At 34.8% G+C, this 112,500-nt stretch overlaps 2 protein-coding genes across 2 annotated transcripts in view; one reads left to right on the forward strand and one right to left on the reverse strand.

Moving 5' to 3' along the window:
• The first annotated feature begins 5,630 nt into the window (after nt 1–5,630).
• Nucleotides 5,631–91,609, forward strand: LOC123252313 (probable ATP-dependent RNA helicase DDX60). The gene is made up of 36 exons (XM_044681680.1): nt 5,631–5,859; nt 13,837–13,906; nt 15,665–15,854; nt 16,923–17,264; nt 20,558–20,725; nt 22,191–22,349; nt 23,918–24,059; nt 26,283–26,438; nt 27,309–27,411; nt 29,933–30,048; nt 32,588–32,754; nt 37,800–38,052; nt 39,238–39,401; nt 40,996–41,004; nt 41,522–41,674; nt 45,639–45,788; nt 48,171–48,290; nt 49,296–49,391; nt 51,456–51,571; nt 51,884–52,020; nt 54,384–54,493; nt 54,617–54,721; nt 55,590–55,715; nt 58,104–58,231; nt 64,055–64,181; nt 67,656–67,808; nt 71,868–71,972; nt 73,507–73,707; nt 74,893–74,997; nt 75,170–75,314; nt 77,503–77,624; nt 81,261–81,408; nt 83,994–84,136; nt 90,552–90,703; nt 91,331–91,393; nt 91,492–91,609. The coding sequence occupies exons 1-36, from the start codon at nt 5,631–5,633 to the stop codon at nt 91,607–91,609; spliced, it is 5,091 nt and encodes a 1,696-aa protein (XP_044537615.1).
• Nucleotides 91,610–96,566: 4,957 nt separating this feature from the next.
• ANXA10 (annexin A10) overlaps nt 96,567–112,500 on the reverse strand; it is a 71,794-nt gene continuing 55,860 nt past the window's right edge. Inside the window, exons 7-12 of the mRNA XM_044681681.1 lie at nt 112,169–112,222; nt 111,973–112,066; nt 108,596–108,691; nt 102,754–102,812; nt 97,505–97,627; nt 96,567–96,635 (exon numbers count right to left, since the gene is read on the reverse strand). Of these exons, the coding sequence (XP_044537616.1) occupies nt 96,567–96,635; nt 97,505–97,627; nt 102,754–102,812; nt 108,596–108,691; nt 111,973–112,066; nt 112,169–112,222 (495 nt within the window). The remainder of the gene's footprint in view (nt 96,636–97,504; nt 97,628–102,753; nt 102,813–108,595; nt 108,692–111,972; nt 112,067–112,168; nt 112,223–112,500) is intronic.

The raw sequence follows: 112,500 nt of genomic DNA on the forward strand, positions 1-112,500 counted from the left end.
CTCTGTATCTTATTTACCTTTTCAGGTTTCTCTCGATTTTTGTGGTTGGATATCAAACTTTCCATTTAGCCCTGGTCTCTTCTGTGCAAATACCTGGAATTCTTCAATTTTGTTGAATGCCCATACTTTCCCCTGGAAATATATAGTCAATTTTGAATGGTAGTTGATCCGTGGTTGCAGGCCCAGCTCTCTTGCCTTTCTGAATATCGTATTCCAAGCCTTGAGATCTTTTAGCGTGGAGGCTGCCAGATCCTGTGTGATCCTGATTGGTGCTCCTTGATATTTGAATTGTTTCTTTCTGGCTTCTTGTAAGATTTTTTCTTTTGCTTGGAAACTCTTGAATTTGGCAATTATATTTCTGGGTGTTTTCTTTTCTGGATCGAATGTCGCAGGTGTTCTATGAATCCTTTCAATGTCTATATTGCCCTCTTGTTGTAGGACTTCAGGGCAATTTTGCTGAATTATTTCTGTTAGTATGGAGTTAAGGTTTCTATTAATTTCTGGTTTTTCTGGAAGACCAATTATTCTCAAATTGTCTCTTCTAGACCGGTTTTCTTGGTCTGTCACTCTCTCATTGAGATATTTCATATTTCCTTCTATTTTTTCAGTCTTTTGACTTTGTTTTATTTTGTTCTTGTTGTCTTGAGAGATCATTAGCTTCTAATTGCTCAATTCTAGCCTTTAGGGATTGGTTTTCGGCTATAATCTTTCAGTTTTCGGCTATGATCTTTTGATTTTTGGCTGTAATCTTCTGGTTTTCGGCTATAATCTTCTGGTTTTCGGCTATGATCTTCTGGTTTTCGGCCATAATCTTCTGGTATTCCTTTTCAATCTGGACATTTCTGGTGTTCAATTTGCTTATCAGTTCATTTGGTTTCTGAGCTTCACTTTCCATTTGCAAGATTCTACCTTTTAAACAGTTATTTTCTTGCCAGATCTCTTCCATTTTCCTCAAAATCTGTTTTGAACTCTTCCATAGCTTGTGAGGAGTTTTCCTCATTTGAGGAGGGTCTGGATGCTTGTTTTTTCTCCTCCTCTGTTTGCTTGGTTGTCTAGATTTTCTCTGTGTAAAAGTTGTCGAGTGTTAAAGGCTTCTTTTTCTTGTTGTTATTCTTTCTCTTCTGAGCTTCCTGAGACTGGGTAGCCATCTTTAGCCCAGCAGCTTCTCAGGTTTATCCTTGAGCTCAGGGTCTGTCCACAGTCTATTGGCTCCTGAGGTCTGAGTTCTGGTTTTTTCCAAGGTCAAGCCCCCTGGTGGACCCCCTTGCTTGATCCTCTGCCAGAGGTTCCTTTACAAGTCTCAGGGCGCTGCTTCCACAGTCTCATACCCGTCTGCACTGGTTCCCCACTCAGGGTTTCAGAGCTTTAGTTCCTGGCTGTTTCTGCCTCCACCCACACCTCTGCCCGTGCCTGCGCTCTCAGCCCGCGCTCTTTGCCCTGCGTCCACTCTGCTCCCATGCTCAGATTTCACCTGCGTTTTTTGGCTTATTGGGGTCCTAAATCTTGCTGCTCTTAAGAACAGGCCCGGAGCTGCTAATGACTCGATGGGTGCCCCAAACTTGCTCTATTTCTTTTTAATTGGCTTTGATGCTATAGGTGGTGTGTGTGGAGGGGGTGGGGGTGGGGTGGTTGCTCAGCCCGAGATTTAGTGAGAGTTTTTTCACCCCTTTATAGCATGGAAATGCCTCGATTCCACGTACCTTCCACACTGTGCCCTGTTGTGGGGTTCCTCAGTTCGTCTGGACTTGTTTTTATGTTCCCTTGAGGAGTTTTGTGTGTTTTGGTCAGGAGAGGTTAAGAGCTGCTTCTTACTCTGCTGCCACCTTAACCCGGAACTCTCTGCAGATTCTTCTCACTTCCTTTTAAGCATGTTTCATATGGCTATAGTTTCCAGTCTTTTTGACAACCAAATATCCTTATGTAAATTCTCCAGCCTGTTAAGGCCTTCCTAAAATGATTTTCCTGGTTGGTTAATGTCACAGAAGACAATGAGTAAATTACAAAGATAATGCAGAAATAATGTACTAATTCCTTGATTTAATTTGGGAACACCTTTCTCTGAATTGAAGGGAGCTTCCTGAGTTAAAAATACACCCTTTTTTCACCCTTGAAGTAGATATATTATTGATGGCTTACCTTTCTTCTTTTGAAAACTGCCCCTTTATATTTTTTGATATACTGAAGAATGACTCATTCTTATATTTGGTTTCCATATATTTTAAATATAATTGACTTTTCAGAGAAACACATGGCAAAGATATTTATCTCAATTAACTTTCCCTTCCAAATTGGAATCATAGTGATTCCCATAGCCAGTTAATCTTGTAGTACAATGTATAGAGTAATAGACTTGGAGTGAGGAAGGCTTGAGTTCTGCCTTAGACCTTTACTAGTATGAGCTGTATTACCTTGGGCATGTCAGTTAACTTCTATCAGAAGCCATTTCTTTACTGTAAAACTGGGGAGAAAATTAGTATCTGTTTCTTGGGCTAATGTGAGGATTGATATGAATTTTAACTGTTATTTGTGTAAAAAGTTAAATTTTATATAATTAAAATTCTTTATTTTATTTTTTATCCTCCTTATTAACTTTTTGGTCAAGAATTCTTATTCAATAAGTAGTTGTAAAACCTATTTTCTTACTCTTCTCATTTGTTTATATGTGTCACATATCATTTTGGAGCTTATTATGATAATGAAGTATTTACACAGAAACAATTTCTGGAGGGGCAGAGCCAAGATTGTGGCTTAGGAGCACCAAAAGCCCAAACCTCTCTGACAATCCTTCCATGCTGATTTTTATAACGTGCTTCAAAGAAAACAGAAATCCAAACCCAAGAAGAAGAAGTCAGGAGACTCTCCTGCGAAACACAATTAGAAAGGTAGGCACAGAGAGTCAGTTTTCATGGGATAAAGGAGAGAAGGTCTGGCTGAACTCCCTCCCAGACTCACCATGCTAAGATCTTTGATGAGACCAGGCCGGCTGTGTGAGCCCAGGGCAGGGGCTGCAACTACCAAGGAATGTCTCTGACCCACCACATAAGGTCCAGGGCTCTGACAATGGCTGGCATGAAGGGACTTGGGGTGGGGGGAACACCTGGCTAGACACCCTCAGACCAATTGCTACAATGAAGACTTTATCCCAGGGCAGGCTAGCATAGCAAGTAAGCTCAACCAGTTCAGCAGGTTATCTCAACCAGTTGAACCCAGTATGGATTGAGAAGAGGTTTGGCCTCAGGGAATAGAAGCTTAAAAACTCTGTTTAAGTAAATCATCAGAGAGGCAAGCTTACAGTCCATAGGGCAGGAAAAATAAATTAATTTTAAAAAGTAAATAAAATGAGTAAACAAGTGAAAAGAAGTTATAATTGAAAGTTTCTATGGAGATAAGGACCAAAGAATAGAACCAATGGAGGAGGGATCCAAGGAACATAAAACAAAGCCTCAAAACAACCTGGGAATTAGACTGGATGTAGGCTCTGGAGAAGCTCAAAAAGGAATTTAAAAATCAAATAAGACAAATTAAAGAAAAATAGCAAAAGGAAAATAATATCCTAAAAAGCCTCTGGAAACAGAGGCACAGGCATTGAAAACCAGAATTGACCTGCTGGAAAATGAGGTAAAAAAATTGGAAGAATAGAAGAATGACTTGAAAAGAGGCATGGACAAAAAGGAAAAGAAGAATCAAAAGGTCATGGAAGAAATTCAGTCTAAAAAGTAGAACTGGGTAATTAGAAGCTAATAATTTCATAAGACACCAAGAAACAATAAATCAAAGGTGGTGTCTTTGGATTCATTGACCAATGTGTTACTATGTTTGATTGCTTCTGGGTCTTGCATATCTCTTTGTCCTAGTGATCAATTTTTATATTTTAAAATGTTTATATTTTTATATTTTAAAATGTTTATATTTTAAAATTTTAAAATTTAAGTTTTTAAATTTAGTGGTTACTGTTCTATAATATAATTTGAAATCTGATATTGATAGATCCTCTTTTTTCTCACTTTTTTCATTATTTTCCCTAATATTATTTACCTTTTGCTCCTCCAGATGAATATTATTATTTTTAGTTATAAAAAGTAATTATATGTTTTATTTGTATGGTACTGAACAAATTAATTTATTTTTGTCTTATAGTTACATCTAACATTTCTAGAATTTTTAAAAAATAATAGTGTTGACAATGGAAGTCTTTCTTTACCCCTAATGAAAACTCAAATAATTTCTTCATTATAAATAATACTAGTTCTTGATTTTGGATGGATTCTAAATTCCAAATAAAGGAAAGATCCAATGATTTCTGTGGTATAAAGCATGCTTGTAATATGTTATATATTTCCATTTTATTAGTATAATCATGATTTTTATTATTTTATTATTAACATGGCATATTGCATTTTATAGATTACCTCTTATTGAACCAACTTTGCATTCCTGATATAAATTTAAACTGGGCTATTGTGTAATTTTTGAATCCCAAGATACTTTAATTCCTTGGATTCAGAAATTAGTTATACTTTAAGTCCTAAACCAGAGATAGTTTTATATAGTGGGTAGAGGGATAGCCTTGCTAATCAAAAGACCTATATTTGAATTATATCTATGATTCTATTAATGTGTTCCTGGGCAAGTCACTTGATTTCTTTGGTTGTCAGTTTCTATAAATCAGAGGACTGGATCTGATAACCTATTTGGTTACTCCGTGATTGAAATTTATGTTCTTTTATTTCATCTCTTGGTAATATACCTATGTTTCCTAATCTCAAATCTTTTCATTCTCCTTACTAGTTCCCTATACTTTATCCCTAAAGAGAGTGTTTTGAGGATAGTTTTATAGCAAAAGAAAAGATAATATGCACGTTCATAAATGACAGATTGATAATCAAAAAAGAGTAAACTTGAAAATAGTGTAGCAACTTCCCACGCTCTAAATCAGTAGCATTAAACTAAAAAAAAAAAAAAAAAAAAAAAAAAAAGAGCCACTGAACCTTACATAATAATTCCTGCTGGTTGCACATTTATAAAACCTCAAATTAACATCTTCTATGCTTCATTGTATTTTTATTTATTTTGTGAAATATTTGCCAATTTAATTTGATTCTGGTTCCCTTCTGCCAAGTTGTGGTGGCATTAAATGCACTGACTGGGTGTTTGATAATTAAGTTCTAAATAACTACCTGTCAGGAAGTAATAGAGGACCAGATGATATCTGAAGTCTCTTGTAATTGAAAGACTGTGATCTATAGACAGGGTAGTCCATTAACTTCATTATAATCACACCAATCTGTTCTTTCTCTCACCTGCTTTGCTTTATTTCAGAACTGCCCTTGTACACAAAGTAGAGACAGGAGTGCTAAATTCCTTTGGGTAACAGAGAAAGGATATGGCATAGCTGCTTATCAGAGAATTCTATATAGTCATATAGTGACCAGTTCTTCTGTCTGTCTTAGAGATGTTCAAAATCATCACTCTCATTGAAAGTGATACTGAATTCATGACTCATTAAAAGGAAGCCTAACTTCCATTTACCAGGGGAGGATTGGACTAATTGAGACTTTGTAAAGAACTATATAGAAATGTATACTCTTACAACACTATTGATAACAATAAGCAGCATTATTTTGTAGGTCATGGCTTCTGTGGATGACAGTTCTAATACCAGTGACAGTGACAGTGAGAGTATTGAAGACAGTGAAACCACAGATAGTTTCTCATCATTTGATGAATCAGAAGATGACATTAAAGATTATAGTAACATTTCAGATGGAAAGACTCATGGAGAATTGCCAAGTTCACTTGAAGCTGACAAAGAAAATCTGAAAGAAAGTGATTCTGGTAGCCAAGAATTACAAACCAAAGGTAAGGAGCTCAACAATGTGTATTTTACAATAATCTGAGAAAATTTTATATAAGAAAGATACAAAGAAGAAAATAGCAAAGAATATATTTTCAAACATTTTTAGAGTTTAAACATAATAATTATTTGATTTCATGATGGTTTTTGTACTTAATAATCCCCACCTAAAATACTGTCATATACCTTTAAAAAAATCAGTAATTGTATATATCATGACACATCTTTAGTCAACTTAAAACCTTCTGAGGGTCTTAAGAAATTAGGATTAAAATTCACAGAGGTGAAGCATTGGATTAAAACAATGTAGTCCATTATATTAATGATATCTCTAAAAATTATTCACTTATTGTTTTATTATCCCCCCTTTACTAATTTTTGTCATAAGGAATGACTTAATGGGCAGGTAGGATAGAGAAAGTATTTGAAAATGAAAGTGAAATAAAACAAAAGCTATCAAGTAAGGTAAAAAAAGAGAATCTCTGACATTATTTGGTGTCTAATTTCCATTATATTTGGGGATTATGTGATTTTTTTTATATTTGATGAGAAATATCAGATCATAGAATTTTTGAGGTATAAAAGATATGATTCTCACCTGTTGGAAAAGTAAATTTGCCACATTGAGATAAACAATTTAAACGAATAAAGTCAAAAGTCAAAATTTCCAAGTCAAGGTAAAAACTTAGATTTTATTGGAAGAGGGCCAAATCTCCCAAAAAAACCAGACACTTGCACTCATTATATCGCCAAACCATTGCAAGAGACCATTAAAGATGACTAAGGCCTGGTTAATATACAAGGTGCATGAGTTTAACACAGGACACAGCATCACGCAAACCTTCTTAGGAAACAGTTAACAACAAAGCTGATTGGTTAGTTCATTTAGAAACTCCATATTTGTTCAAAGGTTAAATCACAAGGCAATATCCTTTTTAAGAGAAATAATAATGATCATTACCTAAGAGTTATCTCATCTGGGGGAAAGGATGTTACTCTTGGTTGATTCCAAAAAGGGAAGGGTGTAGGAAACTCAAATGGTCAGCATCTTACAACTAAGAGAACTGCTTATTCTGTAACTAGCAAGGGAGGGGCTGAAAATCCCTTTGAAAGCAGTTTTAGAATTTAGAAAACTATAGATTAGAAATTCTTATAAAAATCATGAATTCTGCTAATTGTAATTAAGATTATGATAGGATTATATGAATCACTTTAGAATCACAATATTGATTATCTTAGACCTATCACTATCACTAAAATCCAATCAAGTATAAGTGGGTGGGAGTCTAGCATCTTAACACAACACATTCTATCCTCAATATTTGACTATACTGTCCTCATGTTTGGGATGAATATTCCATTGTACTCTTATCCTTGTGAAGCCCCTCCTAGACCCAACTCAGTTGACATCTCAATATCTCAATTAAGTCTTACTTAATTCCTCTAACTGAAATTGATCTCCTTTTCTGTTTCTCTCTGTCTCTCTGTCTCTCCGTCTCTTTCTCTCTCTCTCTCTCTCTCTCTCTCTCTCTCTCTCTCTCTCTCTCTCTCTCTCTCTNTCTCTCTCTCTCTCTCTCTCTCTCTCTCTCTCTCTCTCTCTCTCTCTGTCTCTCTCTTTCTGTCTCTCCTTCTCTGTCTCTCTCTCTGTCTGTCTGTCTGTCTGTCCATGTGTCTCTCTCTCTGCCTCTGTCTGTCTGTCTTTCTCCAAATTTCCCATAACACTGTTTTGAACACTCTGGGGGGAAACCAGATAGCTCAGTGCATTGAGAATCAGGTCTAAAGATGGTAAGTTTTGAGTTCAAAACTGGACTCAAAGACTTCCTATCTGTGGGACCCTGGGCAAGTCACTTAACCCCTATTGCCTAGCCCTTAACTGCTCTTCTGCCTTGGAACCAGTTGCTTCTAAGATGGAAGGTGAGAGTTAAAAAAAATTCACCTTAGACACTTACTAGCTGTGCTCTACTTTTATTGTTTATATAAGCTCATTTGCTCAATGTGTTCCCATTTCTTCTAACTCACAAGCCAATTCTCTCTTAATTGTAAGAATGTCTAATTTTTTTTAGTCATTTTGCTAACTTTTTGATGAATGGAATTGTTAGAGCATATCAATAACTTATCAACTGTTCATCACATGTCCAGAGAGCTGAAGTCTTTAAACTTCACCATATTTTATTCCCATGTGAGATTTGTAATTGTATTCATAGACTTGCTACCTATTAACTACTTCTGGATGCATGGTATTTTGTATCCACCTGTTGCAATTCTAATAATTCTTTCTCTATTTGGCAATTATTCAAATATTCTCTTTAATACTTACTGGTTTTTAAGAAACAGATGGGTGGGGACACCTTTGTCCTGTAGGTGCCTCAAAACTTTTACCTGGGAATACTCACTCACTTTCTTGATTGACACACTCCAATATGCTCTCACACAGTTAGATGGAGCTTCCAAAGATAGACCAAAAAACCACATGGCTACACTAAAATTCTCTAAATTACACAAAATTACACTAAAATTTTTTTGGGAGAACAAATTATCCTTAATTGAGATCTTACACACTTAGATCAGGAACCCCCATTGATGTATTTCTACTTATCCAAAGCAACCACTAACAATTATGTGACTTTTAGGTTATAAACAAAACAATTTATATGTTATTAGTAAAAGAAATAATACTAGCGCACACACACATATAACTTAAAATCACGAACAATGAGATACATCACAATTTTCAATAATCAAGAATATTTAAAAATTTTTTTCTACCTCTTCTTTCTTTCTTGCTTCCCTTGCAAGGCTGTGGCATCTCCAAACACCTTCAGCTCTAATCAGCTGCCTGCTGCAGGGCAGGTCAGTATGGGCTTCCCTAGAGGGGCCACACCTACAGCCCAGTCCCAAAGCCTATGCAGCCCTCATCCTGGCTAGTGCCAGTGGGAGATGGAAAGCTCCAAGTGAGCTATAGGGAAGTCCATGGTCTCTGAGGGTGTGGGGCAGCTGTTCTTGATTTTCAGGGAGCAGGTGACCATGATCCATGGCAGGAGAGGACGACAGACAATCAGTTGCCATTCCGGCTTTAGAAAGGGCTGGAGCTGGGGCTGCTGCTGCTGGATAGAAGGTTCCAGTGTCTGAAGGGCTCCCTAGATCCTTAGGGAGGTTTTCCCCAGCTTCCTGCATGCAGCATCCAACTCCCTGGATGGCTTCTATCATATTGTGAATGGAGCTTTGCTGGCTCAGTTTTCCCTTAGGGTTCATCACACTCTGCCTCTTCTTTCAAGGGTAACCAGACTCCAAAATGGCCCTAGACTGCTGGAGCCAGTAAAAGAGGAAGGTAACACTGGCCAGTTGTCTCAGTGGAAAAGAGGCTCCCAGCTGTAGGTCCCTGCTATTTGCAAGGGGAGCCTCCAATGAAAAACCTTCAGTTTTGCCACAGGCGTTGAGGTGGTCAGTGTAGGAGAACCTGGTGTTGAGGGCAGTACTAAGGGTCCATAACCTCTTATTGGGAAATAATAAATATTTGAATCTAGGTCATAGTCTCCCTTAATTTACTCAGTTGAGTCAGAACGCCCACTTATCAGCAAGCACCTGGAAGGAATGTACAGGAGTGGGGGGAAATCCATGGACTTTAGATAACTCATGTCTCTGGTCTGCATCTTTTGATACTGGCCCTCTTAGGGACATCTGGGCTGGTAAAGTTACTCATTGATAACTATTTGTTGGTCTTTACTGATCTCCAAATGGGTAAATCTTCTCTTCTATACTTAAAATATTTACAAGCTCTTTAATTTTAAATAATCCTCTTCAATAGGGCATTTTGAGAGTGTTATTTTTTAATCTGGATAGTAGTTTCTTTAAAGGAGAGAACCCCCCCAAAAAACAAAAAACAACAACAACAAAACCTCCCTATCTCAGGGCTACACAAGCCAGCACAGTTAGTTATTTGTTCTTTCACATTTCACATTAACCAGTGAGAACTAAACTCACATCATATATATATATATATATATATAGCTCATGTTTATTTTCTTGGCAAAGTAAGCAAGCCTAGCTTTTCCTATAAGGCAAAGCAGTTTGGGTACTTGTTTTTCCTTTCTTTTCTTCGGCCCAATCCTCTTAAATCTAAGAAGTCAGGAAAGGGCAAATAGACCTTTCTTTAAAAGCATCCCTTCTGTTAAGCTCTGGGGATTGAAGTATTTCATGTATGGAAATGATGAATATAGAGAGGTTTTTGCCACTTCACAATTTAGCTTTATCAAGAGCTTTTGAAAAGCAAAGAAATTTTTTTTTAAATCAGGAATTATACTTTAATAAATGGAAAATGTGGCAGTTTCAAGCTTCTACACAACTCTATTTGTGTCCATATGTAAACAAAAATGAATGCATTATATAACATGTGTATGATGTATAATATAATACATATACGTAGGCAGATATATACAGATCAGAATATACACACATATACAATTCCATATCAGTTGACTATGGGTGATTTCATGAAATCATAAAAGCTGAGTGGGGCATAATTCCATCTTTGCTAATCCAACTATAACTTTCTCAGAATAAACAGTATAAAACACATTCTTAGTTTCAACATTTCCTACACGTTGATTTTCCTTTTTTCTTCTTCCAGAAAGCATATACAGAAAAGACTTTAGCATAGTGTAGACAGGTAGGGAGGGTATAGTAATGTGGCTGGTGTAAAGTAAGTGATTAATGAAGACTTTTTGACTTTTGGCTCTATTATACTCTGGGGGAAAGTAGATGACAAAATGGGTAGAGTTCTGCACTGGGAAGAATGAAGATCCTAGTTAAAATGTTCCCTCAGTCACTTACTAGTTGTGTGACCTTGAGTATACATACCACTTAAACTCTCTGCCTCAGTTTTCTTATTTGTAAAATGAGGATAATAACTGACATTACAGGGCTGTTGTAAAGGCCAAATAAGTTCACATATGATAAGCACTTTGCTAAATGTCAAGCACTATACGAATATTTTATATTGTTATTATGTAACATTTAAAGATGGTCTTATTATCTTCACCATATTGGTATTTTAAAAATTGAATGTATAATGTCCTCTTTTAGGATTAACAGAATGTAAAGAATTTCTGAGGAAATTGTCCATCTTTATTTGGAATAGTCTCGCAAAATCTGAGTAAGTATAATGGAATTCACTAGCATAAATACAAGAATTATATCTAGAAAACTTATCCACTTGTGTTTTGGAAGTTATAATACACTTCCTGGCAAGAAGAATTCTTTTTTTTATTTTAATTTTTAGAAAATTTTTCCATGGTTACATGATTCATGTTTTTACTCTCCCCTCCACCCACACTCACCTGCCCCCCACAACCGATAAGTATTTCCACTGGTTTTTACATGTGTCCTCTATCAAGACCTATTTTCATATTATTGATAATTGCATTGGGGTGGTCGTTTAGAGTCTACATCTCAATTCATATCTGAATCAACCCATGTGTTCAAGCAGTTGTTTTTCAAAAAGAATTCTTTAAGCATTGCTGATTGGGAGAGAAGACGTGCATTTGTGTACCTCTGATATGAAATGTAGCATTTGATACTATTTTGGAAGAATAGACAAATTGTGGAAATATTTGATGAGTAGAAAAAAATTTGTAGTTATTTTTTCAGTCACTTTTAATACTGTTTAAGATTGACTTGACAATTTAAATTCAAGTCGTCCTATAGAATATCTGTAAACTCTCTCTCTAATAATATATTTATTCCATCAGTGGTCCAAATTCTTACAAGTTTGTGATTCTTGTCTAAAGAAAGCAAATATTATTCTGGAACCTTATTTATGCCTCATAAACATCCAAATGCAATTTTGGTTAAAGACTTATTTTTGAACAGTTAATAGGTTAATGATTTTTTTTCTTACATAGACATTTGTAGTTGTTTGATATAACCTTCTGTTTTGATTATTAAATAAAAACGCATTTATTTCCACACTTGTATTTGGAGTCTAAAAGTATTGAAATTCACACTTAGGTTCAACAAGTGCTTGTTTGCACTTACGTTTTAGGCATCCACTGTATGTTGGGCATTGTGCTAAATGCTGGAGATACAGAAGGAATGATAGGAACACTCTGTTCCCAAGGAGTTTACAGTCTGACAGGCAAACTGGGGACAGGACATGCAAACTACTATATATAGATGAGATAGATACAGGGAGAATGGGAGGTAATCCTAGAGGAAAGGCAATAAGGAGAATTAGAAAAGTCCTCTTGAAGAAGATAGAACTTTATTTATTTTTTATTTATTTTATTTTAATAAGCAAACTTCCACAGAAGTTTTCCAAAGTTATATGATCCATGTTGTCCTCCTCACTCCTTTTCTCTCCCCTCCCAGAGCTGGCAAGTAATTCAATCTGGGTTATGCATGTATTATTACACAAAACCTATTATAAGTGCATAAAATCAAAGCCCCAAATAAGATACCTAAGTAAACAAAAACAAGTGACAAATCATATATTTTATCCGCATTTCTACTCCAACAGTTCTTTCTCTGAAGTTGAATAGCATTCTTTTTCATAAGTCCTCCGAATTGTCAGAAGATGGGACTTACACTGATACTTAAAGGAGGATGGGAAAGCAGAAGGTAGAGATGGGAAGGGAGTTCCAAGCATAGGGAACAGCAGAGTTTGAGTTAATTTTTTCATAATTAAGAGTATTAATGAAATTGACTAGGAGGAATACGATCCATTTATTATTGAATTTACTTTACAAAATTTGGCCTACTTATGGACCACTTTAACTTAGTATTTCTACATATATGACATATCATTTGTTTGTACAAATTGGGAATGAAGGGGAGAAAGCTTTCGACTTGACTCGTCAAATTTTCATTTTCACTTTTGTCAAATGCATTTACCAAATTCATATTTCTATTCAGGCATGTCAGCTTACTTAAAGATTTTATTGAGTCTGAATTTTTTTTGATTGATGGAGATTCATTATTTATCACTTGTATGTGGAATAAGACATTAAAGAANATCCTCTTAAATCTAAGAAGTCAGGAAAGGGCAAATAGACCTTTCTTTAAAAGCATCCCTTCTGTTAAGCTCTGGGGATTGAAGTATTTCATGTATGGAAATGATGAATATAGAGAGGTTTTTGCCACTTCACAATTTAGCTTTATCAAGAGCTTTTGAAAAGCAAAGAAATTTTTTTTAAATCAGGAATTATACTTTAATAAATGGAAAATGTGGCAGTTTCAAGCTTCTACACAACTCTATTTGTGTCCATATGTAAACAAAAATGAATGCATTATATAACATGTGTATGATGTATAATATAATACATATACGTAGGCAGATATATACAGATCAGAATATACACACATATACAATTCCATATCAGTTGACTATGGGTGATTTCATGAAATCATAAAAGCTGAGTGGGGCATAATTCCATCTTTGCTAATCCAACTATAACTTTCTCAGAATAAACAGTATAAAACACATTCTTAGTTTCAACATTTCCTACACGTTGATTTTCCTTTTTTCTTCTTCCAGAAAGCATATACAGAAAAGACTTTAGCATAGTGTAGACAGGTAGGGAGGGTATAGTAATGTGGCTGGTGTAAAGTAAGTGATTAATGAAGACTTTTTGACTTTTGGCTCTATTATACTCTGGGGGAAAGTAGATGACAAAATGGGTAGAGTTCTGCACTGGTAAGAATGAAGATCCTAGTTAAAATGTTCCCTCAGTCACTTACTAGTTGTGTGACCTTGAGTATACCACTTAAACTCTCTGCCTCAGTTTTCTTATTTGTAAAATGAGGATAATAACTGACATTACAGGGCTGTTGTAAAGGCCAAATAAGTTCACATATGATAAGCACTTTGCTAAATGTCAAGCACTATACGAATATTTTATATTGTTATTATGTAACATTTAAAGATGGTCTTATTATCTTCACCATATTGGTATTTTAAAAATTGAATGTATAATGTCCTCTTTTAGGATTAACAGAATGTAAAGAATTTCTGAGGAAATTGTCCATCTTTATTTGGAATAGTCTCGCAAAATCTGAGTAAGTATAATGGAATTCACTAGCATAAATACAAGAATTATATCTAGAAAACTTATCCACTTGTGTTTTGGAAGTTATAATACACTTCCTGGCAAGAAGAATTCTTTTTTTTATTTTAATTTTTAGAAAATTTTTCCATGGTTACATGATTCATGTTTTTACTCTCCCCTCCACCCACACTCACCTGCCCCCCACAACCGATAAGTATTTCCACTGGTTTTTACATGTGTCCTCTATCAAGACCTATTTTCATATTATTGATAATTGCATTGGGGTGGTCGTTTAGAGTCTACATCTCAATTCATATCTGAATCAACCCATGTGTTCAAGCAGTTGTTTTTCAAAAAGAATTCTTTAAGCATTGCTGATTGGGAGAGAAGACGTGCATTTGTGTACCTCTGATATGAAATGTAGCATTTGATACTATTTTGGAAGAATAGACAAATTGTGGAAATATTTGATGAGTAGAAAAAAATTTGTAGTTATTTTTTCAGTCACTTTTAATACTGTTTAAGATTGACTTGACAATTTAAATTCAAGTCGTCCTATAGAATATCTGTAAACTCTCTCTCTAATAATATATTTATTCCATCAGTGGTCCAAATTCTTACAAGTTTGTGATTCTTGTCTAAAGAAAGCAAATATTATTCTGGAACCTTATTTATGCCTCATAAACATCCAAATGCAATTTTGGTTAAAGACTTATTTTTGAACAGTTAATAGGTTAATGATTTTTTTTTCTTACATAGACATTTGTAGTTGTTTGATATAACCTTCTGTTTTGATTATTAAATAAAAACGCATTTATTTCCACACTTGTATTTGGAGTCTAAAAGTATTGAAATTCACACTTAGGTTCAACAAGTGCTTGTTTGCACTTACGTTTTAGGCATCCACTGTATGTTGGGCATTGTGCTAAATGCTGGAGATACAGAAGGAATGATAGGAACACTCTGTTCCCAAGGAGTTTACAGTCTGACAGGCAAACTGGGGACAGGACATGCAAACTACTATATATAGATGAGATAGATACAGGGAGAATGGGAGGTAATCCTAGAGGAAAGGCAATAAGGAGAATTAGAAAAGTCCTCTTGAAGAAGATAGAACTTTATTTATTTTTTATTTATTTTATTTTAATAAGCAAACTTCCACAGAAGTTTTCCAAAGTTATATGATCCATGTTGTCCTCCTCACTCCTTTTCTCTCCCCTCCCAGAGCTGGCAAGTAATTCAATCTGGGTTATGCATGTATTATTACACAAAACCTATTATAAGTGCATAAAATCAAAGCCCCAAATAAGATACCTAAGTAAACAAAAACAAGTGACAAATCATATATTTTATCCGCATTTCTACTCCAACAGTTCTTTCTCTGAAGTTGAATAGCATTCTTTTTCATAAGTCCTCCGAATTGTCAGAAGATGGGACTTACACTGATACTTAAAGGAGGATGGGAAAGCAGAAGGTAGAGATGGGAAGGGAGTTCCAAGCATAGGGAACAGCAGAGTTTGAGTTAATTTTTTCATAATTAAGAGTATTAATGAAATTGACTAGGAGGAATACGATCCATTTATTATTGAATTTACTTTACAAAATTTGGCCTACTTATGGACCACTTTAACTTAGTATTTCTACATATATGACATATCATTTGTTTGTACAAATTGGGAATGAAGGGGAGAAAGCTTTCGACTTGACTCGTCAAATTTTCATTTTCACTTTTGTCAAATGCATTTACCAAATTCATATTTCTATTCAGGCATGTCAGCTTACTTAAAGATTTTATTGAGTCTGAATTTTTTTTGATTGATGGAGATTCATTATTTATCACTTGTATGTGGAATAAGACATTAAAGAAAGGACAAAATCTTCACTTCTTCTATATAGTGGAACAGTTTCTGCACAATTTCAACCAAAAGGATGCCAGATATGTCATAGTTTTCTTTAAGGTAATGAAAATGTGTCTTTCCACAGTTTATAGATAGATATGTGTGTATGAAAATATGGGGGTATTTGCATATGAAAAAGGGAGTGTTTATATGTGTGCTTGTGGCTTTGTATGAAAATAAAGTGGGGGTATATGGAAATATAAAGTGTGTATATTTGGGCGTGTGTGTATGTGTGTGTGTATGGGCAGTTAGGTGGTGCATTGGATGGACTACAGGCTCAAGAGTCAAAAGGACTTGAGTTCAAATAAAGCACTTATTAGCTGTGTGACTTTGGACAAGTCGCTTAAGCTTGGTTACCTCGGTTTCTTCATCTGAAAAGAGAACAGGAGAAGGAAATGACCAACTCTAATATCTTTGCCAAGAAAACATGAAATGGGGTCAAGAATTGGACACAACTAGTTGACAGCAGTGAAGTGAGAAGTATGGTGAGGACTCCCATGTTAGGGCATCCTAGAAAGGGTCTCACTTATCAGATAATAGTCTTCAGGGAAGATTAGTCTTTAGTTGGGCTCAAGAAGTTGATGTGGAGAAAGAACCTACTGGAAAGTAAGTTGAAAGTACAGTTTATCAATGAACACTTATTAAGCACCTACTATGTGCTAGGCACATTTGGGATTATAGAAAGAGGCAAAAGAGAGTCTGTACTTAAGATGTTTAAAATCTAATGGGGGACACAACATATGAACACATATCTTATATTTTCACATATATACATATATGTAAGTATATGTGTAAAATAAACTATGGTCTGGATAAATAGGAAGTAATTAATAGAAGGAAGGCACTAGAATTAAGAGGAGTTGGGGAAGGCTTCCAGTAAAAGATGGCATTTAATTGGGACTTAAAAGAAATTTGCCAGGTCAGTAGGAAGAGCTGAGAAGGAAGAGTCCTTTAGGTGCAGGACACAGTTTTTAACTTTAAGAGAAAGTGTTTTGATTTCATCATGCATTACCTTTAGCTCTTCAGACACAAAAATTAGTCTCTAATTAAAGTTAAGTGTTTTAATGTTGGAAGAGTACTGTTCTCATCTTCCTTGTGCTATACTAATTCTTTGAAAATTTTGTATAGGATGTAGAAAATATATTTTTTTATCATCCTGAACTGCTCAGTCTCCGCACTGCATTGATACAGCATCTAGAACACAACACGGAAGTTCCCATTCATACTGAATTTTCCAGTTGCCTGTCTCCAGAATGGGAGAATTTTCTTAAAGAAAGTTACCCGTACTTCCTAATTGTCTCGGATGAAGGAATAACAAGTCGTCAAACTGATTATTTAAACATATTTATACTTCATGCTCTTCAGAAGAAAATCAATGTGGTCCTCGCTTCAGGACAAGAAACAAATGTGCTCCGAATTTTTGGCTATCAAGTCCAGAGTCTTTATTCTCACTGGAAATTTTTTGAACAGGTATGTTTTTTTATATGAGTCCCCCAATAGAAACAAGTAAGTTGAATTAAGCATGCACATGTAAAAGAGAATACTGTTCTAAGTTGTTCATATCCTTGATTTTAAAGTAGCTTTTATAATTTTCACTGAAATAACTAATTAATTTCTACTACAAGTGATTTTTATAGGAAAAGGGTTTAGCAAACTGATTTATGTTTTAAAAATCCTTATGGATTGTTACAGATATTAAAAGCATACTATTAAGCATGGTAAAGATCTGAAATATTATTGATAATCTCATTTGTCATGTGGAGTTTTTTATTTTAAATTTTTTTTGTAGCACTTTTATTTCCAAATAAAGGTCTCCCTCTCCACTCTCTAGAAAGCTATCCAATGTAATAGAAGAGAGTGAAGAAAATAGCAGTTCAGCAAAACTAAAATATCACTAAATTCTGACTAAGATGATAAGATTTGACCATTACATCTCTTTAGGTATCCTATTCTTTTAACCCCCAAAGCCATGAAAAGCTCAATAGAAAAGAACAGAAATAATAATTATGAGCAAAAAAAGAAGAGACATTTAAATGATACTTCACAACTTACTAAGTATTTTTGAGGCTGTTATTCAGTGGATTGAACACTGGATATTGAATTAGGAAGACTTATGTCCAAGGCTTGCTTCAAATACTTAGTTCTCTGGCCCTGCGTAAGTCACTTAACCCTTCTTAACTTCAGTTTTCTCATCTGTAAAATAGAAGTAATAACATACCACCTACTTCTTAGGGTTTTTTTTTTTTTTTGGTGAGAATCAAGTGAGGTAATATATGTAAAATATTTTGTAACTCTTAAAGTGCTATCCAAATGGTAACTATTACTATTTTTATGGATAGTTTATTTGAAAAGAGAAGAATGTATTAAAAGCTTTTTGACACTCAATGTTTGAAGTTCTTTAAGGCTGTCTTGCAGTTTGTGTTGCAGTATTAATTTTTATTGGCTGCTTTTATTAAAAATAAAAACTGCGAGGCAAAAGGCAAGGAGCTGTTCTGGAAAAGCAATGCTGCTCTATGGAGATGGTAACTAGAGGTCAATAGGGAAGATCACAGGTTTGCATTTTTTATTTCTTCTTGCTCCATGGGCAGGCTGGTTGTTCAGGCATCAAGCAAGATACACATTGCAATTTAAGCCTTCCTTTCTTCCCACCCCTAGATACTCAGGACTCGATGATTTTAGACCCATGAGTTGATATGGCATTAATAGAAGCATGGGGAGAGTGAATGTAGAAAACTGGATTATTGAAAAATTGTTATCCTCTGAATTGTGTGGTAAGGAATGAGAAATAAGGAGAAGAGATTCAACAAACTGTGCCACAGTAAGAAAACAGATAGGAAGAGCAACAATGTCCACTTTGTAGGTTTTTTAAGCACTGGTCAGTCAATAGGCATGAAGTGGTATTATCTTTTGAGTAGAAAGGTGAAGGACAGTGCCCATTTTTAGGCAGTTCACAATCTAATAAAGAAGGCAACATTCAAATGACTATGTGAAAACAAGCTACATAAAAGATGAAATGAAAATATCCAAGAGGAAAGTTACCAGAATTAAGAGTGGTCAGGAAAGGCTTCTTGTAGAAGGTGGGATTTTACTTGGGACTTGGAGGAAGCCAGAGAAACCAGGAGGCTAAATTGAGTAGGGAGAACATTCCATGCATGGGAGCAACCAAAGAAAATGCCCAGATGGAGTGTCTTGTGGGAGGAAAAGTAAATGGGCTGATGCCACTGGATTATAGAATCAATAAAGGGAAGATATGAGATAGAAGATGAGTGGAAAGAGACGAGGCAGCTTATGAAGGTCTTTGAATACCAAAGCATAATGCATCCAAAGGTCTGAGGCCCTACCAGTCAAAACAGTTTTTCCCAGGTCATAAAGACACTGTTTTGCCTAAGTAGTATGTCACTCCCATTTGTACATTACTATAGTACCTTTTTAAAGCCTCACCAAGATATGGAGGTAGCCTTGGGTTCTTTAAGGCTTTGCCACTGGAGCGTAGATTCAGAAAGACTTATGAGCCAAGTGATGAGTTATTTTTCTCCTTTTAGTGGACAAAACTAAGTTATTAGAAGCCATCCTGAAAAGAGACACACTATGATGATTTTTTTCCCCTCTCAACGATTTTTGAGGGCCATTTCCTAAACTGTAGATGGAGTGTAAGGTGAAAAATCAAAGGAAACTCCCAATTGGACAAGCTGACCTTAAAGTGCTAGAACAAATGGCCAAATAGCTACAATCCTCCTGCTATACTTTGCCAGTGGAAGTCTTTATAAAATGATGTGAGACAATTTAGGTTAATGTCTTAACTGTCTTTGAAGTTGAATTATCTGACAAATTAAAGACGTAGGCTTAGAATTATATAACAGATTTCCACATCATACCCAAGAAATAGTAATTGGCTAGAAACTGTATAATTTTAGTTTAATTACACACTGAATTATTCATTTTTTGTTATTGTCTCATTTTGTTTTTTAGCACAAAAACGAATTGCATCAAGCTCATGAGGCCATCATTAAGAGTTTTCAAGTGTCTCCAGCTACAGAATTACTTTTGTACAAATATTTGAAGCTGAATATAAGAAATATGAAAAAAGAGGTAACACTAAATGTTTCTCTAGCAATTTTGCATTAATAACAATTACTAGCATTTATGTGAAGCCTATTATGTGCCCGACCCTATACTATTACCTTAATAAATATTATCTCATGTGATCCTCACAATAGCCCTGTGAAGTAGATACTGCTATTATCCCTTCTACAGATAGGAAAACTGTATTTTTGTGATTCTGTGTGTGTGTGTGAAGTCTTCGTGTGTGTGTGTGTGTGTGTGTGTGTGTGTGTGTGTGATTTGCTCAGGATCACACAGATAGTGAGTGTCATTATTATTATTCATACCTAAATCTTTGGTTTTATTATTAGAGGAAACTCCTATTGAGGAAAATGCTTCTGCCTATGCAGATCACCTCCTGTTGTGGAATTTATAATTTCTTGGGGACCCTGAGAGGTTAAATAGTTTTCCCAAGGTCACACAGCATATATTTGCAAAAGAGGGAATTTAAACTCATTTCTTCTAACTCTGAGTTACACCCTTGTATCCACTGTTCCAGGGTACTTCTTATTTTTAATGTCAGTAAACATTGATATAAACAAAGTACAGGTGCTTTCTCAGATTTTTATATAATTCCATTCTGGAACTGTAATCCTTTTTCCTGTTCTTTCTTACTGTCTAGATTAAGAAAGCTTTGTTTTGATTTTGTTTTTTAATTTTAGGTCCATCAGACAATGTCTCTTCTCAGTAATATGTGGCCAGAAGGAGCTGATATCAGAAGTATTGTCTGTTCTCTTTCATGTTCAGTAGTCTTAAAAGCCTACAAAAACATGATAGATGGTGTAGAAACCACTGGGAAACCAAGGGAAGGCAAAGATGAGAGCACACAGGTAAAGTTTCTATTTGATTATTCGATAACCTTTATTTATGAAATGTAGTATTTTAAAACATTTTTTACAATTTATACATGGCTTCATCATGTTTCAAGTTTATAAAATATCCTGGAGCAGTTCTCCAAATGTTATTAGGTCTTCCACAAGATGAGAAATTATGACTTATATGCAATTTTCTTTGTAACCCCCTTGACCCTATAGGGTTTGATGTTGGTTATTATTGAAGGGCTAGGCAAAGTGATACAGAAGACAAAAAGGCTTTGTGGCTTGGCTTGGAGTAGCAGTAAACAATACAGTGACAATGGAAACTTCATTAGCAACTTAAATTATTTCACTATTGATCCTGCCTGAGCCCAATTTTTTTCTAGTCTCATTTTGAGAAAAGAAGTTGGCACGGACTTTGGCAGGTCATGGTGAATTGACTTTATATTTCCCTTAAACTTACTCAACCCTGATCCTTCTCTTCAACCCTTCTTTAACAGGACCAAGAAGCAGAATGTGGATCAGTATCCACAGCTAGAGATTTTTCTTCTTCAGATTTCTCCTACTTTCTCTCCTATAAATTTAATGTTAATTTTCTTCATAAGTGCAAAAAACTCTAAATAATTTCATAAATTTTTTGTTCTGTTTGGCTAAAGTTCTTTCTTCTACTTCTCCCATAACATATCCCCATGAAAGATGAAAGTCCTTTTTTGGATTCATATCTAACTTGAATTCCTTGGTCTTCACTTTAATAGTTAATAACAATTGTTTTTAAAAAATAATAATTTGCTATTCACAGTCATTTCAGTTGTGTCTGACTCTTCATGACCCCATTTTTGGGTTTTCGTGGCAAAGATACTGGAGTGTTTTGCCATTTCCTTTTCCAGCTCATATTATAGATGAGTCAGCTCTCTAATCCCTGTACCACCTAGCTTCCTCTTTAGGGACCTTTGGGCTATGCAAAAATTCCTCTAAAATATATTTTATGTTCTCCCATACCTTTTTATTTCTCCTAGAAGGTCCAAGCAATCCCTTTATTCCACATTACAACAATTTATTTATTTAATTCTCCTATTGTAATGTCTTTTTTTGTTCTTCCTGAACTCCTTCCTCCACTCCCCAAAACTTCTTAGCCTCATCAATCACTCTGTTCCTTCCATCCATTTACACAGAGACAGGTATCAGTATTTTTCATAGGGAAGGTAGGTGGCATAAAGAACCAGGCCTGGACTGATCCTAACAAAATTGGAGAAGAAAATGGTGAACCGCTCCAAGGACAACATTGGTGTACTTTGGTCCATGGGGTAAAGAAGAGGCAGACACTACTAGACTAGTGAACAACAACATCAAAGTAAACCAAATTTTCCCTTCTACTTTATCCAAGGAAGAAGAAAAATAGAAAAATAAAAACAAAATGCAGAATAGGAATGCTTTAACCAGAATTCTTCTGCATGTCACATGAACTCTTTTATATTCATAGGATTGTGATGAAGCCTTAACTCTGCAGGAAGCAGCTGACCTTTGTAGGATGCTTTGCTTGAGTGTGGCTTTCCTCCAACTCTTGCCACTTTCTCAACGAGTCAAGAGTAGAATTATCCATTGCCACTGGAAAAAGAAACTTTCACCATTTTTAAGAATGGTAGGTAATACTTGGTGAAAGCTCATAATTCAAACTGTATTTATGAGAATCCTTGATTTTAATTTCTATCATCATTAGTGTTTTGGGGGATTTTTTTTCCTTTGAGAAAATATTTGTTCATATCCTGTTAATTGTCTAAATGAGTTAAAGTATAGCAATCTTTGAAATGACTTCTGGTTTTCAAAGACTTCCTTAAATGTACTCTTTAAATTTTTTTAGTCTTTAATCTAAATTTAATTTTTTCTTCATGCAATTCTTCATGAATTACTTCTGTTGGTTTCTCTTTCAGTATTAAAGATGAACAGTATAGGAAATTAGGTGATATGGTGGAGAGAATAATGCCCCTTGCGTCATGTAAGAAATGTTGAATCTGAATTCAAATCTGGCCTCTACACTTTTAGGTAGTGTGATACTGGATAAGTCATTTAACTGTTCTCTGTTCTCTGCCTCAGTTTCCTTATCTGTAAAGTGAAGATAATAATAGCACCTATCTTCTAAGGATAAAATGAAGTGATATTTGAAAGCACTGTGTATACTTTAAAATGCTAAATGTTATCTATTATCATTTTACTCATCTATACCCATCTTTTATAGTCCTATGATTTATTTACTTAAAGTCTTGCTTCAGTGTCACGGTGGTGCATGTGGGATCTGCAGTCAAGTGCAAACTCTATTAGATCCTACTGAGCTAGAAAGCCTATTGGCCACAGCTTGAATGGTTGGGTGATAGGTCCACTATATGAATTGCCCTGCAATTTCCAGTTTTAGAGAGTTCCTTGGAGGTACTACAAAGTTAAGTGTTATATCCACTGTCATGCAGATCAGTATGTATATGAGGCAGGAGGACTAGAACTTGGGTCTTTCTGACTGAGACCAGATCTCTATTCACTATACTATATTCCTTCTCTAATATTTAAAAAAAAACAATCTTTGTAAATATATCATTATGAATAGATATAGATTAAAGTATTTATATAATATCTACTTGATATTTTAAAAATGCATCATTTAATTGATGTGAATATTCCTGTTAGCAAAGCAAAAGGCAGGTTATTCACAACTTTGTAGGTTGTTTGGAAGAGTCACTATGGACAAAAATTTAAAAAAACATCCACTTCTAACAAAGAAAAGCAACGATTATAACCTTAGAGAATGACCTGGGACTACTGAGAGGTGAAGTAACTTTTCCAGGTTTGTAGAACCAGAGGATACCTGTGGTGGGACTTGAATTCCTCACATTCTGACACTGAGTTTGTAGCTGTAACTGTTAGGTCAGGCTGACCCTCTGATTTCATATTTTCTTATTTTTAGTGGCATTTCCATACATTTAAAAAGTAGTAGCAAGATGAGGGACATGCCTAATTTCTAGAAAGTACATTTTAATTCCGATATGGATTTATGTATGCCTAACAAGTTTTATTGCCCTTCTCAGGGTCTAGGACTCATGATCAAGGAATCATTGTTTTAAGGCACTCAGTTGTCCATGTTGGAAAATAAATTAAAGCAGAATTAAGTAGTTGTTTTGTTATTTCAAATATATGTACACATTAATTTTTTTCTCTTTTTAGCTCAAAAGATGTGAATTTTTCATTTTAAAAGAAATAAAAACTATAAGTAAATGGAAAGTGGATTTTACCTTCCTGCCTGACTTAACGGATAATCTATTGTGGAAAAATATTGCATATTACTATGAAGTGGAAAACTGCACAGGTATTTGTTTTCCATTATTATAGAGTTAAGATTCTGCTTTTACAATTTTTATATCTCATACATTAGAGGATCATAGACATGGGGTTGGAAGTGCAAAAGGTAAAAAGGGAGTTTTGATTGGGTAAATAGTAAAAGGTTTGGTCACCAGGGAATTGAATAATTATCAATTCCCAATTAAAGAATAACCCCAAGTCAAAATGACTTTCATGGAAGTTTATTTACAAATGAGAAGAGAGAGAGAAATTAAGAAATTGAGAGAGAGGATAAGGTAAGATAATTAACCTAACAAACTAAATAATTCACTTAGGTCCCTGATTTAACCCAAGCAGATCTAACTAGTCCTCAATTGGAAAAAGGCCAAGCCTTGAAGGGAGAGCCGAGGCTTGAAGGCCCCAGAGGTGAATGAAGCAAAAGCTTCAGTCACAGAGTCTCTATTGAAAGGGAAATTCCTTAAGAGAAGTTCAGGAAGATTCAGTCTTTGCACTCACCATGTGGAATTCCAAAGGAAAGATTTAGGTACAGTTTCATCAGCACCAGAGCCTTCTCCAAGTCCCGGTCATGAACCAGAAGAGAAGAGTTGAATTCACTGAGATCTCTTTTAAAGGAGCTTCTTTTGTGTCACTTCCTGTGCCTTCCTCTTAGTTTATGTATCCGATCACAACAGACACTTTTCTTAGGACTGCCCCGGAGACAGTAAATTTTGATTTTGAGCCATATTTTCCCAATATAGTTTTCATCAGTTCCCCATGAATCCAGTTTTTCATTGGCAAAAGTTTTAAGGTAAAGAAAGACTACAGAATGAGGCACTATAGATAATATCATAATCTTAGCTTTTTATTTAGATCTAGGAACTAGATGGAATATATTTACTAAGCCTACTATATGCCAGGTGGGGTAGATAAGTAGCACAGTGGGCTGGAGTCAGGAAGATTAAATCTGGCCTCAGACAGTACCTGTGAGACCTTGGGCAAGTCACTTAACCCTTTTTGACTCAGTTTCCTCATCTGTTAAATGAGCTGGAGAAGAAAATGGCAAACCACTTCATTATCTTTGCCAAAAAAACCATCAAATGGAGCTATAGTCAGACATGTCTGCAACAAATGAACAACAGCAATATGCCAATTGCTGCTCTAAGTGCTTTAAAAATATACCATTTGATCCTCAAGACAAATTTGTGAGTGAGGTGCTTTTATGACTCATTTTACTGGTTAGAAAACAGAGACAGGCAGAGGTTAAGGGACTTTTCTGGAGTTACATAGTGCCTGAGGCTAGATTCAAACTCAGATCTTCCTGACTCCACACCATTCACTCTCCTACCTACCTTGCTCCGATCTATAGGAAGAAAGGACTTCAGAGGCCACCTAGTTCAACTTCTTTCTGAGGAGACCAGCAATCCTTGGGGCTAAATGACATGTCCAATGACATGGGTGGTGAGCATCAGGGTGAAACTTGAATCCAGATCTTCTGACTCCAGGGCTTGTACTCTTCCTACTGTGCCACACTGAATCCCAAATTTGAAAGTAGCTTGTGTTCTTTGCTGTGCAAACTCATTCCACTGGAGATTAGCCAGAATTTCTGATTATTAGTTTAGAAATCTCTAGTCCAAATACTGGTATGTAGATGCACAATAAATATGAGTTTAATAACTGAATGGTTAATACTAGAGAGAACAATTAAAATTTCTATACAAGTTCTTGAGGATTGCTGAATAACTCTTTCTAAGATGCATATATTTAATAATGCTCGTCAAGTTTTATGAATGATCCTTAGGTATACATATCACTCACCCCTCCTTATTTTGGATATGAGAGAGCTTTAGTTTATTAATTTGTAGTGGGTCATTCAAGATATACTTCTAAGACTTGAATATGAATTCATCTATATGAATGGGCAGAGCTTAGAGTTTATTATAAATAATTTCAATAGAATATCTACTTTTTTGTGTTGAATCAGAATCTTGAAGCACTAAGTGTAAAAAGAAAGCTATAAAAGAAGCAATAGTCTTTCTGAAGTAATACTTTAAATAACCAAAGAATTTGTAACGGAATTTGGCCTCCTTTACACAGAGGCAGAATATTTTAAAAAGAAAATTTAGATGAAAGAGTTTAAATATATGTTTTTTTAATTTACATCTAAGTTTGTATGTAATATCTAAATCTCAAATGCATGAAAAATGATCACTTCGCATCAAATATAAACTTTGATTTTTTCTTTCTAATGCAGGGTTGAATCTTGAAGTTGGTGATGAACTCATGGAAAAATATGAGAAAATGTGGAATACGATATTAAACCTGTCAGGAGATTATGATTTTGGAGGATCTATTCCTGTGAGAAGAACTTTGCAACATTTTCTCACACAGAAGGAAATATCATCCACAGGTGCTAACAAATTAAAAAAAAATAAAATCTCACTTAAATCAGAAGGAGTTGGGAATCAGTTCATTTTTTTTTCCAACCCTTACCTTCTGCCTTAGAATCAATACTTTGTTTTGGTTCCAAGGCAGAAGAGTGGTAAGGGCTAGGCATTGGGGGTTAAGTGATTTGCCCAGGATCATCCAGCTAGGAAGTATTTGAGACCAAATTTGAACCCAGGACCTGGTGCACAATCCACTGAGCTACCCAGGTATCCCCAATCAGTTCAATTTTAATCCTTATCTAGTGCTAGGATATTTATTCTAGAGCAGAAACACCAAATATGACAAAAAAGAAGCTTTTCTCCATCCTTTTTCCCCCTAAGCAAAGGCAATGAGAATATCTGTCATTGTTTCAAATAGTCTTCATTTGCATCCCCAAAACTCTAGTGGTATTAATCTAAGGGAAACTGTTATGTTCTTCAAGTTTTTCAACTATATATTCTATGAAAAAATGCACTTGTAACTATATATTTATCTTTTGAAGTTTATCTTTTTTTGTTGATTTCTTTTGTTTTATATCATATTCAATTGTGAATTCATCCCTTTCACCTCCTTTAGCCAGCAATCTTTCCTTTATAAAAAAGATTTTTTTTTAAGTGAGGGAAAAAAAGTTCAGCAAAACTATCACACAAACCATCAGTCTAACAGGATGTACACTATTCTACACCCACAGACCGCCTTGATGGCAATGAAGGGAGAAAAATGTATTTTTCCAGCCTTCCTTTGGAGCTCAGCTTGGACTTTAGAATAACAGGCAGGAGTTCCATTTTCTTTTTGCTCTTCCATATTATTGTAGTCATTGCTAACATCAACTTTATTTCTCAATTTTTCCAAGTGTGCAAACCTGAGATTCCTAAATTGGGACTTATCCCATTGACATCTCAATTGTTGGAAGATTATGCTGGAGACATTTTGGAAGATTTACCATTTTTAAGCAAGTACGCACTTTTGATGTAGTATTTCTTATAATTCTTGTATGTTTTTTCCATGTATTCATATACATTTACATTAGCTGAATATTAATAAATAAACCCATGTATACATATTTATGTTATTACATCACTACTAAACTTAGGTTCATTTCTGTTTTTGAAAAATATGTCACACTGTGAGCCTCCTTGGTGACATCATACAACTTTAACAAGGCTCATTCTCTGAAAGCATCCCTAGGGTTCCTCCATGGGACTGGACACCAAGTCTTAGCAGGTAGGACCTCCCAGTGGTCCTTAAGAAGGCTTAAGAAGCCTGGATTGCCTCTGTCCAATAATGTTATCTAAGCATATACCTAAGTGTATCTGTGTGCATAGACACATTTTCTATAAGCAAGTATATGTTTGAATATGAATGAAACATTTTAGCATCATTACAATATAATATACATATAGGTGCACATGAAGATGCATATAGTTTAAGGGTGGTAGAGTTAAAGTTCACAAACTATTTACTACAGTTTACTACCTGGTGACCTTAAGTAAGACATTTAACTTCTCTACTCCTCAGTTGTTTCATCTGTAAAATAAAGGGTTTGGAGTAGAGAAATATCTGAATTTCTTTCCTTCACTAAATCTATGATTTGATGTTATCTGAACTTACTTTCACAAGCCTTATGCTTTTTCACTAATTAAGGACAACAGTGTTACACTTAGGAAACTGAAAAATTTACTATGGATTTATGTTAAAAATTTAAATTATATACGTTAATCATAAACTTTGAAATTATAAACAATATTGATAATCACAATAAAAGTTTAATTATACACAAATATTATACTATATGATATTTATAATGAAATTAAAATATGAAAAATATACTATATAAAAGTATAATCAATGTTTAAATTATATATAAATAATATATGGTGATCATAATAAAAATTTTAATTTACATTATATGTGATATAATAAATTTGTGATTATAATAAAGTTTTAAATTATACATATAATTTGCAATATATACAATTTATAATAAATTATGCACATAATTATTTTTTATTATAAATCCAAAGTGATTTTTCCGTTTCATATATATGAAATAAAGAGCATTAAAGACAAAAACAAAACCCTAAAATTCATGAACATTGAACTTTTTAATTACTTTTATTCTGTCTTTTCAGAAACCTAAGACATATCTTCCTTTTTACATTGACATGTGCTGATTTGCATCTCTTGCTTTCTTTGACTCTTATTCTCTGTCTGTCCATCTTTGTCTTCCTTTGTCTCTCTATGTTTCTTCTCAGTCTTTGTTTCTCTCTGTTTATGTCTCTTTTTCTGTCTGTCTCCATTCTTGGCTTTTTCCTCCTTCTTCTCTTTCCTTACATTCCTGTGAGGAGCCTTACTTCTAGATATTAGATTTTCTTCTTGTAATAAAGAAAAAAATTGATCCTGTGCTTATTAGCACACTGGGAAATTTAGTCAAAAATGAAGTGATAAGAGAATATTAAAAATTTTACAATGGAGTAATGGCAGTTCGCTTTAAATTATGATCCACAGAAATCTAGTTTTCAGGAGACATTTGTAAATATTATTTTAGAGGGAAATTTAAAAAAAATTTATTTTGAATATTTTCCCCTAGTTACATGTCTCATGTTCTTTCCCTCTTCCCCAAACCGCCTTAACCTCCCTTAGCCAACGTACAATTCCACTGGGTTTTACACGTATCATTAATCAAGACCTAATTCCATATTATTGATAGTTGGACTAGAGTTATCATTTAGTGTCTACATCCCCAATAATATCACCATCAGCCCATGTGTTCAAGCAGTTGTTTTACTTCTGTGTTTCTCCTCCCACAGTTCTTCCTCTGAATGTGGCTAGTTTTCTTTCTCATAAGTCCTAGAGGGAAAATTTTTGATAGGAAACTATTTGTTCCAATTAATCTATGCTTCATATCACTACTTCAGGGCAGTTGAGTCTATTTGTGGGTAAAAATTTTCTATGATTAATTTTATGATGTCAGAATGTTTGAACATCGCTATCCTGCTATATATAACTGTCCTTGCTTAATGTATATGTATATATCTGTATCTATATATCTTTTTTTAATTGTGAATCACATAATTCTAGAGTCAAAAGGATTCTCAGAGACCAGTTAGTATAACCTACATTTGAAAAATAATCTCTGTGTCATACCTAATCAGTAGTTTTGGGTTGGCTTTGATTTTTAGGAAGTTTTTTATACATAAAATCTAAAGTGATGAATAGCAAGTTATCTATGATCATTTTTTCAAGAGAAACATCCATAATGGAGATGGTTTAAATCCCACACAGTGGTTTTGGAATTATAGATTTGAAGTGTTTGAATACATTTACATTTACATTTAGAGTTGTTGAAAACATATAATGAAATAAGATTTATTAAGTGCTTTTCAAATCTTTAAGTACTATATACAGGTGTGATATTATTATAATTTTCATTAAATAATTAAATAATGAGTTTTGTATAATACATTCATTTTCCAGTGATGATCCATCTATTATCACTCTTAGCAAGAAGAAAGAATTTGATGAAAGGAAACACTGGCATTCTAACAGACCTCTCGATGATGATTATGGAAATACTAAGTTCAATAGTAATGGTAAAATTAATTTAGCAACAATTTAAAATGTTTGTTAAAATTAGATGCTAAGTAAGTATTTTTGTTTTTTTACTTTATGACCCTTAAATAATTTCCAAAGAAATATATTGAATTTTTTTATTATTTACATGTAACAATATATTTCCATACAACTTTTCTCAAGTCATATGATCAAATTTGTCTCCCCATCTGGATTATATATGTTCAAATAAATCTATTTAAATGGGAAGACTGAGATAATCTAAATTATCAGGGAGAAACACAACAATTAGAACAAACAAACAAATAAAGCCCAGGCCATGATCCTCAAGAGGCCTGACCAGTTCCTCTGTAACCCAAAGTTAGTGGGTCTAAAAGTGTTACCATAATCATAATGCAAAGTTTCTCTTCCTTGGACATTCATCACTGTGTAAAGAACCAGCTCTTTGTATTTCAAGGAGCAGTAAAAAGTCTGTGTCAACATTATAGAAAAGGGTTTTCCATCACTAAAACACAGACATCTAGGCTACTACAGTATTTTTTCTTCTCCTATAAGTATGTAAGCCTACATGCCCCTTAGCATCTAAGCTCACAGAGAAAATGTGATTATAATAGAAACAGTAATGGACAGTTTCTCTTTCCTCTTTCTGTCAACATGAATTAGTTACCCCTAAAAAGTGACAAAGCTTCCCCTAAGTCCTACCGTTCCCCTGCCTCCCTGATGCAGCTTCCTAGATATTTAAGGGCACAAAGGTTTATACTCCTGTGTTGTCAAGTCTCTTTTTAATTGGTGGATGATTAAAGATCATGGAAATACTTTACTTTGTCCAGATGACGTTACCTGTTTCCATATTGAGAAGGAAACTACATGAGAAATTTTCCTTGTTACTTATCCTTGCTAGATTAAGGCTAGGAAATTTCCATTTATTAACTTTTCAATGACTTATGAATGCTTCACTGGGTCATTAAATCACAGATGAATTGACAGGATTGTTGTCTCCTAAAATGAATTGTGAAAAATAGGTTCTATTTAGATTCTCTTTCAGTATATGGAAATGCCAGATAACTGCCTGTTTTGGCTAATGCACTATGTAACCCAAGGAGACTTGAAAAGGCAGTGGAGGTATAGTGGAAAGAGGGCTAAACTAGAAACTAGGAAGATCTAGGCTCAGATTCCAGTTAAAAGAATAGTTGTGAGACTCCACGTAAATCTAGAATATCTCCTGCATAAATTTTTGTGAGGCTGAAGTAAGACAATGTATAGTAAGGGCTTTGCAAAACTCAAAGCCCCTTATGAATGCCAGCTCTGGTTATTGTTATATAACAACTTATCAGGACTTGATGCTTTCATCCTTATGACAGATTTATGAAGAAAATGCTCCGTAGACTTTGGAACAGTCCATAAATGTGAAAAGTCCAAAAATAAATAAGTATACAAGTTGTTACTTCAGGCCTCATTAGTAGCAGAATTTGAACTCAGATATTCCTACCTTGAGTCTAGAACTATTTCTTATATCACACTGTCTCTTGATGATGGCTTATGTTCAGCATATTCTTTCTTTTGGATCATTTCAAGTATTTTAGCCTTAGAAAAGCTGGGAGACATTTTTTTTCTCATATTCTGAAAGGTATATGACATATTAGCACTCTTTTGGATGGGACAGGATTGAGCATCATCTTGGCCCTTTCTACCTCAAGATTGGTCTGAACTCCTCCAGTTTCCCCAGGTCTACTGTCTACCATGGGTTAGGACCAATGTAGTTATAAAGGAGGACACAGTATGTCACTTCCATAAAGTCACTGGGTTAGGTCTATGAAATTCTCAAGTGGGCACAGCTTTTCCGGGAGGATTGCCTTGATAGTTTCTGGGATCTTTTTGGGCTGAGGGTTGGGAGAGATTAAACTTTTAGAACTTCCAAGAATGGTTTCAATTTATTTAAGTTATCTTAAAATATTAAAAGATATCTTAAATAATGACCGATGACCTCTTGGTCCCAGAGTAGTTCTTTAAAGATGGCTATGGATTTGAATCAAATAATTCTGACTTGTATAATTTCTGAAGGACTTCTGGAGATTTCAGCGAATCTGTTTTCAAATAGAAGGTATAGTCAGGTAGTACTTAATGTTTTGTTGGTATCCATAATTTCTGCCAAGATATCAATAGGGAATGCCTTGGAGTTCTGTGCTTCTGGCTATTAGGTTCTTTTGGGAAGAGCCTCAAATCATAAAGTTATCTGAAAGGTCTAGTATTTTGTTTTCTTGTTCCATGTAATTTACTGGGAGTATCCCGAAGAGTGCAACAAAGCCAGCAACTTTAGAAAGCTTAGTGACTGATATTAATTAAATATGATGTTATGTAAATATGATATTGATAATGTAACCATATGTTTCTATATCTGCCTCAAATTTTTGGATAATAGGTCTTACTTTCACTCTATTTTTGTTAAAACTTATTTTGATGGCATTTTCTTGAATATCATTAAAAGGAAATGAAGAAACATTGAGTATTTACTGAAGTGTATTAACCATAGAGACTTAAAAAATGATTTATTCACTGCAGCTAATTCCAAAGACTCCAAAAAACAAAGGGAAGTACAGAAACTATATTACTTTTATCATATTTTTGGAGAATCTTTGCATGGAAGACACAAATCAGTGAGGATTGTAAACCAAGTGACTGCACCACCACCAACAAAAACTTCTCAACAAAAGAAAATAAAATCAAAGGTAAATTGATAAGCATAGTTGATCACACTGAGCATCTTCCCTTAGGCTCAAATCCTTTTATCTCAGTCCTGATTAGACAGGAGTTTATCATTCAGAATAAAATACATCAAACTTTTCATGTTGCTAATTTCATGTTTGTAAGAGAATGAAAAAAAAAGACTACTTTGAAAATGGGTATTTTTGTTTTAATGCCAGGACCATATTTATCCTGTTAAACTTAGCCACCTATCTATTGTGATTTGGTAATTATTCTGGGAGAGTCTTAATTTTCTTGTACAGTCTTCCCAATAGTCCTTATATTTTGAGAATATCTTAGTAGTTGTCAGCTGAGCTAGGACTTTACAGCCAGCCAGCCAGTCAATAAACATTTATTGACTCCTATTATGTGCCAGATACTTGGTGAAGTTCTAGAGATACCAAGAAGATCAAAAATATAGTCCCTGACCTCAAGGAACTGACCACCTATTGAAGGAAAGGACATGTAAATAACTTTGTACATTAAAGGGAAGGCAGTAGATTGGAGAAGGGGCAGAAAAGGCTTCCTGCAAAAAGTGAGATTTGAGAAATGTGTTGAAAGAAGTCAGGATAGTTTAAATGTGGAGGTAAGGAAGGAGAGAGGCATGGGAGAAAGCCAGCACAAAGGCACATAAATGGGAGAAAGGAATGTTTTGGATAAGCAAGTAAGCTAGTGTGACTAGTTCATAGAGCACATGGAGGAGAATGTAAAAAGATTAGAGAGGTAAGAAGGGACCTTGTTATGAACAACTTCAGAAATCAAATAGTAGACTTTATATGTGATCCTAGAGGTAACAGGGAGTCACTAGAGTTTATTAATTGGGGGAGCATGTGATGTGTTCAAATGTGTTTCTTTGGGAAAATATCTGATTGGCAAAGGGAGAGGTTGACCATCTAGACACCTATTGGAATAGTCCAAAAGAGAAATGATTATGGCCTGAATTAGAGTGGTGGTTATATGGGAGAAGGAATGAGACATAAGAAAAATATCATGGAGATAGAAAGGCCAAGATTTAAAAACAAACAATATGTATTTAGATATAATGTTGTGATTGCTTAGCCATTTCAGTCATGTCTGACACTTCATGACCCCATTTGTTTTTTTTTAAATTTAATTAATTTATATTTCAGAATATTTTTTCATGTTTACATGATTCATTTTCTTTCCCTCCTCTTTTCCCTCTCCTCTCCCAGAAACAAGCAATTCCACTGGGCTGTACCGATGTTGTCACTTGATACCTATTTCCATATTATTCATTTTTGTTTTTTTGAGCAATTGTTTTAAAGCCTAGACCCCAAATCATATACTCATATATACATATAATAAGTAATGTCATATGTTTTGCTTTTGCATTTCTATTCCCATAGTTCTTTCTCTCAATGTGGATAGTCTGGTGTTTTCTTAACAAATATTTTGGAGTACTTTTCCATTTCATTTTCTAAAACATTTTATAGATTAGGGATTGAGGCAAACAGGGTTAAGTGACTTACCTAGGATCACACAGCTAGTAAGTGTCTAAGGCCAAATTTGAACTCAAATCTTCCTGACTTCAGGCTTGGCACTCTATGCATTGTGCTATCCAGCGGCCCTATGTACATAATACATATTTACATATCCACTGATCTTCAGCCCCATGCTACTAATTATCTTTTGGACATTTCATATCAAATGTCCTGGAATAAAATACTTCTAACATTCCAAACACAAACACAATTTCTTTCTTCCCAAATTCTCCTCTTCTAAACATCCCTATTTCTGTAAAAAAAACCAAAAAAACACTATTACCCTTCTAGTAACTCTAATTTATAATTTCAGCATTACCTTGGAAGCCTTATTCTCCATTGACCTCACATTTCCAAACATTTACCAAATCTTGTTGTTTTAAACATATAACATCTCTTGCATCTTGCACTTCCACCCTATTTGCATAGTTATTGCCCTAGCTCAGGCCCTCATTTCCTCCTGCCTAGAATATTCCAATGGTTTCCTAATCAATCTCCTTGCTTCAAGTCTTTCACTTTTCCAATCATCCCTAAACACTGATCAAAGGGATTTTCCTTATGTTCACATCTGAATATGTCACTCTATTCAATCAATTCTAGTGGCTTCTTATTGCCTCTAGAATATAATAGAAACTGCTCTGCTTATCTATTAAAACCCTTCAGAAGCTGGCCCCCATTTACCTTTCCATTGAACATCCTTCCCCAAGCCATTCTCTATAGTGTTTATAGCCTCTAAAGTTCTCTATAGAAAAGTGGTTCCCAAACTTTTTTGGCCTACTGCCCCCTTTCCAGAAAAAAAAATATTACTTAGGCCCCTGGAAATTAATTTTTTTAAAAATTTAATAGCAATTAATAGGAAAAATAAATGCACCTGTGGCCATCACTGTCCCCCTGTATCGCTGCAGCACCCACCAGGGGGCAGGAGTGCCCACTTTGGGAATCACTGTTACAGACCAACCTCTGTTTCTCATGTGATATTCCACTTCCCACTTTTGTACATTTGTACTGGCCATAGTTAATGCCTAGAATAGACTATCACCAGATCATAAATTCCATATCTTCTTTTAACATTTAGCTCAAGAACCATATTCTATAGGAAGTGTTTCCTTATCCCTTCATCTGCTATTGCTGAAAATATACTTCCCCCCCCCCCCGAATCCCTACCTTCTGTCTTGGAATTTATACCAAATATTGATTTTAGGGCAGAAAAGCAGTAAGGACTAGACAACTGGGATTAAGTAGCTTACCCAGGTCATGCAGCTAGGCAATGTCTGAGGCCATATTTGAACTCTAGTCCACTTGGTTTCTTTTAATGTTTTTTTTTATAATTTTATTATTACTATGGTTGTAATTTCTTCCTTTAAAACCCCAAAAGTATTTATTGTAGTTTGTGAAAAATTTTGTTTTTGACCTTTTGACTTTTGGTATTTAATAGGAAAAGAAGCACTGAATAGTGGGCAGGTCACCAGACTTTGTGCCAAGAATACCAGACTACCTGGTTTCAGATATTGTCTCATATATTTACTGAGAAAGTTACTGAATTGTTCTTTCCCTTTGTGTCCACATCTATAAAATATGGGAGCTGGAGAAGTCTTTTTAAGGTTCTTTCCAGTTTCGTCTCTGTGACTTTGTGAGCCTATGAAGTATTTCCCATACTAAAATCCCACAGTAAATTTTCCTCATGAGCCATGCAATATATGCAAGAGCTGTTTCATGATCATGAAACATATTTTATTGGCCACCTTACTGCCCCTTTTGAGGATACATTCTAATGAGGAAGCCAGCATACAAACAAATACATAGAAAAGGTAAATAATTAACACAAGGAAGGCACTGGAATTAAGAGAGATTGGGGAAGGTTTCTTGTAAGATGTGGGATTTTAGTTAGGATTTAAAGTCAAGGAGGTAAGTTGTCAGAGAGGAGAAAGTAGAGTGTTCCAGGCATGGAGGATAGCCACAGAGCAAAGGGATGGAATGTCTTGCTCCAGTGAGGAGGTCAATGTTACTGGATCAAAGAGCACTTGTCAGAGCCTAAGGTATGTTAAAAGAAAAAAAGGGGTAGTAAAGATATATGTATAATGATGATAATAGTAATGTGTATCTGTCTATTATCTCTTCAGCTGCAGTTGGTGGGAGGAATACCTACTCCTATCACCCTGGCTGCTGCTGTAAATTATCCCCTTCTCTCCAACAGGTTTGGTTGATAACCTGTTAGAAATTCCTTTAACAGCTGCCCAATCTAGCAAGGAAATAAATTCAAGCTTTTCCTCCTCTCTTCTTCTTCAACCTCCCAGCCACCCTTCAGCCACCCTTCAGCCACCCTCTGCCCAGATTGAACCACAGAGGCTTGCTCAAGTCCCAATTCAGAAATCTTTTCTCTAGTTCAGAGTCTCTAAGTCCCAGAGCCTCCCCTTCACTGTAGCTGTCAGGGGGTATAAATAGGGTGGGGCTAACTGACCTTTGCCCTGGCTCACAGCACCTGGGAACATTCCGAATCTCTGAACTGCCATTCCTGTCAGTCAAGGTGGCATCCATTTCATCCCAGATTATGAATATAACAGGTATGAGCAGACTGGAAAGGTACAAGGGGACTAAGTTATGAAGGGCTTTGAATGCCAAACAGAGGACATTTTATATTTGATCCTGGAGGAACCACAGAGCCACTGGAATTTATTGAGTAGTGGGGTATCGTGATTGCATATGTACTTTAGGAAAATCATTTTGGAGTTTGAATGATGGATTAGAATGGGGAGAGACTTGAGGCAAGCACACCTAGGCTAGGGCAATCATCCAAGCATGAGGTGATGAGGAAACTACACTAGAGTGGTGTCGGTGTTAAATGGGAGGAGGGGGGATATTTGAGAAAAGTTGCAAAGATGAAATTGATAAACCTTGGAAAAAGCATAAATAGGGGGCAGTCAAAAAGAGTGAAAAATTCAGGGTAATTCCTAGGGTGTGAGCCTAAGGTAGAGGGATAATAATGTAGCCTTCTAGAGAAATAGAGAGATCCACTCTAATGGGAGATGGTTTGGGGGAAAAGATAATGAATTCCTTTTCGAACATTTGAATTTTGGACATTTGAGTTATAAGCCTCAACCTATTAAGTTGAAAGTTAAAAAGTGCCCATGAAGGATCTGTGATCCTATGATGGGGTAGGGGGTGGATTTGAGCTTCTTTTGGAATACCCAGATCTCTTGTGGGTCTGGTACCCTACAGTCTATTTGAATATATCCATGTAGCTACTAAGGCATAGTTACCTGATAGAGGATGACAAGAAGAGAGGAGGGAAGAAGTGAGGGAAGGATGCCAAATTTTCTGTGAGAATAAGATATAGTTGTTTGCATTTAATTATTCATACTCCATAGAACACTATTTCATATATAGGTTCAGTTAGTATGGTAAATTAGTGGGCTAAAATGGTGAATATGAATTTCACAAATACCCAATTTACTTTCAAGTTATATGCATTTTTGGACTTGTGGAAATTGGTCTTGCTAAATCTTTCAGTTTTTTTTCTTATTTTGCAGAAAAGCAATGCAGATAAAATTATTGAAGAAAACCTAAAGAGAAAGCAAGCAGAAATAGAAAAAAAAGAACAGGATAAATGGACTGTCATGTCTGTGATGATTGAAAATGAAATTAAAGAAAATGTTAATAATGGAATAAAAAACCTGGAGACTTTTCTCAGGACTTGTGCAAGTGATTCGATAAAATTTCTGGCTGAAATGGTAGGAATGGAAGCCTGTTTTATGTCATGGAAAGAACATTGCCTAAGTCGAGGTAAGTGAATTCATAATTTTGCCTCTTAGAATGCAAAACTAGTCAGATAAAAAAAACAAATGTTCCTGGTCCTATGCTTAGGTGGTCCCACCATATATTTGTATCTGAACTCCTTTTGAATTAAAAAAAAAATAAACGATTAGTATTTGTTGCATATAACATTTTAGTTGCTTATGTATGCCAAGAAGAATAGCATGCCCTGATAGTTCTACTTTAATTCTGCTTGAATTTTTTTGTACATCTCGAATAATAAGAAATTAAATATTTATATTTAATTATCATTCGGGGAGTCACTAGGTGACTGGAGATGGGAGGTTTTGGGTTCAAATAAGACCTTAGTTACTTCCTAGCTGGGTGACTGGGCAAATCATTTAACCCCAGTTGCCCTACCTTACTGCTCTGCTGCCTTAGAATTGAGACTTAGTATTGTTTCAAAGGCAGAAGATAAGGATTTTGAAAAAAAAAGTGTTTAAAAAGGGGACAGCTCAGTGGATTGAGAGCCAGGCCTAGAGAAAGGAGGTCCTGGGTTCAAATTTGGCCTCAGACACTTCCTAGTTGTGTAATCCTGGGCAAGTCACTTAACATCCATTTTCTAGCCCTTCCTACTCTTCTGTAAAGCTTTTTGTTTTTAAATATCATTTAGAATCATCATTGTCATCGTTTAAGTATGTAGAAAGGCTCTGATTTTCACGTCCTTAGTCCCTGGAAAACCTCAATGTTTGCCATCAGCATGGTTATTGTAAAGTACTATATAAATTATATACATATGTATATAATAGTACTTTGTTATTATTATTATTTATACTATAAAACATAATTTATGTAGGATATTAATACTTATGAGTGAGCTGTGAGTATACAGTGGGAGCAAGAAGTGCTTTGAACGCACAACATATTTGTTGACTGGATATTAACCTGGATGAGGAAAATGTTGGACTTCCTTTTTTCTAGTTGTTTTTCCCAGTTTGAATGCTAGATATGGCTTCTTATGAAGGTAGCAGGATATGGAAGAACATAAAGGAACATGAGAAAGCCTTGAAGGTCTTTCTAACCATTCTAGTCTTTCTTTGCTGCCCTACTCTGCTCTGAATAATGATGAGGAGACAGGATTTTTATTAAAGCTCTTTATACTAGAGATAACTCAGGTACCCTTTCATTAAAATAAAATTGATATTCATTCAACAGAAAAGAAACCCAAGGATGTCAACATTGCTATTCAATTGATGAAAAGAGTTCATATGATTCATGAAAAATATCCACAGTTCATGGAGGAGAAACACCGAAAAAAGTTAGCTAAATGCCTAAAATACCTTGGATTTGACAACTTGGCAGAGTCATTGTATTCTCAGGTAAAAATTAGAAAGTACCACAATGCTTCCAGTCATTTAGCTGAACCTCTTCTGCTGGTTCATCTTCCACTTGCAGGTGACAATTTTTTCCACACTTAATCAGATGGTGGATTAGATTGCTTTGAACAAAAACATTTGTATAATTTCATTTCAATGAAATGTAATGAATTTTATTTATTCAATTTAATTTTAAAAATTCATTTTCTACATTCAAATGTATAAACTCTATCTGTAAGACTGAACAAATTTGTCTCCACATTTTAAAATTAATTTTTGAAGTTTGAATTTTACATTACAGTGTGGCCTATACACAGAAAGCTCTACTTAGGGCTAGGAAGCCCTGGGCTCAAGTTCCACCTTTAAGATAAAAAAATGATATACTCCAGGGAGTTGCTTAATCTCCTCTCAGCACTGTAAGCAGCTCACTAGGACTAGAACTTACCTAGAACATGATGATCTGTTTTGGTAGAGGTGCTTTTTTTATTTGAGAGCTTCCTTTATAAATAAGATCCTGGGGTTCTTTTCTATCTTCTATTCACTGTGAGGGCAGTGATTCTTATAATGACCAGATCTGTTGGGATATGTGAGAGAAGGGAGAGAATTGGGGATTAGAATTTATATTCCAGGGGATAGTATGGCCTCCGTATCAGGAAGCCCTGGGTTCAAGGTCTATCTCTAACACCTCCTGTGTGTGACTTTGGGCAAAGTCCTTAGATGCTCAGTGCTCCCTAGAAAATCGATGTATAAGTTACAGAAAGGCACAGAGGAGTTGTTTCTTTGTATTGATGGAGAGAAAGACAATTTCCATAGTAGATGTTCCTCACACAAATGAATTCATGAGTTTGAGAAATGACCACCACCACCCCTACTACCCCTTGTTATAAGGAAGAGTTAAGCTAAAGAAGAAATTAAAGTTTGCAGAGGATGGAGGCATGAGACCAAAAGGGAAAGAATTCTGGAATGTGGGAAAAGAGGGTTGAGTGAAAAAGCACAGAAACAGTTAGTCTCTCTGAAGTTTGTTGATTACTAGCATCTAGTAGGCATTTGCTCTCAACCTACCTTGTGGATTAACTTTACCCCTCCTTCCTGTTAATTCCTGTGTTCCCTGTGAAGAAGATCCTTGAAATGAAGCTAGCCTGACTCAACATCTTGTCAACAGCAGCTCAGCTGTCAGTGAGTGGGAGATCTGAGTCCATTCAGACTTGGGATCTTTTCCTGGGCCCTGACAAGCTTACCATAGACCAATACCTTTATACCAGCTAAGGGGAGTTAGTGCAGCTTAGCAAGAGCAGGGACTGGGGTTTTTCTAATAAGTTAGGAGAGGATTAGTTTAGAGCAGTGGTTCCCAAACTTTTTTGGCCTACCGCCCCCTTTCCAGAAAAAATATTACTCAGCCCGCTGGAAATTAATTTGTTTTAAATTTTAATAGCAAATAATAGGTAAGATAAATGCACCTGTGGCCATCACCACTGCCCTGGATTGCTGCAGCACCCACCAGGGGGCAGGAGCACCCATTTTGGGAATCACTGGTGTAGACCAATAGCTCTGAGAAGACTCTTTGAGGAGACATTAGCTCCTTGGGACTCTTAGTTAGAGGGACTTAGTCTTAAGTCTATCCAAATCCCTTCTCACCTTTCCCTTTTAATTAAATTATGTTTATATCTATTGAGTGGTCTGTGTGTGATCTCAGACCAGACTCTGCCTGGACAGAGTTTCTGTTGGCTTTCCACCCAAGGTATAACATCTTAATACTGGCCCAATTCAATCCATCTTATCCCATTCCCCAAACCACCCTAATACACTCTCATAAAACTATTCAACTTACCATTGATAAACAAAGTGAAAATGATTGTGGCATCATTATTGTATCATTAGGAAAACAAAGTAGTAGAAATAATGTTCTAAATTTTTTATCATAAATTCAAATATAGTTTTTAAAGCTTCATAAGTGTCCAATTTATCTAAATAATTGCTTACTAGAAAAAGTAGAAATTAAAATATATAAATAATTGGTTTTTATTCTGCATAAAATAGTACAGCACTTCTGTATACTTTTTGTATTAATATATTATCATTGTAAAATATATGAATTGACTTACATGGAATTTGAATGATTATAGGTGAACAATTTGGTCACTGAGGACATTTCCAAATATTCAGTTCAGATGGGAGCAGCTAGGTTCCAGCTAAGCTATATGGGTCATTATTTATTCCGAGAAGAAAGAAGTGACCCAGATCCTAGAGTGAGTCATTTTATACCAGACACATGGCAGGTAAGTGTCTGAAAGTTCTGAAGCCTGGAATGATGCATTGTAGGAAGGGTGACAGGATCTTGGTGATAGCAATGAAGAAGGAAGGGCCATGTGATATTGTGTAAATGGAATTAGCTCATCCTCATTCATTGATAGACTCTAGCTATCAGCAATAATGTCACCCCACCCAACCATGAGGAGGGGAGATGAGTTATCCACATGTGACAATAAGTAACAAATCAAGAACAAGGGACTGCCCTTTGGGCAATCCAAAACGCTGTTGAGGTTGCCATTTGTCCACTTGAAATTAGAGGTGGATGCAGGAAGTGATGAAAAGATGCTATCTTTCAAATATGATGGTAACTTCCTGTGGAGGGAGTTGACGCTTTGAACTTGGTGTTGAAGGATCTCTGCTGAGACCTCAGACTGCTTCCCTCTGAACTGTCATGTGAGTAAGTTAGGCTGACTTCCTTTCTCCTCCCTTGGAGTTTCTGGAGGCTCTAGCCTCAAGGAGGCTTCTCTTGCCTCTCTAATTGTAAAAGGCCTTGTGGCTAGTAGCCTTGTTTAATTAACCTCTAAATCTTCATCTGGTCCGGACCTCTGGTCCGGGGCAGAGTTTCTCTCTCTCTATTTCCCTACCTTCAACCTTCCTAATTGTAAATAAACTTCCATAAAAGCCATCCTGACTTGGGTCTATTCATTTGGAATCGAATTAATCAGATTCCTGGCGACCATAAGTTAAATATCTAATTCCCCTCTTACAGTATTGTATTTAGATTGGAAATAGAGGCTTCTTCAAAGTGAAATACAATGTCAAAGAAGGCAATGTGTCACTAAAATGCCAAATTCCAAATGCCAAATGATTGGGTATGGAAAAAGAGTAAAAGATAAGTATTTTGGGAGGTGTTCTTTTCATGGTTTTAAAAAATTTAACAAGAACTCGTTTGCATTTTGGGGACATGACCAGTGTGGAAATCTGTTTTGTCCATGAAAATCAGCTTAATGGACATACAAAACTGACCATTTTGTTTTGGTTTCTTCTTCAAATGATGTCCGGAATAAATTTCTTCACTATCATTATTACTGTTACTTCATTAAGAAAGTTGAATATATTTGACATATATATTTAAGTTATTTTAGAATATCTAGTGGATAGCATGTCTTCCAAATCAGGAAGTCTTGAGTTCAAGTTCCAAGTCTAGGTCAAGTTCCAATTCTAACACATATTGGTTGTGTGACTTTGGGCTTTATGTTAGGTAAGAATTTAAATTTAGATTTTTATGCTAATATGAAAGTTCTAAAGTAACATTGTGGTTGCTGATTTAAAAAGTTAACTCTTAAGTCATGAGTCTGTTAGCCACTCTTAACAATTTAGTTTAATAGAGATATAGTAAAAGAGAGAAATGCAGGGAGGAAGTAGAAAGTATTGCCTGGCTAGATATCTTATAATTTATTTCCAAAGAAGTCCTGTTCACCACCTGGCAAGGGCTACATCAAGTCCCTAGCTCCATGTGGAGTTGTGGTAGTCTCTTAAGCCAGGAGTCCTGGCTGTGTCTTCAGCCAGGGTTCCACAATGTAGCCTCCTCCAAAGCCAAGGCAGGAATCTCCAGAACCAATTTCTCCAGAAGCCAAGAAAGGAAAACCAGCTATTCAACCAGCAAGCTAAAACAGGATCCAGGGGAAAAGTCTCCTCCTCCAATCTGGCTCACCAATGCAGAGAGACTCCAAAGACAAACTCCAAAGGAGAAGTTCAAAGGAGAAGTCCCTTGGACAGGAAGTTCAGAAATTTTTATAGTCCTTTTCCCACATCACTTCCTGTCCCTTCCCTGCTTTATGGGAACAACTGTAGTCTTTTAATTTGCCTATCACTTCCCAGGGGCAGGGCAGTGGCCTTTGGAGTTGTCATCCACTCTAGCAAGTGACTTATGAACTCCCATGCCTAGTGACTGGTAAAGTACTAAGTAGGGGTACTTAAATTTTTGATTGATTAACTTGAAAGTTGCTGATTGATAGACAAAGAGAGTTTGATTCACTCTTCAAAGTTATTTAGAATATCTGATTATTGTTCTATTTGATCTCCTGGGCATTGGTTGGCAGGAAATTCTCAAATTATATTTAAAAACAAATTTTATTGATATATTTTGTTCATGAATATGATTTTGGTATATATTTTCTGTTACTTATCTCTCCGTTCCTCCTTTGCTAGAATTGAGCCCTCATAAATATCAAGGAAACAAAAACAGCATGTGATTGCATTTGACAATATATGGAACATGAATGAATGGATGACATTCTCATAGTCCTTTGTTTCTTAGAAAAGAGAGAGTTATATATTCTCTAGGACAAAACTCGAGTATGATAGCTACTCTGCTCTTCTCTGCTTTTTCCTCCCAGATGTTTGGATGTTACTTTCTTTTTTCTGTTTATTTCTTTTGGAGGGGATTATGTTAATTGGAGCAGAATACTTAGGATCTCTTATTTTGGTGGAGTACTTGAACTACCTTTTGAGTAAGTAGGTTGTAGAACTTCTTAAAAAGAACAAATGACATCTTTTAATGTTTTCCAAAGACAAACCTCTTGACCTTAAATGAACCAAACTAAAGTTGAGGCGTGAGGATGAATTGATAAGTTTGGAAAATATTTATGTTTTGTCAATATTATATTTTGATTGACTATTCCTTTAACATTTCCTCATTCCTATATACCAATAATGCTTGTTGATTGGTTATTTAACATCAAATTAGGCAGTGCTGCTATTTTCAGAATATAAAGTTGGCTATGCCATAATGCTAATATTGCTTAAAGCAATGAAGTTATCCAATTTTTTGCCTATGCAAAATAGTTAAAAGTATACTTTATGAACAAGGTATCAGTTATTTAATGATAAACTTTAGAACTGTTAGTAGAGAATAATTCATCTCTAATTAAAGGTAAATCATCATACAATGTGTAATGGACTGATTTTTTTGGTTGTACTCAAACCATTTTATTAATGGGCTTAGAAAGCTTATAAATCATTTAAATTATATATTAAGTTAGGAAGAGATTGCAATAGAAATGTATACATGTGTTTCTGGAATAACTGCAATAATTAAATCACCTGTGTTAGCAAAATGACAGGAAGATGAGGACTGGCTTGGCATGTTCTTTTCTATGGTTGAGAATATTATTCTCATTCTTGAAATTATGAACTTCTTATGGCACAGTGGATAGAACACTGACCTTGTATTTAGGAAAACTAATCTTCATGCGTTCAAATCTGGTCTCAGATTCTTACTTAGCTTTGTGACCCTGGACAGGTCACTTAATCTTGTTTGCCTCAGTTCCTCATTTGGAAAAATGGACTAGCAAAGGACAAGGCAAATAACTCCATTATCTTTGCTAAGAAAACTTTGGACGGGTTCACTAGGAGTCAGACACAACTGAAACAACAGCTATAGTAAACAATTAATATGAACATCAAGAAAATCCAGTGTGCCATTAACCTGTGGCTTCTCTGCTCTGTAAAGGTGTTGGGTTATAAAGCTCAGGGATTATTAGTGAGGATATTGAATCCTAAGAAGGTTTTCGAATTCCCATATTTGAATTTATAGTTATATAAAATGTAATAATCTGTTCTAGCTTAATGGAAATATGCAGAACCAAATCAAATAATGCAAGGACTTTGTGGGATTCATCATTGGCACTAATCAACAGTGTTTCTCAAATTCTTTATGTGTTGAGGGTTTGGATCTTGGGCAGAGGTGGTTAAAGGGGAAAAGGAACTTGGAAGAATGAGTTTTTAGGGAATCCTGACAAATGGTCCCCATTGATTTCTATAACCTTAAATGTCTGTCATTGCTAGTCAGAATAGCAGTTACCAGCCTATAGCATTTTTGAAATTAAATGTATAAAATTAAAACACATTTTCAAAATATCTCATTTTCAATGGAACCTATACAAAGATTGTATTTTCAACATGAAATATGAATTGTTCTTCCTTCAGCGGGAGCTTCTAGATGTTGTTGATAATAATGAATCAGCTGTGATTGTTGCTCCAACTTCATCAGGCAAAACGTATGTCTCCTATTACTGCATGGAAAAAATCTTGAAAACCAGTGATGAAGGGGTGGTTGTGTATGTTTCACCTACAAAGGTATGGCCTAAAATGCTAGAACTTAAGTCTTTCTAGTTTTCCTCTGCCAAAACTGTGCCCTTAACTCTTTAAGTGACTTTCCCTTACTTATCTCTACTGCCTAAATCTCTTTCTCTGTATCCTCTGCATCCTCCTTAGCAATTTTGGTGCTTGGAGAGGAGCACTGACTCTGGGGGAATCAGTGAATGCATTTCCAAAGCACTTATCTCATTATGAAGACAAGACACAAGAGAGGACTGATGAAAATTTGGCTAGAGACAAATGTGAATTAAATTAAATTAAATTTAAATTAATTAAATTAAAAATGAATTTAAGCTTGGCCTGCATAGGCCAAGAAATGACTGGCTTATTTCATTGTGAAGGAAGGGATTTGGCACTGCTCACAATCTGGCTTAAAAAAAAGCATTTGTAAACTTGGGCTCCAGAGATGTTTGCATGGTATAAGCAACAGGGCTCCAGAGGCAGCATTCATCAAAGCCTGGGCTGTGGCATCTCTCTCATCTCCCATCTGCCTCATTTCTCTCATAGAACACAGGCACGTAGCGTTAGAGTCGACAGTGATCCTAGAGACCATCTAGTCCAGTTTCTCCATGATCTCCAGAAACAGAGATATAAACAGTTTCAGTGATTTACCAATGGTCACAAAAGTAAGCAGTCAAGGAGCCATGCTTCCAGTCCAGATCTTTGGTCTTAAATCCAGCACTCTTTCTGCTATAGAGAAATACAATATTCTGTATGATTCTATCCAACAGAAATGTACTAAGCTCTTGTTATGACCAGAGCATTGTGCTAAATGCAAAATAAAAATAATCGCAGAGATCATCAGAGGCTTCCCTATTTCCATTACAATCAAGGCATAGAAAGCCTAAGCTGCCATTCACTTCCTGCATATCTTCTTCATTTAGAAATGGGTTCTCATCCTCTTAATTATACCCAGAGGAACGCTGAATTAGGAACAAGCTAAGGAAGTGAGGAAGCCAATATAATAATGCTTACTTATTATGTCAGGACCTGGGGAGTACTGGAGCCAGCTCATAGAGGTTCAGGAAAGCCAATTTTTAAAATTTTCAATGTGAGAATTTACTTTTAGGAAGTCTACAAATCAAGCCTTGATTTATTGGTTAGGTGATTGCCCAGACTTAAGAAAGTGATGAAGAAAGTGCTAATAATACAGAGTTAATTTAGAAATATATTATCCATATTTACTTCCTCTCCTCTCCAACAAAAGGAGCTGTTTGTTAAACAGAATACCTTTGCTAAAAACTGGTGAGACTTCTTTCATCATTTATTTACATCATTTCACTAAAGTGATGTGTTCAATATATATACATACCTATGCATATGTGTATTATTTTTAAGCAAACATGATCATGATTCATTTGTATTTCTTGACATTATTGGAGAAAATCAATAGGGAGTCAGCTTTGGCATCAGGGAGACATGGGCTGGCTCTTACATATCCTGATTAAGTGACTCTGGGAAGATCATTTAACTACTCTAAGACCCTAGGTGAATCTCTAAGAAACTGAGGTACAGATGATTTGATGATTTGGTGGAGGGAGTTTCCATACAAGAATTCTGCAAAGTAATCTACTTGAGGGCAAAGACCATCTCACTTTTGAATTGGTATCCCCATCACCTACAGGATTTGGGACAAAAGCAGGAAAATAATTAATTTTTTTTTACCCTTACCTTCTCAAAAAGAAACATACAACAAATAGAAAAAAATAACAAACAAACAACCACAAATACAAACAAAGCAAAAATTGCTTACCTTCAGTCTTATTATCAGTTCTATAGCACTGAATAGGCAATTGGGGTTAAGTGACTTGCCCGGGATATCACAGCTATGAAGTGCCTGAAACCAGATTTAAATACAAATCCCCCCAACTCTAGATCTGGGGCTCTATCCATTGTGCTACCTAGGTTCCCCACGAATAATGTTATTAAAACTTCCTTACATGAATGCAAACACTGATCTGGATCTCCCCACCACTAAACCTGACCCTTAGTTTGTCATTCACATCAATAAATATGATACGATGATGTTGTCTATATTAAGAAAAGTTTTACTTAGAAGATAGTGGATAAAAAATAAGTTCATACAAATCAGTGCTGCCTACGCCTCTTTTTTCACCAGCCCACATTAAGTTCAGAATTAGCATGACACGATAAAAGTTCTAAGCTCGAAGTCAGGAACACTTGGGTTCAAGTTTTGTCTTTGACCATCAATAGCAGTGTGATCATGGACAAAGCACTTAGCATCCATGCATTTCAAAGTCACAGGCAAATGTAGCAAGCTTTAGGGAGTTGTTCGTTAGAGTCAGATTTACAGTGTTGTAAAAATCCTCTGAATATTAACTCATTATCTATTGCTTCAAGGCTCTTATAAATCAAGTGGTGGGGACTGTCTACAGTATATTCAATAAAAGAAGAACCAAAGGAGGTGCCATATGTGGTGTTTTCACCCGCGATTATCGTCATGATGTCATGAATTCTCAGGTACTTAATATACTCAGTGATATTCATGCTGATATTCTATATCAGTCACCTTGCAGTAAGAATAGGATGAAAATGTTACTTGCATGCATTTTTAGGTAAATGTATTTAAATTACTTATATATGATATTTGGGCATCTCTTAAACTGTAGGTAGACTTGTTGACTCTACTAAAAGTACTTTGTCATAGTGATCAAAATATTGTATCATTATTATCAGTAACAGTAATACATTATACTATGATAATTACAATTCACAACAATGTCAAAGATGTTACTATACTATTCAGTAATATTCCATAAATTTTTAGTAAATCTTAGTCAATAATACTATTCAGTAAAAATATTAGTGATAATAATCTCAAGGCAAATTAGCAACTTCTAGGAATAGTGATCTTTCCATGGCTCTTTAAAAAGTGAGTAAACATGATTTGAAAAAAATAATATGGCGGGGGGCAGCTGGGTAGCTCAGTGGATTGAGAGCCAGGCCTAGAGACGGGAGGTCCTAGGTTCAAATCCGGCCTCAGACACTTCCCAGCTGTGTGACCCTGGGCAAGTCACTTGACCCCCATTGCCTACCCTTACCACTCTTCCACCTATAAATCAATACACAGAAGTTAAGGGTTTAAAATGAAAAAAAAAATATGAAATCCATCAGAATATCTCAACTTCAACTTAAAAGTCTCTACTAAAAATTGAATTTATTCTTCATATATGAAATAGCTATTGTTTTGTATTACTGAGGAAAAAGTAACAATCATAGCAATCATTGACTTTTTGTAATTAGCTCTTTCCACCATCATATTCTTCCGCATGACCCTGGTTCTCCTTCACCCACTGTTTGTTCAGCTGCTGAACCAGCAAAGGCAAGAAATATTAATGATAAATTATTTGAATATTGAAATGTTAAAAACACATGCATTTCATTATTTTAATTCATGTTTGTTATAACGTGAGTTGTATTCCATTATTCAATTTCAAACTGAGTTCTCAAATGCTCTTTTTTCAGATACTTGTAACTGTGCCTCAGTGTCTAGAAATCCTTTTGTTATCTCCTCATCACCAAAAGTGGGTCAAAAGAATTAAATATGTCATATTTGATGAAGTAAGTAATTTTACATTCTTAATATTACAGTTAAGAGTGTAGGGATTGGGGGGCAGCTTGGTAGCTCAGTGGATTGAAAGCCAGGACTAGAGACGGGAGGTCCTAGGTTCAAATCTGACCTGAGACACTTCCTAGCTGGGTGACCCTGGGCAAGTCACTTAACCCCTCATTACCCAGCCTTTACCACTCTTTTGCCTTGGAACCAATACACAATATTGATTCTAAGATAGAAGGTAAGGGTTTTAAAAAAAAGAGTGTAGGAATTGATTGATTCTAACCTGTGTGTCTCCGAGTGAAAAGACACAAACAATACAGAAACATTTTAAAGCTATTAAACACTTTAAGTGAATAAAAATTTTAGCACACTTCTAATATAGATCCATTAAAAAATCTGAGTTTCTGTTTAAAGCACATACCTAAGTGTGACAATGATAAACATCTCAACTCATTCTATTGAATTTTCTTGTTTTGATCCCAAGACATTCATTATTTCATCTTATATTAATGAGTGCTCCATTATTCTTTAAAATTATTTTAATACACATATGAGTATTCTTAGATTTAAAAAAGTATAGCTTTTTTGGGTTTATTTTTCTAGATGTGGCTGTTAGTTCTTCAAAGGCAGATAATGTCTTCATTTTTTTGTTGTTTTTTTTACAATATCAACCTAGAGGATTTCTTATTACTCAACAAAATATTGTTGATTGCATAAAGGTCTGAAAGGATTTTTACTGGAATTGAGCTAAGTTTTTTTTTTAACTGAAAAACAAATGCCTCCTTTTTACCATTATAGTTGTTTCCTTATATATCTTTTTTCTTATTCTGTTAGATGAACAGGATATAAAACAAAATAATAAAATGATAAGTATAGAACTGGAAGGGACTTCAGAGATCATATTTTTAACTCTCCTATTTCATGGATAAGAAGACTGAGATCCAGAAAGGTTAAGTGACTTGTCAAGGATCAAGAGGGGAATTCATTTCATAAAAACACTGTTAAATGCCAGAAATTTATCAAAACTGTTAACTCTTTAGAGCTTTCTTATAGCTGTTAGAATTAGTTCCTTTAGTGAAACTTAAATTCATACTTTTCCCTTCTCTCTATTGTCTTCCTCCTTATAAAATCCATGAATTCATTTTTAGGTATTTATCTCTAGGAAGAAAAAAAGTAATATTGCTTTACAAGAGTTAATTTATGTCACATGAATAAATGTTAAATGAATGACAAATTTTAATTTGCATGGTATCATTGGATGGCAATTGTAATGATTCCCCAAATATTCCATTAAGGAAACATAAAAGCAGCATTTCCTTTTACTTTTGCCATAAACTGGTAGAACTTTCACTTTCCTCTAAATTCTAAATGCTTGCCTTTTTTTATAAATCACTCCTTGGGTCACGTCCATTTTTAATTAGATATAAAGAAACATAAAAAACCAGCACTGTTATGACACTTGGCCATATTTCTTGACTTTAGCTTTTTGGTGGTCAAGAGTTCGTTGTAGATCATTTGTTTTGAGAGAATTTAATGATTCTTTATGGTACTCAAAGATGCATTTAGGGAAACTGGAATCTAGTACAAAATGGGGGATAAGGGAAGGGACAAAGATCCTATGGTTGCAACTGGGTAATTCAAAAGTGCTACTTCAACTTTTGAGCCCAGGAATCTTGAATGACATGGCTCCTGAGGCATGACAAATGAATTGGGCTCTCCTTCTGCATCAAAGGCATGACTTTAGCCCTCATCACCTTTCATAAGTTATGACTTTTTAAATTTTCTTTGCATTAGGAAAGATACCATGAAAGTATAGTAATAAGTAACATTAATAACTGTGAAAATTATAAAATGAACACATTTTGGTTTTTATCAGACATCATTTCATATTGCTGTGCCACTGGTGGAAGGGACAGTGTTGAGAGAAGTAGAGAGACATGATGTTGTTTTCTGCAATTATCTTCTATTTTTAGAAGGCCAGATTTAATATTAAACAATTGGAATTACGCTAAAAGGTTTTGACAAATTCTTTGAAGTTTAAAATTAATTCTGTTTCCCTTCTCTGCCAGGTCCATTGTCTTGGGGGAGAAATTGGAGCAGAAGTTTGGGAACATCTCCTGGTTATGATCCGATGTCCATTTTTGGCACTTTCTGCTACTATCAGTAACCCAGAATATCTCACAGAGTAAGCCAGAATTTACTGTTTTCAGGATTTTAAATTTACATAAATTAAAAAAACATAATTGAGTTGCAGCTAGTAAGAGTTTTAGAGCATAGGCAGCCACTAATTGAAGGAATGTGTATATTTCTGTAGGAAATTACTACTTTGAGAAGATCATAAATCCATTTGAGTATTTGAGTAAAAGCATAAACAATATATGAACAGACTTTAAAAATTAACAAATGGTAGTTCTTCCTAGGAATAAATATGATGATGACATTTCCTTTTCATGATGGCATTTTCCTCCTCTAACACAATATTTCTTTTTACAAATAGGTGGTTAGCTTCAGTTAAAAGATACTGGCAGAGTTTTGAGAGCATGACAGCCAAGACTACATCTTCAAAAATTACCTTGAAAGGTTCAAAACAAAACTTACGAAAGACTGAGAAGCCATCATACAGAGTTAGACTAGGTACGGCACAGAATACAGTGATTTTTATTTGATTAATTCTTCTATCCATTCTGACTCTAGCTCCTCTGCTCTGGTGTGGATAAAGTACTAGCATCCCAGGAGAAATGGTTCCAATTAGCTGAGGATATTGTAGTGAGGATTAAATTATTGCCAGACAACTAATATTTTGGAGGTAGATTGTCCCCCAAAATATGTCTGCTCCTATATAAGTGTCATGGTTTCAGGTCAAACAGATTTGGCCTCAAGGTTTTTTAGTCCTCTATTAACCTCACGTCACTGCCACTTTAGTTACCTTTTAGATATATCAACTGCCTTCCTTTTGATCCTTTCTTCATTAAGAAAATGAAATAAAATAATAAACCATTTCATTATAGATATATTTTCTAGGAGATTCAAATTTTGTTGTAACTAATGAATTCTTGCCTTTATCTGTAGAGTCACAAGTTTTCTTCTCATAAATTCAAGGAAAAATGGAAAGAATACTACATTTGGAATCATAGAACCAGAGATCAAATTTTATCTTTGTTACTTACAAATTGAATGTCATTAGTGAAATCATTTCATATCTTTGGACCTCCATTTCCTTGTCTGAAAAATGAAAGGGTTGCACTAGTAATCTCTAAAACACTTATATCTAACTTCTGTGATCCTAGGTTGAAAAGGCATTGGACCCAATCTTGTCCAAACACCCCCATTGTTACAAGAACTTTATTGTATTATCCCTGAAATGATATCAGACTCCTTTATTTTTTTTCTTGGCTGCCACACAGTAAAGAGAACAGTTAGATCCATACAAAAATACATAAGTGATGCATGAAGATACTCTTTTATGATGTGGTAGCTTTTTTTTTTAGTAAAAAAAGCACAATACTAGACCTGGCAACATGTCAGACCATGTGTCAAGTCCTACTCTCATGCTATTGGTATGATCTTAGGCAAGACACTTAACCTCTGAGTCTCAGCTTCCTCATCTGTGAAATGGGGATAATAATGCTTGAACTATCTGCTTTAAAGGATTATTTGGCTTCAGGAACTCTGCAAACCTTAAACTATGCTACAAATGTAAAATATTACCTTCCTAGTCTAAAACCTTATTTAAAACCATCTCTTTATATGGAGGTGACTCTTTAAGAATGCTAATGGAGCTCATGTTCTGATGGATGCTACTGTTGTGAGGAAGATTAGATTAGTTAGTTAATTAAGTATTAAGGATGTATCAAGCAGGAAGGAGCTGGAGCTGGGAATTCCAGGATGGAATGAGGGAGCAGGAAGAAGTAACTTGTGCTCTGGGAAGGACTCTATTGGGGGTTAACACAAACTGTGGTTAGCCCTGGGAGCACTCAGAGTAAAAGGACATCCTGTATCCTGATTTTCCCCTGGGATCCTGAGTGGTGGCATCTAGCAGAGAGAGAAGATCTGCAGTCCTGTGCCAAGGAAGAGGAGGAAGTTTTGAGATCTGGTGGACAGTGTTTCAAGCAAAACCCTCTCTATTTGGTACCTGAGACTACCTTGGCTCTTGGCATCCAGAGATCATCAGTGGATTGCAGTGAGAATCCCAAAGCCACAAAGCCCCTAGCCGAGCTGCTCAAGCCTGGCAGGTTCCAGGTCTGAGGCAGAGACTCCAATGCTCCTTGGGCCCTGTCAGTTTAGATTTCTAAGTTAGTGTGGAAATAGGTCTTTCCTTTCCCTTTGGGTTATGTCATTAGATTTAAGGTTTTAGAGTAGATATCCCTATCCCACCTTTTAGTTGTTCATAATTAAACCCAGTTATATCCTGTTACCTTGTCTGTTGAATTCAAAGCCTCTGGCCAGAGTGACAGTTGGCTAACTGTCATTTGTCAGTTAGGAGCAGCTTGGCTGTTCAAGTCTTCATGTCCAGGTCAGTCTCTCATAAAATCCCAGTGTGTGTGTTCCCACAAACCACTTAGTTTATTTATAATATCCCTGGTGACCCCATTACCCTTACTTATATTTCCCACACTACCAAGCTAAAAAGACTTCAAATGCAAACTAAGTCACACACGTATCTGTTAGACTGAGGCTAGCCTCGCCAAGAGAGGAGAGATTCATCCTCAGGGTGGCTTTAGATGATTAATTTTTTAGCCATATCTACTTTCATAGAATACAAAGTCATCAAGGAGTAACAATCTGAACATTCAGAAAGACAAGATTGTTGGAACTTAAAGGTATGAAAAGATTGCAAGAAAGGGAAAGAAGCAATCAAATATTCATTAAATTCAGGTATACATTGTAGTCTACTGTATACCCTAGGGCTTATCTGTGATTGTGAACAGAAATTATATAATCACTGCTCTGAAAATTGGGTCAAATCTTGTTTGACCTTTTTGGTTTTATATTTACAGTGATGTATAAAGAGAGGTACAATGATCTGGAAAAGTATGTGTGTTCTCTAAAGGATGATGACTTTCTAATTAGTCACTATCATCCATGTGCTGCATTAACAGTTAATCATGTAAGTATAAAACACTGCAAAAGTGATATACCACATAATTTTTACATTTAAATTAGAACCTAAATTTTTAATGTGAATTCATGTAATGTGAAATAATGCTGTTTTTCTTCCCCTTGATTTTAGATAGAGAAATATGGAATCCCTTTAGACCTAGCATTTTCTCCCAGAGAAAGCATACAGCTTTATGATGCCATGGTACAAGTTTGGCCAGAATGGCCTAGAGTACAGGTATATACATTTGTATATATTTATGTCATATAGCTAGTGAATGAATGAATGAATGAATGAATAAAAAGCATTTATTAAACATTTACTACATGCCCATCATTAAGTGGGTATAGAAATACAAAATTAACCATTTGCCAGCCTTTAATGAATGTATATACTAATAGGGAGATGTTATATATAGAGAGAACCAGTGAGCTATGAGAGATCTTTTGTTAGAAAAGTTACAGGGTTGGTCTGTACAGCTGGAAGGTTTTTATAAATCTGTCCTTTCCAATAACAATAATGATATAGATTTAAGGATGGCTGCAGAACAGGAAAATTGTGGTGATAGAGTGGTATTGGGCATGGTTATCCAAAGAGCAGAAGGGACTAAGGAGGAAAGGGAAACATCACTGGGACTGATATTGTGGACCCAAGGACACAACAGTAAGAACCCACGGGACCCATGGTGGAAGTTCCAAAGACATGATGGTTAACTCTCCTTATACAGTCTCCAGAAGGCTAGTGGTCTAGCACACCCAGATTACTAAATGCAAATGTAAACCAATGATCAGAAAGTTAGAAAATTATTTGTTTAATCTTGTAAAATGACTATCTGTGCCATTTACTGTACCCCTCTCCCCACCAGCTATCATTTTTAAATGATGTTCTTTTAACTCTAATGATGACAGCTGCTCAAGTCATTAAGATGATTACAGAATGGTCAAAAAAAGAGCAGCATACTAATGATCTGGCTATTGATAAATATCAGTTGGTGTCTGATGGATTTTAGGTGGTTGATGAATGTATAAGATAATTATGGGCATATTATACCTTAAAAGGATTGATAATTACTTTTGATTAGTTTATTTAACTCTTTATTTTCAAGGATTTTGAACCAGAAGAATTTAGCTATTTCAAAGAGAAGGTAGTCATCATGAAAACAGATGCAAAAAAATATGAGGAAGAATTGAAGAAGGAAATAATAAATTGGATTCACTTGGACAGAGACAAGGTAGTTAAACTTATTTCAAGTGGTATTATAAATAAAATGTAGTTACCACATAAACTTGATCATATGCTTCAGATTTAAGGGATAATCTTATAGCTAGGTAGATCTACCTACCCTGTGTCTATTAATTATCAATATCTAGATATCTTTATCTACCTATATTTGGTATCTAGATATTTATATCTATTGAGATATCTGATTTCTTTATATATATATATATATATATATATTTCACAGGTAAATCACCATCTACATCTATGATCTCTATTTCCATATTTCTATTCTTTAGCTACATATGTTTAAAATACAAAGCATATATGTATTACCTCTCTTTTCTCATTTTTATGGAAGTGAAACGAGACTATTACGTATTACCCCACCAGAAGATATTCGATAGTCTTTCTTGTATTTTTAGAAAGTAAAAATACCTTGAAGTGTGAATTATTCAGATGACAACCTCATACTCCACAAAATATTTTGCTATGGTCTATCATGAGACATGAGCAAAAGTCTTTCTCCACAATGTCCTACTTTAATACCCAGTAGTACTAGGAAAATGATCATAGATTCTTGAAGAGTTTCATCAAGAGAGTTCAATCAAATGTGTAAGTCTCTAAGTAGTCCCCTAGTGATAGACTGTAGCTGATGTCTGAGGTCTGCTCTAGTTCTATGTAGAGGGGCTTATCATTAGTAGTTAGACTTTTGGGTGAAGAGTTCACTGACTGCAGCAACCAATGAAATATTGGAATATGGATAGTGATCCTCAGGCCTATAGGGCTTTGTCTTCCACTTCTGTGATTTTGGTAGCCAAATGATGGAAGAGTACCTGATGCCATTAAAAATAATTAAACAGCATATTCCATCTTAGTCTTAATTAAACTGTCACTACTTTAAACATGAAATATTTGTACAGTGAACAATAAGTTGGATGAAATTGACCATGTCAACACTAATATTCTTACTTAAATGAAACAAAAAGATAGAAAATCAAATTAATCTGGAGAGAATCTATAGATTCCCTGCAGAAAGATAGAGGTTAATAGACTTGTTTCAGTTATGTGTTCAATGGCTCCAATTAATAAGACTTCACCAGGTACTTGGTTATATCATCTTGTAGTGTTTGTAATGACCATATTCAAAAGACAAATTGTAGAAATAATTGCAGCATATGTATCAATTTCTGTATTAACCTTCTATGAAGGTGTTGGTGAGATAGTTATTTAAAAAATAGATTGTGTTGATATATTTTGTTTTTATAACACCTAGATTCTCTCCTGTTTCCTTCCCTTAAATCAGTGGTTCCCAAACTTTATTGGCCTACCACCCCCTTTCCAGAAAAAATATTACTTAGCCCCCTGGAAATTAATTTTTTAAAAGTTTTAATAGCAATTAATAGGAAATATAAATGCACCTGTGGCCATCACCACCTCCCTGAATCTCTGCAGCACCCACCAGGGGGCAGTGGCGCCCACTTTGGGAATCACTGCCTTAAATCCTCAAAAGCCATCCCTTAAGTATGAACAAGTATTTTTTAGAAGAGAAAAAAAAACGCCAAAATCAATTGGCACAAATTAATACACATAAATTAACGTTACATGCAACATTTCACACTCATGGAACATGGTCTCTACAAAGAAGTGGGACAAGCAGTCTTCTTATATTCCTTCTGAAACTCTGCTTGTTTTTTTAAAAATAATTTTACAATATTCAATTTCAGTTGTTTTGTATTTATTGTTCTTTCTATTCACATTGTTTAGTCATTGTGTACATTTCCCCTTGTTGTGTTTATTGAATTTGACATTATTTCCTTTCTTGTTTCTCTGGTTTCTTCATAGCCCTCATTTCTTATAATGATATCCTAGTACATTCACAAACCATAGTTTATTTAGCTATGAAACCAAACACCAAATTCTACTTTGTTAACAAGTCTTTGGTTACCACCAAAAATGCTGCTATAAATATTCCGTTAACATTTGGAAATATTTTGTCAGTGACCTTCATAAAATGGAAATCACAGTGAGAGATGATTGACATTGCTGAAGTCATAGCTCTTTTAAAGCATACATTTTATTAATAATTTTATTTTTATTAAAACCTTTCCCTTCTCTTTTAGAATCAATACTTTGTCCTGGTTTTAAGGCAGAAAATTGGTAAGGGCTAGGCAATGGGGGTTAAGTGACTCGCCTAGGGTCACACAGCTAGAAAATATCTGAGGCCAGACTTGAACCTAGGATGTGTAGTCTCTAGGTCTGGCTATCAATGAGCCACCTCATTGGGGTATTTTCCACTATACCATTTTGCCTTTGTCTGTATATTTTAAATTTTTTTTCCATCAGTGTCCTGATATGTTATGGTCTGTTAATTTATTCATATTATAATAACTTTATTTAGGTGGATCAGTTATTAAACTATCTCAAGCCTGAGACCTTTGACAATGCAGAAGGAAAAAAGAGGGCGAATTTTGCAGGCTTAGTTGAGAAACTAAAAGAAATGGATAAGCTCGCTGCAATATTTTTTTTGTAAGTATTGAAACAAAATATGGTTCTTTTTCATATTCTTTTTGTAGTACTTTAAATTATAGTAAATTGTAGAATCATAAGTAATTTAAAAAAAAATTTACATTTGTGGCCAGGCTTTGTGGCCCTGTAGTACCATATGGGGCAGGGGAAAAAATTTCTCTTCTTAAATGATTAAGTATTCAATTTGAGGTTTTTGTTCAGTTAAGTCATGTTTGACTATTCATGACCACATTTGTGATTTTCTTGTCAATAATACTGGAATGATTTGAGATTTCCTTTTCCAGCTCATTTTATAGATGAGGAAACTGAGGCAAGCAGGGTTAAGTGACTTGCCCAAGGTCACACAGGTAGTGTCTGAGGCCAGATTCAAACTCAGAAAAATAAGTCTTCCTAATTCCAGGCCCAATGTTCTACCCACTGTGCCACTTAGCTGGCCCAATCACCTTGGCACCTTATTTATTACATTAATTAAACTACTTCTCTTTTGGCTTTTATGACAATTACTTTTGAGCCCTGGTAATGTGGTATAATAAAGAGAGCAAGGAGGAAGCAGAGATAATGTAACATTTGATGAAGTATAAGGGATGATCCTTGACAATTTTGCTGGAAGAAATTAGAGCATAGGCCTCCATGGAGTATGGGCCAGAAGTGTGTGTGTGTGTGTGTGTGTGTGTGTGTGTGTGTGTGTGTGTGTGTAAGAGACAGACAGACAGAGGGAATGATGTGTGGTGCTATAGACAGATGGTTATATCTCACTGAGGAAACTGGGAAGAGGGTGAGAGTGCAGAGGAGCACCCCCAGTCTATTCAGGTATAAAAAGGACTTAGGCCCTTTTCAAGTTGAACCACCTCCATGTTTAAAAAATTCAAAAATCCCCATTTTTGATCATAATCTATTGGCTTTCTACCTTTCCATCTACTTTCCCTTACCAAGCTCTATCCTTAAACTACACCATGACATTGAATTCCCTGATGATTCAGTTTTCTTCCAGGTCATCATTAGCCACTCATTCCTTTTCTCCTCATCTTGATCCCTTGGTGAACCAATTTAATTTTACACTGTCTTCAATTGAGTCCCTGATTGCTTTTCTTCTTACTAAGGCAAATATCTCCATCTACACATGTGATAACATTCCATCCTTTCTCCTCAGTCATCTCTACTCTTATTTATCTTTTTTCATATTTCTTTTTTCATTTAGCTGACTGCATTCTGCCAAGGTGTGACTCTGTCTCATTCCCATCATCTGTGGCCTTCACTCCTACATGTGTGCTACTGAGCAAAGTTAAAGAAAGTCACACAATCATTATGGCAGAATCTACTATGAACTTATACTGTGCTTCCTCATCTGAGTTCTCTTGCTGTGTTAGGGAATTTTTGTTTACCTCCTGTATCAGTTCACTATCCTGCTCTCCGCAATGGCTTTTCCAGACCTTTTCATTCCTGCTCAGATCTCCTGTGGTTTATTGTCCACCCCACTCTTTTGGTTGAGAAATTTATCTTATATTTCACAGGAAAAAATCTGTAGCCATTTGCTGAGATCTCTCTCTTTCTCTTCTTTCTCATCTCACTTCTTCAGATGCCTTCTATCATTATTACCCCCTTCGTCTGTCTCATGTGAATTCACCCTACTTCTTACTAAGGCAAACATCTCTATCTACACATGTGATACCACTCCATCCTTTCTCCTTAGTCGTCTCTACTCTTATTTATCTTTAATCTCCTCCCACCTACTATCGATTTCTGAATTGTTGCAAACATGTCTCCTCCTTTCTCAAAAACTCACTTTTTTACTGTAGCAAGTAAAATATATTAAAGAGAAAATGAGGTAGTTCTCTGAGCAACATTAAGTTATTATCAGTGATGTATATAACTGTTAAAAAAGCATGTCAAATTACCTCCCTCAGTAAGGCCAGTGATCTCCCTGAGAAGAAGAAAGACCCCCTTTATTGATACACAGGAAAGGAGAGATGACAGAGTAGTTGGGGACCTTTAGATTTGGAGAAAAGGGGGTGGCATTCAGGTGTGGCTGATCATGTTCCTCTCTAAAAAGTAAGGAATATTCATTGCTTTATGGGACACAACTGTTTCTGGTAGTCTTGCCCAGAAAATAAAAATCATCCAAATCAGGACCACTCAATTAGTCATCCAATTGGGGAAGATCAAACCACAGTTAATTGCACAAAGACAGGCAAGGACTTGTCTTCTGGGAGATGGCACTAGACTTAACTGCTCAGAGTTTATAGACAAAAGAGGTCTCGGGTTAAAAAAAATTGAAACTTACTGAAAAACAAGCAAATGCCCCAAAGGCCAGCTGCAAGCTAACAACAACATGATAACAACATTTCCTTTCAACCATGTATTTAAGCCAATTTGAACTAGGAAAGACTACATGTTTGAGTAAGGTGAATCCAGGTAGATGCTAACAATTAAAAAATCAATAGAAAAAAAATCAACATCAGTACAGCAGAAATCAAAGGTCATATTCCTTTTTTATCTTCCTGTATCTCTATCCTTGTCATCATCCTATATCTTTTCTGATCTTCATGGCAAAACTACAGTATATGCTTTCACTTCCTCCCTTCTTAACTCTCTACTATCCAGATTCCGATCTCATCATTTCATATAAACTGCTCTCTCCAATGTTACTAATGATTTCCTAGTTTTCAGATTGAATGTCTTTTTCCCATCTTCATTCTTCCTGACCTCTCTGTAGCCTTTAATACCTCCTGATCTCATCTTTGCTTTCTTCACTCTGGTTTTCAGGACACCACTCTGGCTTGGTTCTTCTCCTATCAGATCACTCCTTCTTAGTGTGCTTTATTGTATCATTATTCAGATCCCATCTACTAATTTGAATTTCTCATAGGGCTCTGGCCTAAACCTTTTCCTCTTCTCAGTCAATATTTCTTCACTTAGTGATCTTTTTTTTTTTAAACCCTTACCTTCCATCTTGTAGTCAATACTGTATATTGGCTCCAAGGCAGACTTAGTGATCTTATTAGCTCCCAAGGATTTATTTCTCATCTCAATGATAATGATTATCAAATTTACCCATACTGTTTTAATCTGTATGTTGACCTCCAGTCTCACATCTCCAACTATCTTCAAGACATCTTGAACTGAATGTCCAATAACCATTTTAAACTCAACATGTTCAAAATTTAAAGCATTATCTTTCCACCTAAACCCTACCCTCTTCCTAACTTCCTTATTACTGTTGAGGGCCCTTCCATTCTCATTGTCCTCCAGTCTCACAACCTAGATGTTATCCTGGATTTCTCTCTGTCTCATACCACCAATATCCACTGAAACATCTCTTAAATATTCCTCTTTCTCTTTTCTTATACAGTGATACCTTGACTCATGAATTTAATTTTTTCCATGGACAATCTTGTAACTCACTTTGTTTGTGGAAATTCAATAAATCCATTCTGACCCCCCAAAAACACATGAATTTTTTGTTTTATATGCTTTTATATATGAAAATGTACTTTATAAGTAACAAATATATTTATGGATAATAAGAAAGAATGTAAAGAAATAAACTTGCTTATGAAAAGTTATTTACCTTCAAGGTCAGGCAAAGATGCTGGCAGAGAAGGTTTTCATTTCATGTGCTATCACTTAACATAACTTACTCTTTATACACCTAACACTACATTTAAATGCAAAATTGTCCTTATACATTACTTCTGATATGTAACTTTATTGTTAAACTTAATTGCTATTTTTTTACTTTGCTTAATTATCATCATTTTTTTCATTGAAATTTGGCTGTTTTGCCACACTTTCCTCTATTTCACTTAGAGGCCGTCTTGACAAAAACCTTTGCATAGAAGTTTGTTGCTTTCCCCTTTAATATCTCCTCCATTCTTTTGCTGAGTGACTTTTCTAAAATGCAAGTCTGACCATATCACTCTCCAAACCTCTACTCAATAAACTTCAGTGGCTCCCTATGACCTTTGGCATCAAATTTGTAAAAATCTTCTGTTTAATATTAAAAATCATTTATATTCTGCTTATTTCACTATCTGACCTTTCCAGTCTTCTTATACTTTGCTCCACAACATGTACTCTTCAGTCCAATGACACTGCTCATTGCTATTTCATAAACAAGACACTCCAACTCTTGGCTCTGGACATTTTCCTTTGCTGTCCCCCATGACTGGAAGGCTCTCCTTCTTCATCTGTATATCTTAATTTTCTTACTTCTTTCAGGCCCTAACCAAAATTCTACCTTCTATATCAAGTCTTTTCCAATCCCTTTTAATTCTACTATATTCCTTCTGTTAATTATTTCCAATTTATCACACATACACCTGTATATATACAGATATACATAACTTACCCACATACATATGCATAGTTTTTTGTTTATTATTTCCCATTTTAGATTGCTAGCTTTTTGTGCACAAAGGCTGTCTTTTGCCCCCTTTTTGTAAATCCATTCCTTACAGTAGTACCTGGCCCTTAGGGGAACTTAATAAATGGTTATTGACTGACTCCACTGGACAAGTATATATCAATGAATCAATATCTAATATATCTATATATAACACGTTATTTTGTCATTCTTTGGACATGTAGTTATATCAAAATATGCTTTCTATTGTTCATTTAGATTTAACATTCACATGGTAGAAAATTCAGCTTTTTCCGTACTTAAAAATATGAGATCCAGGCAAAATGAACACCAAAATTTAAATGATAAGAAAGAGATGAAAAAGTTGATAAGGGTACTATGGAGAACAAGAAGAACTTTAAGAGCAAATCTATCTGCGTAAGTATAATTTTCATGTAAATTGTGAATGGGAAGAAATTAAAAATGTCTGGGTTTTTAATGACTTGATTTATTGAGTCTTTTTCCAAATTCACAGAAGTCCATGGTATAAAGGAACATTAGAGATCATTTATTCTAATTTCTTATTTGGAGGATAATAAACCTGAGGCCTAATGTGTTCAAGTGACTTGTTCCTGACATGCCAATAAAAAGAAGAGCTAGAGTCCAATGCAATTCTCCTGTTTCCCTGTTGAATGTTATCCTTTTTATTCCTGCAATTACTATTGCCAGGAAAGAGACATTTTTAATGATTTCTTACACGAGATAGGTTCAAAGTTGCTAGGGCAAGTAATAAAAATATTTATGGCTTTGTATGACATGTAAAAGGGAGAATTTTAAAAGATTTTTAAAAAGTTTTTGGGCTTTTTAGAACTATTCAAAGTTTAAAGCATTTCTCTTATTGTTAAGATGCATTTCAAACCATGGAGCATGAATTCCAAATCAAAATTAATTAAATCACAAAATTACAGAATTTAAAGGAATATTTGAAGTTGGTCAGGCTAATCACTATTCAAAACATAATTTCTGTCTTTGTATGTCCACAAGAAATGATCTTAAAAGTCTTCATTGAAGGCTTTCAATAACAGAGATCTCAGGAGTATCATAAGAAAACATTCATGATCAAATGTAATATTATAAAGTTTTATTTTTCTTTTCTTCCTCTTAAAATAATTTTCAAATTATTTATTTTCTTTCTTTTCTGCCTCTCTCATTCTTGTCCTAGTGAATAAGAAAAGAAAATGCATAGAGAAGAAAAAATAAATTTCTACCAATACTGAAACTGAATCAGTCTAATTATTAAGGATATTTTTCCTTATGTACTTAACCCTTTGTATATTTCTTATAGAATGGAACCTACTTGAGGGACGGGACTGTTGTGTTTTGGGGCAACATCAGTACAGTGCATAATTATTAAGTGGTTGATAAATGCTTGTTGAATTATATAGTACTGAAATCTGTTTCCTTATATCTTTTTTCTTTAGTTATAATAAAAAAAGTTCAATGATTAACTGTATGGCTGAAATGGAGGAAATAAAAAGAAAAATTAGGAAGCTTACTGAAATTCCTGCTGAATATTCTTATGCAAATCCTAATTCAGTGGATCATCAGGTAAATATTTTATTATAACTTTCTTCTTTATGAACATATAAACATGTGCTCTATTTGCCAATTAGAGTGCCAAATACTCTTGAGGACTGTTTACTTTATATTAATTAAAAAAAAAATTGAGTTCCTAATTCTCTCCTTCCCCACCTCCTTCCCTCACTTCCTTCTATCTCTCCATCTCCCAGAGACAGTTTACAGTCTGATGTAGAATTTACATATGCAATCAAGTAAAAAAAAATTCCTCATTAGTCAGTTTGTGGAAGAAGTCTCAAACAAACAAAATGGAAGAAGAAAGTGAAATAGAGGATGTTTTAGTCAGCATTCAGACTTTGTCAGCTCTTTCTCCAGAGGCAGATGGCACTTTTCACTATTAGACTCTGGGATAATCTTAGTTCATTGTATTGCTGGGAATATCCAGGTCATTCATAGTTGTTCAACAATTTTGTCGTTAGTGTGTAAATGTTCTTTTGGTTCTGCTTACTTTACTTTATCAGTTCATAGAAGCGTTTCTAGGTTTTTTTTTAAAAATCATCTTAGCAGGACTCAGTTTTTTGTTTGTATACTCAGAGCTTGGCACAGTGCTTATAATTTGGTAAACATCTAAATTTTGCATTCGTTCATTTGCTTTTGCATTCATTCAACTAGAAGTCTTTATTCAGTAAATTCTTTAAGCACTTATTGACCAACTACTCCACATCAAGCACTGTACTAGAAAGGCCCCATGAGATACAAAGATGAGTTAAGACAGTTCCTTCTCTGAAAGATGTTATCTCTCTGGAGAGAGATGTGCTATGTATAATTTGAGACAGTAATAACAAGGAATATGGTATATATGAAGGAGTTTACAAGCAAAGTACTTTGGAAACACAGAGGAGGGAGAGGTTGCTTCTGACTTAGAGAGATTATGATGAGATTGATGACCAAAGTAGTATTTAAAATATGCCAGGAAAGTTTGGTTTTGTTAGGATAGGAGGAGATTTGGTAAAGGGCATTTGAAAGAAAGAATATTGAGAGCAAAAGTTCAAAGGAAAGGAAGTTCATAGAGGGTTCATGGGGTGGTAAATAGTCCATTTTGACTGGAGCATAAAGAAAATTAAGGACATTCATTGGAGATTCAATTCAGAAAGGAAGATCCTGGTGAGAATTTGGAGGGTCTTGAGCAACACATTAATAAATTTGAGTATTGTACTGTAGTAAGTGAGGAGTCATCGAAGGTTTTGAAATAGTATATTCCCATGATCAGAGCCCTGCTTTGGCAAGATCAATATGGCATAATTGCTTTATCCAGATTGGAGGAAGAAAAACAAAACTGGACTTAGGGAGACTCATTAGAAAATGATTTCAGTACCCCAAGGAGACATAATGAGAACTTAAGTTAGGGTAGCAGCAGTAGAAATATAAAAGGTGGGGTTAAAGTTGAAAGATGTTTTATGAAGTGAGTCAAGAAGTCATAGGGGCTGATTAGTGGTGAAGAGTAAGAAAGATGGAGGGATTTAAAATCACTCCTAGGCTTCTGGCCTGATGGACTGAGAGATTGATGATATCAATGATGGAATAAGAAAGTCAGAAGGAGAAATTTTTTGCTGAAGAAGATAAATTGTTTGCTCTGGGGCACAGGGAACCCAAATTGCTGGTAAGCCTTCTAGTAGCTAAGCCATTTAATGCAACAATCAATGAAAAATATGGATCTAGGAGACAAGATGGGGATAAACATATAGATTAAGTAGTTTAAACCACACTGGCGTGATAGTTAAAGTCAAACAGGTAGATAAAATTTTCAACACAGAGTGTCTAGAAAGTAAATAAAGGTTGCTGAGAATAGAGCTTTATGAAATGTCAATGGTTAGGAAGCAAGAAAAGGTAGAAGGTGATTAAAAAAAATAAGAGGTGGTGTTGTTAGGGTTCAAATGGGTGGCCTCCAAAGGAACACACAAGACAATGCAATCAAAGCAGGAGAAAGCTTTATTGCCAGTGCGCGCTGGGGGAACTCAGCAAGAGTGGTGCATTCAAAGGAGGGAATATATATGTTTCTAGGATATAGGTGTCTGTCTTAGGGTTAGCTAATAGCAAGACAGAGGGAGTAGGGATGCTTCCAGGTACCACAGGATATGATTCTTAATCTTCAAGGCTGTTCTGTCTAGGAATCTTCAAGGCTGTTCCGTCTAGGGGAGGAGTGGTGTCCCTGGGACTGTCAGCCAGGAGTTGTGTCCCTGGGACTGTGAGTCAGAGATATGCTTGAGCCGAGCATGACGTTATCCAAACCCACCTGCTGCCAAGCTGTTTGTTATGAGTTTAAGCTTTTTGGCTATAATATTTCTATAAGCTCTTTTTGCTATAACAGTGTAATTAGAGAGCAAGAAAACAACCAAGAGAATTCAGTATTGTGGAGACCAAGGCAGTGTTATAATTTAAAAAAGTGGTGTTGGTCATCAGGTCAGGTGCTACAGAAATATGAAAGATGATTTGTTTTATGACTGGAAACATCAAAGACAATTTCAGAAGAGAGATAAGTTTGTAGATGAGACTGCTGGTGATTGAGGAATGAAGGAGAGATCAGAAAGTAGCAAGTTTAGATTATTTTTTTTAAAACTGACATAAAAACAATGAGATGGGACATTACCTCATAGAGAAGCAGGGTTGGGAAAAGATTATTTTTAAGAGAGGAAAGGGAAATTTGCTTTAGGTTGAGGAAAAGGAACTTGTAGAAAGAGAGATTAAAGGCAAAAGAGGATATATCTGATCTGAAACTGAAAAGAGGGATTGGAATGAAAGATATGGGTAGAAGAGCTCGCCTTGGTAATGAAGAAAAATATTTATTCCTCTGAGCCAAGAGAGAAAGAAAAGATCATTACAAGATAAACAATGACCACTTGGTTACTATGATTGGCTGGTTAGTTTAGAACTAGCAAATAGAAACAATGTTCTATGACAATAGAGTACTTTTCCCTGTGACTTCTTCTTCCTCTTTCTCCCCTTAACAAGTCATTCTAATTTACATAGGAAAATATTTTTTATGGATAGGACAGGAATAACTAGGTGACACATCAAATGCTGGACTTGGAGTCAGGAAGACTTGAGTTCAAATCCTATCTTAGACTCTCATTAGCTGTGTGACCTTGGGCAAGCTATTTAATGTTCTAAGCTTCAGTTTCTGGTAGTTAATACCTGTGTCACATGGTTCAGAGGGTCAAGTTGAATGGCAAATGTAGAGTATTTTGCAAACCTTAAAACACTGTATGATTATTTTGCTAGTGCCAAATTAAAAAAAAAAGTGTTTTCTACTGGAGTATGATCTATATGCATATGTTTTCTCCCTGTCCTATTTTGGTATGCTATAATGTAAAATTTTTAAATTTTTTGTATATAAAGTTTCAGAATAAAGTAACATGGTAAATTGATTAACAATGGGTTTTTAATGAATGTTTGTGGGGTGGTTTAAATTATATAATTCAGTTTAATTTTTTCCCATCTCTTCAGACTCTATGGAAGATATTACATAGACTTAGAAATGGAAGAAATGCATTTGCTCTGAAAGCACTGGCTGCTCGGGGAATTGGATATCATCATAGTTCAATGCAATATAAAGAAAGACAAGTTGTAGAGATGCTTTTCAGAATGGGATATATTAAGGTTGGTGAATTCTCTGGCCATTTCCTTCCCTTCCCCTCCCCTCAGCTCCTGCCGGTCCTTTCCCCTTACCTTTTTTATCCTCCCCTACTTTACCTGACCTCTCCTACCTCCCTTCCCCTTCTCTTCCCTTCTACCATTTCTCTCCAAAAGTACGTCCTGGGGGTCCACCCAATTTGATAAAAGATGTCCTTACTGTTTTTGACATTTCTAGGATACTGATGGAGTAATTTAATTGTCTAGCTGCCATCCTTTATTTTTATCAAAAGACCAGTTCATCTTTTCTTTATTTTTTATAACTTTTTGATGATATAATTTACTCTGATACTTCTCCTGAATCCTAGTTATTCTCCAATATAAACATACTCCTCTTAATGCTAACTTTCACATTCTTTCTGCCTTCTAGGCATAGATAGAAATCCCTGGTCACTCTCTTAGTTAGGGATGCTTTTTTATCTCATGTTCTCTGAAGTTCTGGACCAGAAGAGAATTAAGCAAAATCATTACACTATCTTGAAACTTCCCATTTGTCCATAAAAAGTGAATTAAATTCAATTTAACCAGCATTTAATAAGCAAAATAATATATCATGTGTTAGGAATAAAAAGACCAAATTGAAAAACAATTTTTTTCAGTAGTGGATAAGGCACTGAATTTAGAGTTAGGAAGACCTAGGCTGAAGTTCTACCTCAACTACTTAATAATTGTATGATCCATAACTCTCTGTGTCTCAGTTTTCTCATGTATAAATGAAGGGCTTGGGCTAAATGGTCTTTAGTGGCTTTCCTAGTTCTAAATCTATACTAAGAACATGGATGTAATAATTAATTAAAATGTTATACCAACCATTGTCCTGGATGCTGGTTCTGTAAAAACTAAAATAAAATAGAGTCTGCTCTAATGACATTCTACAAGAGAGAGAAAACACATACACAAATAAATCGATATAAAATGTATTGTGTAAATACAAGGAAATATATCAGGTAAGAATATCAGAACTAGGGGCATCAGGAAAAGCCATTATAGGAATGAGGTAGAGTTTAGGTTAAATTTAGAAGGTAGCTAAGGATTTGAAAAATTACTCAAGAGGAGAAAATGGCAGTCCAGTTATGAAAGACAATCTATACAAAGCCACAAAAGTTGGACATAAGTATCAGTTACAGTGAAATACAAATCAAGCAGTCTGGCTAGAATAAAGCATGTATGAAGAGAAGTACACATGAAATCTGTGCTATCTGTATTCTTCATACAGAATAAAGACTGTATGAATGTGAAATCAATCTGATAGGGTAGTTTAAAGTCAATCAATCAATTAATCAACCGATAATCCACAAATATTTATTAAGTACCTATCATATGTCAGGCACTGTGCTAAGTACTGGGGATACCCTGCTCTCAAAAGGCAAAAGACAGCTCAGCTCCTTTCTTCAAGGAGTTTACAAATTAATGGAGTAGACAATGTGCAAATAAATATCTACAAAACATGCTATATACAATATAAACTGAAAATAATTAACAAAAGAAAGAAACGAATTAAGATTGGTGGTAGTGAAGACTTTCAAGAAAAAATGGCATTTTACTTGAGACTTAAAGGAAATTGGGAAGATCAGAAATTGGAGGAGAAGAAGAGCATTTCAGATATGGGAAACACTGGAGAATTTTCCAGAGAAAATGGCTGGAGCCATGAGATGGAAAGTCTTGTTTGGGGAACAGTCATGAAGCCAGTGACACTGGATTGAAGAGGTCAAGAAAGATAGTAAGATATAAGAAGACTGGAAAGGTAGGATGAAGGAAGCTAGGTTATTGAAGGACTTTGAATATAAACCAGTACATTTTATTTTCCTCCAGCAGGCAATAGGGGAAGCAGTGGAGTCTTTGAGTGGGGAATCCTGCTTGGGCTTGAACTTTAGGAAAATCACATTAGTGGCTGAATGGTTTAGAGCGCAGAAAGACTTGAGGCAGAGAGACCCACCATCAGGCTTTTGCTATAGGATAGAATGAAAAATGAATCAAGAATGATTTTGAGTTTGTCAACATGGGTAGCCAGAAGGATAGTTGGTGCCACAAAGGAGAAGTTGCTGAATGAGGGGAAAAGGATAACATTCTACTAATCACTTAGACCCACCCTCATTTATACATTCATCAGTTGCCACTGACCAAAAATTCTTAACTTATTGATCAGACTCTCATGAGTCTAATCTAATCTAATTCTAATCTAATTATTCTCACTGCCCTTAACTGATTTAAATCTAGGACAGCAGAGGCAATATGTCATTAGGATTGTACTGGAAAATTTTCCAGCATAATTGAAATTGCCTGCGCTTTTGTTCTTCTGGAATAGCCTTAAAGAACTTTTTGTTTACTGAGAGGCCACTCTGAAGCACAAGAGGAGGAGATTGTGGAAGTCTTAAGTTTAATATGCCACAGTATAGTATAGTATAGTATAGTATAGTATAGTATAGTATAGTATAGTATAGTATAGTATAGTATGGTATCCATAGATACGGATGTAATTTTCTAAAACAGTAAAGGACCTGTTATTTAATTCAGAATATTGCCTCACTTATATTTAAGTTTCAGTCAATTTGTGATTATGCACATGAGTAAATTATTCAAATTATTTTTCTTTGGAATTTTTTTCATTCTGAAGATTCTTTCCCCTGTGAAGTCATTCATTCATTCGTTCAAAACATAATTGTTTAATGTTTAATAAAAAAGCAAAAACAAAAACCTTGCCATTGTTATCATTTACTCTATTGCAAGATTACTACAAATTGTTAATTTTATTTAGATGAATATAAAAATTGAAATGGTGAATAGGTTATACGCATAGATGTGTGTATAAATATATATTTGCATATATGTGTGTGCATGTGTATATGTATATATGTATATATATAGAGAAATATAGATGAAAATTACCCATAATTTATTTCACAGAAAAATGTAAATTAATGTAAAAGCTTCTTGACCCATCTCATTAGCATGATTATTAGTTTGTCCATAATTACTTTGGCTTTCCATTCTGATGCAGAATGCATATATCTATGCTTCTGTGTGTCTGTATGTGTAAAGACACATTCACACATTATACCATAAGGATTCAGTGTTCCACTGGGGTGGCTACTCATTCCTTTCAGAGATGCACATGCCAACTGCCTTTCGTTTTAATATATTTTCTTCATGAATCTCTGCATCCAAAAGATTTCATCAACTCATGTTTGACTCTTTGGTAATGTGTTCTTTTGAACTGGAAATGCTGGATCTCATACAAGTGACACATAATTGAACAAGTGTCTCACCCTGGATGCTTTTCTAGTTTGTCAGGAACTGGCGACATTCCATTTCATAGGCATAAGCTTCAAGAACCAATGGCTACCTTCCTTGCTCTATTGAGTATCAGAGTAGATCTCTATAGAGGATATATGTTCATTTTTATTCAGTCAGTCAGCAAATACTGTTTTAAACATTCACTATGTGCCACACTCTATGTTAAGAGCTAGAGGTTCAAAGAAAGAAAGAAAGAAAAAAAGATTGCTGTCTTTTTCATGATTCAATTCAATTCAAAAAAATTCAAGTCCCGAGAATCTCTTACAATTTAATGGAGGAATAACATGCAAATTATATACAAATGAACTATATGTAGGATAAATGGGAGATCATCAACAGAGGGAAGGTACTGGCAGTAATGGGATGAGTAAGTACTTCTTGTAGTAGGTGAAGGCTTTATTTTTTATTTTATTATTTTTTATTACTTTACCTTCTATCTTGGAGTCAATACAAGGCAGAAGAGTGGTAAGGACTAGGCAATAGGGATCAAGTGACTTGCCCAGGGTCACACAGCTAGGAAGTGTCTGAGGCCAGATTTGAACCTAGGACCTCCAGTCTCTAGGACTGGCTCTCAATCCACTGAGCTACCTAGCTGCCCCTGAAGGTGAAGGCTTCAGTTGGGACCTGAATAAAGGTAAAGATGAGGAAGGAAATAATTCCAGGCATTAGGTAAAGCTAATGAAAATGATGATATATTTATTTCCTCATGGATTTTATTTCATCTTTCTATAGGTGGTAACAGCTACTGGATCACTTGCCCTGGGAATAAACATGCCTTGTAAATCCGTTATCTTCACAGAAGATTCTGTCTTTCTAGATGCCTTGAATTTTAGACAGGTACTATGTGTGCTATGCATCCTCCATACCTGTAATTTTGGAACTGTCAAGCAGATTGTTGTATGACCACTGTATGGGACATTTTTAAGATAATCATAATTAAGACTATGAATATCTCAATCTATTTTCTCTATATGATTATAACAAAAACAAGGCTTTTATAAGTGACCATATAAAAGGTAAGGAGACCCTTAAAATATCTGTGGTTTGAAGCGAGAGAAAATATCTTAAAATTGCATCTTGTTTTGGTCCCCTCTTCTACTTAGTATAGTCAATTTGTAACTATCCAGAATAATGTAATAGTAGGAAATCCTGTTTCAAGGGGTAACCCAGAAGTCATTTTTAGACTGCCTCATAGATAAAAGGAACATGAAGTTACTTGCAAAGCATCTTATAAGTTAACTAAAAGTCACACCCTCTAAGTATATGCTAAAACCACAAAGTCAGGAAGGCTTTACTGTAAGGTCTGCTCACTGGCTATGGTCTATAAGTCTTCTATAACGCTCCAGACATCTACAGTAAGACCAGCGGTACCCAAGGTGTTAGTTACCATGAGATGAAGTGACTGTTAATGAACCAAGCCCAAGGGTGCATAGAGGAGTTAGTCTGCTTTCCCTCAAAATCTACCAGAAACGAGACACCAAACTCCTGTCCTCCAAACACTCCTACTTTTCTGTGTGTTCATGCTACCACACAATTACTCCCAATACTAATTTAAAGTGATGTAAGTGGATCTCTGTAGTCTTTTCCTCTCTATTATCTTCCTCACACTGCCTTCCTCCCTCCACCACCCATCCCGAAACTGGTTATATTTGTACCCTTCTCCAACTATAATGATCTTCTAGAAATCTCATTCCCTTAGTTTACAATGAATCAATTAATTAGCAATTTGGAAAGTTTTCAAACCAAAGAAGCTCTTACAATTTATAGGCAAGTTTGCTTATAAATATAAACAAAATAACCATTTATATTTAAAGTATTTGAGACATTAAAAATTGATATGCTCATCAAATCATAGAGGCAGTTAGGGATCAGAAGTCATCTTGGGCCACTATATCGTGGTCAATGTACTGTTATCTGAAGAAAAGAAAATGTCTTCAGCATGGCATTTTTTCAAACTGATGGTACCAGTATTTTGATACTGATGTTTTAATTTAATTTTAAAACTATACGTGCTAAGTATCCAATTTATCTAAAGCTAAGTATTTACTATATAGCCTCACATTTTGTGGAACCCTGACATAGGATTTCAAATATGAAAACTCTCTCCATCAATGCAGCTCTTGTAGCTGTTTTATAACTTGTAGAGTGAGCAGTCCAATGATTTTCCTAAGGTTGCAGCCAGTTATGTCTGAAGTGGGACTTGAACCTAGATCTTCCTGAATATGAATCAACTCTTTAATGGTCCATCACATCATGCTGCCCTTCACAGATAAAAGTAGTAGTAATTTTAGCAACTTATCATAGTGCCAAAATCACGATTAAGTATTTTTAACTGCTAGTGTTTATATAGTTCATGAACATCTCTTTTTAGATGTCCGGACGAGCCGGAAGACGTGGTGAGGACCTTATAGGAAATGTGTTCTTCTATGATATTCCATTGCCCAAAGTTCAAAGGCTTCTAAAATCCAATGTTCCAAAATTAAGAGGCCAATTCCCTCTGAGCATTTCTCTGGTCTTGAGACTCATGCTTTTAGTGATGAAAGGCGATGATAAGGAGGATGCTAAAGCAAAGGTATGCAATTCTTTGTAAATTTTGTTTTCAATCATAAATTTAGCCACTTACTAGAGCAGATATAGTTAGAGCTACAATTATAAAGCCAAATAGTAAAAGACATTTTTTTTCCAGTGTGATTGTACTGCAATCCATATGGTGATATAAGAGCATTTATAGCAGCATTGGCTAGATACATTCTTTGAAATGTGAATAAATTGAACCTGATCATTATCACATGATTCTTAACATCTTTGCCCAATCCAAAGGTTGCTGTTAAATTTATACTCTAAGGAATTTTAAGATATGGGAAAAACCACCTGTTTCTTCTATCTTATTATAGATTTCCTTTGGAATCTGCAGGTGATAGAAAAGATATTTTGTTAAACCAGATATGACATGAGGGTATATATGTATACATATATATGTATATATGTGTGATATATATATATATATATATATATATATATATACCTAAAATAAACTTTTATGGAATTAAAATTGGTGAATTGGAGGAGAAATATTAAACTCTAATGTGATCATGTTCAAGACAAAATTCTTTTTTATGCATTCTCTCTTTATCAAAATATTTTATTAATTTTATTATTAGTTATAATACTTATTAAAATATTTAAAATAATTAACAAATATATTCCCCAATAATATCCAACAGTTTTCTATTCACATTCCATTTTCCTTGCCAGAGCTTATGAATTTTCTAACGAAATAAATCCTATTTCTCTCCTTTCTATCCCCTTACCTCTTGGTGAAAAACAAAGAAAAACAAAACAAAAACCTTCAGAGTAAGTATGCAGAGGCAAGCAAGTCAAATTTCTGAATTGGCCATTTTGTATATATATATATTGAGCATGATCATTATCATATGATTGCTTACATCTTTGCCCAATCCAAAGATGTGCATATAAACTTAAACAATAAGGAATTTTAAGATGTGTGTGTGTGTGGGGAAACCAGTCCATTTATATGTTTCATTCTGTTCCCTTTATCCAAAAATTCTTTGACAGAAGATGGGAAACTTATTCATAATCAGAACTCTGCAATTGTTACTAAGTATTGATTATATTTGTAAGTAATTATGCCTTTAGTATGATGGGTAAGTTTTGTGATGACCATTAATGAAAGAATGCATGCTTCATAGTTTACATTTTAGAAACTTAGTATTTCTTATTTTTTAACTTCATCTAGGTGTTATCTGTACTGCAACATTCAATGATGACCTTTGATCAACCAGAAATGAAACACATGTTGAAAGTGTACTTCATTTTTTCTTTGCAGTTTCTGGCTAGAGAGGTAGGATATAAACCCACCTACTATTAATTAGAGAAGTTAAAATGTTAATTCAAAAAATTAAACAAAGATGATTTCATACTTATATTTCTATCAATATCTTATTTAATATATCAAACTTCATCAGGCAGTGCTGATTACAGTAAAAGTTGAATTTATAAAAATTAATTTCTAGGGCTATCTGGATCAAGAATGCAACCCAAGAGGATTTTCTGGACTTGTGATCCATTTACACTACCATGAACCATCAAACTTTGTTTTGATCAGCTTTCTAGAGAAAGGATTATTTCATAACTTGTGTCAGCCAATGAAGCAGAATGGTAAGCAAATATTCTTCATTACCATCTTCTCTTGTTCCTTACCTTTTGAAGTCAATACCATTTATTTCTCTCAAAGAAAGACTGTGTTTTCTTTCATAGTGAAGCATTTGCAATGCTTTATAATTCCAATCTGTTATGGTTGTAGATTTAGAATTGGAAGGAAACTACAGAGATCATCTAATCCAAGTTCCTGAATCCCCTACTTTACATATGAAGAAATTGAACTCAAAGAGGTTAAATAACTTGCTTGAGGTCATATAGGTAATAAGTGGGGAAAAGTATGATTTGAACCTAGGTCCTCTTGGTTTCCCAAATCCCAATGTTCTTGGATAGATCTTTTTTCTAATTGAAACCACACGTTTATATGATAGCCACTGACAATACAGTCAAAGCAAAACCCAAAGGAGCAGATCCATCATTCAAGAATAAGTTTATATTTCTGTCATACAGTGTCCTTTTCATTTTGGGACCCTTCCATTTCAGAACTTGTAAGTAAGTGACAGAAAGTAGCCTCAAACCTCATGTCTTCTATGTCCAACATCACAAAAGTTGTCTTCTTCCTTGAGTAAGATCTTACCTAATTATGTCATAGACAGCATTTATGAAAATATTTTTTTCCAAAATGTAAGTACTGTTCAGAAATGCAATTAATATATTAACTTCATTATTTCTGTGTAGGGAATCATAAAGTCCATTTTTGTAATATGATTAAATATTTCTAGTTGATAACTTCTAAATTAAGAATGTAGATTCTTAGGGGAGCTGGGTGGCTCAGTCGATTGAGAGCCAGATTAGAGACAGGAGGTCCTGGGTTCAAATCTGGCCTCAGACACTTCCCAGCTCTGTGTGACCCTGAGCAAGTCACTTAACCTCCATTGCTTTACCACTCTTCTGCCTTGGAGCCAATATACAGTATTGACTCCAAGATGGAAGGTAAGGGTTTTTTTTGGTTTGTTTTTGTTTTTTTAAAGAAGGTAGATTCTCTAAGGCCAGCTGGCTAAGATCTGCTCTTTAGTTTCATCAATACAAGAAAAAAACAAAATAAGGCACTATGAAAAGTCATATCAACTATTTCAGATCTATAGGGATAAATTTTGTTTACTGAGAAAGTATTAACATTTACTAAATAGCCACTAAGCAAAGTACATTCTTTAGCTCAGAAAACTTTCAGATGTGCCTTAACTTTAAGATTTTGAGTTCATGCATTGGAAGAGTTGGACATTTGCCAATTGTCAGTCTGCACGGGGAGAGGGAATCTTTTTATGGAACTCTTTCTGGGAATGAAATAACATATCTGAATGAAAACAAAATGAAATGATCAAGTGAAATGTTTACTAGTAATATTTTAGTTCTACATTTTGAATCTTTTAAATAATTTTCTGTTAGTTGATAGAAGATAAGTGCATATAGGGTTAACTGTCGAAGTAGGATGATTGGGGTTCAAATTCCAGGTCTGACAGATTCTGGCAGTATAACCTTGACAGATGATTTTATATCTGTATGCATAGGGCACCTATCTAGCAAATATATATAGAGAGTTAAAGATAGATTAAAACTCATATTGGTGGAAACATTTAGAGATTTCCCATGCCATTCCGGTGTTGAATAAATTCACGAGTCCATTCTAAATTCTTTTTTTATTTGACTCCATCAATTTTTAATCAATTATTTAAAGTTAAGTAATTATTAAATTATTTTTACAAAGGCATTTTTACTTCAAATGTATTTTAGAAAAAAATATTCCCCTTTTGAAAAACTGGGATGGGATATGTGTCCTTCTCTGAGTCTATCCACTTTCTTTTTCTTTTTCTTTTTCCTTTAACCCTTACTTTCTGTGAGAATCAATATTGTGTTCCAAGGCAGAAGAGTATTAAGGGCTAAGCAATGGGGCTTAAGTGACTTGTCCAGGGTCACACAGATAGGAATTGTCTGAGACCAGATTTGAACCTAGGTCCTTCCATCTCTAGGCCTGGCTCTCAATCCACTGAGCCACCCAACTGTCCCCCATCTGTCCACTTTCAAAATATAAAATGTGCCAGAGCACGTCCTGGTACCCTAGCTACTCAAGCTTTCCTCGATGTACTAAAAGCAACATTCATCCTAGAATCTGGGCTCCAAGATCATCCTGGCTTAAGCTTTAGAGATCAGGGCTTCATCAGTTTTAAAATAAACTTTATCTTTTAAACAGGTCCAAAAGTATTTTCTGAAAATGTAATGGAAACATTAGTACTAGTACTAGCAAATCTTTTTGGAAGAAGATATCTGCCTTCCTGTGTGAAAAAATACAAGAGAACTTTTTCTCAATCAAAGGTAATCAGAAAGCCAAATCTTCTTATTTTAGTCTATCATGGTTTTGGTGCTTATTGTGTAGTTCTGGGTAATATTTTAAAATATGTCCTCTTAGATACTTTAATAATAAACTCTGTGGGTACATTTCCATTCTATTGTGATGCAGTAATTTTATAATAATAAGTACATAACTCCAAATCATTTTTCCAAATGTGCAAAGATGCACTCGATGAAACACAGCTAATGTTTGCTTTTGCACAGAGAATTACAAAGTGAGTACAAACTTCTCTGAATTCTTTAGTGGAAAGAAGGGGTTATCTTGCATACCACCAGCTGTCCTTTTTACTTTCCCAGGTTTTTTTTTTCTCTTGAATTATTCTCTTGAATAATTGGGGCCAGGTCCTTTGACTCCAAAGGAAGCCCTCTTCCCACTAGATTCCTTGAGACGGGAATAACTTTGTCAATGGTAGTACATGCCCTGAGACTTTGTTCCCATCCCCACTCATACTGGCAGGCTGGACTCACAGACAACGATGGGGGTCAGGGGTTTTGAGATGAACACTTCTGGTTTGAAGAGTATGTTTCAGAAGCAGCTAGGTGGTGCAGTGGCTGGAGTTTTGAACCTGGAGTCAGGAAGATTTAAATTCCTTTTTTTGCCTCAGGCACCTACTATAATGATGAAAAATAATAAAGGCTGATATAATAATATAAATTAGTATTTTAATTAAAGCCATGCTGATAGATGAAGTTATTAGACCATGAGCTTGTAAGAATTCAAAACTGCCGCCCGGGCCATTTTGTTACCTCTCGTCTCTCACCTAGCCTAGTAGCCAAGAGGCCACTCCCACCTAACCCAGGAGATTTAAACTCTTCTCTGCGTGGAGACGTAGGCCTCCCCACGCCCAAAGAACCGGAACCAGAAACCCTTTGGACCACGGGAAATGTAGTTTGATAATTTCCCCGTGTCCATAGAAAATATATATACTTTTAGATGGCATTTCCCAAATTTCACTTTTACAATTCCCCGTGAGGTCCGGCAAAAAAAAAGGTTAGACCTTTTTCTTCGCTGGACCTGTAAAAATAGACAACTTCTAAAATTTTCAGGAATTTGGGGATAAAAGAAATAGATGAACAAATGGTTAAAATCAGCCCCATTGACAAAAAAACAATTTGGGGGCAGTCCCCTATTGGTATAACAGTGTACAATTAAAACAATATATACAACTCAATTTCCACTCCCCATAGTTCAATCAACTGCACCCCAAAGTTCAAAATTTGGTCTTCATGGTACAGTGAAGGCTTTTCAGACATCTTCATGGTGTCTTCACCAAACAGGTTCATCGTCTGGATTCTGGGGAGATGGTAGGATCCTTATAATTTAAACTTTACATTATAGATTACACAACATACATTTTCTTCTAAGATTTATACAATTCCTCATGAAATTACTCCTAAAAGAGTTAAATATACATATATTTTTACATTATCGAATTTAAAAAAAAAACTTAACAGATATTCCTCTGAGGTAAATCTTAAACACACCTTTTTTTTTTTAAAGGTACCTCAGGTCAGCTAAGGATGGCAAAATACAAAGAATAAAATTCAAGAAAAAAGAAGAAAAAATTAACTTGTGAATGAAATGTAAAATGTGCAAAAAATGTAGGGAAAATAAACTTAGACCTTTGAATGAAGGCCTAATTAAAGTGAATTCAGCAGTGTGCAATTACCCATTCAGGGCCAGGACTAAAGGAAATGTCTCTCTCTGATCTGATTTTATCATCAGCTTTTCAGGGAACTGAGCCAAATAACCAATCTTAGGTGCTTTCTAGGAATCTAAGTCAAGGGGACCCACGTCCTCTAAAGTTTTAGAAAAGACTGGGACTCCAGGACTCAAACCCCAATTTCCAAGCCCTAAAGTATTGGCATAGAAGTGCTGCAATTTATGCAGATTTTAGTCAGTCAAGTCTCTGACCATGTGCTTTCTTTAGCACTACTAACAGCTCTCATGTTCCCTTTTCGTAGAATCAGACAGAAAGGCATTTAATCACAGTCCTATAGGCTCAGGTATTTGCTGTAGAATCAGAAAAAGGATAAATAATGATTATATATGTACTTCCAGTACAAGATGAGAAAAGGGGAAAAATCAATTGCTCTAATTAAAAAAAATGTTTTAAAAATCAAAAATATATATATAGCTTAGAACTAGAAGGGTTATGTTACTCAAAAAAGAGGTTCTCTGTGAGAGAAAGTGGGTTTTACAAAATAGCAGATTCATAATGCACATTCAAATAGAGTACCATTATTTCCAATAGCACATTTTAAAACAATAAACAATGATGTTTAAAAATCATATACTTGTTACAACTTTTAAATCTTGGCTAAGAGTTTCTCAACAAATTCTGTTATTGCTTCCATAGCAAAATCTGATATTTAAAAAGAACCCTTCTGGTCTAAATTATCCTCAGATAAGAATATACAGGAGCTCCTTGGCTTCCTGTTTTAAAAAATCCTGGGTAGGAAATGCTTCTACCCATTTAAGGCAATAATATCTCTTATAATAAAATATATAAAAGCTTTATCCTTTAAGACAACAATTCTTAAGGATTTAAAGTAAAAGTTAAAAGATCTCTTGTAAAATTACAAGATAATATTCAAAGCATGGAAACTTTCAAGGTTTTTTACCAAGACAGAATAAATTTTAAAGAACATGTGCTCTATAAATCCAGTATACATAAGGCAATTTACAACTTTGAAAATGTGTAGGAAATATAATGTGAGTATTAGAGTAACAAGCTGGTCAAAACCTCTTACCAGTTCTAATAGATTTCTCTCATTATTTGGGAGTTACAATAAAATCATAACAGAATTAATCTAGCAGCCACAAACTACATTAACTTAAAATGATTCAGTGTAACAGGAAAATCAACGAAATAAGCAAGATTAATTTACAAAACTAATTAGCAAAATACAGTAAGATATAGTCTCTTAAAAAGCAGAAATAAAGCTCATTCAGTTCCGAGGCTTTAAAAGTTCACCCCTGGTTCAATTTAAGGTTCTTCTAATTGAGTTCTGCTGAGTTTAAGGGGTTTTTTAAAGTTCAAAGTTCTGAGCAGGTATGGGGGTGAATGGCCATGTGGCCGATTAAGGGTAAATGCTAGGTCCACGTGGTGTCGGGTCATGGGCTCAGGGTTAGAGAAAAAACTTAAAGTCAGTTTTATAGAAAATACCCACGTGTAGAGCTTGTGTGGGTTGGGGTTGCCTAAATTAGGTCTTTAAGGAAACACGTGAAGGTCTAGAATGCAGGCCATTACCAAGGGAGGGTAGTGGAAACATATTACCCAAGCCTAAGCAGCAGCCGAGGAAGTTTCCGAAGATCTCGGCAAGTCATGACTGGGTGGTAGTGAAAGCAGCAGCCTGGGATCATCTCTGTTGGGGCTCGGGGTTCTGGACTCCAGCAGGATTAGCAGCATCAGCGGCAGGATTAAAGCAGAGATGTGGTCTGGGACGTACTCAGGTTGCTTATCTGTAAAATGGGAATAATAGTAACACCTACCTTGCAGGATTGTGATGAGGATCAAATGAGAAGTGAAGTGTTTTGTGAACTCTAAAGGACTATATACATCCTAGCTGTTATTGTCTTCTTCTCAATGTTTCTAGGTTATTTTAAATGATCTCCCCAAAGAATTTGCTGCTGCAGCAGAAGAATACAATCACAAAATTGAGAATGATTTTGGCTCTTTCCTCCTTATTGTTTCTAAGCTGGCTGACATGAAGAAAGAATACCAGCTACCTCTGTCAGAAATTGGTAAGTCTTGGCAATTTGGTTGAGAATTCAAAGAAAAAGAAAAATAAATTTAATAAATTTTTGTTGAGATAAAAATTCATCTCTGGGTATATTTTAGCTACAGAAAACAAAGGGAAAAATATTTCCAAGTGAATACACTTGTAGAAGTAACTCTTAACTTAGATTCAGAAATACCTGAGTTTGAATCCTGCCTCATACACTTAGGAACAAGGAGTCTCTGGGGAGATCACTTAATCTCCCTCATCCTTATTTCCCTCATCTGTGTTGCTGTTATTCTGGTGTTTCTGTTCATTCTTTGCAGCCCCATTTGGGATTTTCCTGGCAAAGATACTTGAGTGGTTAACCATTTTCTTCTCAATCTCATTTTACTAATGAGGAAACTACAATTTTACAAATGAAGGAAAGAAAGCAAACAGAGTTCAGAATCTGAGGCCAAATTTGATCTCAGGAAGATGTCTTACTCTTATTCCAGAATAGATCCACTCTACCATCCAGCTGCTTCATCTGTGGGGGTAATAATATCTACCTTCTAGGATTTTTGTGAGGACCAGATGAGACAATAAATGTAAAAGTCCATAACTGTTAGCTGTTATTAGTAATAATACTTTTTCATTTCAACCTGATCTTTGCAATATTTTTCTAATGGAGATTGTCTTTTACTGAATGAAGTCTGCTTGGAATATCAGTAGCTCAATTCCTTTATATGGAGTCCTAGGTGGACTTGTATTATACCAAATTCTACATTATGTTTCATGGTGATTAAAGAGATTTCAGTATATCATCCATGCTCTATATGAGTATACAGAAGCAAATATTTTCCTATGAGTATATTTTCATAGATATATTCTCTCAACTATTTGAATTTTTGTAACTTAATTTATCAGTATTAATTCATTCATTTCAAATATTAAAGAAAAGAAAAATAAGCTAGTATGTGCACACTTTCATTAAGCATTTATTATGTGACACTATGAGCTACTATTGTTACCAAAAGGCAGATGATGGAATCGAGATATATGAAGACTTAATTTTCTAGAAAATGTAGACATGTGTATGTGACATTTGGGGAGAGGTTCTAAGCCTAGATTCTGTCCTGTTGAGTGAAATACTTTTTTGAACAACTCTATGAATGTATTGAGGAAAACATGATGTCAAGGATGTAAATTAAGAATTATGCTTAGAATCCTCACCTGACAAAAGGCAAGACATTTTCTACATTTTAAAGGACATATTTAAGAAGAAAGAATAAGAAAAATAGGGAGAGAATGCAAGGATATTAAGGAAAATTCAGAAAATATTCAGCTTGTTAATTGTATTGGAATATAGAACTAAAGACTAAAATATCAAAATCTATAAAAGGCACCAAACTCTGGTTTCTTGATCTTATATGGATCTAAGAGAAATGCACAATGAACAATGTTTTAGACAAATCTAAGGCAATGTAACCAAACTAATTGATGTTTTCTCTTCATATCATTAGTTTTGGAATTTCATGCTTATTCCATAGTACTAGTTAGAGGAATTGACTAATCTTGATTAAATTGGTCCCCTCCTAAAGAATATACACAGAAATTGCCTTATAACTATATTTTATACTTATGTTGAAAATATACCAAATATTTGATTCATAGTTCAATATACCATCTTAAATAAATGTGTTTCTGATAAGACTCTTTCAATTGAATTTATATTAATTTTAACATATTTCAAAAAATTGAGTATGAAGAAATAGTTTATAATGATTGTGTGACTTAATGAGGTTCAATGGAATGTGCAACTTAATGATAAAAGATTTCCAAATAATTTGAAAAATGGCAGATTTTCTATTAATTGCACTTAAGGAAAAATTAGCATGTCTTCCATCATAATGAAATACAATTTGGGGAGAATGTGTTATAATTGTAAAAAGACTTCTCCCATTGAAAAACACAATATCATCTATCTTTTATTTATTTATTTGTTCATTCATTCATTCATTCATTCATTTATTTTCATTGGTGTGAAACATAAACCAAAATTGGGGTTATTTCTGTTATAGGTATATGATCTAATTATAGGAAAATTCCCATGTGTGTCTTTTAGCAATGGACTAATTTTGTTAAAGTTAGTCTATTCCATCTAGTGGTATTATGTAATAAAGAAAATTAACTCAAATGACTGACTCTTTATCATGAGAGAATAGAAAAGACTAGATTTGAAGCCAGAATATCTGTGTTTGAATGCAACATTTATTCTGTATTAGAATTATTAGTATATTAGAACATTTATTATATTATTTATTATAATTTCATTTAATTCATTATTTAATTTATTTATTATATTTAGAATATTATTATATTTTTATAAATGTATTAGAAAACTTAACCTCTTTTGACATTGAGTTAATTATATTTAAAATGAAAAGTTTATCTCTAGGGTTCTTTTTATTTCTAGATATGATGAGGCAGTAGTGCTTTGAGATAGTTTTCTTTATTAATAAAAAAGTAATTGTCTTCCTATGAAATACCATAAGCAATAAGATAATTTCATGAGTAAATTTCACTTGGAAACAATAATTGTGCTATTTCACATTTTATTTTAATTAGATTTTTCAGGTGAAGAATATGGAGACTCTGAGCTAGTATCCCATTTGATGCCTGGTACGGAGAACAGAACTGCAGTCTCACCATTCCCTTGCCTGTCTGAAATAACTGACCAAGATTTATTTAATATTGATATGGTGAATGATGTAGGTATCATTTCAACTTTTTTCCCTTTTGCTTCTGAGAAGTACCTTCTTCTGTATATAATGATGATGAAGATTCATGTTCATATAATTTTTAAAATTTATAGTAGCCTTGTGATATGATTAAAAAATCCTTTCACACATATTTTTCCAACAAAGTAACCATCTCTTTTAATTCAATGGAAAAGCAGCTTCTTCTTATGTGTTCCTTGTACAGATTATTCCATACCAAGAAAAGATAGAAGACCCAATATAATGCCTGCTATTTTGTTTTCATTGTGTTATAGATTAAAATTATGAGAAATAATTTCTATAAGTAAGGAACTTTATTCTAGTTGGGATGATGATCTATTCAGGCAAAACAATCTGATTAAGATACAATGACGTTGTTTTATAATAAAAGGTGATAAAATGTGGAAAAGACAGAAAATGACAGAAGTAGACATTTTATTTTGTAAACATAAAATTATTTGGAAAGATTCATCTAATGTGCTAGTGGTACTTTTTGTCTTTTGGACAAGAATATACACTAAGTTGTTAATTGAGTAAAAAGGAAAACAAATATGAAATTATGTCAAGGAAGGGAGTGATCAGTATTGAGTTGTGTTAGAGGATGCCTTATTCAAAAAGTTAGTTTTTAGAGTCTTAGATAAAGGCAAAGGTGGGAAGAAGTTGCCTTCATCTCTCTGTCCTCCTGAACCACATCTCTAATTGCCTTTATGGCATCTCTACCTGCATGTCTCATAGGTTTCTTTCTTTTTTTTTTAAACCCTTAACTTCTATCTTAGAATCAATATTGTGTATTGGCTCCAAGGCAGAAGAGTAGTAAGGGTAGGCAATGGGGGTTAAGTGACTTGCCCAGGGTCACACAGCTGGGAAGTGTCTGAGGTCACATTTGAACCTAGGACCTCCCGTCTCTAAGCCTGGCTTTCAATCCACTGAGCTACCCAGCTGCCCCCAGTCTCATAGGTTTCTTAAACTCCACATGTCTAAAATTGAATTCATTCATTACCCTAAAACTACATATCTTCTGTAACTTCCTTGTTTCTGTTGTAGGCCCTGCCTTTCTTCCCTCATGTGCCAATAGTTATCTGTGAAACTTCACTCTCCTTCATCTCCTATATTTGTGGACTTACCAGTCCGTTAACCAATTAATCCAACATATATTAAATACCAAGTGTTTGTCAAGCATCAGGCTAAGGGCTAAGGATACAAAGGCAAAAGTGAAGTAGTTTCTGCCTTCAGGGGCTTACATTCTGACTGGGAGCCAACATTCACATAGAAACAAAGCAACCTTAGAAAGGAAGGCAGCATCTGGGAAGGGTTGAGGGAAATCAGAAAAGGTCAAATTCAGATTAATTCCTCCTCTTCAGTATCTCTCAAAACTTCCCTCTTCCCTCTACCAATACCACAACCAACCTATCAGGATTTCATTAATGCTGGCTTGAAATGTTGTGAAGATTTTCACCTCCTAATTGGTCACCAAATCTTTCATCTTCTACATAGTAGTCAAATAGACATTCTTAAAATTCACACCTGACCCTACCATCCCTCTGCTCAGCAAGCTCCAGTGGTTTCCCATTGCTTTTAGCATAAAATTTAAAATTCTTTAAAATTACTACCATCTGGTCTCAGATTCTATTTCCAGGCTGATCACATATTATGCTTCCTCATGCACTATATATTCCAGCCAAACGTGTCTTCTTGGCATTCTCTCTCTATGTGAGATACCATCTTTGTGCCTTTTTATTGATATCCCTCATCTCTAGGATACTTTCCTTCCTTATCTTAATCTCTTAGAAACCTTAATTTTCATGAAAGCTCAACTCAAGTGCTACATTTCTTTTGTAGTGGACCCAATAGTATATATCATTATTTTATTATATTTATTATATATATATATATAATATATATATATATTCCATATATATAGTTGTTATAAGGATTCAGTTAAAATCTCTACAATAGTGTACCCCTAGGTTTTGTCTTGGACCCTCTCGTCCTCCCTCTATGTTCTCATTTTTGTTAACTGCAATAATTCCTATGTATTCAGTGATCATCTCTACGTAGACAAATATCTAGGCCAGGTTTCTCTGCTAAACTCTAGAGTCACATAATCAACAAATTATTGCTCATTTCAAATTGAACACTGCCTAGGCGCTTCAAACTAAACATGTCCAAAACAAAACATTATTTCCTTTTTCCTCTTTCTCCTCTCATTTCAAACTTTCCTACTTCCTTCTAAGGCATCATCTTTCCAGTTAACCTGATTTACAACTTTGCAGGCATCCTTCACTTCTCACATCTTATCTTCCCTCCCACATCAACTGAATTGCTAAATTTTATTAATTCTACCTCTGTAGCATCTCTCCCCTCTATCCCTTTTCTTCTCTTACATGACCTCCATACCAATCTTGGCCCTTATGGCCACTTAGTTAGATAATTAAGTCTCATCATTGTTCTCCCTAAATTGTTTCCCTTCTCCAGTTGTCCTCTACCCTTCTATTGGGAGATAAGACTAAAGCATATCTCTGACCATATTGCTCCATTGCATCTAGAATAAATAAAAAACTCTTCTTTTCGCTATTTAAAAGTCTCAGTAACCTTGGTCCAAACTTCCTTTGCAGCCTGAATATCTGCTTCTTTTTTTTAAATTACATATTCTTATAGCTGAAGTGGCTTTCTTGCTCTTCTCTAGGGGGTCATATTACATCTTCTGTCTCTATATTTGGACAGGCTATTCCCTGGGCCTGGAATATACTATTACTTATTAGAATCCCCAGCTTCCTTCGAAGTTAAACTCAAGGACCTCCTCCTACATGAGGTTTTTCTTAACATCTTAAGTTGATAATTCCCTTTACTTCAATAAGTTACTTTTTTAAAAACATCTTTTTTATTTTTTTTTACAGATTACAGGTTGCTATAATTTTTAATAATCATTTTCTGATATTTTTCAATCCATGTTCTCTCCCTCTTTCTTATCCCTCTTCTCCAACACAGTAAGTAATATGATATTGGTTGTACATATATTGTCCTAAAATACATATTTTCATATTCATTACATTGTGAAATAAGGCCTATCACTTATATTAGAGAAAACTCGTGGAGGAACAAGAAGAAGAATGGTATGCTTATTGAATTGAATATGCTTTCAGACTCTGTTCAGTTCCTTCTATGGCAGAAACCAATTACTTTAGATTTTCTTTTTAAAAAAATATATTTTGTATTTATATTATGGGTGCATATATTGATTCCTCCAATAGAATGTTAACTGTTTGAGAGCAGGGGTTGTTTGACTTAGGTCTTTGTAGCCAAAGTAATACTATCTGATACATAATATATATTGAATAAACACTTTCAGTAGATGACTTAACTGATTTAGGGGAAGAATCACTGTAAAGAGAGACAATGTCCTCTCTTATTGCAACTGCCCTCTAAAAACCTTTGAATATAGCTGTGGACCAAATTAGGAAATTAATAACTATATGAGTAAATAGGGTAACTGATGGCAATTGGAACTGGCAAAATTCAGCAATCTCTATCTTCTCTCTTATTGAAACCTATGTTTTGATTGTTTCTATGATTCCTTCTTTCACAAATTGGTTTTGAAGAATCATATTATTTAATTTCCAATTAGTTTTTGATTTTCCTGTCCAGGTGCCCTTACTAATTATTATTTTTATTGCATTATGATCTGAGAAGGTTACATTTATTATTTCTGCTCTTTTGCATTTGTTTGCAATGATTCTATGCCCTATAACATGGTCAATCTTTGTGAATGTGCCATGTGCAGCTGAAAAGAAGGTGTATTCCTTTTTGTCCCTATTTATTTTTCTCCACATATCAATTAAATCTAATTTTTCTAGGATTTCATTCACCTCTCTTACCTCTTTCTTATTTATTTTTTGGTTTGATTATCTAGATCTGACAGAGGAATATTTAGATCTCCCACTAGTATGGTTTTACTATCTATTTCCTTCTTGAGCTCTTCCAGTTTCTCCTTTATGAATTTGGGTGCTATGCCACTTGGTGCATACATATTGAGCAGTGTTATTTCCTCATTGTTTATACTGCCTTTAATCAGGATGTAATGACCTTCCCTGTCTTTTTTAATCATATCTATTTTTACTTTGGCTTTGTCAGAAATCATAATAGCCACTCCTGCCTTCTTTTTCTCATTTGACGCCCAAAAGATTTTGCTCAAACCCTGAACCTTAAACTTGTGTATGTTATATGAATCCTTCCAATGTCTATATTGCCCTCTTGTTGTAGGACTTCAGGGCAATTTTGCTGAATTATTTCTGTTAGTATGGAGTCCAGGTTTCTATTAATTTCTGGTTTTTCTGGAAGACCAATTATTCTCAAATTGTCTCTTCTAGACCAGTTTTCTTGGTCTGTCACTCTCTCATTGAGATATTTCATGTTTCCTTCTATTTTTTCAGTCTTTTGATTTTGTTTTATTTGTTCTTGTAGTCTTGAGAGATCATTAGCTTCTAATTGCTCAATTCTAGGCTTTAGGGATTGGTTTTCGGCAATAATCTTTCGGTTTTTGGCTATGATCTTTTGATTTTCGGCTGTAATCTTCTGGTTTTCGGCTGTAATCTTCTGGTTTTCGGCTATAATCTTCTGGTTTTCAGCTATAATCTTCTGGTATTCCTTTTCAATCTGGTCATTTCTGGTGTTCAATTTGCTTATCAGTTCATTTGGTTTCTGAGCCTCACTTTCCAATTGCAAGATTCTACCTTTTAAACTGTTATTTTCTTGCCAGATCTCTTCCATTTTCCTCAAAATCTCAGTTTTGAACTCTTCCATAGCTTGTGAGGAGTTTTCCTTATTTGAGGAGGGTCCGGATGCTTGTTTGTTCTCCTCCTCTGTTTGCTCGATTGTCTGGATTTTCTCTGTGTAAAAGTTGTTGAGTGTTAAAGACTTCTTTTTCTTGTTGTTAATCTTTCTCTTCTGAACTTCCTGAGACTGGGTAGCCATAGTTAGCTCAGCAGCTTCTGAGGTTTATCCTCGAGCTCAGGGTCTGTCCACAGTCTATTGGCTCCTGAGGTCTGAGTTCTGGTTTTTTCCAAGGTCAAGCCCCTGGTGGACCCCCTTGCTTGATTGTCTGCTGGAGGTTTCTTTACAAGTCTCAGGGCGCTGCTTCCACAGTCGCATACCCGTCTGCACTGGTTCCCCACTCAGGGTTTCAGAGCTTTAGTTCCTGGCTGTGTCTGCCTCCACCCACGCCTCTGCCCCTGCCTGTGCTCTCAGCCGGCGCTCTGCGCCCTGCGTCCACTCTCTGCTCCGGCGCTCAGATTTCGTTTGTGTTCTTTGGCTTATTGGGGTCCTAAATCTTGCTGCTCTCAGGAACAGGCCCTGGAGTTGCCAATGACTCGATGGGTGCCCCAAACTTGCTCTATTTCTTTTTAGCTGGCTTCGGAGCTATAGGTGTTGTGTGTGGAGGGGGTGGGGTTGGGGTGGTTGCTCAGCCCGAGATTTAGTGAGAGCTGTTTCACCCCTTTATAGCATGGAAATGCCTCGATTCCACGTACCTTCCATGCTGTGCCCTGTTGTGGGGTTCCTCCGTTTGTCTGGACTTGTTTTTATGTCCCCTTGAGGAGTTTTGTGTGTTTCGGTCAGGAGAGGTTAAGAGCTCCTTCTTACTCTGCAGCCATCTTAACCTGGAACCGAAACCTATGTTTTGAGAAGCCCTCTGACATCGTATAGTGGAAAGACCATGAAAATGAGAGTTAGGGAGTTGTACTACTCTCATATCCACTATTAACTAGCTGTGTGACTATTGCCAAATTAGATACCTCTGATCTCAGTTCACAAAATGAATAACTAGTCTTAGATGATATCTTTAAGGCTTTCTTCAGCTAGAAAAATCTATGTAGGATTTCTTGTAGAAGATTTCTCTTATTTTCTGTCCAGAGATAATAAGAATAGTTGAACAAATACTGTTGGATGGAGAAAGGGAGAAAATGATTACTAAGAATGATTAAGGTCATTGCAAATTTGGTGAGCACAATGGCTTAATTAACCTATTTATAAGGTTGTTTTTGAAGATCTCTCTCTCTTCAAAATTCTTTCTTCCATTGTCATATTTCACATCATTATTCAAATGTTGATCCTTGTATTACAAGTTAGTTTTCAAAATCGAGAAATTCCAACTAAGGCAATAATATTTTAAAAATATTTTTAGGATTTTTTAAAATGATGATTCATTGTTTATGAATTCAGCATGTAGTTTTTGACAAGGATTCCATCAAGTATCTTGTTTATTACTTCATGTTGTGTGTAAATTTTAGATTAGCAGATATCGATGAAAGTTGAACAAAAAAAAAGAAATGGTTGAGACATAGATCCAATGGAAATTAAATATAAAAAATAAAAATTAAATAGAAAATTTAAAATATCCATATTTTCTCAGATTGTGTTACGCACAATTGATGTGCATGATGAAAATGCTCCTTATTTTTGGTTGAAGAAATGTGACAGAGATGGAAGCAGACGTCATCTGAATGCTTATGCACTTGATTTCTATAAGCATGGTTCTATGACAGCATTGACACTGGATAATTGGTATGATTTCTTCTTTTAATTTTGAAAAAAATATGACATAAATACTTGTTTATGTCATGGAATATTATAGTATGAAGACTTTTAAAAAACATACAATGTTCTCATCTATAAAATTAGCAGGTTTGTACTAGGTGCTTGCTAAGGACCCTCTAAAAAGAGTCCTTAGAAACCTATGATTCTATCATATTATAAAAGCTCATTATAGTTGTGATGTTTTAAAAATGGTATGTGGATTATCATGTAACTCAAATGCAAAAATAGCAGAGAGATAGCCCGGCCTAAAGAATAAAGTGCTAGATTTAAACAAGACCTGGTTTCAGATCCCACCTCAGGTACTAGCCATGTGATTTTGGACAGGTCACATATCCCCTCTATGCCCCAGTTTCTTCATCAATAAAAGTTCTACTCATAAATCTAAATCAATGATACTATGAAATGAAGAAGAGAAATGTGTCTTGTTTCAAAGAATGATCCAATTAACAGAGGTATAGAGAAGTCACTCTGGCTCTTTGGGGACATTCATTGTTGATCAGTAAATCAGAAATAGTAACACACTTGCTTTGCATATTATGAGCTTATTATAAAACTATTTTGTGATTTTGTTTTCTTTTGTCTCATGGCTTCTAGGTTAAATAAGGGAGATGCCTTTGCTCTTATCAAGGATTTTGGGCTTCTTATCCAAGCCATCAGGTACAGTAAGAACTAATGTATTTAAAGGGCCTTAAAATTGTACTAATTTTATTACTGATGGCTTTAAATTAAAATAAATGGAACTTGAACTTTTATAGGATTTCATTGGAGGAATTATGTGATGATGAACAAGATGATGTTGTATTGGCATTTGGACAACTTGGTGAAGCATACTGCAAGAAAATCTGGGGAAAAGGAGAAAGAACAAAGCCATAGAAGTTAAAGAGAGCATGGATTGCATAAAAATTGTACTGACCTGTTGAATGCTTTTGAATTTTTAAAAAGAATTTCTTTTCAAAATTTAGATCTAGGAAGAGGCAATTATAGGATAAAAATGTAGAATATACTCAACTTGGAGTCTGGAAGTTTTGAACTCAATAACCCCTCCTTTGACATTCACTATTGACAAATTGTTTATTCTCTCTGTCTGAAACACATAGTAATTGTTTAATAAAAACCCCTTCTCTCTTTCTCTCAGAATCTAAATCTCTGATTCACTCCTTCTCTCTCTTGTATCCAGAAGTATACCGAGAAATTTTTAACCACCAGGTCTCCAGAAAACAAACAAGTATGCAAAATTCATTTTTTAGTTCATTCTTCATTAACATATTCTCCATCATTTATGTCTAGACAACCAACAAACCATAAAATCAAGTCTTGATTTGTAGCTTTGTTTTCTTTTTTTTTTTTTTTGCAATTTCCAAGGTGTAAATGATCACACTGAAAGTCTGTTTCAAGAACCAATTTGAGATGGCTTTAACACATCCTTGTATTGTATTGTACTGTATTGTACTGTATTGTATTGTATTGTATTGTATTGCATTGCATTGCATTGCATTGTATTGTACTGTATTATACTATACTGTGCTATATAGTATTGTATAGTATTGTATCATGTCATATCATGTCATGTTGTGTTGTGTTGTGTTGTGTCATGTTGTTGCATTGTGTTATATAGTATCTATCTATCTATTCCTTTAGATTTATCTCCTGTCAATGCCAATATTATACTTTTTGGTGCAGAGTATCCTGAAGATCCATGATCCATCCATATTTAAAACTCTTGCTAGTCAGCTAAAGTATGTATTTTTAAAAAATCAAATATTAAATTATTCAGATAAAACCACAGATTCCTATGCTTGTTAAAATCTGCTTTCCTTTATCTCCATAGTAATTCTCTTGTATCTTATTATCTCCTCCTTTTTACTTTTCCTTTCCTCTAAAACAAAATAAAATAAAAAAGAAGAAAACATTCAAAACATTGCAAGACTCTCCTACTATTAAAAATAAAAGATTTCCTCAGTCTTGAAGGACTTATAAGTGTGAAAGAAATTAATTATGGAGTCAGGGGAGTCAAGATGAGTCATCTTTGTAAAAGAGTATTTACTGTATGATGTTTTGTTTTATCTATTTTATTCTCAACCTTTACTTTCTGTTAGCTCAAAACTTTTTAGAGTTTATTCCTTTTGAAAGCATTCTACCATTGTCAATAGTACATGCTTGGATTACTCTTATTTTTGCTCCCTTTTACTTTAGTTCTTCTAGAAGAAGAAAGATTTTTTTAAAATTTTCATTTATTTAATTGTTTAATTTAGAATAGTTTTCCATGGTTATGTGATTCATGTTCTTTCCCTCCATTCTTACTTCCCCTCTGCCACAGCCAATGGGTTTTACATATATCATTGCTCAAAACCTATTTCCAAATTATTAATACTTGTAATAGAGAGATCATTTAAAGTCAACATCCCCAATCATATCCCCATCGAACCATGTGATCAATCATATATTTTCCTTCTATGTTTCTGTCCCTCAGAATTGTCCTGGATTCTTGCATTGCTGCTAGGAGAGAAGTCCATTACATTCAATTGTGCCACAGTATATCCGTCTCTGTGTACAATATTCTCTTGGTTCTGCTCCTTTCGCTCTGCATCAGTTCCTGGAGGTTGTTCCAGTTCACATGGAATTGCCCTAGTGCATTATTCCTTTCAGCACAATAGTATTCCATCACCATCGGACACCACAATTTGTTCAGCTAGTCCCCAATTGATGGACATCCCCCTCATTCGCCAATTTTTTGCCACCACAAAGAGTGTGGCTATAAATATTTTTGTACAAGTACTTTTTCTTTTTGTCTCTTTGAGGTACAAACCCAGCAGAAGTATGACTGGGTTAAAGGTCAGACAATCTTTTTAAGCCCTTTGGGCATAGTTCCAAATTGTCTTCTAGAATGGTTGGATTGATTCACAACTCCACCAGAAATGCATTAATGTCCCAATTTTGCCACACCCCCTCCAATATTTATTATTTTCCTTTGTTTTTATATTGGCCATTCTACTAGGCACGAGGTGGTATCTCAGAGTTGTTTTGATTTGTATTTCTCTAATTATGAGAGATTTAAAACACTTTTTCATATGCTTGTGAGTTTGATTTCTTTATCTGTAAACTGCCTATTCATGCCCCTTGCCCATTTATCAGTTGGGGAATGGTTTGATTTTTTTGTACAATTGATTTAGTTCCTTATAAATTTGAGAAATTAGAATTTTGTCAGAGGTTTTTGTTATAAAGATTTTTCCCCCCAATTTGTTGCCTCCCTTCTAATTTTGGTTGTATTGGTTTTTGTTTGTACAAAACCTTTTTAATTTAATGTGATCAAAATTATTCATTTCACATTTTGTAATATTCTCTATCTCTTGCTTGGTCTTAAAATCTTTCCTTTCCCCAAAATCTGACAGATATACCATTATATGTTCACCTAATTTACTTATAATTTCCTTCTTTACATTTAAGTCATTTACCCATTCTAAATTCATCTTGGTATAGGGTGTGAGATGCTTATCTAAACCTAATCTCTTCCATACTGTTTTCTAGTTTTGCCAGTAGTTTTTGTCAAACAATGGGTTCTTGTCCCCAAAGCTGGGATCTTTGGATTTATTGTACAGTATTGTACACTAAATCCTATGTTTATTCCATTGATCCTCCCTTCTGTCTCTTACCCAGTACCATGTTGTTTTGATGCTTTATAGTACAGTTTAAGATCTGGTACTGCTAGGCCCCTCTCCCCATTTTTTTACTTGTTCCCTTGATATTCTTGATCTTTTGTGAGGAAGACAGATTTTTAATATTATTAATTATTATTATTATTATTAGCACTGAAGGCAAAGAAGCCAAAAATTTACAAAATATAAAAGTATCAGGTTACAGAACCCAAAAATATTATCTTAAAAATACCCAAATTCACTTCACAGACTGGGATATACATTTTGCTTTAGTCTACTATCATCTGTGCCTTTCTTTGCTGTAATTCTCTGCTACCTTTAAGCCTTCAAAGTCCAGTGCTACATTTTTCCAAATGCTGATTGACCAAACATCTAAATACTCTTGACATTCAAAGTATTTTCTTTTAGACCTACTATATTTTGGAGTGAATGCTTCCAACTTCTATTAGTCTACTATGTTGGGTAGACTCTACCTCTTTCCCGTCAATAAAAAAAGTAGCATCCACATACAATTTCCACAGTGTTATAAATGAAGTGTCTTAGCAATCTCAAGAACTATATCTAAATCAATAATGATAAAATAATAGGAAGACAATTAAAACAAATGAGAAACATTTCTTTTTCCTAAAATATCTCTTTTTGAGTCTTTTAATTAAATATCAGTTTGCAATCTAAGGCAACTTGCATTACTATATCTTCCTGGTTATGTAATATAATATAATATAATATATAATATATCATAAAACATATAATATAATAATTATATAATAATATAAAATAACTCAATGATGTTATTTGTATCTAATGGCTATTCTGCACCATTTAATTGAAATATTTATATGCAAATTAAACTTGTCTATATATTAATTTTCATTCCTTTTAAAATAAATATAATATATTATTAGTCATTTCTCTATGTTATTATATATTATATTTTATATCCCTTGAGATTTTTTAAATATGACTTAAATTATGGCAAATATGACTACCTAATAGATTTTACATACATACACACTGATTTATTGTTGGGGTATACATGCATACACAAATACATATCTATCTATCTATCTATCTATCTATCTATCTATCTATCTATCTAGTTATTATTGTTTGAGGAGCTGCTTACTTTTTCCAGGCATAGAAACTTCTGAAATTGTATTACAAAGTGAAGAAAAAATACACTTTTCAATGGTGTAATGAGAATCATTATGATTATTATGAAACCATTATTATGAAACTACTTATCCTTGAAAGAAAATATGAGGGTTGAGTTACAAAATTAGGAATGCTCCCTGGGCTCAAAAAGCTTAGAGTATGGGGAGGAGTTTATATTGAAAATTCATACAGAGACCACATACTACAATGGTTGTATCAGTTTGGAAAGAGAAAGTCATGTTTCAGGAGAAGACAAAACTCTAGTTCCAAAGACAGGGGCTACTTCTTCAACTCTTCAGCCGACTTTGCCAGATTGTGCCACATAGTGGTTAAAAAATGGGAAAAAATGCTTTGTTTTTGGAAATAAGATGGCTCGACAAGCAGTGACTAAGAGGGGATCATATTAAAACAAGGTAGAAGCTATTTTATGCTTGCTAAAAAAAACTCATGGTCTAATAAATTATATGTGCATGTATATATATATATACATATATATATATGTATATTGATATCAGAAATTCCATTTATCTTTGAATTGCATATAGTCTTTTTTTAAAACATTTTTCCCCTTTAAGTTCCTTCTGGATTTTCATTTTAACTGTTTTTTTCCTATATAAAAACGTTAGAAGGGAAAGATGTGTGGCCATACTGTGTATCTTTGGCCCCGAATCCCACTTTTGGATTGACCTAAACAGACCTCTCATACTGACTGGTCACTAACATGTTGCTGACAAAATAAGGTTAAATAAATTCATTTAAATCCAATAATTTATTTTTATTAGCCTATGATTCATGTTAGTAAATTCATGTATTCAGTAAAGCCTTTTAAGAGAAATAAGTATATGTCTTGTCACATACACGTTTGGTCAGTTAAAAAACATGAAGGTTAAGGTAGAAGACCTTGTGATTTTTCCAGCCTCACTACAGGTATAATTGACAACCTACATTTATGAAGAAATGTCAATATTTGAGGCCTCTTTAAAGAATGGGAAAGCATTATCCCAAATTCATCTTTTTTTCTTTCAATAATCTTCAACATCGCCAGCACAGATGGCAAGCAAAGCTTTCTCATAATGTCCGGAAGCAAAATTCTGAAATGCAAAACAAATAAAAAATATGGCAATATTCCCAAGAACCTCATCGCTTTATTTATCAAAGGTAAGTCTGGGAGAAGTTACAATATTCTGAAATTCTCTAATAAAATCTTAAATTATATGTGGAATAGCCACTATGAAAATTGTCTTAAAGATAAAGATAAAGTGAAGACATACTTAATGCTTTTGGTAAGAACTAGGATGAATTGATAAATCTTGTAAATGACTGACTGGAGCAGGAAATCAACTTCTCTCCTTCCCTATGTCCACACCTTTCTATGTTACAATGATTGTCATTCATCACACATGTCCCTTGAGCCAGAAAAGTAGTTCTGAATGTGATTAAAATCCCTACATTCCCCTGTATTAGTTCATAAATAATGAATTATCCTTGGGGAGCTTACAGTCTACTATGGGGCATATATAGTGTCTACAAAGATAAATAGATATAAAATAATTTTAGGATCAAGGGATCAGCAAAAACTAAAGGTCACATAACAGATTGAAACTAGGACTTTGGAATTCAGTTGCTTCTTTTTACAGATGAAGATACTGAAGCTTAGGAAAGTTTAAATGATTTGTCCATTGACAAAGGTAGTTATTGGCACAATTGGGGTTTTAATTTACATCCTGGGATTCCAAATCCATCACTCTTTCCTGTATTATGCTTCCTCCTCCATGAGGAAGACTTCAAAGAGGAGGTGGTAACTGAATTAGGAAATTTGGACAAGTTTTTGGTGGGGAAGATAGAAAGTTTCATTTTGGGGATACTGATTTGAGATATCTTATTCAGACCTATCAGAAATTTAACTAAACCACAGTTTAATTAAAAAAAAACAACAACAACAAAACAACCCAAGACTTACTTTGATATCATGAAACAGAGATTTTCCATATCTTTCTTTGTATCTTCTCCTTATATTCATCAGATCTATTTCACTCCTGGCAATTAGGATCCTGATAATGGTTTTGTTATGGAAACCTAGCTCCTAAAAGAAGAGAAAGGAGAAAAACTAGAAAGCTTAAATTTTGTTTGTTTTTGTTTTGTCTCTTGGATTTGACTGGAAAAAAAAATCTCATGTTAAAATCTGGGCCTCAGAAATCTCAATTATTGATAGAGGGGATTGGATTTTTTGTTTTATTTTTGTCAAGGAAAGGAAAGGAATAAAAATAAAGATATTTTGAGAAAGAGAAAAGGAGAGGTAGAGTTGAAGAAGATAAATTAGTAAATCTTAATCTAACAGATTAATGTGAAAACTCCCAGTTTATTTGACAAAGGCCAATGAAAAGATCCAAAGGTAGAGATTTTAATCTAGACCAACCTTGGTGAAATTAACCTCAAGTGACTAGAACAAAAGAGAAAGTGTAGAAAGTGACATAGATATTTGAGAGTTGGCCTTGGAGTCAGGAAGACAATTTCCAGATAAGTTCATATTCTACCTTTCAAGAGTCATTTGACCTCCCCAGTGTTTGAGGCAACTCTTAAAACTTTGAGCTGCATAATAATATGGAAATCAGTCTTGTTCAATGACACATGTACAACCCAGTGGAATTGCAAGATGGCTATGGGAGGGGGGTGGGTGGAGGGAAAAAACATGCTTTATATAACCATGGAAAAGTATTCTAAATTAAATAAACTTATTAAAAAAACAAAAACAAAAACAAAAAAAACCTTTGAGCTGCAAAGGAACTATTAATGCAATGATAGAGGAAGCTCCTCACCAAAAACCTCCCCAAGAACCCATGAAATCCTGGCTCCACTTCCTATCCTTATGTGGAATAAAAAGGCCAGAATAGACCAATTTAAATCATGAATTTTCTAATTTTTGACTTAATGGAGCAATGCTGACATCTCGTGGCTGAAGAGATCATCTCAGTTTGGGGGATCTGAAAATTCTAGAGATGATCTCACTAATCAATTGTGCAAACACTCACATACTGAGAAACACACGCTGTCCTATGCTATGTTGCCCACCATGCAGGGCAGCAGCTGATTTCATTCCCCAAAGTGGGAATGACTGGGGCAGGGGAAATTGCTGTGATGCTCCTCTCATTCCCATCAACAAGTCGTTTTTTCCAGCCACAGCAATTTTTATTCTGTGAAAGGATCATGGGCATGGGCATATTATTCCTCTCTACTGGGTTCCAAATCCATAGAACGTTGATTTTACCTTGAGAAGCCACTGGGTCTTAGATTTAAAATTTTGGAGGAGAGGAAACAAGCACCTGCTAAATTCCAGGCACTGGGCTAAGTGCTTTACAAATATTGTCTCATTTGATTTTCACAACACTGATAAGTAGGTGCTTTTATCCTCTCACATTACAAATGAGTACACTGAGGCAGGCAGAGTTTAATGACTTGCCCAAGAGCCACAGAGCTGACATGTGTCTGAGGTTGGATTTGAACTCTGATTTTTCCTGATTCCAGATCTAAAACTCTATCCACTGTGCCTGTGTCTAGAGGCAGTATAGGGAATGAAGCACTAGACAGAGTTCAAAAGGATTTGAATTATAACTTATAATTATTCTTATATTATATTATAATAATGTATAATTATTATACATTTTTATAAGCATAATATATAATTATAGCATAATTATTACCTATGTTACATTGAACAAGGTCTTGAGAGGCAACAATTTTCTCAAATCTAAAATTAAGGGTTGGAATGTTTATATCAGCTATGTTTCTATAAATCTATTATGGGAAAAGCATTTTTTACACATTTATGTCACTTTGCAAGCCATAAGGAACATATAAATTGGAGTTATTATTATTAATTATTGTGGTTTGCCCAAAATCCTACAGCTAGTTCCTCTATTCTAGTACCTGACCAAGAGTGAATTTGAGGCTGGGTCTCTGTAACCTTGCTCAGCTAAATATCTTCAGGTACCTGGATAGTGGGAGAGCTTAATACATAAAGCACTGGACTTGGAGCCAAGAGGATCTGAGTTCAGATCTTGCCTCAGATACCCATTAGCTGTGTGACCCTGGGCAAATCATTTAAGCGCTTTCTGTGTCAGCTGTGTCATCTATAAGAAGGGGGAAATAATAGCATTTAACTCAGAGTTGTAGTGAGGATAAAATTTGTAAAGTGTTTTATAAATCTTAAAATACTTATATACATTTGAAATACTAGTTTTCTCCCTCATTACTTTTGTTATGATATAGTATAATAATTATTATTTTTATAATAATAAATTAATAAAAGTAATAATAAATAATAAAAATTATTATCAAATAAATATGAGCCTATTTTTATTCTTTATTTGAGGGAGAAGAAGCGTATAGCTGGTCTGCTCCAGTGGGGAACTGATATATTATGATATATTATATTTTGTATTATTTAATAAAAATTATTATAGAATAAATATGAGCCTATTTTTATTCTTTATTTGAGGGATAAGAAGTGTGTAGCTGATTTTCTCCAGTGGAGAATCGATAATTTATATGATCCTTTAAGATTGATAAAATTCTTTTTGCGTATTGGTATTGCTAGCATTTATATAGAGCTTCGAGGTGTTTAGACTACATTATAAATATTATCTCATTTTAATTTCATATCAACTGCAGAAAAGAAATATAATTATCCTTCTAGATCAGTGGTTCCCAAACATTTTTGGCCTACTGCCCCCTTTCCAGAAAAAATATTACTTAGCGCCCCCTGGAAATTATGAAACTATTTATTGAACTCAGAAAAGAATGTAATACCAAAAAACTGTGGCCATCACCGCCTTCCTGGATTGCTGCAGCACCCACCAGGGGGCAGTGGTGCCCACTTTGGGAATCACTGTTCTAGATGAAGAAATTGAGCTAGATAGAGGTTAAGCATCTTGCACAGGGGTGATGCAGCTAGTAAGTGCCTGATGCTGGATTTGAACTCATATCTTCTTGAGTCCAGATCCAGTGCTCTTATCTATTGAGTCACCTCTCTTTCCTTTTTTTTTTTTTTTAATATATTTTTAAACCCTTAACTTCTGTGTATTAGTTCTGTGGTGAAAGAGCGGTAAGGGTAGGCAATGGGGGTCAAGTGACTTGCCCAGGGTCACACAGCTGGGAAGTGGCTGAGGCCTGGTTTGAACCTAGGACCTCTGGTCTCTAGGCCTAGCTCTCAATCCACTGAGCTACCCAGCTGCCCCCTCTTTCCTTTCTTTTTACCATTAAACATGAGTACTATCCTTCACCTTTGACAGACAGGGAGCTTGAAGTTTAGATATTTTAAGCAGTGATTTGATGGTACGGGCAATTAGGACCCAAGTCTTCTGACACCAAATCAGGGTGACCCACAATGCATTCTGAAGGAAAACAATGCTCATTATCTTAGCATTAAAAATGATTCTCAAGATAGATGGGCATGTCTGAAGTGTAATAACCACTTCGTGAGAGTTGATGGTATGTGAAAAATTACTTCTCTTTCAATGCACAATTTAATCTTTTGATTTGCTCTGCATATTTTTCTTGATCTTCAGCCTGTAGGACAGTAAAAAATAGGATGGGGTGTAGCATTGTCACATTCATCTAAAGGCTTTGTTGCCAGTAAATGATTTGTTTGACTGATGAGACACTGTTTAAATCATGAATAATGTAGTACTATTTAATCCAGTAATGCTTTTTGAGGTTGTCTCAATCGGTGGAGTGCTTAGACACGGGGTCAGAAAGAACTGAGGTTGATTTTGTCCTCATTTTTTAGCTGTGTGACACCAGACAAGTTATTTTGACTCTTCCTTAGTTTCTTCATCTATGAGATGGGAATAATAACACCTACATCCTAAACTTCTTGTAAAGATGAAATGAAATAGTGCTTGTTAAGCACTTTTTAAATTATGTAAATGTAAAAGTGCTATATTAATAGTATTATTATTTTCAAATGTATTTTATTCTTCCAATTATATGTGATAATGGTTTTCCATCTAAGTTTTCTGAAGTGGTCCAAATTATGTGATCCGAATTAGCTGCCTCCCTTTTTTGGTTCCCCCTTCCTGGAGATGGTAAAGAATTTGATTTGGGTTATAAATGTATTATCGTGCAAAACTTATTTCCACATTGTCCATTTTGATAAGAGAATAATCATATAAAGCCAACCCTCTCCCAAAATTAAAACCCAAATAAACTAAAGAGAAAAATCATAAGCCTGGATCTGCATTCTGACTTCAACAGTTCTTTCTCTGGAGGTGGATACCTTTTAATATTATTAAGAGCAAATTAAACTAGCTTATGGTTTCAAAGAAAGGCGAAAGAAATTTTTTAGAAATTGGGTAAGTTTTATTTTTATCAAGAGAATTCTAATATTGTCCAGTATGTGGCAGATAGTCTTTAAAAAAATAAAAAAAGGACTATTTGTAAAAGGAAATTCTCACACCAGGAAACAATAAAGCTACTATGTTTGAAGAAAAATGATGCAGGGTATTATTGATTTGAAGAAAGCATATTAATGAGTACCCAAGAAAGAATCAGCTGATGACTGTGAATTCTTTATTAATTTAAAATGTGTTACATTGTTTATGGTAGGGTGGATAGAGCAATGCGCCTAGAGTAAAAATATATATATCAGTTTTAGTTACTTACTAACTGTGTGTTCCTGGGCAAGTCACTTCACCTTTGCTAAAATTCACTGGAGAAAAAAATGGCAAAACACTCCAGTATCTTTGCCAAGAAAATCCCGTGGACAAGTGCATGCGGTCATGTAGACTAAAAGACAGCATTCTTTATATAGAATAGTCAATTGAACTTCTATATGAAAGTGTGGGCCATCAAAATCAAGATATGAATTAAATGAAAGCACAATGAATAATGAAGACCTACCAAACACCGAAGCTGTATTTTAATTTTAAAAACATAGGGGTAATACAAAACTTAGAAATACTCCTTTTAAAATCTGATATTATAAACAAAAACTAACCTTAAGGAAGCTATTTGTATTAAATTTGCTTTTTCAGTGTTAAGAAGTCCTCTAAGCACAAGATGTTATGATCTATGAAACATAGGATTCCAAAGAAGACTTGTAAAAGATGAATAGCATTTTAATTAAGGAATATAATTAAATTAGTCCTTTGGCAATGGGGTCATGGCTTATAAAGAAAACTACTTGTTAAATATATAGGAAATCATACTTACATGTATTGCACTATACAGCCTATAAGCAAAAAAGGAAGGCTTGTCCCGGACACAGAGAACTATAGGATACAAAAGAAGAAATGCTTTTAGATTCATGAAAGATACTTTTGTGTCCATTTTCTTTGTTTTTGATGATTGGATGATCAATTAATGGATAAAGCTCTGGAAAGGCTGAGGTTGGTTATCACTAGAGAACGCTGATGAATGATGTTTTATAAAGAGGTTTATATTGTAAATTTTTAGTAAGTCTAGAAGTGATCAAATTAAGACCCATGGCGAATACGGGAGGGAGAATCAATGCTCCATGGCAATGTCCTCATTAAATACTTGTCCCAAAATCACTCTTAAAGTTCCATACATAGAATGGTTAAAGTTGGAAAGGAACCAAAATTACCCCCTTCTCTCCTCCTCCTTACAATGACCTTCATTTTAACTATCAAGACTAAGTTTTTGCTATAGAAAGACAAGAATTGTGAAAATAGAAATGGAACTGAGCAGACACAAGAGGTCACCAGTGTCACAGAAATGAATTTAGAAATGCACATGGCAAAGTGCTCCATGCAGGGAAAGACCTCTGCCTCACATGCTAGCCCCCTGGCCTCGTGAATAGAAAGCTATCCTTGAAGAGAGGAAGCCTACACTTAGTCGACTTTGGACATAGGCAGCTTTGAGACTTCTAGTGGCAGAGAGGGTGGAAATTCATATTGGTAGAGGAACCACTTCATCCTAAAGATTCCTAATCCAATAAAATCACAAGTCCATTCCAAAAAAATTAAACTTCTAGTGTGTCCCTTGCAAGTTTTCTGTAAGGCTGAAACAAAATTATCTACCTATCTATCTATCTATCTATCTATCTATCTATCTATCTGTCTGTCTGTCTGTCTGTCTGTCTGTCTGTCTGTCTGTCTGTCTGTCTTTCTATCTCTCTATCTGTCTATCTATCTGTCTATCTATCTAGCTATCTATCTAGCTATCTATCTAGCTATATATCTGTCTGTCTGTCTGTCTGTCTGTCTGTCTCTGTCTGTCTTTCTATCTATCTATCTATCTATCTATCTGTCTGTCTGTCTGTCTGTCTGTCTGTCTGTCTATCTATCTGTCTGTCTGTCTGTCTGTCTCTGTCTATCTATCTATCTATCTATCTATCTATCTATCTATCTATCTATCTATCTATCCAACCCAGATCAAATTGTTTACCTTCTCCAGAAGAAGGGAGGGGAAAGAGGGAGGGAAACAATTTGGATCTTAAGATTTCAGAAAATCTATGTGGAAGACAGTCACTACATACAATTGGGAAAATAAAATATCTTCAAATCCAGCCATATAGGCAGTGGAATAGCTAAGTGGATAGACTGCTAGACCTGGAGTAAAGAAGACCTGAGTTCAAATCTAGCCTCAGACACTGTGTGAGACATCACTTAATCCTGCCTCAGTTTCCNTAAATATTATATAAATATCAGGAATTCCTGTTGTTCTTAGGATAGTTTAATCGCTTTGGCTATTGATGAACTGGTCATTGATGGACTTTCAAAGAGGACCTGGCTCCAGCCCTGTGCTAGAAGTCCCTAAACCAAAACTGGGTTGGGGCTTCATGGTATATGATCCTAGAATACAAATACTAGAAAATGGTGTGTTGGAGTTATTTTCAGAAGATCTGGGGTTGAATTCTGGCTCTGCTCCATAATAGCTAAATCAGTCAGTTAGTTGACATACATATATTAAGTAATCACTCTGTGCTCAATACTGGGGTATAAAGAAAAGCCAAAGTAAGGCTCTTTCTCAGGGTGCTTCCATTACAATAGGGGGAAGAAAAGGGAGGGAAGAAACAGTTATTAAGCATTTATCAAGCATTGGGTTAAGCACATTACAAATACCTCATTTAAAATAATATGTAAATCTCTAGGTGTATGAAAGATCAATATGGAGAAAATGGAAGGTAATTTGAAAAGAGAAGGTATCAGAAACTGGGAGACATGAGAAAGGCTTTCTGTGGAAGGTAGCCTTTAAGCTGAGTTGTGAATGGAGCCAGGAATTAGGGACCAGTGAGGAAGGCCAAGAATTGGTATAGGTACGGACAACCTTGAAAGGGCAGAGATAAGAGATGGAGGGTCATGTAGGAAAAATGGCAAGTAAGCCAATGATCTTGAAGAATTTGACTAAAGTCACTGAACCACTCTTGAAACCTATTACTTCATCAATAAAATGAGAGGTTTGAACTAGATTATCTCTAAATTCTGTTTAATCTCTAGAGCTATGAGTCTATGAATAGTCACAAACCAGGCATGTTGTAGATATCATGTCCTAGGTGGGCAGGAAGATGGCACAATGGATAGAGTGCTAGACTTGGAGTCAAGAAGACTCATCTTTATGAATTCAAATTTGGCCTCAGATATTTACCAGCTGCGGGACTCTGGGAAAACCACTTAACACTGTTTCTTCACTTTCCTCAACTATAAAATGAGCCAGAGAAGGAAATGTCAAACCATCCCAGTATCTTTGCTAAGAAAATCCCAAATGGGGTCACCAAGAGTTGTCCATGAAAGAAAATGACTGGAGTTATGGCATACCATTTATGGGATAAGTTATAAAAGGATGAACTATTCAACCTCTCAAGCTATATAAACTTCATTAGGCACAATCCAGAGCTCTCAAAGTATAAACTTAAAAGGAAATAGGACTGATATTCAGTTGGCCCCAGGCCACTACTGAGATGGAGGCAAGCTGCTACATCTTGTCATCCCTATTGAATAGTTGTGTATTATGAAAAAGAAAAAACAAAACAAAACAGTTTCTTGTTTCCATTATTTCCCCCCCTAAGGGTTGGATTCAATAATGGTATGGGACAATAAACACTTTCCCTTTTGCTTTAATCACCTTGGGGGCTATAGCATGGGTTTGGGAAAAAAGAGAGAAAATGAAACTGAATTTTTCCAGGTAGCACAAGATTAGAAAAGTCTCCATATCATTTAATATACATGGGTTTCTATATGTTGTAGTGTGTATGTATTGCATGTGTCTGAGTGATTCATCTATGTTCTAATATATCTGATAATGTAGGCTCTGTGCTCCATATTATCTTAACTATGTTGGCATAATGAACATTTCCATTCACATTTTCTTTTCCCCCCCTCTTACAAGTAAAAATGACTTAGCATTTAATAAGTTTTGATTTTTTGTTTAATGGTTATAATAATAACTTGAATTTAAATAAAACTTTTAATTCTTTCTCCCACCTCTCTAGAGTTGTGAATTTATTAGAGTAAAGAATGTCCAGTATAGGAAATTCCTTCCAATAATGGAGATTATCCATTCATCTGGAACTTCTATTCTTAAAAATTTGTCTGAGGCTCTGATAGTATAAATGACTTGCCTTGGTCAAACAACTTTGTGTCTGGAAAAGATAAAGTTTGAACCCAAGTTTTTCTTATTACAAGGCCTGCACTCTCTTCATTCTGCCATATTACTTTTCCTATTTGATCTTTATGTTTTATAAAGTGCTCTCCTCTAGACAATTCTGCAAGATAGTCATTGAAAGTATTATGATCCTCCTTTTAGACAAAGAAATGAGGTTTTGAAACTGTTTTAAGGTCATTTAACTAATAGCTATCATAGCTGGGATTTGAACTCAGGTGTCTCTTAATATCAAAATTTCTACTTAACTTTATACTCAGAGGTTTGTTGGGCAAATGTATAGTAAACTGTACCCTCAGGGGGAAAATGAACACAGAGCATAGTTTTAAATTTAATTTACATTATTAGCAATTCTTTTTTCCTATCATTTTCCGAAGGTTAGATAATCAATAGAATAATAAATCAAGCTCTGATCTACTTTATTTACCAATTACTGAGGCACAAATACACTTGAAATTTAATGATTGGTTCTTGGGTGCCATTTCAACCTGACTTTAGCACACCTCTGTTTGTCATGATGATTTCATGATAGATATAATTTTATCCTCCTGGCACTTTCTTTCATTCTAAATATATAGTAGGTATTCTGGAATCCAAGAATTCTTTGAAATTGGAGTTCGAGATATGGATTTGTATCTTCTAGGAAGCATCGTATAGGACAGTGGTTCCCAAACTTTTTTGGCCTACCGCCCCCTTTCCAGAAAAAATATTACTTAGCCCCCTGAAAATTAATTAAAAAAATTTTAATAGTAATTAATAGGAAAGATAAATGCACCTGTGGCCATCACCTCTCCCCTGGATCACTGTAGCACCCACCAGGGGGCGGTGGCGCCCACTTTGGGAATCATTGGTATAGGAGATAAAGAACTTCATTTGGTGTCAGTAGCCCTGGGTTCTTATTCCATCATTCATGCTGTCTCTTCAGTTCTGGCATTCTGGGCAGTGGACTATTTTAAACTAATGTTTTTATCTGTAAAATGAGAGATTTGGGCTAGATTTCAGATTCTAACTTTAGCCCAGTAACAATCTTTGCCTTTGTCATTCTACTCATAGCAAGATACATTTTATTGATTACTGTATATTTAATGAATAAAATAGTATATTTATTTTATTGATCAATTCTTTGGATCACTATATTATGTCTACAACAGACCAGCTAATTGTATTTTGAGAATCTTTCAGAGTAATGTTTTAAATTAAATTGGTATCTTGACATTCTCACTGCAAAAATGAGGCAAGATCCAAAGCAAAGCAAAGATGAATTAGGTTGTTTTGTATTTTTAAAAAATGAACAGTAGTTGTGCCATCCCCATAGCTTTATTTTTTTAATCTACTTGAGTGGAGTAGTTATATTCACTGGAATTTGGTAATGAACTTTTTTTTTCTCTCCAAAAAGGTTATTTGGCACGTTTTTAGGGAGTGTTTGATGACACTTTTTTAAAATTCTAGCAGAACTTACCAGGATAAAGATAACAGTTTTAAGAGAGGAGTTGAAAGGAGATTTTAGCTTAATAAGAAGAGGTCATATTAGAAAGGTCTTTCTGCCCTTCAATTAGTTAAATGAATATGAAAATAAGCTGAATAGGGTGGTATGTATAATTACTCACAAAAGATAGCTCTGTGTTCAATATTCATCCTCCTAAAAAGTGAGTTAAGCACATTAACTGTTTAAGGTCAAGAAACTAATTTTGTATAGCATTGCTTTATAGAAGCACAAAATTTCAGAGTTGACTGTGACTTCACAAGACATATAGCCTAACAATTATAATGCTAGAGCTGGAAGGGTCCCCTGAGGTCATCTAATCAAACACCCACACTTTAGAAATGGGGAACTTGTATCTCATAGAGGTTAAGTAATTTGTCTAATATCATCCAAATAATGAGTGGCAGAGTCAGAATTTGAACTCAGTTTCCATGGATCCAAGTTTAGCCTTCCACATTTAGAATTTTCAAACTTGTGCATGGATATATGTCCCCTCTTCAGTATCTTGGACAAATAGTCATCTTTCTCTGCTTGAAGAACTCCACTGAAGAAGAGCCATTTTCTTCTAGAAGGATTTAACTCCAATTTGGGACAGCCAATTATTAGTGAGTTTCTCTTTATATGGAGTAGAATTCTATTTCTTTACATTTTCTCTCATTGTCCCAAGTTCTGTCCTCTGAGGTCAGGCAGAAAAAGTTAAACTTTCTTCTCTATTACAAGTTTGTAAGTACAAGTATGTTAATTGAAAAAAATGGACAAAAACACCCTCCAACTTTTAAAGTTGGTGATAAATTACAACGGTTAATGTGTCTATGCTACTTCGAATTAAGATTCCTTAGAAAGCCAGCATATTCCCCTCAATAATATACACATGCACAATTTATTTTAATCAGAAAATAAACTTTACATTAGGGTGATTTTGAACGTTCTACCTTACCTATTACTTACCTATTGCCACAAGTAGCTCCTGAAAGTATCCATCATAGCATTCATTAATAGCATCTACTATGTCTTGTCCAGAAATGTTTTGAAATTCCTGAAAAACTTTAAAAAATGTGTACAGTTAACCTATAACTACAAAGACTACCCATATCAAAATAAACCTTAGCTAGATAGGTTGGGGTGATATATATATCAATATATCTATATATATCCATATATATATATGTATATGTATGTGGAGATCTCTTTATCATCTCTGATAATCTGATGACAGTTTAGTTGATAAGGAAATAAGGACAGGACAAGGGAAATGTCTTTTACTTCATGCTTCCAGCTCTGGCTCCAGGAGCATGGAGATTATTATATATATATTTCAAGACTCATTTCACTCAAAAGAACCCTCCCCCCCAAAACTTTGCAGATGCGCAGAAGTTACAAATTATGTCACATCAAAACACAAAACATTGGTTTCAGAATAGACCAAGGCCAAGGTTGAATTTTGACTGGCTTCTTATCAGAAAGCCAAGTTGGGGAGTATCTTGGCCTTAGCTATAACAGGCAGCAGCATTCCTTGCTGTGTTAACAGTGTTAACCCTTTAAATTCAGGTTTGATAGGAACTTAAAGCTTTTCAGTAAGGCCATAATACTTTTCAAGAAGAAATCACAAGGATCACAAAAGGGGTCAAAAGAGCAGTCTCAGATTTTTATCTATTCTCTTATTGGCTTCCCACATATGTATATGTATATATGTATGTATATATATTTCTCCTAACCGAATCTCTAAAAATTATTTAATATTTTCATTGATCCATGCTCTCATACGGCTACATATTCCCTTTACTCATTTAGATATCGATCCTTCTGTACCTTGTTATTCTATATAGTTCTTGCCTATGTTCTCGCATAGATCCTCAACAGTGAATTTACCTTTTGTGCTGAAGGCCTTCTTCTTTGTATTTTTGTTTTTGTGACTACACTAGAGCTGTATACCTGTCATCTCCTCTTCTCGCCATATACATGAAATATGCTACTGTGTATTTTTTGCCAATGATGTATCTAGCCTCCACTCATCTCTCTGGCATTCCCTGCTGAGGCAGCCCTTTCCATTTTTAGACATCCAAAATGATGAGGAAGTTGAAATAGCTACAAATCTAATTCTTTGGGGATTATTGTGTTCTAAGACTAGAAATGGTATAGTTTTACTGTGAAAATATTAGCATTAATTTTTAAAAAGATAACTTCATGAGTCATGATATCTTTTGCAATCATTAAAGCACAGCATGATTTCATATAAGATTCTGGCAGCTCTTCATTTCTTCAATTCATTTCTTGGCTCATCTCACTGCTCATTTGCAGTACCTTTTGAGACATAATCATTAGTGTAATGATTCAGTGAACTGCTCATCAAACTACAGGTTATAGTCTTGACAATAGGTATTTTTAATCGCTTGATTTTTCTTTTTCATTGTTAGACCAGTTCCTTTTAAGTGATTACTCTTAAACAGGCCTTGTAATATTCTGGATCTTGATGCTAATAGCACAACATAATCTACATATGGAAGTATCTATAGAACCTCACCATAAGAGGGAAATCCTTTCCCATTAGGACCTTCGCTGGACATCCTACACAAGAGTAGACAATGCATTTGAAGAGAATACTATATGTGGACGCTGCTTTATTTCTCACTTAGCGATAATAGAGGAGCATTGAACAGAATCTTTTAATCAAAAAATATTATTTAAAACTAATATGTTGATGAAATTCACCTTCATGAAAGCCTTTTTAAGGTTGTATTTTTCTCCCTTGAATCATTTTCTTATTATCAGAAAATATCTAATGTAGCAGAGTATTATATTCTCTAATTTCTAGTCAATTTCATGATTGCAAAAAATATGATTAGCTGTAGAAAATAATTTTTTAAAATATATATTTTTAAATTTTCATTAAATATACCCTCAATCTATGTGTTAGTGATTCTCACAAAGACATTTTTAAAAAATGAGAATATAAGCACATAGGTCGGTAGTTATTGATATCTTGATTTTAAAGTAGTAATACCATCCATAAATCTTTTCCCAAATTCTTTTGATATCTTCTCCTTTCTGATATAGCTGGTAAAGATCTTAAATTTTTCCTAAATGTATACACTGTTTCCTTGCTATTATTTTTTCCTTTATTTTTTTTAGTCTTTTGCTCTAATCAGTAAAGTAATTCCATGCATATAATTAATCATGCCATTACTTCCAATGTAGTCATCAAACATTTCCCATCTTTTAAGGTAGAGTGAATTTTATGTTTTAGATTGCTATTTTTGTATTTTATATTTCTATAATTTTCCAATTTGGAAAGATGATATTTATGATATATTGGTATGGAAGTAACCCTTGCTTCACAAGGACTTGGAGGATGAGGATTGGAATTCAAACAAAACTCTGGCATGTCCTAACACCCTGGGAAAGTATTAGGCCTGGGTTAGGTGACCATCTGCAGGCCTTGTCTCTGAGGAATATCCAAGCTTTATATAAAGAGGCTTTCAACAGGATGTTAACCACTAGGTTATGAAAATTTGAGGCCAATAAAATTCACGAAAACCATTTTCTTTTTTTGAGAAGATTTCATTCTGTATTTATAGAAGGAGTACCAGATTAATCAAGTTATACAGGTCTTTTAAAGTACAGGAATAGCTAATAGACCTGAGATTTCATTAGTATTTGGAACTCTCATGAGAGGAAACTGCCTCTACCAATACAGGCCAGCAACTCTTCTGCAAATTAAAATTTTATTTGCTCAAAACACTGAGAAGTTAAGTGACTTGTCTAGAATCAAATAGCCAATATATATTAGAGGTGAGATTTAAATACAGATTCTCCTGCTTTAAGCTTGCCTTTCTATTCACTATTCTAATTTTATTCTATTCACTATTTACTATTCTTCTCATTTGAAATATATATTTTAAAAGACTGGAGCAGTTTTTAATGAGTTGTTTAAAAACTCCCACCAGAAATGGTTAAGTTTTAGACAACAACGAAATCATTGCTTTAACAATCAATCAAAGGAATCCAATCAATGAATATTTATTAGAGGTCTACCACATGTCAGGAACTGTGCTAAGTCTTGGATGCATTTTTAAGAGTTAAGCTATAGTGTTTGGCTTCAGTTATCTATAATATTCATTGACATGAGACAACAATCTTGCTGGAGTTGGAAATATAAGGCATTCTTTTTTTTAAATAAAATAAATTGACTTGTTTTTTCTTCAGCATTAGATGGTGACTATCCTTTCTCTTCTTTCAGTTTATATTTTCCTCTCTTTTTAGTTACCCAACTGTCTTTCATTACATATTCAGACAAAGAGGTAGAAATAAAAATGATTACTAATTACCCATCCACAATTGCTGATAGCTCTTGTTACAGAGGATCATTTGCAGCATGGTTTTATGTTCGCCTGTCTTTTGTTGACAAGCTTCCCAAAGGACCTGGAACATTACAAGGACAAGAAGGGTCATCACAACAATCCCAAACCACAAAGAGAGAGCTGGTTTGGAATTTTGGCTTTTTGAAAGCTGGAGTAGATTTACCATTGCATCCTGGGCAGCCATAGGAGGATTGGTGTAACCTTCCTCTCTGGTCCCCTGTAAAAAGAAAAACAATGTTTGTACCTTTTGTTGTTGTACAAAATACTCATCATAAATGAAGCGATGAGACTAGCCCTTGTGAGTACTTGGGGGATTTTGGAAATATTAGAAGCATTGATATTTCCTGCGTAAACTTCCCCAGAACTATGAGAGTATGATTTTTTAAAAATCTTAAAATAATTAAAATTAAAATTTAGTTTAAATTAAATTTTTTTTAAAATAAAAGTCTGACCAGGTTATTCACTTGTTTGAGAAGTTTTTCTGCCTCTGAGTAT

The sequence above is a fragment of the Gracilinanus agilis genome, chromosome 6 (genome assembly GCF_016433145.1).
Source record: "Gracilinanus agilis isolate LMUSP501 chromosome 6, AgileGrace, whole genome shotgun sequence".
In the NCBI taxonomy this organism is placed as follows: Eukaryota; Metazoa; Chordata; class Mammalia; order Didelphimorphia; family Didelphidae; genus Gracilinanus; species Gracilinanus agilis.

What these genes read in the sequence shown, in the direction of transcription:
- LOC123252313 (XM_044681680.1), top strand. Translation starts at nt 5,631, where the DNA reads ATGGCTTCTGTGGATGACAGTTCTAATACCAGTGACAGTGACAGTGAG. An exon ending in AAAAGAAAATAAAATCAAAG is followed by an intron (nt 32,755 to 37,799) that starts GTAAATTGATAA and finishes CTTATTTTGCAG; the next exon opens with AAAAGCAATGCAGATAAAAT. An exon ending in CTAATTCAGTGGATCATCAG is followed by an intron (nt 64,182 to 67,655) that starts GTAAATATTTTA and finishes CCATCTCTTCAG; the next exon opens with ACTCTATGGAAGATATTACA.